The 144,179-nt window shown below is 42.2% G+C and overlaps 6 protein-coding genes across 7 annotated transcripts; 2 read left to right on the forward strand and 4 right to left on the reverse strand.

Moving 5' to 3' along the window:
- Positions 1-21,745: 21,745 nt before the first annotated feature.
- LOC308295631 (hydroperoxide isomerase ALOXE3-like) lies at positions 21,746-36,497 on the reverse strand (the record flags this gene model as incomplete). The annotated part of the gene is made up of 12 exons (XM_080738680.1): positions 21,746-21,925; positions 24,042-24,142; positions 28,817-28,938; positions 31,179-31,345; positions 31,647-31,733; positions 31,954-32,157; positions 32,327-32,470; positions 32,592-32,764; positions 33,005-33,108; positions 33,488-33,569; positions 33,701-33,905; positions 36,351-36,497. 12 exons carry the CDS (start codon positions 36,495-36,497, stop codon positions 21,746-21,748), a joined length of 1,716 nt encoding a protein of 571 aa, XP_080594806.1.
- Positions 25,837-26,853, forward strand: LOC308296063 (annexin A11-like; the record flags this gene model as incomplete). Its single annotated transcript, XM_080739180.1, has 1 exon — positions 25,837-26,853. One exon carries the CDS (start codon positions 25,837-25,839, stop codon positions 26,851-26,853), a length of 1,017 nt encoding a protein of 338 aa, XP_080595306.1.
- A 19,315-nt stretch (positions 36,498-55,812) lies between the features above and the next one.
- LOC308295633 (hydroperoxide isomerase ALOXE3-like) lies at positions 55,813-66,127 on the reverse strand (the record flags this gene model as incomplete). The annotated part of the gene is made up of 10 exons (XM_080738682.1): positions 55,813-56,007; positions 57,672-57,772; positions 59,513-59,634; positions 60,029-60,195; positions 60,480-60,566; positions 60,768-60,971; positions 61,141-61,284; positions 61,412-61,584; positions 65,182-65,225; positions 66,054-66,127. The coding sequence occupies 10 exons, from the start codon at positions 66,125-66,127 to the stop codon at positions 55,813-55,815; spliced, it is 1,311 nt and encodes a 436-aa protein (XP_080594808.1).
- A 13,773-nt stretch (positions 66,128-79,900) lies between these two features.
- On the reverse strand, positions 79,901-91,289 carry LOC308295634 (hydroperoxide isomerase ALOXE3-like; the record flags this gene model as incomplete). Its single annotated transcript, XM_080738683.1, has 11 exons — positions 79,901-80,080; positions 80,518-80,688; positions 82,964-83,064; positions 84,506-84,627; positions 85,026-85,192; positions 85,478-85,564; positions 85,837-86,040; positions 86,224-86,367; positions 86,493-86,665; positions 90,851-91,055; positions 91,143-91,289. The coding sequence occupies 11 exons, from the start codon at positions 91,287-91,289 to the stop codon at positions 79,901-79,903; spliced, it is 1,701 nt and encodes a 566-aa protein (XP_080594809.1).
- Positions 91,290-110,741: 19,452 nt separating this feature from the next.
- LOC308295635 (hydroperoxide isomerase ALOXE3-like) lies at positions 110,742-120,554 on the forward strand (the record flags this gene model as incomplete). The annotated part of the gene is made up of 14 exons (XM_080738684.1): positions 110,742-110,888; positions 112,183-112,387; positions 112,522-112,603; positions 112,984-113,087; positions 113,328-113,500; positions 113,613-113,756; positions 113,931-114,134; positions 114,364-114,450; positions 115,561-115,727; positions 116,130-116,251; positions 118,158-118,258; positions 119,010-119,180; positions 120,142-120,264; positions 120,537-120,554. The coding sequence occupies 14 exons, from the start codon at positions 110,742-110,744 to the stop codon at positions 120,552-120,554; spliced, it is 1,848 nt and encodes a 615-aa protein (XP_080594810.1).
- Positions 120,555-122,018: 1,464 nt separating this feature from the next.
- On the reverse strand, positions 122,019-136,886 carry tars1 (threonyl-tRNA synthetase 1). 2 transcript variants are annotated; one of them, XM_080739100.1, is made up of 19 exons: positions 136,745-136,886; positions 135,570-135,641; positions 133,965-134,155; positions 133,226-133,349; positions 132,750-132,871; positions 131,878-131,995; positions 131,212-131,276; positions 130,889-130,967; positions 130,502-130,648; positions 130,019-130,117; positions 127,546-127,712; positions 127,212-127,374; positions 125,795-125,932; positions 125,121-125,198; positions 124,862-124,962; positions 124,588-124,692; positions 123,370-123,442; positions 123,131-123,245; positions 122,019-122,465 (listed from the first exon to the last, which is right to left on the reverse strand). In XM_080739100.1, the coding sequence occupies exons 1-19, from the start codon at positions 136,802-136,804 to the stop codon at positions 122,317-122,319; spliced, it is 2,166 nt and encodes a 721-aa protein (XP_080595226.1). In that variant the 5' UTR covers positions 136,805-136,886; the 3' UTR covers positions 122,019-122,316. The 2 variants fall into 2 exon arrangements, with proteins under 2 accessions (XP_080595226.1, XP_080595225.1); XM_080739099.1 differs by having other exon boundaries at positions 124,588-124,695.
- Between the last annotated feature and the right edge of the window lie 7,293 nt (positions 136,887-144,179).

Here is a 144,179-nt window from a genome sequence, read left to right on the forward strand (position 1 = left end):
ATGCCGGCAGGCGGTGGGTTGGCGGGCGTGCCGACCGCCTTGCTTGCGTTAGCTGATGCTGTAGCAGCAGAGCCCTCTGCAGTGCCAATCGACTCCTGACTGGCTTCATGTTATTATACAGCCGTGGACGAAGCTATAGAGATGACATGTTAATAGAAAAAACGCAGCGGCTGCATGCAGCAGCTCCAGCCTGAATCTGAAAAACATGATGTTAGCAGGCATGTAGCAGCCGCAGCACGAAGCTATGAAGAAAACACACTGTTAGCGGAACATGTTGCAGCTTAGCCTGCAGCTGCCATGATAACATGATGCTGTAGTAGCGGGCCTGCCGCAGCTCCGGCATGGATCTGTAGTGACATAATAATGTTAGCAACAGACCTGTAGCACTTTAGCCTGAAGCTGCCATGATAACATGATGCTGCCACAGCTCCGGCATGGATCTGTAGTGATAAAGTAATGTTAGCAACAGGCATGTAGCACTTTAGCCTGAAGCTGAAAAGAAAGCATGGCGTTAGCAGCCTTTATCCTGGAGCTGCAATGGTGAACATGATAGCAACAGTCCTGTGGCCGCTTTACCGTGATCTGTAGTGACATAATAATGTTAGCAACAGACCTGTAGCACTTTAGCCTGAAGCTGCCATGATAACATGAAGCTGCCACAAACACTCGTCATTTTCACTAGCAGTAGCCTTAGCTGTTAATGTTAGCAACCAACAAGTATTAGCTTTGGCGTGAGCTGCAGCAACAGACGTGTAGCACTTTAGCCTGAGCTGAAAAGAAAGCATGGCGTTAGCAGCCTTTATCCTGGAGCTGCAATGGTGAACATGATGCAACAGTCCTGTGGCCGCTTTAATGTGATTGTAAAGATAAACAACTCGTCATTTTTCACTAGCAGTAGCCTTAGCTGTAATTATTAGCTCGAGTGCCGCAGCTACGGAAACACCACAAGGACATACAGTGCGATACGCAGTGACCCAGAACTATCACCTTAGATTGAAACAAATACGTTAGCAAACCTCTTTAGCTACATGAGTTCTGAGTTGCAAGCTAGCCGACCATCAACAGACAGCTCGTGGCTGGAATGAACGATGGCTCCTACCGTAGCAGAAGAGAATATTTAGCTGGAGCTACCGAGCATATGGAGAAGACTACGATTCCCTGCATGCACTAGCGAGTTCAACTGGTGACGTCAGGACAGACAGGCACGACTTGCGTTAGCGGAAGCAAAACATGGTTTGCACGTAAACTGTGGCACCTATGAGCTTGCGGGTTTCCTCCTCTCAGGAGCCCACGCAGACAGACATCCTTTAATAATTCCTCCCGCGAGGGCTTCTACGCCACGGTAACTGGCAGCAGCCCTACTGTGGTCCAAGAAGCGACAGAAACCATTTAGCTGCTATGGTATAGCACCTAGCACCTCATAAGCAGCAGCTGTTAAGACGGCCAGACAGTGCAAAAAGAGGAAAACATACACATAACCCGAGGCGAGGCAGAAGCAATATAGGCCCCATACTAACTAGATTAAGCATGCTGCGAGCGAAGCTTGAATCGAAAGCTTCCTCCTGGCCTGACGTGACTAGTAATTCATACGACTCTTGCTACTAGCACGACACCGAGGCTTGGCATGATAGAGAACTACATTTCCCACACGCAGCGCTTAGTATTCGCTGCCGAACGTCATGCCGTAAATCACCGCTTGACGTGACTCGGCTAGCTCAGAGCTAGGTGAACGCTGCCGTTTACAGACACCTGCAACCTACAAACTGAATCCTCCTAGCAATAGCCACCTAGCTCCTAGCTGACTGTACATTAAACCTGTTGTTCCGCGCTAGCCGATACGGCCCGCGCCGTTGCAAAGTACTGATATTGTTATCGACAACCCAACAACTGAGATTACTTTAACTCATGGTAGCCCAGTAAAGGCCCACCAGGGCACGAAATAAGTTAGCATTTAGCCCGTAGCCACAGCCAACTTCTATGATACTAAGTTTACCTTTAGCAACTTTAGCAAGCCTGTAGCACCTTTGAAATAGCTTTAGCAACAAACAACTGAAAGTACAGAAATCAGCTAGGCACCAGCAACGATAGCAAGAAATCTGAACCTTGAAACAGCAGTTTAGAATTCAGCGATTACCAGAATAACAATCTCAAACTTCCCATACAACCTGGCCAAGAACACAGCTTCTCCCTCTCTCCAGACGACAGCACCTTTTGTTTGAGTTCTCACACTTTACAACACCCCACACTACACTTACCACACATCCATGCATTGCTGATACTACTGATGACTGACTTACACACTTCATAACCTTTGTATATATTATTTATTATTTATGTTAATAAATTATTGTTATTATCTATACCACTGCCGTGTGTCTCCTCAGTTTGTCATGGCCTAAGAGCCAGGTCGTGACAAAGGTGTGTTTGTAGGGGGAGGGACACCCTCCCCCTACAAAACGAGGACCCTTAAGGGACCGAGAAACTAACAGCTAATCAAAGTATACTAGACTAAACATGTCATTTAGTAAACTTCCAAAATCCAAACATTACTTTCAAAACTTGAACCAATCAGACACTTTATCTACAATTTAAAGACCCAAATTAATTTCAGTCTACCCATTTGTCACCAAGTATCCCATATAATAGCCAATATGCACACCCAAAACCACTATGCATAACACAAACCAATGTTTTGACAATGTACCATACCACTTAAATAAATGTCACTCTAACCACTCCAATCTGCACATGGCATACCAGCCCACCATCCCCAGCAAACAAGATCCGGAATTACTTGCAGCATCTAAGAGGAATGGGACAGGAACAGAGCCATTAACAGTGAGAAAGGCAGAACCACTGGGTCAAAACACAGGTCACATTGTACAACATAAGTCACTCCGTCAAAACATTTTCTGATCCAGATAACCAAAAGCCAAATCATTCAGTACATTTTAACAGCTAGGGCAACCTGAACAAAACCCAGGGTGGCGGCTCCTCCCAGCTCACCGGGAGTGTCAAAGCCCCACACCAATATATCCAGCGTTGCCCGAACCTAACCCCCCCATCCCAACCGACCCATATGTCAGAAGGACAAGGGGCAGCGAACACTGTCCCCCAGCCATTCCGGCCTGGTGAGACAAATCGCAAACTTTGACAGGATCAAACCAAATCTACACCTCCCAGCCACCTGCAGCCTGGCAGATACAACACTGCCTCCCAGCTGCACCGGCCTGGTGAAGACAATTCCTGCCCTTAAATTACCAATATAACTACAGCTCCCATACATGGAAATCACAAGACTTAGTACTGACACTTCTGGACCAAACAATGCAGACAGAAAGGGAAAACCTATGAGAACAAAACTATGTGGACAAGTGACTTTTTAGATTACCATTAACCAAAAAACAAATGCTCTCTCGAAAAGCCTGCCAAAGCCAGGACAGCTGCTACAGGTGCGCCTACAGGTGCGATGATCCCCCTACCTCAGCTGCTTTACCTATAACTAATGAAAATAACATATTTTGGTGAGCACTTCTCTCAGCCAATCAAATATTTCAGCGAAACGCCGCTGGCACCAAATCATATGCTTGAAACAGTAACTTTAACAACCTTGTAGGCCTACTTCATGCTCTGGTCAATACATCTCCATATAGCAATATGCATACCAGCGTTAAAATAGACTTCATCTCACCTCGTTTGACCAGTGAATGGTGGTGAATGGTGGTTAATGGTGGCATCAATATGATGTCCTGGTACAGGGTTTGTATGAGTCTCTGTGCAGCCATTTTAGCAGGGCCTGCTGGGGGGAAGTGCACCGAGCCTGCAACCGATGCGCCTCAGCGCCGCCTCTCTGAGACGGGCCAGAACTACGGCCACCCATAGCCCCTCCCAGCTTCCGTCTGGTGGACCACATCCGTCAGGAGGGTCGCACCGTCTGGAGGGTTGCACCGTCAGGTGGACCAACACCCAGATGCCCCCACTGGCTGCACCTACAAAAAGCATACACCTCTGCACCACTGCTGTGTACTCACCATGCTACCAACCACTGTTTACATGCCCCATCATGGCCAAACCAGCTCAGTTTTTACTGCAAGCTGTTGGATCTGGAGTCTTTATCCACTGATGCCAACATTACTACTAGCCAATATTGACACAGAGCAGAACTACACAAAGAAAATGGGCAACAACGGCGTGACACTGAAAAAATGCTCTCCTAATTTTACAAAAAAAAAAAAACTCTGCCGACTGAAAACCAAAAACACCAAGCGAACTTCTTTAACAAAAATAGCGTAGGCTGTATACAGCACTACTATAATATACTACTTTAATCCAATGCGGGGACCACCACACAAAAAACCGCACCCTTAACACCCATCCTGACTGCTAACCACTACACTAACACTGTGCAGTTTTATCAATTAAATTACAGCACAACTCAAAACCATTACACATTTAACCAAAAACTGAACTCAAAAATACAACCAAAACACTTTAACTACCGTGCACCTTCTCCTATGACTATGACAACCCTGCCGGTCTACAGGCTTCAAAGCAAGACAGGAAGTTTACTTTACCTGCTCAAAAAGTCATGGCAAAATACTAGTTCTATTTTTTAACAAACGGCACATCTCCCACCTGTTGTCACCAAGGGAATTACCCACCCCTCACCCTTCACGCTTCTCGCTTCACGTTTCTCGCTTCACATTTCATGTCCTTCACGTCCATCACGTCCCTCACGTCCATCGCGTCCATCAAACAAGGGGACACACCCTTCTGACACCAAGGGACGACGCAAGCCACGAACAAACATTTGTTAATCACAGATTTTGAAACAGATTCCCAATACGAATGGGCCTACAACTTTAGATGTGGCCAAAACGTATCATTTCCATTTTCTTTTTTTTAGACGAGCCCCCACGTAATAAGATGTATGAAGTCATTGGTCACCCCTCCATAATGGACAAAGCCAAAGATTGGTGCCGTTACTGAACAGACCATACTCTTTAGAGGCATTGTTCACAAGCTTTCCATCCTTGTTGTGGTCGACTTATGCATAAGAACATGCATTTCCCAGAACGGGATAATAGGAACACTGCTACCTTTCTCAAAAGTGCATAAGCTGCAAAATGAACAGGAAAATAAATCAATCTTTGGATACGTAAAAAACCCTATACAACAATCCCCCCTTTTTACACATCAGTCTTCTGATGTTCCCTCTTTGGTTTCCTTGTTCTTCCGCACCGCTTCCAGTTTCTTGTCCTCAACGTATCCAGTCCATCTCTTCACAGTTGTAAGTAGTCATCGTTAAACTTCGGCTCTTCAAGTTCTCCACACCAACACTCTGGCCCCGGGCTGCCAATTGAGGCCCAAGTGACGAGCTTGGTTCAAGCCATTCCGATACACGTGTTCGGCATGTGCGAAGACTGTTGATTGGTTGCGGACGTTTGTCATCCAAACACTCAGGTGGGGAAATTTAAATTCCAAGTGTCCGTCTTTGAGCCTCCGTCTTAGGTGTGAAGGAGCAGCCGCACAGAGGTCAAGAAACAGGAGTACGTCTCCCATAGAAATGTTAACTCCAATCAGAAAAGGCCACCCATTCCCCAAGGCCTTCTTGGCCCTCTTATTCACTCCCGACAGGAAGCACCACACCTTCTGGTTCTGTTCTTTCGTATTAGCCGTTCTGGGGTGCCTCAAGTATTTGTTGAGATTCAGCTGCTGAAATCTAAGAGACCACCTCCTCAGTGCAGCCAACTGTGGAGACTGCGGAGTTACTCCGTTTTGCATTTCATGCATGTGCCAACAGAGCTCGTGTACATCACTTATCCGGACCGGCGGGGCCGCAGCCGTGATCAATTCCGGCAGCACATATTGAGGCACAGCGCCGCCCGCCGGCACCACAGCGCCAGGCAGGTTCTGTGGGAGGTTGCGCCATTGTGGCCGTGGCGCTCCAATAATTAAGTTGATCTCTTGGTCCGTAAGTAACATCATGGCATAAATATGCGGTGTCCCGTAGTGAAAGGGCTCGGAGCAGAGCTCCAGAGTAGACGCCATTTTGTTTTGAGACACCTCCCGCTTAAAACCCAAAAAGCCAGAAGGATCGTGAGGCCGCGCTTTCACGGTCTGTACTCATACTGAAAGTCTAGATCAAGCGGGCTTTTGCCCTTCTGCTCCACGGGAGGTTTCTGTCCTCCCTGAGCCCGCCTTAGGACACCTGCGTTACCGTTTGACAGGTGTACCGCCCCAGTCAAACTCCCCACCTGTCACTGTCCCCGGAGCGGGTCGCGCGCCGTTCGCACGGCCGCTTAACGCCAGAAGCGAGAGCCCGCTGGGGGCTCGCCTCCCCGCCCGACCGGGTAAGTGGAAAAACGATAAGAGTGATGCCCCACACATTAAGTCTGAGTCATTGGGGCTCGTTGCCTTGCTTAACTGTGTCCTAATAGGTGAGCTGGGTGGGGCCTCATTGGCTCGTTGGTCTAATGGCTCATTGGAGAGCACCTGGGCCCGGTGCCTCCAGGAGTCTATAAAAAGCCAGCCCATGCCATTCTGAAGCAGAGATCCAGAGGAGGCTGACCTGTCTCCACCAGCCCTGTTGCTTTATGTTCTGTTATGTTTAGTTAGTTCTAGCTTTACTTTCCATCCAACACCCTGCACAACACCATGTTCCACACATCCACATTTACACCACTGATTACTGACTCCACACTTCATAGGATCCTTTTGGCATGTTGTTGACCACCTTTAGTTGTTATGTTAGCCTTTATTTAATAAATACACCTTGTTACACTTTTGCCATGTCTCCTCTCCCCAATCTTTTGTTGTGACCTGAGCCAGTCATGACAAATGGGGGCTCGTCTTAACGTGAGTATTTGAACTTTAAAGTTTGGTTAAAGTTAAATATTTTGTGCGCGCACCTACAGAGGTGTTTTTGATAGCCGGTCTGTAACTAGAAGTAATTGGGGTTTCCCTGTGGGGTAAATTTTTGCCAATTAGATGCGGTTGGGGAGTTTGGCTCTGGATTCCCCATTGTCTATTTTGACGCGGTTTTCAAATTATTTTTCGGTGGGTGCAGTCTTGTTTGCTGTTTTGTTACCGTTAAAATGCATTTTTTGAGTTACCGTATTTTTCCGTTGGGCATTGGAGTTATTTGAATGTTGGGCTGAGTTTTGTGACACACTTATACTGCATATTTTGAGTAGACATTTGTACGGAGCTTCTGCTGTTGTCCCATGTAAGGCAAAGCCACGCTGTGTTTCTTTAAACCTTCGTGGGGTTTGTTATTTTTCTGGTAGTGTTGGGGTCACCTACGCGCCTTCCGGGGGCACAGTACTTGGTGTGGCAGCGCGGCTATCAACCGGTTGCGTTGTCCCCAGGTATAGCAAGTGCGTAAATACCCACGCAGACCTCATGAAGAGCTAGGGGTGAGTTAGATAAGCTTTGGCTAGGCAGTTAGGGGACGCTCCTGTGTGCTCAAAATTGTATTGGTGTTTCACTTAATTTTGTCTGTAACATTCAAACGTAACTATGGCTCAAATTGACAAGTTTGTGGCGTCACCGTCCGATGACTTTTTGGATGGTTGTAGTAAGGAGCAGCTTTTGGAAATTGCTGATCATTATAAGGTTGACGTTGGGGACAGGAGACGCAAAACCCAAACCATTAAATTGGTGTTAATGGCCAATTTAGGAGAGATTGGCATCTTGCCAGAGTCAGAAGTTGAAACAGAGGGAAGCAAAAGCAATGTGTTGCCGTTACCTAGTCAGGGTCAGTTTTCATTTGAACAACAAAAAGAACTGTTGCTTATTCAGCTCGAAATGGAGAGGACAAAGCAACAGGGGGTAATTGAAAAAGAAAGGGTTGGAATTGAAAAAGGGAAAATTGAAATGGAAAAACTCAGGATTAATTTGCAGAGGGAGAAGGTAGAACTGGTAAAAGAAGGTAAAATGGATCAGAGGCTGTTAGATCCTGGTGGAGGCCCAGCTGTAGAAAAGCGGCCTTTTGACCTGGTTAACAATTTGAGGTTAATGCCAAAATTCAATGAAAAAGAGCCTGAAACTTTTTTTTCTTTGTTTGAAAGGTTGGCAGACTCGAGAGGTTGGCCTGCGGCTGACCTGACTGTGATGCTACAGTGCGTTCTAACCGGGAAGGCACAAGATGCATATTCTGCGTTATCAGTAACTGATAGTTTAACCTATGCTACTGTTAAAGCTGCTGTCCTTAAAGCGTACGAGATGGTGCCTGAAAGTTATCGGCAGCGCTTTAGGAATAATAGGAAAACTGACGACCAGTCATATTTGGAGTTCTCGCGGGAACTGGTCATAAACTTTAACCGGTGGCGTATGGCTGCAGGTGGGGACACAATGGAGAAGTTATGTGACTTAATACTGTTAGAGCAGTTTAAAATTGCCATTCAAAGTCGTATTGCTACTTATGTCACTGAACAGCAGACTAAAACTGTGGCAGAAGCTGCTGCGTTAGCTGATCAGTATGTGTTGACACACAGAGACTGGGTACCGCAGGGCGCCCAAGTTACGCACCGGGAGGGTGTCACATCCAGCCATGGGGAGGGTGGTCACAGCGCGCCTTTCCATAGGAATTCGAAACCGGAGGATGGGAGAAGTTGGGCTGCCCGTGACGGTGAAAAAACATGTCAATACTGTGGCAAGAAAGGTCACATTAAAGCAGACTGTTATTCATGGAAACAAAGAGATGGAACGATGGAGGTGAAGTCGACTGCGGCCATTGGGCCTGTGTCAAATGTGAGGTCGGTAGGTCCTCTACATGAGAGCGAGAGTAGTCTCGGCGGTGTAGATGAGGCGTTTCGACCGTTTGTGGAAAGGGGGTTTATCTCTCTTGTGGGCTCACAGGAAAAAGTACCTGTGACAATTCTGAGAGACACAGCGGCGATGAGCACGTATGTTCTTGACTCACTCCTACCATTTTCTTCACAGTCTGCTACGGGGGATGCCATGTTGAGCCGTGGTATGGGCATGTCCGTAATCCCTTCTCCTATACACAAAATCAATTTAGAATGTGGCCTGGTTCAGGGCCCGGTGGAGGTGGCGTTGCGTACTGCATTACCGGTGGCTGGGGTTGATGTTCTCCTGGGTAACGAGCATGCTGGGGCTCGTGTGTGGGAAAATGTGTCAGCACCTCCATTGTTGAATCGCATTATCTCCTCTAAGCCTACTAATGTGATCTGTGAAAATGCTAAAGTAAAAATGAAGCGTTCATTTGGTCAGCGGTCTGAACGTCGGAAATTCAGACCGGGTGAGCAGGTGTTTGCTCTTTTACCTTTTCAAGCAAAGCTTACAGGTCCATACACTGTTGTTGAGCGTATGTCAGAGGTCACCTACCTCATTTCAACTCCTAATTTTCGCAAAACTACTCAGTTATGTCATGTAAACCTGTTGCGACCTTGCCATGGTCGTGACTCGTGAGTCAGTCCATCTTCTCAGTCAGTGGCAGTGACTGAGGTAGAGGACTAAATGGTTGAGATGTAGAGCTGTTAAACCAGTGTACGAGTGTCCATATCTAATGCTTGCTGTCTCTTGTTTTTTTTTAGTGCCTGGTGTTGCAATCCCTGGCCTGTCCTGCTCCTTGACGGCATCATTGCTATAGCTGAAACACCTGATCCAGCCGTTGAGGGGGGAGGAGAGTCCAGGAGTATTGCAGGGCCAGGGCTATAGTATAGATTGTTACTAGTGCTCTATTGGTAGACGAATCATTGAAAAGTACTTAAAATGTAGTAAAACCATGGTATACATTAATGTTAAAATTGCTTATGTAGAATGCACTGATTGGGGGGTATATTATTGCATTTTGGTTTAATGGGGTTTGTTATCATTTTGTTATCCTTAATTGAATTAAATGAGTACCTTAAAGTAAATAGTTTATTTACTGAGTCATGGATCCTAGTGGGAGCCACGACTTTAAGGGGGGGGGGTGTGATGCCCCACACATTAAGTCTGAGTCATTGGGGCTCGTTGCCTTGCTTAACTGTGTCCTAATAGGTGAGCTGGGTGGGGCCTCATTGGCTCGTTGGTCTAATGGCTCATTGGAGAGCACCTGGGCACCTGGGCCTCCAGGAGTCTATAAAAAGCCAGCCCATGCCATTCTGAAGCAGAGATCCAGAGGAGGCTGACCTGTCTCCACCAGCCCTGTTGCTTTATGTTCTGTTATGTTTAGTTAGTTCTAGCTTTACTTTCCATCCAACACCCTGCACAACACCATGTTCCACACATCCACATTTACACCACTGATTACTGACTCCACACTTCATAGGATCCTTTTGGCATGTTGTTGACCACCTTTAGTTGTTATGTTAGCCTTTATTTAATAAATACACCTTGTTACACTTTTGCCATGTCTCCTCTCCCCAATCTTTTGTTGTGACCTGAGCCAGTCATGACAGCAGCTAAGAACATGAATTGAGCGATAGTAAAATAGCAGAAACAGCCAGAAATACTCAGCCAAGTTAGGCACCCTCTCCAAGCGGTGGGCAACAGCACAGCTACCTGCAAGCAACAAGTGTGGCACTTGTGAGTGTACTGCAGCGTGGTAGCAGCAGCAGTGCTATGCAACAAGACTGAGTCCCACCATCTGACTTCCCTATGAACTATGGGTAAGGGGGGGGCAGGACCTAGTGACCCACCCCCCTCCGCGCGCGCGCTCCCTTGGGACCGCCCCCTGAACTAGCTTTGATCCTTACGAATCGTCGCACTATGTATTCTGTTGATGAGAAAGGCTTGGAACATTATTGTGATTCCATATACCGTAGTTAAGTAATGGAACATTGGAGGGAGAAACTTGAACACTGTAAAAACCTGATTAAAGGATTTACCAAACTTTTCTCAATTGATTCCTATGTATTTTTCCCTGCTTATTCTCCCTTCAAAGACCCACCACACACAATCTTTTTTTTTTCCCCTAGCGTTGTGTTGTGTTATTTGAAATAAGATGAATAAAACACAGTAACCTTTAGCGTTAGTGACATTTAGCACAATTCTTTTCAGAGTGACAGTATAGACTAGAGCTGGGGTCGGCAACTTTGATGATGGAGAGGGCCACTATATTTCCAACTTCACTCCAGAGGGCCACATTGCATATCGCTACGTCCTACTTTGTATAGTATCTCATACTAAAGAAGCAAAAATAGCAGATCTACAAGCTGAAAACGCATCGCGCTGCGATGCGTTTTGAATTGGAGTCCTGAATTATTCTTTTTTATTATTTTTGAATTGAATCCTTTGAATCCATTTCAAACACATTTAGTTATATACTCATGTTAACTTTATGAACTTAAATACAAATAAATACATTGGACATAAAAAAAAACATTTTAATACTAGTCATTAAGCTACTAATATAGACTGAAGGAATTAAAGCAGGTCATGTTTGGAATTGTAACCGCTGAAATCAATAATATATCGGTATTCCAGTATTAACCTGCGGGCCGCATTAAGTGAAGGTGGGGGCCGCATGTGGCCCCCGGGCCGCCAGTTGCCCATGTATGGACTAGAGACTGCTGGCTTTGAAGAGAGTGTTACTTGAGGACAAGAGGAGATCAGATTCTACCAGCTAAACTAGTTTACTTCTTGGCATGGAAGCTAATAGTTGTGGTTTTCATTAAGGACAGGTATTCTGTTGATGAGAAAGGCTTGGAACATTATTGTGATTCCATTCTAGTTAAGTAATGGAACATCGGAGGAAGAAACTTGAACACTGATTAAAACTAGACCAGGTCAACCTGGTTGTGCCAGACCCCCTGTCTGTCATCATCATTTATGACATCATGCCTTTTGTAGGCATGTCATCATCATGTCATCATCATATATACCCTTTATATAGAAAACCAGGACAGACAGACAGACCGACATTTGCTTATGTAGGCCTACCCATTTCATGGGTCTGGCAATGACTGTCATGGGATGGAATGCAATGTCACAACTACTTTCATGTTTATCCTGATGCAACACAACAGTATCATGCTACAAAGAAAATCATTAAAAAAAGAAAAGAATAAAGAAAGATAACACATTACCCCAACATGATAGACAGGGAGAAACTTTTCTCAATTGATTCCTATTTATTCTTCCCTGTTTTTTTTTGTTTGTTTGTTTTATTTTCAATTTTTGAACACAGACAAACACAGAGGAGTACAGTAGAATCAATTTCTGCAAAGTATATTGTTGTATTGCATAATTAATGAGATAATTAGCATATTTGACTAAATCAGAGCCTCTGGGGTCCTGGGTAAGTGTGGGAGACGTTCACCTCTTCATCCAGGACTTTGTGTCAGGTGAGTGGGTTTTACTGTGGGCAGTAGAACCCCTCAGGTGGAGGCTGGTAGCATTCTAGACACTGAAGTGGCTTCTGAGACTTCCCAGCACAACACACACGCACGCACACACAAATGCACACAGGCAGGCAGGCAGACAGGCAGGCAATATACTTTGCAGAAATGGATTCTACAGGAAAGATTACATAAGGAACAACTGAGAAAAGTTTGGTAAACCCTTTTATAATATTCTTATGGGGTTTTTTGAAGCGGTGAAAACCGCTTCCTATGAGTGGCTTTGTGTGTCCCACGCCCATATATGGTGATCTCAGTCCAGAATGAACAGGGTTTTTCAAAAACACAATGTATGTCACCTCATGTCCATATATGGTCACTCCAGTCCAGAATGAATAGGTTTTTTTCTGTCCCGTACGTCCAGAATATCAGTCCAGAATGAATAGGCTTTTTCAAAAAGTCCCATGTCCATATATGGCCATTTCAGTTCAGAATGAACAGGTTTTATCTGTCCTCTACGTCCAGAATATGTGTGTAGTGTCCCTCCCGGTCTGATGAATGGATACTTTGAGGATTGGTCAAGCTTCACATGACAATTTGGCCCTCCATTCTTTATATATTCATTCAGAATATATAAAGAATGTAGAATTCAGAATATAATATAAGCTTCACATGATAATTTGGCCCTCCATTCTTTATATATTCATTCAGAATATATAAAGAATATAGAATTCAGAATATATAAAGAATGAATAGATCACAGAGTCCATAACTGTATAGATGTATAGATCACAGAGTTCATAACTCTAGAACACATAGAATAAAGGTTCACCGCTTCACTTTGAACCGAGGTTTGATTTTTCTTTTTTCTTTCTGCTCATGTGTCATATTATTTGACACATGGGTGCCCGGGTAGCTCAGTCGGTAGAGCTCTCGCCTTTGTACCGCAAGGGCATGGGTTCGATTCCGGGCACCGCCAACTCGGCGTATGAGTAGCATGGCTTGGCAAGTCGTGCGGCAAGTACTGGGAGCTGATGGTAGGTGTGGCGCTCCACCTCAGCAGTCCATCTCCCAGGGGTCTAGCGCATTGTAACGGGGACAGACTCCCGCGTGTTACCGGCTGATACCGACAATAAGCCACTCCCGACCTACTACTTGGTGGAAATGACTGGACAAACACTATTAAAATAATTTCTTCTATGTACATTTTTGTATTGTGCATATTTAACCTGGTTAACCAGGTTTTTGTGTTTTTATGGTAGTTTTAAAGAGAAAAAAGTAAGTGGATCACTTTACCCCCTTGATTTATCTGGTCTGTCAGTTTACCCCGGTGTTGGGGTAAAGTGAGACACAAGACCACTTTTTTTTTTTTTAAACAATCATATTTTCACTGCCCTTTGTCTTGAATACTTTCTGATAACTTCCATTGTTAGGAAACATCCCAAATTACAGGGAAATGTGTACATTTTTACTGATTTATCTTTTAGTTCACCAAGAGGGGAGCAAATGTAAAAAGTGTCTCAGTTTACCCCACTCTCCCCTACTAATATGACAAACGAGATTCACTCTCACCTTATGGATACATGACAGGCCAGATCATTGGCAGTTTCCAGCTCCAAATCTGAGGACTGTAGGTGATCGGATAGGGTTTTTGTGTGGCAGAAGATGCTTTCCAGCATAAAAAGTATGATTTTATAGGGTTTACATAGAAGTCAGTCAATTGTCTTTCACATATTCATATGCATTTTATTTATTTATTCCTTCAATATTTTTCATCAGTATTGGGTTTGTGGGGTGGGGGGCTTAGGGGGTGCTAAGCCTTCATCAGGGGGGGCTAAAGCCCCCTCTAGCCCCCCCCCTGGAGCCGCCACTGGTTACACTACTCCAGGCCTGCAATTTCTTCATTTTAGGGGCAAGGCCGCTTGGCCTTTGGTGTTGTCCATCTTTTGAGGGCACAAAGGCCAAATGCCAGGGCAGGAAGGCCATCAAATAAAACAAGATTTTAGTCCATTGAAAGAATTTGTTGAAGTATTTATTTATTGTTTAAGATGGGGACTCGGGGGAGTTAAGATTTCAGAATCTCAAGAAAAGACACTGGTGTCTACATGACAAGAAAGAGACACCGGTGTCTACTGTCTACATATTGACCTGAAAGAGACAGAGGAGAAAGTGGTACAGTCAGCTGGAGCATTAAGGCCACTGTGGCCTCAGGTCATGCCATTGGTTTGAGGGGCACAAGGCCAAACAGAGGGGCAACGGCGGCCATGGCCTCCATGAAATTCCTGCCCTGCACTACTCATTACATTACTTTTGCGTTACTTTATAAAATCGCCTGAGATGCATTGCCAACACATATTAGATGTATTAGATATATAATAAAATGTATATTAATAAATCTAATAATACAGTTATATTGTTCAATGAAGTGAACCCAGTGGATCTCAAACATTTCAAAGAAAAGAACATTTCCATTAAAGAAGATTTTGATGAGTCTAGCAGTGTGTGTGTTTTATATGAGATACTCAAAGTGGTTCCTGTGGAAATAAGCCTCGGCTTTCTAGGATCTCCTTTTAGTTGACCTTGTACCAGTGATTTGTACGGTCATGAAACTGTACTTTTTTCTATTGCAAACTTCTAATAAATTCTTCAATCAATCAATCAATCAATCAGTGTGTGTGTGTGTGTGTGTGTGTGTGTGTGTGTGTGTGTGTGTGTGTGTGTGTGTGTGTGTGTGTGTGTGTGTGTGTGTGTGTGTGTGTGTGCGTGCGCAACCCGGTCTCCACAGAAAATTGTGGTCTGTCTAGTGTCTATGCGTGTGAGTGAGTGAGGGAGGGAGTGAGGGAGGGAGTGAGGGAGGGAGGGAGAGAGAGAGAGAGAGACGAGAGAGAAAGAAAGAAAGAAAGAAAGAAAGAAAGAAAGAAAGAAAGAAAGAAAGAAAGAGAGGGAGAGAGACAGAGACAGACAGACAGACAGACAGACAGACAGACAGACAGACAGACAGACAGACAGACAGACAGACGGATAAAACACAGTAGGCCTATGTAGATAGGCAGAACAACAAATAGCCTAGAAACGATAGAAGGGTCGGGGGAGGGGAAGGCTGGGTTAGGAGCGGAGAGAGGGCGAGATCATTTAGCGACCTACAACCGGGTTGCTCGCTCCTACTGGAGGCTGGAGCGTTGGCATTGTGAGTCTGTCTGTGCATGTGTGAGACTTATTTTTATTTTTTATTTTTTCATTGTCGAAGTACCGTGCCGCTGCCGCCTTGTCGAAGGAGCGTGCCACCCAGTCGAAAGACCGGCGTCAGTTTTTTCGAAAAAACGTGCCGTCGAAAACAGCGGCGCCGAAATCGCACGATCCCTAAGTCGAACTATCGGCGCGTCGAAGTTGCGGGCCGTCGAACATTTGGGACGTCGAAAAAGCGAGATTTCCCCGGAGACCACCACCTGGTGGTTTTCAAAGGCCATTGCACTCTAGAGAACACACAGGCCCAATGACAGCATAAACATATGATGATGATCAAGACATCTTACACATGTTCTATTGAAGCCCAAATCTAATGATAGGATATATATATATAAATATAGATTTTTTCCTTTGTAAGAGGGGTAGTGTGGCTTTCGATAGAAGCATAGATTTATATATTTAATTTAAGTACAAAATATGATTTTGGCCCCCATAAAAAGGTAAAATTAAACTAAATGGATGGCACCAGTTTTGTAGATTTTGAGCGGTGGTCACAACGCTCCTATACGTGGCCGTGTGTGTGGGTCTGTCTGTCTGTCTGCGTGTCTGTCTGTCTGTCTGTCTGTAGCCTGCAGTAACCTTTTCTGACCACACATGTTAAGGGAGGGGCGCTGTTGTTCAGGCCAGGCCAGACCAGGCACACACACACACACACACACACACACACACACACACACACACACACACACACACACACACACACACACACACACACACACACACACACACACACACACACACACACACACACACACACACACACACACACAGGGGGGAAGGGGGGGGGACCACCGCTCAGTTCACACGGGTGTGATTTTTTAATAAAGGGTGGCATTCAGTGGGTTTTAACAGGGTTAACGCATGCCTCTCTCACGCTCTGCCTCTGAATATCACAATGGGTATCTGAGATCATAGTCACACTCTGCCAACCACTGTACTTTCCTTGCCATGCCACTTGTCCCAACCTGTGTGTTTGTGTTCTTATGTGTTGTGTTGTGTTGTTTTAGTGTCTATGGCTTTGATAGCAACCGATATTTACAGCCAGTGGCTGTTTGCAATGCCTTATAAAAAATAAAAACACCTCAAATGAGAACTTGAAACTTGAAACAATCTCACATTGTGCAAGCTCATTTTGGCATGCCAACCTCTGAACCTCAGGCTTGTAATATGTGTTCACCCATACGGGTGGGAAGTGGTATCCTTCATTTGGATGAATGCACTCATTTAAAGGGGTACTGTCACCTAAAGGGGTACTGTCACTTTAAAAAGTCATCTTAAAATATGAGTTCATATTTTATGATGTCATTGTGGGAATGCGCAATTATAAGCCAATCAAATTAATTGACTGTACTTAGACTACTTACTGTACTGGTCAGCTGTTGTTGGGGGGCGAGGGGCAGATTACACTGTGACATGAGCTTCAGACTGTTTCAGACCGTTTTCAGAGAGACCACGTGACCTACTGTATCATACTATTATAATTTCGGGGCGTGTCAGCGGGCCTTTAAGAGAAAATGTCAATATTGTATGAACAATTGCAAATATTAAAAGGTTCAGAATAACAAGATTTAAATTGTTAAGCAAATGAATATGACTATTTGCAAAAGGGAAATGTGTTATTAAATTAAGTGAATACATTATTTGTATTTGTATTTGTAAGTTTAAACTTGAAAATGTCAAATATCATGTTGGTCAATGTACCTCTTGACTTGGTTAAACTTATGCCAAGTACCCACTGCAAGATATACAAGATATCTGAAGTGTCAGGGACTCATCGGATCGTTAAAGTATTTCACACTACACAAGTCTCTTTCTTTAAATCGGCTATCTTAATATCGTTGTGGTTTTCATTCAATGATTGATTGACTGAATGCAATCTATGTAAAGCGCTATATAAATGCACCATTTACCATTTATCTAAAAGCTGAGAACACGTTGACACGTTATGAGCTTGTAGATCAGCTATTTTTGGCCAAGATTTAGTTGGAGATAGAAAACAAGAGCACACCCAGTAGCCAACTCAGGTCTGTTTTACTAAGTATAGAGGGTTTAAGACAACCACTTACAGGATAGCCTAAGTGAGTGTGTGTGTGTGTGTGTGTGTGTGTGTGCGTGCGTGCGTGCGTGCGTGCGTGCGTGCGAGCGTGCGTGCGTGCGTGGATTTGCTTACAGCCCTGTTTCCACCTCGATCTTAACCACGTCCACAGAGCCTGCTCAGCTATTCTTTATTCTCTGTGTGAATGCATTATTCTTACTGGCCCTAAACATAATTGACAAGAAGACAACGTAAAAATGTAAAAGGTAGAGGTTTGCAGTATAAAACTTAAAATCTACAACATGATTGAAATACTTGATCAGTGCAATGAAAAAGAAAAAGAAAAACGTTGATGCTGGACTTTGACAAAGATTCAGCTTGGCATGTAATGCATTGACCGGCGAAAAAAGAAGCTCCATTAATGTTATTTTCATCCATTGTACTCAACACATTGAATGTCAGTATTACATTTCAGCATTAATTCATTCTGCCTCTGAATATTACAACATCGCAATGGGTATCTGAGTCATAGTCACACTCTGCCAACCACTGTACTTTCCTTGCCATGCCACTTGTCCCAACCTGTGTGTTTGTGTCCTTATGGTGTGTTGTGTTGTTGTTGTGTCTATGGCCTTGATAGAAAGCGATATCTACAGGCTGTGGCTGTACATTCTTTCCATTTTCCCAAAAGAATATTACAAATAAATGAAAATGGTTATTGAAAAAACACGGTTTGCTCACATATTGGGAGGGTAGCATGAGTCATCAGAAAAATAATGGGTGTTTTTAATTAATCTATCATGGTTAAAATGGAGTTTGAAGTTACAATGTGTGTGTGTGGGGAGAGGCCCTGGCCCTGGAGGGCCTGATAACATTTACATAAACTATCTAAATATTGAATCAAGCAAATTAAAAACTGTTCAGCATGTTCATAAAAGCCTGATTAGATGATAAAATGACAAAACGTTTTTTTTTTTTTAAGTGAAATACCCCTTTAAACTAAGTCAGATGTATCTTTTAGATAGGAAGGCAAATTAGTCACCAAATCTTTGATGTGAAAATCAACTCTGAAATGGGTTACTTAAAAAGAGCCAATACCTGCCACTATGAGGCGCCAATGGACCGGTGGTTCACAACTCTTATGACTCATCTTCATTGTTCACTACATCCCTCTGCGAAGCTGGCCAACCTCCTTCTGTGAACCATAATTGAAATAATAATGTGATGAGATTTCCAATAGCCTCATACCTTGGCTCACTTTGCTCCTTTTTAGTTGCTCCACCAACGTGTTTGGCAAATTCTGACCACCACCTCATAACCTTCTCCATCTCTCTCTGCAGTCAAGCACTTAAATCAACCTCATTCTGTCACCACCTGATGGAATGTGTCTCCATCAGTGCCTGGCAGGGACGTGCTGGGCCCCTAATTCAGCCTGGGTCCTGGGAAGTGCATGCGCGGCCGAATAGTCAAGGACCTGACTAAGATATGTATTATGCACTTAATTTAGGAGAGAATATCTCAACTGTTCTTGGCCAATATGATCCCAAGGAACAACTTAAGAACTTCTTTATCCGGGACAAAATAACCGAATATGACCATGCCCTTTTAAAAATTACCACAACTTCCAACATGGCTTTATAAACCATTGGACTGAGATACACGTTTTCTGGTGTGCTCAAAATGTTCAGAATACCAATGTTTATGGTGACATATAGGCCTACAGTAAGTTTGTAACATACAAACTCATTATTGTTCAGGGCCTGGGCATATTTTGCACTAATCAGTCCACCTGGGCATATCAAACGCACCAAATTTGTCCCAGATGTAACCCAGGGCATGCTCTAATGGTTTAGCAAGGGTGCCCAGGGACTCCAACATGGCCACCATCTCAAAACAGTTTTGGCTACAACTATTGAACCAGATGAGCTAAAAATGTTGTCCCTGAGCAAGATATACTTAAAGACCTACTGAAATCAAAAATAAGTTTTTCACACTTTTAGACTTAAATCTGTGATAATCATAAACCATTAAACCATTCCATGATAATCATAAACCATAAATAAACAATTTGTGTATTTTTATATCAAAAGTCCATAAAAGGCTAATCTTAATTATTTCCTGTGAACAAAACGTGCAGCGTGATGACATATACAGACTTCTTGAATCAAATTAACCTTTGATTACATTCACCTGTTTGATTCCCATTGCTGCGCATTCCTCCAAGCACAACTGTTTTTTAATTATAGCTACTCCATTTGAATGTCATTCAGGATGACATCCAGACTGTGTATTAGTCATTGTAAACTTAATCAGCACACTAAAATGTATCTTAAAACATTATAGGTTAGAATAATAAGCAACTTGGTAACAAACATTCTGCACAAGAGTCTCCCTCGCGTGAGTCAGATGTTACCATCCCATCGTCTGAAGGGCTGGTCCCTTCTCATTGGTTCAGAAACACACTGGCTTGGGTTTCAGGTACTAAAAAAAAAACAAAAAAAACATTTAACCCCTAACTTCTCCCAAAAACAAACATTTATGGAATGCCCCTCAACGTGTCTTGAGAGCTGCAGCCTCTCTGGACATTTTTAAGAACCACTTAAAGCGCTACCGTTTAAACAAGCATTTGTGGAATGTCTTAAATGTTGTTGTTAGTTGAATGGCTTGTGAGCCCGCCTGGGAAGCATAAAGTTCAAAGTGGCCCTGAGCAAGATATTGAACCCCTAACTGCTCCTAAAAACAAAAAGTTATACAGTGTATTAGATTTTGCTTATGTTTTTAATCAATTGAATGCTTCATGCTGGGTCTTCATTTCCATTGTATGTAAAGCACTTTCTCTCTGTGAGAAGTGCCATACAACTAAAATGTACATATTACACTAGCTCCTTTCGGAACCACTCGCTCCACGGCTATGCCGCTCCGAGATGTGGTTCCTGCTCACAGCATGCCCAAATGAGGTTTCTCCTGGGGTAGTTCGCCAGGTTATCAACTGCTCTTACCGTCACCAAGCGTTGTATCCAAAAAGCAATGGTCCTATACCCGTCTCTTGCATCTCTACTTTTTTAGCGGCGGGGGTAATCCAAGCGATTTGTTGAAACAATACTTTAAAAACACTCACTGATTACATTCAGTGAAATGTTACGGAAGCCATCACGTGACTCGCCATTAATCTCAAGCGAGAAATGGGAGTGTGTCGCGAGATTTCCCCGCGAGAAATGGCAACAGGCTGAAAAAAAAAACACAGACCGGGTTGACAAAGTGAGCGTGTTTAAAGTATTGTTTCAACACAACGCTTGAAACAATACTGGCATGGATTTAAATGAATGCCTACAGGCATGGATTTAAATGCCTGTAGGCATTTAAATCCATCTTCTGGAGCAAGTATCAATTTCTGCAGCAAATACAAAGTACAAAGTCTATATGGTCATAAAATAAGTCAAATAGCATAAAGATATCTATAGGCTATCTAGTGCACACACAGAATAAAATGAAAAACACACAGTCCTATAAGTCAAAACTCAAACATTAAAATCTCAATCTCAATGATTTGTGGCAATGCCTACTTCCTTAATAGAGTCAAGCAGATCATGCATTTCAGTGAAATGAAAATAAGACATTATTAATTTACTCTTTTCATTAATTAGGTTTCAAAACAAAACTTTGAAACCAAAGTTTTGACTGCTCTTGTCGATGCATTTCCATAAATAGTTACTGTATGTTGTTGAATGAAACTACACCATTCTCATGAAAGAGTGGTATAATCATGTCTGAGTGATCAGATTAGTCTGATGTGATTCTTGTTTTGCACATTTGTTTATTATCAAACTTTTGGTGAGTAAGCATTTGAAAAAAATGAGAACATGTCAGAAAATGCAACAACCTCTGCACATATGATAGCATCCAGTTCCCTTGAAACCTGTGGAAATCAAACAATATTGACACAGGATGAGGCATAATGAGTTTAACTGTAGGTTTAAAAAAAATAGGCAATAATAAGCCTTGCTGTGAAACGAAAGGAGATGTGGTCTCAAAGAAGTAAACATACTCCGTTTTGCATTTTCTGATGTAGGAAAACATGCTTTATTAGGTGGCATAATATGACCAATGTGTATCGGTCTTCATCGGGGTCATAGGGAGGGACTTAAGCAATGTTGTGCTTTAGCCTACTCTCAGACTAAATGGTTATACTATTCTCTAGTTCGGTAGGGTTTAAGTAGTTGTAGGGCACTACCAGTGCTTTGTTTCTTTTTGCAATATCCTCACTGAGGAAGGAAAGCTCTGCTTGGAATTCCTTGATCATCTGCTTTGGAGCAGGCTCATCAAAGTGTTCCTCAGGATATGAACCCAGGGGAATCTGGAAAAGATGGAAAACAACTACAATTTGTTATTTAAGTAAAAGTAGAAATACCACCATGTAGAAATACTCTACAAGTAAAAGATGTATTCAAAATGTTGCTTGAATAAAAAAGTGTAAAGTGCATCAAAATATACTTTAAGTAGCAAAACTTAAAGTACGCTAAGTCTTTCCAAAATATCCGTCTTAAACGTAAACGTCTTCTGAGGTCCTCACCTTAAAATGACCCCAAACATGTTTAAAAGTTAAAAAAGAAATCCCTGAGTAAATGCACTTTACTTTAGTTACTTTTCATCACTGAAAACAACAATGCAAATGGGTCTGGGAACAAGGTCTGACAGCTATTTCTTATCAGTCATGATGGCAACATGATTCAACCATGCCTAGTAAAACTTACCGAGTCCTTGTATTTTTGGGTGAGTACCCAACCTGATGCCATGAATCCGACTGTCTCTCCAACTCTCGGAATTGTCTCAAACATGGTCTTCATGCTAGACTGTCCCTTAATGGTTGGCGGAGCTTTGCGCAGTAGGAGAGGGGAGTTTGGGATCCAACATTCATATTCAAACTAAAGAGATTAGAGAATGCATATATTTCAAATCACAATTACAAAAATCACAATTAAACATGATACCCAAGTACCTGTCAAAATACTTTATAAACATTAAGGATGTCCATAATTACAACACCAGAGGCAGCGCCACAGATCACTTCCAACCCAGAGTCAAAACCAACAAAGGGTCAAACTCGTTTTTCTGCTATACCACCAAAATGTGGAAAGCCTTACCAAAGGCCATAAAGGAGTGTGGATCACTAGCATCCTTTAAAATTGCCCTGAAAAACCACTTAGGCAGCAGCCATTCGCAACTGGTAAAAAAATGAACCTAGCCCAACCCTACCCTCCCCTGCCCCTTCTTTGTATATACTGTTTGTTTAGACTTACTGTTTTCTTTTTAGTTTTTCTTTACATATCTACTGCATAGTACTGTGTTCTATTTGTCTGTCATTCAATGTTATATGAGATACTTCAATGGTTTCCAGTGGAAATAAGCTTTTCATGGATCTTTTTTTAGTAGACCTTGTACCAGTGAACTGTACCGTCATGAAACTGTACCTTTTCCTATGCAAACTTCTAATAAAGTCTTCAATCAATCAATCAATTCATCTTCCCACTAACAAACAGACTTAGGCAGTCCTTTGTGCCACTAGCTCTGAAGATATGTACAGTATATAACAAGGCACACGATGGTCACTCAGCTCCATGGACATGTAGAGAATGTTAGAGGCACGGACTGAAACTTCTAAAAGGGCCTTTTGGTGAAAATATCGAAAATAGCAGACCTCCAAGCTCACAGCGCGTCGCTTGGAGGTCGGCTATTTTCGGTGCTTGATACCACACTGAACTAAGCATTATCAAGTCAATGCTGGAGATGTGGCGTAACGGCATGGATTTCTACACAGATAGGGCAATTCTTTCAACATAAGATGCTGCATTCAAGTTCAGGATTGTTTGGACAAGGCAATTTCTCTTCAATGCTGCCTTCAGGTATCGCATGGAAAGAGGTTATTCGCGTTTCTTTCACCATAGTAAAAACTCATGGTCTGGAGAGGGCACTATTTACAGAAGGATAAAAGGGTAGGGGCCCTTTCATGTCTATGTGTGCACGTGCCTGCTCAGCTCACTCAGTAGACTACTCTAGTTGCTGGGAAACAAGTAGGTCAACAGGCCCAGTGCCTGTTGAACCTGAGGTCTGCTATGTTTTCCAGATTTTCCAGATTCCCTTGGGTTTATATCCTGAAGAACACTTCGATGAGCCTGCTCCAAAGCAGATAGATGATCAAGGAATTCCAAGCAGAGCTTTTTGCAAAAAGAAACAAAGCACTGGTTGACCTGTAATCTGTATTTCTTAAGTGCTGTACTGTCCTTGGCGACTGAATTTCCCTTGCAGTTGTATGAGACAGGACTGTCGTGATGGTGCGTGCAACCAATGTAGAGAGGCTATTGGCGACATCTTTGGGACATAGATGTGAACATTGTGTTTGGTGGATTTCACGATTAACACTTGTGTGTATTTTGCAACAAGGAATATTTAATTTAACTGATTTCTCATCTTACCTGCCCAAGGTGGACTGCACCATGTTGGCCTGACACGTTAAAGATCAGCATGGTTATGAACTTGATCACTTCCTCCACAGTGTGAAAGGCTGCAGGGATCCCTGTTTAGATCAACACCAACAACACCAACAAGATTATTAATTATTATTAATTTATTGAAGCTTAGGAATTCATTAGTGTGGTTGCTGTAAGCAACACATTATACAGTAGTTCTATATGCTCTATATTATACTTCTTTATGTTCTGGAATGGATAAACCTTTAGACTATCAGGAAGCAGCATTCTCGATGAGGATTGGTCAAGCTTCCCATGACAATCTAGGTATCCAGACAATAAATAGGAAACCACACTAATATTTCTAGTTATTATTACTTGCGCAAGTACTGCATTTGTGGCATATCTGGTCCCTGATTGGCCCATAGCCAATCAGGGACCAGCGTTCTCTGTGAAGTCACCATCAACAGCCCATGAGGGACCAGCATTCTTGGTGATGTCACCACCAACAAGTGCAACCTGATATAAATAACAAGGCACAAGTTGGCACCTTGGCAGAGAGCCAACTTACAAACAGACAGCACCGATTGCAGTACTTGGGCGCTCTGCTGCATGGCCCACAAGAAGGCCATACATGGCCACGAGTACACAAGGCACAACTTGGCACCTCAACAGAGTTCAGTCTCATTTATTAGAGCTTTAACTTCATGGCAGGTTAAATCAAAGCCTTGCATTTTCCAATTGAGAAATACCACCAACAATGGCACTGTTGTCTTACCAAAGCTTGGGGGAAATCCATCTTGTGTGAGATATCCATATATGGGCATTAAAAAGGGACAAGGACTGACAGACACAGAGATCTCCATATATGGGCATATCGCCTCCTACAGAGCTATGTGGATACATGGCAACCTAATATGGTATGATGGTGAACGCCAGACTACATTTGGACATGGACAACTCATCATGACCTCATCATGATGACAGGAGCAAACACGGCCCAAACGTTATAAAAGCAAACGTAATGACAGTTTCATTCTCAATTTAGTTAGAAGTAAATATTATAAAATCAAAATCAGTAGATATATTGACATTTTTGAGCTTCAAGCCTTTCAAAAAGTTGTCTTCTGTAACTGTAATTGCTGTAGTCACCCTGGGCACTGAAGACCTTAAGCAGTGATTCCTGATCCCAACCTATAGTCAGAAGAGACTTGTTAGACTTAAGCTTAAAACCATGAGTTACCCTGGATATCCTCCTCAGAAGAAAAGCAACGAATACCCCCCTCAACAAGGCTACCCCCCTAAACAAGGCTACCCTCCTCAACAAGGCTACCCTCCTCAACAAGGCTACCCTCCTCAACAAGGATACCCCCCTCAACAAGGATACCCCCCTCAACAAGGCTACCCTCCTCAACAAGGCCACCTTCAACAGCCTGGTGCTTACCCTCCACAGCCAACAGCTTATCCATCCCAGCATGGAGCCTATCCTCCCCAAGCAGTTGGCTACCCTCCTAAGGAGGCAGGGGGTTACACTCCGCAGGCTGGAGGCTACGCTTCCATGCCACCACCTGGTGGCTGGGCCACCGCACCTGCTGGTACTCCCTTCCATAACCAACAGCCATATGGCATGTACCAGCACCCTGTAGGGACCATGCTCCAGCCACAAAGCCCAGGAACGGGACAGCCAAGCCAGTCCTCGGGTGATAGACACCCTTCTGCACCACCGTACAACCTGTCCATGCCCGGTTATGGAGGAGCGCAAGGGCCGGAGACAGGATACCCAAAGGTCCCTTCATCAAACATGCCTGCCTATGGTGGAAGCTATGGTGGAGGAGCCATGCCTCTAACTACTTCTGTCAATAGAGGATTCAAGGGTACAATCAAGGACTTTCCTGGAGCAGACCCAATGAGGGATGTGGAGGTCCTGAGAAAGGCAATGAAGGGTTTTGGAACTGATGAGCAGGCCATTATAGACTTGCTGGCAAGTCGCTCCAACAAGCAACGTGTGCCTATGCTCAAGGCCTACAAAACCGCTTATGGAAAGGATCTCATTAAAGACCTGAAATCAGAACTATCTGGAAACTTTGAGAAACTGGTTCTAGCCATGTTGAAGACCCCTGCTGAATATGATGCTTATGAGCTCTACAGTGCCATGAAGGGAGCTGGAACCGATGAAGGTTGCTTGATAGAGATCCTGACATCCCGTTCCAATGCCGAAATCAACAAGATTAATGAGGTTTTCAAAAGAGAGTACAATAAGTCACTGGAGGATGCCATCAGTGGTGATACCTCAGGTCACTTCCGCAGGTTCCTGATCTCACTGGCCCAGGGCAATCGCGATGAAAGTGAACACGTGGACCATTCCATGGCCTCACAAGATGCTCAGGTCCTCTATGCTGCTGGAGAAGGCAAAACTGGAACTGATGAGTCTAAATTCAACGCTATTCTGTGTGCCAAGAGCAAACCCCATCTTAGAGCAGTGTTTCATGAGTATCAACAGATGTGCGGCAGGGATATTCAGAACAGCCTTAAAAGAGAGATGTCCGGAGACCTTGAGGGTGGCATGATAGCAGTGGTGAAGTGTATTAAAAACACACCCGCCTACTTTGCTGAGAGGCTCTACAAAGCCATGAAGGGTGCGGGAACCAATGACAGAACCCTGATTCGAATCATGGTCTCCCGCTCTGAGGTTGACATGTTGGAAATCCGGCAGGAATATGTGATGAAATATGGGAAGTCACTGTACACACACATTTCCGGAGACACATCGGGTGATTATAAGAAACTGCTGCTGAAACTCTGTGGAGGAAGTGATTAGAAAGTAAAGTGGAAAGGTGCAATTCTGGGAAATTGCAAGTGTGGTTGCAGTGACGCGAGTCACAAGAAATCCACTGGGAAATCAAGTCCGTCTTACCATCTACATAATATGTATTGTGATGTCAAGTGAAGCATGACCAAAAGCTTCACTTTTCTGTTGTGCAAAGGTTTAAAAAGAAAAGCTGGCAAAAAAAATAACCTAGATCCTATAGCAAACACACTAATAAGACTATTTACTGGCTCACTACAAAAATTTCTACGAAATTTCAAGCGGAAAAGAAGAAAAAGAAATCGCACCTGTGAGAAGTGAGCGGTGCTCGCTTCTCGACACACATGCATATCTCCTTGTATGGGCCGTTCTGTCCGTGACATCAACTGAGGTGATGCCGGTTTCTGCGTACTTTCTATGATGTTAGTCTCGTGTGACGTAATAGAAACCGTAGTTTCGTACTATACGGACATAGGGACACAAAGCCAGATGTAGGAGCAGTTAGCACCACTCAAAAACAAGACCATGGATCCAATAACGATCATGTGGCTAGCTGTGATGTCAGTCCTCGATGATGTCATCACTCCATAATTTGGGAAAGGTTTCAGCCCAATTCGACAACAGAACAGATCACTTCCTTATAGACAGCTTGGCTCTGAAAGAGTTCTAGAAGTGTCATCTATGACCAAATTTGGACAATCCCCTTTGACTTCCATTATAGATGGATACAAAAAAAGTAAAAAGTATAGAAAATATGTAAACAAAAATGAGGGATTCTATGTTAAGTCTAGTGACAGTCTGCTAAAGAAATTGTGTTGATTGGACCAGCTTCATTAGCTGGACATTAGCTACAGACAGAAGTAATGCAATGTATTGTAATACTGTAAGTTAAAGAGACAGGGAATAAGGCAAAATGGTGCCATCTGTATTAGAAGCAAATGAGGGCAAGAGAGTCTCTTTTGTGTGCCTGAAATCGTTTTTGTATTTTATTTGTGTACATCTGTAATATATTCACCTATATTATATTATACTACTCTTTGCTATAGGCCTAGTGTTATGTTTTTGTCGTATAAAGCTAAAAGATCACACCCAATGTGAAGTGAGCGGTGGTGCTTGCATAACGTCTTCAGACTAGGATTTGAGTCTAGGATGTACAGGGTATGCTACACACACACATTTGTTATGGCAAAAAGCTGAGGAAAAAGGCTACAGACATACGACATATGACATCACTAGACAAACATGATGCTACGTACACACATTTTACTATGGCAAAACGCTGAGGAAAAAGGCTACAGACACACGCACAGCCACTCTTAGGAGCGGTTTACCACCGCTCCAAAATACCCCATCATATGGTTCTCTTTTTTATGGTAAAGAAACATTTTGTTTGTTTACCACATTTCCCATTCCCAATCACTATACCTCCCCGAACACGGGCCAATTGTGTACCCATAAATAAGTCACACGACAAAGCCGAATGTACCACAGTAGATTCAAACCCCCAAACTCAATGGTGATAGGGCACCTACTCGACACCAATCGAGAACCCCTAATGCCCCCACGATCTCGGTACAGAAGTTACTGCCCATGAAATGTTTTGTGTACAGTTCAATGCACAACATGGAAAGATGGACACAATTTCCTAACAACTGGGGAATTCGTTTTTTTTTATTTTTCAATGCATTTTTGAGTCATGCTCCTGAAGTAGCTTTTCTGCTGTGCATATTATACTTTGTGCATGTTTTCAGGAAGCCCACTCAATTTCTGCAGGAACTGCTTTTCTAGTTCATTTAATCGTCCAAATCGCTTTCGCCTGGCTTTTACAGGACTAAAAGAGTCCTGTGAAGCGTTTGAAATATACCGTAAATGCAACATAAACAAAGCTTTTCTACTGTTTATGAAGATAACGTCAACTGTATACCGCAGGTTTGCTGTTAAATAGCATTATAATTGATTGAAGGAAAACAAATACCTGAGCTTTTGTTTCCTAAGAAGGCTTGGGTGAATATCTCGTTGATCCAGTCCTGGAGTTCAGAGTCTCTACAAACGTCACTGTCTGAGGGATAATAGTGGTCCACTATTGCCCTTACAAAGCTGGAGATAACATTACGACAATTATATAACATCTTGTTAGAGGCGATAGATATTGGTGGCAACACCAAAATCTTAGCTTTCATAAAACCTCACTCAACTTCCAAAACAGATAACATTTGTCAAAAAATAAACAATAATTATTACTATTCCCCAAAGCTTTGACACTTAACCACTGAGCCACTTGAACCACAAATTAAAATTACAATATTGTTGTATTACCTTGCTTATTGTAAATCGCTCTGGATTAAGGGCGTCTGCTAAATGCCTAAACTGTAAACTGTACAAAATTATAATACACCATATTGTAACACCAACGCCAGGAGACGTCACATAATTGTCAGTACAGTAAGTGTTGGGGCACAACTGTTTGCCCCAACAACACTGCATCATGAGAAACCAGCATTCCTTTGCAAAACATTGTTGGTACATTCTCCCACTTGTCTGTAGACTTAAGGAGATGGGGGAGGAAGCGCATTCCTTTTCTCTCTCCCTCTCAGAGCTCCGTGATCAATACCGCATCTTCCCCCCCCGTCACGATTGTGTAAACAGACCTGCGTCGCTTTCCTGGCCAAAACGGACACTTCAAAGCAGGTTTATGGCCTACCAACACAAGGGGGGTGAAAAGCCCCTTTTAAACTTTCGAACTCTGCTGAGCCTGCACAAGCAGGGGAAAAACACTGGAACTGCATATTCTAAGACAAAGGAAAGTGTTAATGTTTTATCTGAGCGCGCGAAATACAAGGGAGGGACCAGCCTTGTTCACTCCAATATAGTGTCTGCCCGAGCAGAAATCTATGCTTCCTACATCCACCAGCAAAGGGACAAGAGGTGTCCCACTGCGCGCTCCTCCACCCGGCCGCGCTGCCGCGCTGCCATGGAGAGGACCTGAACTGAATAGAGTAAAATTGCATAGCGTTCGCCCGGTTTGAAGCACCGCGGCATATAGAACGTTTAGCCCGTTTTTGAATAGGGGCTTAATCACATGGGCACATTACATCCTTTTTAACTTCATTAGTTGGCAGCTAAAACCAAGTTATTATTTTTGTTTTTCTTTCCCTGTTCAATCTATCGGTAAGCTGCAATGCAATTACATTGTCATGTGTCGCTATTATGATAGAATTGTTGGCAAAACTCTTTTGCATTAGAATAGATTGTTCCCTCATTTAAGAGAGAAACCTCAAGCTATTTTCATCTCTGAATAGTCACTAGAACTTTTCTTTCTTTTCTTTAGGCTACTAATGAGACAGTCTTGGCTCTATTTGTTATAATCCTCCTATAACTATTCTCATACTCTGAGAACCATATAGCTTACAGTAGTCCGCATATTTTGTTTTACTAGAGAAATGTGTGCGCCCTGATATATAAGCTCAATTAATTGAGCAGCGGTAAGCATCCAGACAGAGGCGATTGCCGTGACGTTTAATATATCAGGGCGTCACATGACTCCCTCTCTCTTTTCTTTCATTGTGCATGATATGAAAAGTCAGGTTTGATATTACTCTAGTGTGTGTGAGACTACACAAAGATAACGCTTTTGGAATCTGAAGTGATGCAGTTCGATCGGCGCATAATGTTATTATGCTCTATAACCGAACTGACACTTATCACCAGTCAGCCAACTGGGTGCATATAGCCTTAACACTTCAGATCCAGCGGGGTTATTAAATATCTTCCGTATCACGGGGAATAGTTAATAACCTACGCGCGTTACCTTCATCCTGTGTTCATTCATGGAAGAAATGTAGTATAGCAATACGGTATGCACCTTGTTTATTTGTTTTCATAAATAAACATCTTTCTTTGTACCTTATCATACTGTCTGGACATTGGATTGCTTTCTTCTGTTTGTTATATAACCGATGTGTTCATTGTATTTGGATTGGTATAATTAGTCAAGAACCCACGTTTCAAACAGTAAGCGTGAAGAAAAATAAAAATTTTCGATTTTTGAAAATTAATTTTCAATTTTGAAATTTTTTTTTTTTTTTAATATTACTGTATTCAATACTGTATTCATATTCAGCGTTGATACTACAATATTTCAAAATACTATTGTCAGATTTGTTTGGGTTTCTTTCTTTTCTTTTTTGCCTAATGCCAAGTCCAAAATAGAGATGCCAGGGTTAAAGTTAAAGGACCTTAGCAGTGGTCTATTAAAGAACCTGCAATCTAAATGAGTGTTCTTTGCCAACATCCTTGGTTGGTTCAATGAGGGTCACACAACAAGTGTTAATGATCACCTGTTGATGATGTTCCACAGCTTCAGTCCATCATCTCTGTAGTAGAAGTTTGGGACAGACTCCAGGCCTCGTGCTGCGATGTTCTCTGGCAGACAGAGGGAGCTGTAGGTTGTTTCAGAATGAGCCCTTCCCATGAGCTCACCGAGACCCTCTGGTGTTAGTGAAGTCTAAATAAATAATGATAGCATTAGATGTAGGTTAGGGGCTTTGTATTTTTTTGTTTTGCGTCTTGAACTGTTCAGTGAGTGCCTATAAATGCTTCCCAAATGCTGAGAACCTATTCTGCGCTGAACGTTCACATCTGGAATTTGTATCAGGTTGAGAGTTGAAATACTTTCAACTCTGGGTGTTTTGGGGCGAGAGCACTTTGTTTTTCAGCTGTGAAAAAGCCCTTGTTGGACACAGGGCTTTAGTGTGGACAATATCTCTTTGTGATTGACTTCAGCAATTGGTGAATATTATTCTTACTGAAAACAAGGGCCCTCCAGGTGAAAGAAGTCGTTGGCGACCAACAACATTTATTTGGATGGTGTAACGGAAGTGCGGGATCAGCAACTGGACAGATAAGAAGGAAGAAGAACTATGTCAAAGATTCATCGTAAACCCAGTATCATGTTCTAAACGGTGGTACAATATTCAAATATGTTTTATTGTACAAAACTGTTAATATAATAATAATAATGTTCTAAACAGTTTATGTTTATACAGCCATATGACTTAGTTGTGACATTTACATTTAATATAATAATTTAAATGATCACCATCATGACCATACCTTGTAGAGAGGATGAATCACTGGAAAGCTTTGCAGAGTTGCAACTGCGAACGCTTCTGACAAAAAGTGAGTGTTCAATAGATGATACACAAACTGGTGGTAGATGCCATCTGCATGTTTCACAAACATCTTGGCCAGCAACCAGTCATACTCTGGGTCGCTGGGCAGAAAAATGGGATTCTGCTCTGAGGGCTGTTGGGTCAGCTGGGATGATAAAAGGAAAGAAAATATTTATTTTACATTTTCATCTAAAAACAACAGGCTCTAATGTTCTCAGTGTCCCATCCTTACTATTGGTACAGTAGTAAACAATGCTCATATTCCTGTGCGAATGTGACTATACAGTAACTGAATGACCCCATCAGTGAAATACCTGAATTGCAATGGGCATCAGTTTATTCTCTGGGTTCATGTAAAACAAGCAGAGAGCAGGTGTCAAAGGCAGAGTCTCACCATTGTCCACCTTAGTGGACAATCCAACCAATCCCTTGTAGTCACAGAGGAAGATATTGCCTTTCTGCATGAGAGAAGAAACTAGGTCTTAGATATGGCATATTTGTACTTCCTGGATGTCACAGACACAACCATTCGTTGAAACAGACCATATCAATAGTGATATACTGTAAGACACTCCATACCTCCATCTCCCTCTGGAGAGAGCTGCCGCTGTCTAAGAAGGGCTTCACCATCTCCTCTGTGACTGGAAAGTTGTGAGGAAGCTCCAAGCAGCGCTGAATGATATTTGGGTTGATTCCATTGAGAAACTGGAATCCATAAAAGTCATCCTCCATCCAGTGTTCGGCGACGTAATCTACACAGGAATGATAATTGGTAAATGTTTTGTTTTCATAATGTACTGTACTCAACATATAAATGTTTCTGTTTCACTACCTAATGGTCAGAGAGCTTTTTTTTACAGATGTGGATGTAATGCAACATTGCTAATTATAAACCACTTGCATGTAAGCAATAATCCTTGTAGTTACTGTATTTATAATCAATGAGAATGTTCCACTGAGTTACGCTACAAACTTTAAAAGTCCATTCATACCTGACATTGGTTTCTCTTTGAACCAGAAAACCTTTTTCATGGCCTCAAAGTCCTCCCACTGCTCAGTAGAGTTATTCAGACCCTTCAGTTTGAGTTCAACCATACTGGGGAAAAAGAAAAAGTAATGGTACTATTTTCCATCACAATTTAATACTAGGTCTAATTGTCCTTGTTATACAGTATGTAGGAATTCCTCTTACAATGATCAATATGGACTCACGTCAATTGTTTTTCATAAGCAAATTCAAAAGCTTTAGAGACTGAGAAACAGTCTTCATCAGGGATCTCAGAACTGTCTTTAAAAGCGCTGGTGCGTGGCAGCCCTTGACCATATGTCCCCCACCTGTAGGGAACAGAATGAAAAATTTAATATTTGTATCCGGTCGTATGTTGGGGTTAGAGCTAGCCTAGAACTAAGAGAAGCATTTGACCCAAAAACAAGAACCCTTCTTGCAGTATGTAATTTGCACAAATAAAACTCACTGGTACAAGTCGTTGTGACGCATCAACTCTCTTTTTCGGTGGTCGGTCAGAAGGGGGTGGTCATCCTCAAAAGCCTTCATGGCTGAGGACAAAGACTAATAGTTATGCCGTGGAAAACATCAGGAAAAACATCAGAGTCATCACATGAAACGGGAGTGAATGTTTGACCACAATTACCGTATATTATAGTGTCTGTTTTATTTTGCAACACACCTTTCCCTCCTCTCAGCTCTACCTGTTCCCCATCGGACAGCCATCTGTAGCATGGGAAAAGGATGACATCGTCCTCTGGAGTAGTCACCACGATCGTAGAACAGAACCATGCATTATCTAGTTGCTTAACATATGCATCTTTCTCCAGTTTGACCAAAAGAAGCTGCCCGAGATGTACAATGGTTTTCACCGTGTAGCTCCCCTTCTGTAGAGAGAGGGGGGGGGGGGGGCAGGGAAACTTGTTCAGGTTCTTTTGAGCAAGGCAGACACCTGACTTCAAAGACTAAACAGCATTGTCAAAAGTAGCATTCAATGCAAACATTTACTTAAACACAAATTAAAGGTAGGCTAAGTGATATTTTTGTTTGTTTTCTTATTTTAAACTAAGTGTCAAATAGCTCTCTATTCTGATAGTAGTCATTGCTACGTGTTTGTTCAGTAACAGGAGTCTCCCCTGTCTCTCCTCTTTGGTATCACTTCAAAGAATTGGTTCGCTCACTCGTTGCAGACTTACCGTATTTCTGGGTCTCTTGGGTGCGGAATTCGGGTGAAACGTATGAAGAGAAGCAACCCACACTCACTTGTTCATTAAGAGTCTTTTTAATATTGAAACAGCAGCAGTAGTCAGGACATGAACAGACGCGTTTCGGCCCTTAGGCCATCAGGTAACACTGATGATGGCTTAAAGGCCGAAACGTGTCTGTTCATGTCCTGCCTACTGCTGCTACTGTTTCGATATTAAAAATCAAACCTCGGTTCGAAGTGAAGCGGTGAATTTTTATTCTACCGGTATGTGTTCTAGAGCAGTGTTTCTCAATCTTTTTTGGCTAGAGTACCCCCTTTCGCAGATTTTTGAATCCAAGTACCCCCTTTACCCGACAACAACAGTTTTCCAACTGCAATTAAAACCATAACTAGCGGTATATAACAGCATAACCCCCCTTTTCAAGAATCTAACATCACAAAAAATAAAAAAAGGAAGTGAGAGTTTCAACACTGTGGCCATAACATCTATGTCGTGAGTTAGACATGACAAACAAAACACAACAAGCAAAAATAAGCAACTAGGGCTTGTGAAATGTGAAAGAATTGTGGTGTTTCTCTGGGGGAGAGTTTCGCAAAATACCTACAATATCTCAGAATAGGGAAGAACAGAGAAACATAGCCCACAAGTTCAGATTCAAGTGCAGATAAACAGCTACTTTCATCACTTTTGTCTTGTCAACGGTTAAGAATCCAGACACAATTGCAGATAAACCATTTCTTTCACAATTTTTGTCTCACAAACATTCAGCTATCAGACACATTAACATTTACACCCTTCCTGTCAATTCGTCTGCAGTTTTGTAAGCTGAGCCTTTCTTCTAACTTGAATCTCACACCTGCCTTAAATACAATTTGTACTTTGCTTAATTTGACACTGACTACTGACAAACTACTATTAGTCCCATTTAAGCTAACTGTTCTGTCATGCTGATCTCACTCTGCTCATTGATACTTTTAGTAACATGTGAGTACTTTTTCCACCACTGATTTCACACGTGTTACCGTGTTCACTTTCAACATCACGGCAAATGAAACGGCAGCTTTTAATCTATGCATAAGGATAACAACTTTTAACAGCGAAGCGCCCGTGAAATTCTAGTAACAGTATATTCAAACAACATTCAAACACATTTGAAACACAGTTGCCTGGTAGCCTTATATGTAATTTGGGTTGGCAACTATCAGGCTCACAAGTTTCTCCAAGTGTCATCATTAAACATAATAGTAAAAGTTTTTTCTCAATTTAATTGTAGTTATTTAACTATGAATAATAGTATCATGGTTTATACTTCTATTTTTCTTTTTGGGGGCCATTATCTTGATTACCCCCTGCAGTACCTCCGAGTACCCCTAGGGGTACACGTACCCCCATTTGAGAAACACTGTTCTAGAGCTATGAAATCTGTGTTCTAGATCTATACATTCTGTGTTCTAGATCTATACTTTCTATGTGCTTTAGTTCTATATTTTTATGAATTCTGAATGAATGAATGATTTTGTCTGGAGGGCTGTGATGCTTGACCAATCCTCAATTCTGCACGGGACATGTACGGGACAGACAAAGCCACTCCTTGAGAATCTATGGGAATCCTCAAAAAAACATGTACAGGACAGACAAAGCCACTCCTTGGAAGCGGCTTTCACCGCTTCAAAAATACTCTTAATGAACAAGTGAGTGCAGGTTGCTTCTCTTCATACATTTCTCCTCTTTGGTAAACAGAACATACATTTTCAGGTCAGGATACCTATTTTATCCAATCAGTAGAGAGAACTTACACAGAATACAGATTAAACAAGTGAAATTGGAAGTGATGCCACTAAAAAATGGGCAAAACAATTGGAACTGGAACAACGTTAAGCTGTATTTCCTGTTTGGCCGAAAAAACATATTTTCAGTTTGTTCAGTACCAGAGCCTACCCGTCTCTCCAGCTCTTTAACAAACAATGATTGCTATCAGAATATAGAGCTTTAACCTTTTAAACAGGATCCTGCCTTTAAGGATGCATGTATTCCATGCAAACAACATTGCTGACCTTTTCTTTCCTTCATAAAGTAAATGGCAACAGTCAAAATAGCAACAATCATACCTTTAAATGAGCTTACCTTTCCAGCAATAAAATCTATGCCAAAGTTGTCCAAACGTGTGCGTTCACTCTCTCCTTTAGTTCCAATTAAGGTGACATATATGCAGTCTAAAGTCCCTGCAAATGCCTGGTCACCGGTTGTCACCTCAAGCTTGTACTCAGCCATGATCGCTCTGTGTCTGGAATGAAGAAATGAAAAGGCTTCCAATTAATTCTGTCTATTATAAGAGTATGCTTATGATGATTTTGATTACGGCTGTTGTCGGCCGGGGTTACTGGCTCCCTGGTTACTCGATCTGCAGCTGGCTTTTTAGAGTAATCTGAGGGACCGAGTGCCAGCGGGGAAATCCTGCTAGGCAAACGCCGATAAGGCAAACGTCGATAAAGCAAATACATTGCAAGCGGTGCCCGGGTCTCCTACCGTAGTGATGAATAAAGAATATTGAGCAATACAATGGTTATATGTCACAGTTATTGTCCACGACATTGCAAGCGGCGCGAAGGCCAGCGGACCTTGGTCCTGCTCTTCGCGCCCGAGCGCCGCAGGCGCGAGTGCCCGCGAGTTATGAAGCCGCCCGTGCCAGCTACATAGGCCTTAAAAGCCTAAAGTAATCTTTTAAAAAAAACGTAGGTAGACCAAGCTCCTATTCAGTGAAAAAACTTTATAAAAACAAAAGACATCTAAAACATGCTATCTAAATTACTTACCTAGGGAGTTTCAGCACCTGACATCATGACAACAGGGGTCATCAATCATCATAAAATACCAGAATTGAAAAATATGTTATCACTGGCTTAAAATACAAGCATTGCACAATGCCCCCCTCCCCGCAGTCCCTGGCTACACACCGCACACGTACACACTCATTACGGTATATATGTGTAACCAGTTAAACCAGTTAATCTGTAAAGCAGATTTGTTAAATCACATGATCTGAAAATGTGCCATGATAAAAGGCGCATGCTGGCCTAGGAGCATACAGTAGGGGAGAGCCTGCACGATTGTAACGTTTTTCACATTTCAATATTTTACTCAGAGCTTCTTTCACCTATACATATGTAATATTTTCAGGCAAAGTACTTACACATGTCTGCTATCATAAACCACTTCAGATTTTTCAATTGATAAAACAGGTCATGAGTTATTAAACCGAGAGTGGACACTGTTCCGATGTTACATTTGAAGCCCACATGGGATTAATTGTAACAGCATGATTTATAAATGTAACACAGCTAAAGAACCGCATTAAACAAATATTTGTTTGTTTAAATCAATTATATTTCATTCAAGCAACTCTTTAACATTGTTTTCATACCAAGGATCTGATAAGATACTCTATCATACTTTAGGACAATATTAAATATTACAATATGTACCAGTTTAAGCGTTTGAGTGAATTCCATGGGAAAATACATTGATTACCTAAATAAATAGCAAGTTTGATTAATGCAACATGTTATACATCCCTAATCTGACTTAAAATACACTGTAATTGAATGTCAGCTGACTGAACACAATATTGGCCAATATGTCAAATATTTCAATATGATATTATCATGTTAAATTGTGTTACAATTGAACCGTTTTGGCACCCCTGCTTTGACGTTGCCTACAGAACAGAACTAACATGCATGGCAAGTTAAAATGATGTAAACTAATAAAGAACAGATACATGCAGACAACGATCTAGATTTTATCTCAGCAACATTAAAGAAAAGATCTGCAGATCAAAGATACTCAAGGTGAACATTTTTACGCATTTTGAGAAATACCGGTTTTTCTGCAATAACTCAGTCTAGGTTGGATAAAAATAATTCTTACTTCCTGGATACGTTCATTACGGCCCTGTTCACATACTGATGCGATGACGTCATGATGGCATTGACCAATCAAGAGATAATGTGCTTGTTACAATTATGAAACTTTACAATTGAGGCGGCTCTCCCCTACCACATAGGCTCTTTGTAGCCTGACAGTGTTTGTCGCAGGTTCTAATCCCAATCCCGGGCGACCTTTGCTTCATGTCAATCCCCATTTCGCTCTCCCTGTTTTCTGTATATCTCCACTATTCCCTATTAATAAATGCAACAAAATGCCTAAACTTAAATAAATAAACTTAAATAAAATAATAATAATTAGGCTAACTGCTGTATAAAAGGTATTACAATCAGCTTTCAAACTATTTCCGAGTAAATTAAATATGGTATAGGCCTATCTAAATAGTGAGACAAAGATAATAAACAAAAAGCAGGACAGTGTAACATATTCAGTTGTCAGTCGGTACTCAACAATGTTGCCATAAAGTTTCATTCATCAGTCGGCATGAAGCAACTTACTGTCACAGCTGGCTGAGCAGAGTGTTGTTTCAGTAGAACAGTTAAGTTGAATCCAGCTTGGGATGTAACAAATATGCCTCGAGAGCCAGGTGAGAGCAGGTTTTAAAGAGTGAGCCTCTCTGGTCTGCAGTCTTTGACATTGGAGGGGTGGAGAGTTGTTTAATGAGTGTAAGAGGTTTTCAACTGGTGGTCCGGGGACCATTGGTGGTCTGTGAAGGTAATGCACATAGTCGACCATGCTTTCAGTAATAAGTGAAGATTGTATTTATTGTCTCCACCAGCCGAAGGCATTGGGAGACTATGTTTTGCCCCCTGTCTGTCCATGCGTCTGTCCGTCTGTTACCAGCTAACTAAACAGAGTTGGGGTCTGTTACTCAAAAAAGTAGTGCACTACATATTACACATTACTTTGGAAAAAAAAGTAATGCCTTACAGTACTTGATTAGTCCCTGGAGAAAGTAATTAGTTATACTACTCGTTACATCACTTTTGCGTTACTTTATAAAATCGCCTGAGATGCATTGCCAACACATATTAGATGTATTAGATATATAATAAATATATAATAAATCTAATACAATACAGTTAGTTATATAGGGTGTGCCAAATGTAGTTCTAAGAGCGGCCATTTCTTGGGTAAACACAGCCTTACACAGGTGTTCTGATTAGACTATAGCATTAGTTCTATGCAATCAAACAATTGAAACACCTGTGTTTTGACCCAAGAAATGGCCGCTAAGGACTACAATGACGTAGCCGCTGGCACACACTATTGTTCAATGAAGTGAGTCCCAGGGCTCACTGGTGGTCATTTGAATGAGTCTAATAAGGGTAATAATAATAAGTATAATAATACTGCTGCGCTGCAATCAGAAGGTTCCCAGTTCGATCCCGAGCTCCCCCGGAGTCAATGTCAAAGTGTCAGTTAGGCACTGAACCCCCTAACTGCTCCCGATGAGCAGGTGTGTGCCTTGCATGGTTTCCTCCACTATCTGTGTGAATGTAATGCAAAATCTTTGTAAAGCGCCTTGGATAAATGCACCATTTACCATTTTAATATGTACTACAACTTAAGATCACTGATACAACTAGTGACAATGTACACCCAACATTTTTTGGAAAGTGAAATACAATTTAATATTCGTTTTTTCCCCCCTTCTTTTTCACCACTGGTTAAATTTAAACAGGTGCTGACATAACTTGATGAGGTTCCCCTCCAGTGATACTGTTCATATTGATTCTGATATTAAATGTAAACATAAGTTGATGAGGCTTCTTGCCTATACCGGTCCACATGCAATCATCAGTCCATCACAGAGAGGAAAAAGCCTTTGGGATATTGAACATTTTGTGCATATTTGCCTGTGCATACCTGCTGTGTTCTTATGTTTGTTTTGAATAACTGCTGACTACAGTACATGTCTCTGTCTGTCTGTCTGTCTGTCTGTCTGTCTGTCTGTCTGTTTATCTGTCTAAATGATGCCACAACTAAAGCTCCTTTAACAAAAACATACCTCATTTTTTTTCACAATCATCAAAGTCAAGGAAATCACCATGAAAAGAAGACATCTTACTTACGAAACCTCTCTTATATCATCATATTTATAGGGCTATACAACACAAATAAAACAAAAAGTTAACAAAACACAAAATATGTCCTTTCCTCTGGTTTGGCCAAACCTTGTTGTTGAAATGGAGGTTTCATGTCACTGCAGTGCAGACAGGCTCTGCTGCTGTGGAGTACAGACTACAAGTGAACACAGCTGTGTGGGATTGCATCATGGCCTTTCTGTCCTATTGGTTGGCAGTTGAACCCTGCCCTTCTGTCTCATCAAGTGCAGCTTGTCTGCCCCCTACTGCTCGCCTACAACTGTCTCTGCTTGTTCTAAGCAAGTTGGATGGTGTTCGATGCATGCTCTGTGCAACCACAGAACACCAAAGGACTTGCATCAGACTACAAACCATGTGACTTCCATCGGGAATGAATTGTGCCGTCTCTGCCCCCCGCCTCCCCCCAGAACTCTGAAAGAACTTTGTGTCTTAATGTCTGTAGCCAGCCTCACAGTTAGGAATGTGCATGGTCTCTCTCTCTCTCTCTCTCTCTCTCTCTCTCTCTCTCTCTCTCTCTCTCTCTCTCTCTCTCTCTCTCTCTCTCTCTCTCTCTCAGTCTCACACACACACTTTCACCAGGTGCGTTTGATGTGTGTCTCATCTTCCAACGGTTATGAAAAAACTATGTGGAGCAAACGCATACATCCCCATACTTCTATTCACCTAAATTTGCTGTTAAATTATTTGTATCCATCATAAATATACACTCCATGAGATGCTCCTTACATTATGATGCTCCCACATATTCTCACGCACGCACCAGTTAGAGTACCCCACAACCCACACTCCACATATTTTGGAGCACATATCTTCGAACGGGTAAGTTCTAGTAGGAATAAATGTAGTCCTACTGTACTGCATCTCCTAACTAAGGAGGCTCAGTGCCTCAGGAAATGCTTTAAAATATGTGATACAGAAGTTAGACACATTCCAATGATAGGTCATTAAGCAGGATAGGCCAAAACAAATTTTGATGTATACATATTTTTATATTATTCTGATTAATTATTGAAGTTATTTGTACTGACAAATAAAACTCGAATTGATTTAAATAGATAAATACAAATGATAGTGCCGTTTTAAAGGTAGCCAACAAAAGTTCAACTAAAAAGGGATCTTATGAAAATATTGATGCAGTAAACATGCTCAACTAAACAACTTTGTTGATAAATAAAACTCAAAACTAGCTTCCACTAAAAGGGGATCTTAACTAATGATAATGAACTAATTAATAGCAGCCTAAACATCAGTAAAACTACCTATTTAAAAAAATAAATACCTATTTTATCCAATCAGTAGAGTGAACACAGAATACAGATTAAAAACAAGTGAAATTGGAAGTGATGCCACTAAGAAATGGGCAAAACAATTGGAACTGGAACAACGTTAAGCCGTATTTTCAGTTTGTTCAGTACCAGAGCCTACCCGTCTCTCCAGCTCTTTAACAAACAATGATTACTATCAGAATATAGAGCTTTAACCTTTTAAACAGGATCCTGCCTCTAGGATGCATGTATTCCAAACAACATTGCTGAACTTTTCTTTCCTTCATAAAGTAAATGGCAACAGTCAAAATAGCAACAATCATCCCTTTAAATGAGCTTACCTTTCCAGCAATAAAATCTATGCCAAAGTTGTCCAAACGTGTGCGTTCACTATCTCCTTCAGTTCCAATTAAGGTGACATATATGCAGGCTAAAGTCCCTGCAAATGCCTGGTCACCAGTTGTCATCTGTGTGAATGTAATGCAAAATCTTTGTAAAGCGCCTTGGATAAATGCACCATTTACCATTTTAATATGTACTACAAATTAAGATCACTGACACAACTAGTGACAATGTACACCCAACATTTTTTGGAAAGTGAAATACAATTTAATATTCGTTTTAGGGCTATACAACACAAATACAACAAAAAGTTAACAAAACACAAAATATGTCCTTTCCTCTGGTTTGGCCAAACCTTGTTGTCATTAAGCAGGATAGGCCAAACACATTTTGATGTATACTGTACATATTTTTATATTATTCTGATTAATTATTGAAGTTATTTGTACTGACAAATAAAACTCGAATTGATTTAAATAGATAAATACAAATGATAGTGCAGTTTTAAAGTTAGCCAACAAAAGTTCAACTAAAAAAGGATCTTATGAAAATATTATAGCCAACAATAACTTAAGTTCAACTAAAAAGGGATCTTATGAAAATATTGATGCAGTAAACATGCTCAATAAAACTCAAAACTAGCTTCCACTAAAAGGGATCTTAACTAATGATAATGAACTAATTAATAGCAGCCTAAACATCAGTAAAACTTAATAAGATTTTATGAGGAACAGTTATTTAGTCCATATTTTATGTGACTTTTTGCTTTTTTTTCTGAAATAGAGAATATTTTGTTTGAACCTCAAAACATATTTTATTCTTTTGTTTTTCATAGTATAATCAAATTAGCATTTCCCCTGGATTCCTTAAATCATGAAGCAACTCTCCATATAGGCCACAGCCACAGGCATTTCTGCCTGTCAAAACTTCAGACATTTTGCATTTTCTTCAAAGCACACTACATTTGCACTATTGCACAACCTTTCAGAGATTTGTCCACACAGTTGCAAGCACATGATTATTTGCAATGTTCCTTTGCAGGTTTGGTTTGACATTCTGGAACAAATGGTACCAATCACTTCAGGAGCAAAGACAGCCAAAGTGTATCTCTATTTGGTTACACAAGTCTTACACAAGTCAGAATAAAAAAAAAAGACAGGCCTAAGTCAAAACTCAAAACATTAAAATCTGAAAAAGAACTGCACCTGATTGGTGGCTTTCTTAATTGAGTAGAGCAGATAGTTTTAAGTGGAATAAAAACAGATCAGCCTTTATTAGTTTACCTTTATTCATTAACCAAACAACGATACTTTGAACCCAAAATTTAGACTACTCTTGTCGAAGCATTCCATAAATATAGTATAGGTTGAATGAAACGGCATCACTCATATTATAGAATTATATAATCATGAACAATGAGTATGTGATTCTTGTTTTGCACATTTGTTTCTCACTAAACTTTGGAGAGTAAGCGTTTGAAAACATTTGACAACGACTTCTGCACCTAGCATCCTCATAGTCCCCTTGAAACCTTTGGAAATTGAACAATAGGCCTACTGACACAGATGAGGCTTTATGAGTTCTTAAAGGACAACTTTGTTTTTTTACAACAAGGGTTCATATTTTAGATCGTGATTAGAGAAAAAAAAAAGTGAGTGTGAAAATGTTTTCATTTGCTTCGTTCTATTGTTTTAGCGCGTTTACCATGCTAAAATGTGGGGCATGCGACATGCGTACGCATGGGGGCATGCGTAAAATATGTATTTCTAGACACAATAAGCCGGCAGTTTCTTTTTTGCTATTTACAGTAACACTTCTAGCCCCCATAAGTCACATCTAACCATGAAAGGTTGCGTTGTATCTTGGGAATGGGCTTATTCTGTGTAAAATGACATATTTAGCCACTTGTATGCATGCCCCCAACCACTGAAATAAGACTCTAAAACAATAGAAAGAAGTAAATGAAATCAATTGAACACTCTTTTTATATTCTTCAATTACAATCTAAAATATGAACCCTTGTTGTAAAAAAATAAAGTTGTCCTTTAACTGTGTAGGTTTAAAAATAGGCAATAATAAGCCTGATGCCTCATTCACACTGCAGATATATAGTTGAACGTTTTGCTTGCTTGGTCAATGTAATCTCAATGGAAACCAGCTTTAAAGCTTTCAACGCTTAGTGATGAACATCTCCTAAGCTTTAAAGCTGGTTTCCATTGAGATAACATTGACCAAGCAAGCAAAACGTTCAACTATATATCTGTAGTGTGAATGCAGCTTTTACAGTGAAACAGTAAGGGGGACGTGGTCTCTCAGTTTTCTGATGCTTTGTTAGCTGGCTAAATATGACCAATGTGTATCTGTCTTCATCAGGGTCACAGGGACAAAAGCGTTGCTGCTGTTGCCTACTCCCAGATTAAATGGTTACACTATTCTCTAGTTCGGTAGGGTTTAAGTAGTTGTACGGCACTACCAGTGCCGTGTTTCTTTCTGCAATGACCTCACTGAGGAAGGAAAGCTCTGCTTGGAATTCCTTGATCATCTGCTTTGGAGCAGGCTCATCAAAGTGTTCATCAGGATATGAACCCAGGGGAATCTGGAAAAGATGGGCAAAAAGGTGGAAGAGGTTTAAGAAAAATTTAATAAAAGTACAAAGTAATGGCATCAAACTATACTTTAAGTACCAAAACTACTTGGTCTTTCCAAAATAGGCAATCCAGCTTGTAAAAAACCTTCTTACCCAGCTGATCATTTGCACATAGCAGTGGGTGTGGCCCAAGTGATTGGTGACAGGCACACCTGTGGTGAGCCCATATAGGCTCTAGCAGCACCACAGACCAAACATTTGCCTGAAGCCACACTGTGGGACCCACTGGCTGTGTGCATGAGATGATGCATTAAAGTAAGTTGTGTTTCAGTTTATTAGATATTGTGCCCCTGGATGTATTTGTTGTTAAGTTCCTTTAGGCCTTTGATTATTTGAGTTTGTTTATTTGAGTTACTGATTGTTGTTATTTTTGATTCTTCATGCAGTAAAAAATCATCATCCTCATCTTCACTGTCACCTGCAAATCTACAATAAAATGCTTCAAATGCCAAATGGTCTGGTCCTTATGCCCTAATCAGCATACCGGTGTAGGGGTACATAACTGAACAGTGTCGCCACCCGGCCCCCCCATCCAGCATGTGAGGTCACCCGGCCCCCCCATTCAGCATGTGTCGCCACCCGGCCCCCCCACCCAGCATGTGAGGCCACCCGGCCCCCCCATCCGGCATGTGTCGCCACCTGGCCCCCCCAACCAGCATGTGCCGCCACCCGGCACCCCCATCCAGCATGCGCCGCCACCCGGCCCCCCCACCCAACATGCGCCGCCACCCGGCCCCCCCATCCAGCATGTGTCGCCACCCGGCCCCCCCATCCAGCATGTGTCGCCACCCGGCACCCCCATCCAGCATGTGAGGTCACCCGGCCCCCCCATCCAGCATGTGTCGCCACCCGGCCCCCCCACCCAGCATGTGAGGCCACCCGGCCCCCCCATCCGGCATGTGTCGCCACCTGGCCCCCCCAACCAGCATGTGCCGCCACCCGGCACCCCCATCCAGCATGCGCCGCCACCCGGCCCCCCCACCCAACATGCGCCGCCACCCGGCCCCCCCATCCAGCATGTGTCGCCACCCGGCCCCCCCATCCAGCATGTGTCGCCACCCGGCACCCCCATCCAGCATGCGCCGCCATCCGGCACCCCCACCCAGAATGCGCTTACCAGCCGCAGCCCACGGCCCCCTACCAGCCGCAGCCTACGGCCCCTTACCAGCCGCAGCCCACGGCCCCCTACCAGCCGCAGCCCACGGCCCCTTACCAGCCGCAGCCCACGGCCTCCTACCAGCCGCAGCCCACGGCCCCTTACCAGCCGCAGCCCACAGCCTCCTACCAGCCGCAGCCCATGGCCCCCTATCAGCCGCAGCCCACGGCCTCCTACCAGCCGCAGCCCACGGCCCCCTACCAGCCGCAGCCCACGGCCCCCTACCAGCCGCAGCCTACGGCCCCTTACCAGCCGCAGCCCACGGCCCCCTACCAGCCGCAGCCCACGGCCCCTTACCAGCCGCAGCCCACGGCCTCCTACCAGCCGCAGCCCACGGCCCCTTACCAGCCGCAGCCCACAGCCTCCTACCAGCCGCAGCCCATGGCCCCCTATCAGCCGCAGCCCACGGCCTCCTACCAGCCGCAGCCCACGGCCCCTTACCAGCCGCAGCCCACAGCCTCCTACCAGCCGCAGCCCACGGCCTCCTACCAGCCGCAGCCCATGGCCCCTTACCAGCCGCAGCCCACGGCCCCCTACCAGCCGCAGCCCATGGCCCCCTATCAGCCGCAGCCCACGGCCCCCTACGAGCCGCAGCCCACGGCCTCCTACGAGCCGCAGCCCACGGCCCCCTATGAGCTGCAGCCCACGGCCTCCTACCAGCTGCAGCCCATGGCCCCCTATCAGCCGCAGCCGACAGCCTCCCATCAGCCGCAGCCCACAGCCTCCTATCAGCTGCAGCCCATAGCCTCATATCAACTGGACTCTCAGTCACAGCCACTGCCCCCCGCAGCACTCCAGCAGTCCCCAGTGACCATTCCTTATCAGGTAGCTCCCACTCTCTTTCCACCACAGCAGTGGATCCAGTCAGTACCTCTCCCCACCATAATTCACGATTCACAAATGTACACAGGCCAACCATTCGGGCACAGGCCCTCTAGGGTCGAGGGACCTACATTCCCCAATCTAAATAAAGAAGACCCTCATGAATATACAATGCTTAAGATGGCCCTCTCAAACCTCCTGTCCCCCTGGGAAACCGAAATGTACAAATACCATATCCTACTAGATCACCTAAAACTACCCTCAGCACGCCATATAGCACTGGCCTATGCCCATGACGCTCAGCCCTATACCAAGGCCCTAGCTGCTTTAGACCAACAGTACGGGCAGCCCCACCACCTGGCCTTGAGAGAGATCTCGGCTATAACAAGCCTCCCAAAAGTCCAATCTGGTGATCCAAAAGCATTCCATACTTTTGCCGTCAGGGTTCAGTCCTTGGTGGGAATGCTGCAAGCAATAGGTCAGAGCGAGGGTGCTGCAGAGCTTGCTTGCTCATCCCATGTGCAGCACCTTTTGAGCAAGCTGCCAGCAGATTTTGTGGCCAATTTCATTCGCCACACCCGTTTAACTCGCCCAGGAACTCATTACAACCTAGTAGACTTCGCCATGTGGCTCCAACATGAGGCTGAATGTCAATCAGTTGCTCTTCAGGTCCAGAACCTTACTACTAACGCCTTTACACCAGCTGTGAGATCAGTGCCGAGGCCCCTCCCTTTTACAGCTACCATATTGCACGGTACCAGCCCTGACCCCCCTCAACCACCCTCTACCAGTAAACAGAATACATCTAGAGCATGTCAGTATTGCAAATCCCCTGATCACCCCTTTATACACTGTAAATAGCGAGGCAGATAAAGTGCATATTACAGGTGAATCGTTCACTTGCGGATACAAGCACCAAAATTGGCACACATAATCCTTAGGCATTGCTCTTTTCAGAAAACCATCTGGCCAAAAAAAAAATCAAGATGGCGGCCAATTTTCATGATGGCCGCCATTGAATATACAGTAATCTTGCATTCCGCAATAAAATCCCATAGACTTGTCCTATTTGAATAATTTTGGTGTCAAATCATACATTTATCACTATGTAGAATCCAAATTTGGACCCATGGACTTACTCAATGGCTTCCTTGTACCATATATCAGTCCCGGAATCTTAATATTCTGCTAATAGTGTGGTGCGATGCGTCCAAAAAACAGCTCCCGTAGGATTTTTGTGCTAAAATTGATCGTTTTGCAGATCCTGGTTCTATAGAGTCCAAACTATGAGAAAATGATGGGTGTCAACTTTTCCGGACCCCCACCCCCTTTCTGGGGGTCATCTAGTTTGGGACCTGCCAGAACAGTACGCCAGCCAGTTAATGTCCAATTTTCTTAATATTAGGGTTGTTTTGTAGGTTTTAAAACATTCTGAGTTTATTTATTACACTTGTGAAGCAGCCAGAATAAGCTTTCTGACTTTTGGTTGGGGTCTTTCCTCACCTGGGACCCCCCAGATGGACCCCTGAGCCTTTCTCAGTACTCGCTCTGCTCCTGCTCCAGAACAATGTCATATTAGATCATAATTGAAGCATAAACGTTTTTTTTCTGAAAACAAAAAAAAAGTAGTAACAAATACCAGGGGTCTTCCACAGGGGCTTCGGGACCCCTGGGGGTCCTTGGAGTTACTACCTAGTGTGATAAGATGTGTACTTCTAAGGATTTCTTTGCTAAAATGTATTTTTTTTACTGCTTTGGCTTTTATAGGGACCAAACTGTCAGAAAATTATGGGTGTCAGATTTTCCTGACCCCTGCCCCCTTTCTGGGGGGTCATCTATTTTAGGACCTCGCAGAACAGTATGTCAGCCAGTTAATGTCCAATTTTCATAATATTAGAGTTGTTTTGAAGGTTTTAAAACATTCTAAGTTCATATATTGCACTTTTGAAGCAGCCAGAATAACCTTTATGACTTTTGGTGGGGGTCTCTCCTCACCTGGGACCCCCGGAATGACCCCTGAGCCTATCTCAGTACAGTCCTTGCTCTGCTCCTGCTCCAGAACAGTGTCAAATTAGATCATAATTGAAGCATAAAAGCTTTTGTACCTGTACCTGGGCTCTGTAGCTAATACCAGGGGTCTTCCACAGGGTCCGGGACCCCCAGGTGTCCTCAGCGTTACTACAGGGGGCCATCCAAACGGCTGTTTCAGTTTTGGCCCTATTCTTGCAAGAATAATATTAGAAACTGTTAGTTTTATGTATCCTGGGTTTATGTAGTGTACTTGATGGTTTATTAATATTCTCAGTATTATTTACTAGTTAGATGCCTCAGGGTGCCAATTCTTTGCCATCTGGCCATTGATGTATCGGACCTGTTACCCATATATGGAGACCCCCTGGTACCCATATATGGAGATCCATGTACTGTATATGGAGATATGCTGTGAGAGCCCAAACATGCTTACTCAGTTATTTGTTATGTGAAAGTACTATGATGTCCATGACAACTGACAACATACCCTTTTATGCCCATACATGGAGATCCCTGTCTGTAGAACCAGTCACACAGATATGGGCTATCTTGGTCATCTGTCTTGGCCATATATGGATTCTGTTAGTGTGGTATGTGGCCAATGTGGCCAATGTGGCCTCCATATATGGGCATTCCCATATGAAGTCCTGTTAGATATGGGCTTAATATTGAAGACATCAGGGAACTCCATATATGGACCTTGTCATACATCTTGAATCTATGACCTCAGCATCAAAGGCTGGATTGGGGTATGTCCCTGTGACAAACTATTATCATGTCCACTAGGGGTACTTAATGTACATCAAGCAGCCTCACAGAAACAGGACATAGACTCCTGCCCTATGAGCCTCAGGGCTGGGAAGTGGGTTGCCTTTGGCCAAAGACAGAACTTAAAGTGGATTCTGTTCATGACCTGTGTTGCACTCTTGCAGAAAAGAGCAAAAGGATGCTTCACTGGCTGCGATGTTGTTTCAGCATTCCGCGGAAAGGGGAAGAAGCCTGCGTGGCAAACCTGGAATGTTTGTGATGAGGCTTCCGGTGTCTTCAGCAAACTCAGCCATTACCCACCTGTAGTGGATGATGAAGACCTGAAAACCTTGGAGAAGTTTGTGGTCATGATGTACGACCGATCCAGCACAGCTGAAGGTGTCAATGATGCAAGGTTGGACTTGTTTGCTCGGAAGCAGAGGCCATACGAAGCCATTCCTCCAACGCAAGCAGCACTGAAGCAACATGTGAAGCGCGCTTCCTATCAAGCGGCCTGCATCTGGAGTCAGTCAACAGTATGTCAACCAGAAATGCAGACTCCTGACAACTGGGGCTGGACCAAGAAAGGAGATCTGTGGCAGATTGATTGGACTGAGCTACCACCCATTGCAAAGAGTTGCCAGCAGCTGACCAAGTGTGGATGCAAGTTGGAATGCTGCAGTCGATGCAAATGCTACCGCTTTGGTCTGACCTGCACGGCACTGTGCAGCTGCAGGTGCGAGGTTTAGAAGCGTTGTAGTCTAGGCCTACTATACTATTGTACTATACTGCCTAGGCCCTAGAAAAAAAAAAGAAAGAAAAAGACCAAAAAAAAAACTACCTCCTGCCTCGACGGGATCATCACCTTATCGTGGTGAGGCAGTTTGCGTGTCTCCATGACCCCCAGAGCTATGTCGGCAGGAGTCTTGTACTCCTGTACTCCTGGCAGGGTTACCCAAGTCGAAAAGGTCGAAGAATAGAGACTAGACAAAGAGTGATCCCACGGCGCTATTATATCTACCATGCATTTTAGCCGCGTCAGCCGCTGTGATTGAAATCCGCTCTGTTGAGTTACTACATTACTACATTACCCCCCCCCCCCACACACACACACACACACACACATACACACACTATAAACCTCTAACAATACTAAGATATACACTACCACCCATTTTACCCGAGTCAGACATAACAAAAACCTCTAATTTAGCAGAATATTAGGATTCCGGGACTGATATATGGTACAAGGAAGCCAGTGAGTAAGTCCATGGGTCCAAATTTGGATTCTACATAGTGAAAAATTTATGATTTGACACCAAGATCATTCAAATAGGACAGGTCTATGGTATTTTATTGCGGAATGCAAGATTACTGTATATTCAATGGCGGCCATCTTGAAAAATGGCCGCCATCTTGAAATTTGATTTGGCCAGATGGTTTTATGAAAAGAGCAATCCCTAAGGAGTATGTGTGCCAATTTTGGTGCTTGTATCCGCAAGTGAACGATTATTTCTGTTATCTGCCCCGCTATAAAGAGTTCAAGGAGCTGAAGACGGAGGACGCAACCGGATGGATAAGGCAAGAAAGGAGGTGCTGGAGGTGCGCAGGAAATCACATGGCCACAAACTGTAACCTGAGAACACCATGCCCCCTGTGCAAAGGTAAACACCTAAGTATTTTACACCATGTTAACAATAGAGGCACAGAATCTAAGGTCCTGTATGTGAACCCCCAACCTAGTTCCCCCAAAGTCCTCCTAAAGATTGTTAAGGTCATACTACGTAACCAACACCATACTTTAGATACGTATGCTATTCTGGACGATGGTTCCCAGCGTACGATGCTCCTACCTGCAGCATACAAGCAACTAAGGCTTGGAGGAAACTTTGAACGGCTGGTTGTACGCACCATCAGGCAGCAAACAGAGTCTCTAGATGGCACCTCGGTTAGCTTTCAGATCTCCCCCTTCTCTAACCCCCAGAAAATATTCTCTATTAGGAACGCATTTACGTCAGCCAAATTGTCACTGGCAGAGCAAAGCTATCCGATGGATAAACTTAAAACACGCTATCGCCACCTACAGGGCCTCCCTCTCCAGACATTTACCAACGTACAGCCACTCCTCCTGATAGGAGCAGACAACTCCCACCTTATAACCCCAACTCCCACCTTATAACCCCAACTAAGACAGTTTGCGCAGGGCCACCAGGGACACCTATAGCCCTCCATACCCAGCTAGGCTGGACTCTCCAAGGGAGAACCTCCTTCCAGGAGCATTCAGATGCTGCCCAAGCACTCTTTACCACAACTGCCCCCCCCTATGCAGAACTCAGCCGCCATGTTGAGAAACTATGGCAGTTGGATGTCCTCCCCTTTAAGAATGAGAAACTGATCACGAGATCCAAACAGGACAGAGAGGCCATGGAACTGCTGGAAGCTAAAACCATCAAAGTGGAAGTGGACGGGCTTAAACGCTATGCAACACCCCTTATCCGTATTCCCAATGCCCCGAGGCTGCAATCCCCCCAAGACGCGGTTATGCCCCTCCTGCGCCAGACTGAACGCCGCCTTGCTCAGAAACCAGAACTGGCCCAAATCTATTGTCAAGAAATAGATAAGTTGCTACAGGCGGGCTACGTAAAGAAATTGACCACGGAGCAAATCTCTACATCATTAGAGTCCTGGTATATCCCTCATCATATTGTGGAGCATAATGGTAAACACCGCATTGTTTTTAATTGTTCGTTCCCCTATCAAAGCCTAGTCTTGAACGAACAACTCCTCCCCGGACCAGTTTTGGGTCCTTCAATGCTGGGTGTGCTGCTCCGCTTCCGACAGCACAAAGTGGCTATCAGTGGTGATATTAAGTCAATGTTCCATCAGATTCGACTTTTACCCGAAGATAGACCACTATTAAGATTCCTGTGGCGTAACCTCAGAAGAGAGAGCCCCCCTGACGTATACGAGTGGCAAGTCCTACCGTTTGGTACAACATGCAGCCCATGCTGTGCAACTCACGCTGTTCAGAGACACGTCAAATCTCACCCAGAGTCTAATAATGACATTGCAACTATAGTCTCGGAATCCTTCTATGTTGACAACTGTCTGCACTCGCTTTCCTGCCCCCTAGAGGCCAAAGAACTGGTCATGAAGCTGCGAGAGGTGTTGGGCGCCGGAGGCTTTGACCTTAGACAGTGGGCCAGCAATACCCAACCTGTCGTGGACCATCTACCCCCAGAAGCTCGGGCCGACAGTACAGAGTGCTGGTTCAGCCAAGACCCAATGGACCCTACAGAGGGTACTCTCGGATTGAGCTGGCACTTTACCTCAGACACCCTAAGTTACAAGCATAGACCAGTACTGTATAACACCTTGACCATGAGGAACGTATACAAAGTACTTGCCACACAGTACGATCCCCTTGGCTTCATATCACCTTTCACCACCCGAGCCAAAGTCATACTTCAACAGCTCTGGATAAAAAGGAGAGAATGGGACGACCCAATACCCCCCGGAGAACTTCAGCAGGCGTGGGCTGAGTGGGAGAATGAGCTACATAACCTGGCCAACCTACACTACCCAAGATGGTATGACTCTGATGTTTCTTACCCCGTAAAGTTAAGACAACTACACATATTCTGCGATGCCTCGGAAAGGGCTTATGGCTCTGTAGCCTATCTAAGGATGGAGGACGAAAGGGGAGGAACACATGTTTCATTCGTTATGGCCAGATCTCGAGTAGCTCCCAAACAGCAGATCACCATCCCCCGCCTTGAATTGTCCGCGGCCCTCACTGGAGCTCAAATGTCTCAGTTTCTCCAAAAAGAGCTAACGATTCCCATTGACAAAACAGTGCTCTGGTCGGATTCCACTGTAGTCCTGACCTGGCTACAGTCAGCATCATGCAGATACAAAGTCTTTGTTGCCAACCGCATCACTGAAATCCTAGAGATCACCTCCCCTGACCAGTGGCGTTATGTTGATTCAGGTAACAATCCTGCCGATGATATTACTCGGGGAAAGCGACTCAATGAGTTAAGTGGATCCCACAGGTGGAACAGAGGCCCACCATTTCTAGCTTTATCCTGTGATCAATGGCCTGCCCTCCCACCCCACACCTCTGATCCAGTCCCCGATTTACGTAAACCCCTGTTCTGTGGTCTCACCCAGAGTAGTGTACCGTCTGACCTCCCTGACCCGAGCCAATTCACTACCTGGTCAGAGCTCGTAGAGGCCACCTACCAATACCTTGAGGACCCCGCGAAACAAGCCCCATTGGGTTTCCCATCACGCAACCGCTCTGAGGTAGAAGTCCTTATTCTTTCACAAGCCCAAGCAGAAAGTTTTCCAGACGATCTCAAGGCACTTAAGTTGGGTAAAGACCTCCCAACACATAGTCGCCTTATTTCCCTTTCCCCACAGCTCGAACCCAAGCTTAATCTCATCAGAGTTGGAGGCAGACTTCGGTTGGCAGCAGAGTTGGAACCAGGAGCAATGCATCCTATTGTGCTTGACCCCAAACACACAGTAACCCATCTGATAATAAAGGACTATGACACCCGCCTCCTACACCCTGGCCCTGAGAGGGTATTTGCAGAGCTTAGACGTGCATATTGGATCCTTCGAGGACGTCAGGCCATTAAGCAGCAACAGTGGAACTGTGTGGAATGCAGGAAGTGGAGGGCTAAACCTACCGTACCCAGGATGGCCGATCTACCCGCTTCCAGGGTCCGCTTAACACAACCCCCGTTCTGGTCCACAGGGATGGACTGTTTTGGCCCGCTACTCATAAAGGTCGGTCGCAAAACCGATAAAAGATGGGGGATCCTATTCAAATGCCTTACCACTCACTGCCTTCACATTGAGATCTTGACTAGCCTTGATACTGACAGTTTCCTGATGTCTCTGCGTCGTTTTACATCACGCAGAGGCCAGCCGTTTGAAATTCTTTCGGACTGTGGGACTAATTTCAGAGGAGGAGCAAAGGAGCTCAGCAACGCATTCGCCGCAATGAGCCCAATATTAAAGGAGCATCTGAGTAAAAGGAAAATTCAATTCAAGTTCAATCCCCCTAATGCCCCCCATTTCGGAGGAGTGTGGGAAAGAGAGGTGAGGTCCATCAAGACAGCATTGCGAGCGACACTGGGGACCCAAACGGTTACTGAGGAGGTGCTTAACACCGTTCTAATCGAAATAGAAGGAATCCTCAACTCAAAACCTCTTGGCTATGCCTCATCGGACCTGGCCGACCCTGACCCGGTGACTCCAAACCTCCTCCTCATGGGGCGACGGGACGCCTCCCTCCCTCAGGCTGTGTACAACAACTCAGAGCTCATAGGCCGACGCAAGTGGAGGCACAGCCAGATTTTAGCTGACCATTTCTGGTCACGCTTTATCAAAGACTACCTACCCAGCCTCCAAACTCGCCAGAAATGGCACAGAGAAACAGACAATCTAGAGGCATCAACGGTCGTCATGGTGATGGACCCACAGTTGCCCAGAGGAATGTGGCCAATCGGAAAGGTGACTCGCCTCATGCCTAGTGACGATGGCCGTGTTCGTACAGCAGAAGTACAAATCAAGGGTAAAGCTTACATTAGACCTGTGGCCAGACTAGTGGCCCTTCCGGCAATGGCAGACCCGGAATCTGGTTGCAACGATGATAACCCTTGAACTGCTTTACTCTGTTGTTGATTATTTTTGTTTGTTATTATTATTATCAAATTAGACTGAGTCTATATTTGATGGGGCGACTGTAAAAAACCTTCTTACCCAGCTGATCATTTGCACATAGCAGTGGGTGTGGCCCAAGTGATTGGTGACAGGCACACCTGTGGTGAGCCCATATAGGCTCTAGCAGCACCACAGACCAAACATTTGCCTGAAGCCACACTGTGGGACCCACTGGCTGTGTGCATGAGATGATGCATTAAAGTAAGTTGTGTTTCAGTTTATTAGATATTGTGCCCCTGGATGTATTTGTTGTTAAGTTCCTTTAGGCCTTTGATTATTTGAGTTTGTTTATTTGAGTTACTGATTGTTGTTATTTTTGATTCTTCATGCAGTAAAAAATCATCATCCTCATCTTCACTGTCACCTGCAAATCTACAATAAAATGCTTCAAATGCCAAATGGTCTGGTCCTTATGCCCTAATCAGCATACCGGTGTAGGGGTACATAACTGAACTGTGTTGCCAACTTGCCAGTGGTCCCTAGTGTAGGTCAGGTACCAGAAATCTTACACAGCTTGTTGATCAAGCTTGTTTCAAATAGACTACAAATAACAAAGGCTTATGTAATACGAATCTAAATCTAGAAAGTTACTTAAAGAGCTATTCCACTTCAAAAAAATAAATAAATAAATAAATAAACGTCTGGTAATATTATCGTCTAATCAGGCTTTTGTGAACACCCTGGACAGATTTTAATTTGCTAACATTGTTGCAAACTGGTTTAGGAACAAGGTCTCACTGCTATTTCATATCAGTGAATCTGATTATCTGAGTGATTGCAACATGATTCAACCATGCATAGTAAAACTTACAGCGTCCTTGAATTTATGGTTGAGCACCCAACCTGATGCCATGAATCCGACTGTCTCTCCAACTCTCGGAAGTGTCTCAAACAAGGTCTTCAAGCAAGACTGTCCCTTGATGGTTGGAGGAGCTTTACGCAGTAGGAGAGGGGCGTTTGGGATCCAAGATTCATAGTCAAACTAAAATTGAGATAAGAAGATAAGAACACATAAAAGTCACAATAAAACAAATCATAATTAAACAGACAACTAACAGACGGGTGTTGCTAGCTATGAAGATTGTGTGTGTGTGTGTGTGTGTGTGTGTGTGTGTGTGCGTGCGTGCGTGCGTGCGTGCGTGCGTGCGTGCGTGCGTGCGTGTGTGCGTGCGTCAGGGGCATGGTATGACTATGTACTGCATGAAAAGGCATGGGGCCAATGGGGTAAAGAGATTGAATGCAGGACTCTGGATGATGGTGCGTGCCAATGTAGAGAGGCTATATGAAACATCTTTGGGAGTGAACACAGCGTACCATGATATCATCACTAGTCCAAATATGACATTACAATGTGTATGTCACACAGCAAGCTGACCCTGGCAGTATCCTGTGCATCATACTGAACAGATTTCTGTGTAATCTGCAATGTGTGATTGTTCGACAAGAGCTGTAAGTCCCCCCAGGAATCCGCAGAGAAAAAGTCTTGATTCCGCGGAGAACAATCCTGATTCTGCGGAATTCTGCGGAGAACAATTCTTGATTCCGCGGACATTAAAAAACAACCTAAAATGACCAGTTATCAAGCATAAAATGATATAGTTCTAATAATCAAGTAAAACGCTTCATGAAATAGCTACAATTATGTGTAATTAGTGGTTAGAATAATCGAATATTCAAATAATAATTTTTGAGAATAAAAATCTAATATTAAATCTATTCTTGTTTTAATTGTTTTTAATAATTACTTTGTTGCAAAGACTATATTGTCATCCAAAACATGCCCATAGTAACCACATTTTAGAGGATAGCCTACCTACTACCTATATGGGTGTAATATTTATTTATTCTCTTCTGCATTCAGTGCCCTCCAGACTAGCTACGGTCACCGCCTTCTCCTAATTCATTTTCAATGAGAGGCGGGCGGCTATTTCAGCCGCGCAGCGAAGTTTTGGGGCGGCGAGGCGAGCGGGCGCGGTCCTGTGAAATCCCCGTGAGCGTGCTTGTTTGTGCATGCTTACACGGGCGGTGAGAGATGGATTGTGTTCATCTTTTGTGGGTTTTACTCACTGAGCGGTGCGGTATAACCGCTGACCCAAGCGGCAGCCTTAGTGGCAACTGCGCCTAGTCTGGAGGGCACTTTAGCATTGTTATTGCCAGGACCATAGAGGCATAGAGAGGAACTATAGGGTGCCCTCCACACTAGGCACGGTCACCGCCTCCTAGCAATTCATTTTCAATGAGAGGCGGGCGGCTTTTTCGGCCGCGCAGCAAAGTTTTGGGGCGACGAGGCGAGGCGAAATTAAAGGGGGTTCCACACGGTACGCGGTTGCCGTCGGGGCTGCCGCTAGGATCACAAACACACTCGCTCAGTAAGTAAACGCTGCACGGTATTTCACATAGATTAACACAATGCATCTCTCACCGCCCGCGTACGCATGCACAAACGAGCACGCTCACGGTGGATTTCACGGGAACACGCCCACTCGCCTCGCCACCCCAAAACTTTGCTGCTTGGCCGAAAAAGCCGCCCGCCTCTCATTGAAAATGAATTACTAGCAGGCAGTGACCGCGTACCGTGTGGAACCCCCTTTAGTCTGGATTAACACCTGTGTGTATTTTGCAACAAGGAAGGTTTTTTCATCTTACCTGCCCAAGGTGGACTGCACCATGTTGACCTGACACGTTAAAGATCACCATGGTTATGAACTTGATCACTTCCTCCACAGTCTGAAAGGCTGCAGGGATCCCTGTTTAGATCAACACCAACAGACATTTTAATATCTTGAAGCTGGCATCACTATCAGTAAATTGCTGACCCTTGATGGAAGATTATAGTCTATCTTTCAGTCTTGTCAACTACAGTAATGTACAGTACCTGCAACAATGCGTGACAGTTTATTGTAATAATTAATCACTCCAGTCAGTCAGTCAGTCAGTCAGTCAGTCAGTCAGTCAGTCAGTCAGTCAGTCAGTCAGTGTGTGTGTGTGTGTGTGTGTGTGTGTGTGTGTGTGTGTGTGTGTGTGTGTGTGTGTGTGTGTGTGTGTGTGTGTGTGTGTGTGTGTGTGTGTGTGTGTGTGTGTGTGTGTGTGTGTGTGTGTGTGTGTGTGTGTTGAAAGTGATCTAGAAACATGAAGGGAATGCTTGGCAGGCCACCTCAAAGATAGTGAATTGCTTTTTTATAGTGCCTTTCCAAGTGCTTTACAATGGTTCATTCATTGGGAGGTGAAGTGGGGAAGAGTCACTTCCCACATTAATGCACCATTGGTGGCAAGCTCACACCGACCGACTCATTGGAGGCAATGTGGGGTTCAATGTCTTGCCTAAAGACACCTCCACATATGGAAAGGAGGAGCCGGGATTCCAACAGCCGACCCATAGAATAGATCATTGGATGACCTGCCCTACCTCCTGAGCTACAGCCGCCCCAGTAATTGATTGAACTATGGGATGGTTCAAGGTAATAATAAGCCCAATCCAACATCCATAATCTTAAATCAAATTTGAAATATTTCGTATATCAAATCTATTATATGAAAAGTAATGCATGGTGGTACTTCATTGGTGCATTTCGAATTGTGTATTGGTGTAGTAGTTTGGGAGATTCCTGTTCTAGACGGTCATTGTGACAGGAGACATGGCAACCATGAGTTACCCAGGATATCTTCTTCAGAAGAAAAGCAGCAGATACCCTCCTCAGCAAGGCTACCCTCCTCAGTCTGGTGATTACCCTCCACAACCAGCAGCTTATCTACCCCAGCATGGAGCGTATCAACCTCCCCAAGCAGTTGGCTACTGAGGCAGGAGGTTACACTCCGCAGTCTGGAGGCTACGCGTCCATGCCACCGCACCCGCTGGTACAGCCTTCCATAACTAACAGCCCTATGGCCTGTACCAGCAGGACCCTGTAGGGACTGCGCTCCAGCCACAAGGCCTGGGAACGGGACACAGTCTCTGGACGGTCTCTGGACAGCCAGAGAAACACTTCTGAACCACCATATAACCTGTCCATGCTCACTGCCGAGTTATGGAGGAACGCAATAAGAGCCCGGGCCAGGATACCCAAAGGTCCCCTCACCAAACCTGTTCATGCCAGCCTATGATGGAGGTTATGGTGGAGGAGCCATGCCTTTGAACCCCCAATTAAACTGGGGTACAATAAGAAAAAAGTGGGTTGGGGGGCGAGGGATGCAGAGGATGCCACTCACTCTTTTTTATTTAGCTACATGACTTCAAAGTCTTCAGTCAGTGTGATGAGAAGCACAGCCTTTAAGAGGCTTTAGTCCAGCTTTTTAGATATTCATAAAACGGTTCTGTGAAGCACTTACCATTATAGACCTACTATAAATAAAACATAAACAAAGCTTTACTACTGGATGATGTTTACTAGTGTATATGTTAACTAGTTTGTTATATGTTAACTAGTTTATCAACAGCATACCGTGGGTATTGCGGTTTACTGTAAATAGCATTATAATTGATTGAATACCTGAGCTTTTGTTTCCTAAGAAGGCATGGGTGAATATCTCCTTGATCCAGTCCTGGAGTTCAGAGTCTCTACACACGTCACTGTCCGAGGGATAATAGTGGTCCACTATTGCCCTTACAAAGCTGGAGATATATGACGACAATTATTTTAGTATCACTGGCCTATAGTTATATACATTTCAATGCAGATGAAATAGATAACTATATAACATGGTTATAAAATAAATGATAGATAGCCTATAGATATTGGTGTCAACACCAAAAGCCCATCACTCTCTTAGGTGTCATAACACATGTACTACACATCCTCCTGCCCTGCAACTATCCCGCAAAGGCTTTAACACTTAACCAAAAGAATATAATACATTATTTTCTAAGATTCTTTAGTATTTTTTGCTTAATGCGATGCCCAGGGTTAAAGTTGTTAAAAGACCGTAGCAGTGGTCTGGAACCTGCAATCTAAATGAGCATCCTTGGTTGGTTCAATGAGGGTCACACAACAAGTGTTAATAATCACCTGTTGATGATGTTCCACAGCTTCAGTCCATCATCTCTGTAGTAGAAGTTTGGGACAGACTCCAGGCCTCGTGCTGCGATGTTCTCTGGCAGACAGAGGGAGCTGTAGGTCGTTTCAGAATGAGACCTTCCCAAGAGCTCACTCGTACCCTCTGGTGTTAGTGAAGTCTAGATAAATAATTAGCATTAGACAAGGCTTTATTGTAGAGCAAGGCATTTATTCCTTTTTGTTTTGACGTGCTGAGAATCTAATTTGCTCTGCACGTTCACGTCAGGCATTTGAATCAGGTGAGAGTAATTTTTGGACGAGAGCACCTTTTCTCAGCTGGGAAAAACATCCTGTTGGATACAACGCCTTAGTTTGGACAATATATTACTGGTTGACTTTAAAAAATGTAAATCAACTTTGAAAGTAGAAATTCAAGTTTGACACAGTTGAATATTATTCTTACTGAATCCAAAGGCCCTCCTGGTGAAAGAAGTAGTTGGCGACCAAGAACATTTATTTGGATGGTGTAACGGAAGTGCGGGTTCAGCAACTGGACAGATAAGAAGGAAGAAGAACCATGTCAAAGATTCATCGTAAACCCAGAATCATGTTCTAAACGGTGGTACAATATTCAAATATGTTTTATTGTAATAATGTTCTAAACAGTTTATGTTTATACAGCCATATCACCAAGTTGTGACATTTACTCAGAATTTTGTAATATATATAATAATTTAAATGATGACCATACCTTGTAGAGAGGATGAATCACTGGAAAGCTTTGCAGAGTTGCAACTGTGAATGCTTCTGACAAAAAGTGAGTGTTCAATAGATGATACACAAACTGGTGGTAGATGCCATCTGCATGTTTCACAAACATCTTGGCCAGCAACCAGTCATACTCTGGGTCGCTGGGCAGAAAAATGGGATTCTGCTCTGAGGTCTGTTGGGTCAGCTGGGATGATAAAAGAAAAGAAAATATTTATTTTACATTTTCATCTAAAAACAACAGGCCCTAATGTTCTCAGTGTCCCATCCTTACTATTGGTACAGTAGTAAACAATGCTCATATTCCTGTGCAAATGTGACTATACAGTAACTGAATGACCCCATCAGTGAAATACCTGAATTGCAATGGGCATCAGTTTATTCTCTGGGTTCATGTAAAACAAGCAGAGAGCAGGTGCCAAAGGCAGAGCCTCGCCATTGTCCACCTTAGTGGACAATCCAACCAATCCCTTGTAGTCGCAGAGGAAGATATTGCCTTTCTGCGTGAGAGGAGAAACTAGATTATAGATACGATGTATTTGTACTTCCTGGATGTCACAGACATTAACACAACCATTCATTGAAACAGATCATATCAATAGTGATACACTGTAAGACACTCCATACCTCCATCTCCCTCTGGAGAGAGCTGCCGCTGTCTAAGAAGGGCTTCACCATCTCCTCTGTGACCGGAAAGTTGTGAGGAAGCTCCAAGCAGCGCTGAATGATAGTTGGGTTGATTCCATTGAGAAACTGGAATCCATAAAAGTCATCCTCCATCCAGTGTTCGGTGACGTACTCTACAGGAGTGACAATTGGTAAATGTTTGTTTTATAATATTGTACACACTGCCTAGCATATAATGTTTTTGTTTCCTAATGGTCAGGGAGTATTTCATTCTAAGACTACAACCTTTAGAGTCCATTTATACCTGACATTGGTGTCTCTCTGAACCAGAAAACATTTTTAATTGCTTCAAAGTCCTCCCATTGCTTAGTAGAGTCATGCATTCCCTTCAGTTTGAGTTCAGCCTCACTGGAAAAAGAAAAAGAAGAACTGTACCATTTTCCTTCACAATGTAATACTACAGTATAGGCCTATTTGTCCTGGTTATTCATAGGGTTCCTGAGCAATATGGACTCACGCCATTTCTTTTTCATAAGCAAATTCAAAAGCTCTAGCGAGTGAGAAACAGTCTTCATCAGGGATCTCAGAACTGTCATTAAAAGCGGAGTCGTGTGGCAGCCCTGGATCAACTGTGCCCCACCTGTAGGGAAATGACAGAATTAAAAACATAATATTTGTAACCTGTCGTATGTTGGTGTTTAAATCAAACTAAAAACAAGCGATCACACAAGAGAAGCATTTGACCCTATAACAACAACCCTTCTTGCAGTATGTAATTGTGCACAAATAAAACTCACTGGTACAAGTCCTTGTGACGTATCAACTCTTTTTTCCTGTGGTCGGTCAGAAGGGCATGGTCATCCTCAAAGGCCTTCATGGCTGAGGAGAAAGACGTATAGTTATATATGGCATGAGCATTTTCCATGGGTCACTTGACAAGAAATTTGTCAGAGGAATTTGAATTTTCAAGATGGTGGCCAACACCTTAGTGGAGCAGTTATGTGATATATTGGTTTATTTGGTGATACAAGTAAGAAACACATACTTGTCAAGTGACCCATGGAGACTGCTATTAACGCCAATTTTTCAAGTTTGTATCATTAACTGAAAGATTCAGACAAAAATAGGCACACATTCTTCCACTAATAGGGAAAAAAGCCTACGGCTCCGGGGGCTTATCATAAGGCCTTCCTAATGATATACAGTCGCTGTTTAGTATGAGAACCGTCACATCTTGTCCCTGTCCGTCTGTACATTTCGTAACGCTTGGTTTGAGGCTCTGACATTATCGCTTTTATGCCCCTTTATGGAGATCCCTGATGTCATCAATATTAAGCCCTATATATATATATATATTATTGCGACCGTAGGTCGCAGTTACTTGCACTCCTATCCAAACCTCCACAGTCCGTCCGTCCGTCCGTCAGTGTGTGTGTCAGTCTGTCGGTCACACCGTCACACTTTTGCCCTGCTCATATCTCCGCAACCGTTGCCCCGATCCATGCCAGATTTTGCACACACAGTCCTTGCCTGCCAAACTACAACCTCCAAGGACACCCGGAGCTCCCTGGGGGACCCCCAGATGTAAAAAATGACCAAATGTGCAAAAATGACCAAATGACCACCCCAACGGGGCTGCTCACGGTGAATTCCCGGGGACCTCCGACTCCTAGTGCTCCAGAACGGATGCAAAAGTGGTGGCGCCCCCCAGTGGAGGACCCCCTGCCACTGCAGCGCACATAAAATGCCGTAACTCGGGCTAGGAGCGACCGGGAGAGCCGGGGCCGGTACCTATTCGTCCGCCTCGGCGACGCGGAGACTCCACCCCTCATTTCTCACATGGCCCTCTTCTAGCGCCACCATGAGGCCGATTCTTGCAAAACATATTTTTGGACACTGCTCCTACAATTTTTGCCCTCAAATCACGCAAATCGGTACACAGTATGTCTACACTCATGTCATCAACATGGATCAGGAAGATTTTGGAAAAACTATTTTTTGCCCTATTTGTGGAGATAAGCGACCTACGGTCGCTTATCTCCCGATTAGGGAGTCTTACTGGTATATATAATGGCTACAGAGATACTGTGTACCGATCTGCATGATTTTTGGACAACATCTATAACACACACACACGCACACACGCACACACACACACACACACACACACACAGACACACACACACACACACAGACACACACACACACACACACACACACACACACACACACACACACACACACACACACACACACACACACACACACACACACACACACACACACACACACACACACACACACACACACACACACAGCTGGTTAAACATGTTGCCTCATGCTAGATGCAGAATAGATAAGCCTCATGCTAGATGCAGAATAGATAGTAGATACACCATAAAAATGCTAATATACAGCATACGATTTGTGAAAGTGACAAACAGGCTTTGCAGTTATGTCAGGTGTGTTCATATGCTAATGGTGATGTGGATTCAGATAAATTGGTCCAGCCACCGAAGACAAACACTGAGACAGACAGACAGACAGACAGACAGACAGACAGACAGACATTCAGACAGACAGACATTTGGATAATTATATGTCAGCATACATGTCAGTCTAACCAGTGTGGCTGGTTTTACAGACAGGGATTTCCATATATGGGCATAAAATGGATTGTATGTATGATGTCAGATGTCATAGACATTATAGGACTTTCACATAACGAGTAACTGAGTACAGTAAGCATGTCTGGGATCTCATGGCACACCGTTGGTTCTACAGACTCTACTAACATTGCATATCTGTTCTTAGCTGCTTCCCCTGCCGTTACTGTACTTGCACAATGTACAGTTGTATATATTAATAATGCATTCTTTTTGTGCGAATTCCGCAAGCTTGCCATTTAAGGGGAGGTCGCTTTTTGCCCTTAGTCGTCTTACTGGTATATATAGTTTCATTTATATACATTTGTTCTTGAATTAATTTTCTCCATTGACTTTAAACTTTTTTTCCAAAATATGGAGATGATACATCATATATGTCTGACATCATAGACCACATGAAGCTGACCAATAGGGTCAAGGACTGACACAGATATTTGCAAGTGTGACTTGCCTCAAGGCAACCACACTTGCAATTTAGCATTTTTGTATTGCATTTCCCATAGGGTAATCTTAGACTGTGTCTTATGAACTGTTTTCCGAAAATAAACAAACCGCCCTGGCGATTCTGTCAGGTATGACTCTGTGTCGATTATGATATTGAGTTATATTTGAACATCTCTGTTTGGAGAAACTGTTTGGTACACAGCTCTTATACAGTATGATGCTATATCTAAGATTCCCCTATGGGAAGTTTCAATGTAAAAAATAAGGCTGTGACCCAGGGGGATAGCGCCCTTCAGTGATGTCAAACTTCTGTGCTCTCTAACGGCTGAGAGGCGTGGTGAGACACGAGGGGAAGCCGAGTGTCTCCATGTATTGCTGGCTTATTGCTTTTCTAAACGGTTACATTATGGCAACATGAAAAATCATAGACATGTACCAATTAAAACTGTTCTATTTAGCTAATAATTCACTACAAGGTCTGCAAGAAAGAACACAGGTGCAGATAATTGGTGCACTGTGGGAACACTGTGGAAAGAAATAACAGCACCTGGGTTTGATATAAACTGATTCAAGGTGTGGATACCACAGCAAATAAGGGAAACCAGCCAACCAGAATTAAGGAACGGAACTAGTCGTTTTAGAATGTGTATTGGAACATACCTTTCCCTCCTCTCAGCTCTACCTGTTCCCCATCGGACACCCATCTGTAGCATGGGAAAAGGATGACATCATCCTCTGGAGTAGTCACCACGATCGTAGAACAGAACCATGCATTATCTAGTTGCTTAACAAGTGCATCTTTCTCCAGTTTTACCAATAGAAGTCGCCCGAGATGTACACCGGTTTTCACAGTGTAGCTCCCCTTCTGTATAAAAAAGGGCAAAATGACAAAATGACCCTTTCTTTACTTATCAAAGTAAATGGTGGCACATCCCTTTGAATTATAGCTTACCGTTCCAGCAATAAAGCCAATGCCGAAATGGTCCAGATTTGTGCGCTCACTCTCTCCTTCGGTTCCAATTAAGGTGACATATATGCAGTCTATTGTCCCAGCAAATGCCTGGTCACCTGTTGAGACCTCCAACTTGTACTCAGCCATGATCGCTCTGTGTCTGGAATAAATAAATAAAAAGGGTTCTAATTAATTCGGTCTCCAAGTAGGCTTATGATGATTTGGATCACCCCTGAGGGGTTACTGCCTGCTAGTTTGGGGCCTTAGGGAGATAAAATGGTAATTTTGTGCTAATCAGTCTAAAAATACAACGGAGTTGAATGGCACAGGCTGTAGTAGCATCTGGATGGATCATTAACCATGTCTCCTTGCAGTAACTAATCATTCTCCTCGCATGCATCCTTTCTACAGATACCAATTCCAAAGGGGGGACTCCGTTCGGGCCTACCACCATGTGAACCAGAGCCCCAGAGCCAGACCACCCAGGGCTCTTGCCCCAAGCGCCCCGCCCTCTCCGCTCCATTCAGTACCGGCATCCCACACCCCGCTCCATTCCCTCCCTCATGTCAATCAGGTTTACCCGCCCTCCCTCCATATCACGTCCCTCCATATCACGTCGCCGCCGCCGCAGAGGCCCACGCCATCCCCATCCATACCCACAACTGGTTCCCTGTTTGATGGAGTGGTCTTTACAAGTGAATTTGGAGTCCAAGTACCATTCACACATACTGAAATCGTTCTAGACACACCCAATCATAATGTTTAGCATTCCAACATTATCATGGTAAAAAAAAACATGAAATAGACACTAAGTTTGCATCTGTAGCTCATATGATTCAAAGGTTAGAGCCAAACCCGTTTATAGGTGGTGGTCATATTTGATTTGCACCAAGCATCAGTAAAAAACATTATATAAAATGGTATGGTCATTGAGTCTGAAGAGTTGAGTCTTCAGGCCACGGCAGAAGGTATAGGGAGTCTGCCGTTCTAAGGGAGTTTATTTTTTCGGAGCGCACCAAATATAAATCATGCTCTAGGCCTAGGGCATTAACAGCTAATGTTTCTAAAAGAACACACCTTGATGATATGTTCTAAATATCGCTAAACCAAAATTACAATATACTGTATGTATGTATGTATCTCTTTCACTATGACCTCAATCTTCCTTCCTCTAATTCAAGGAACTCTACAAAATGAAAATAATTTCTTTACAATACAGTAAACCAGTCATCTGAAAAATATGCAACTGTCTGATAGTGTGGTCGCTATAATCACGCTTTTTCTAGGTCAGAGAACCTTTTGACAGCTGAAGTGAACATGTTTTTGTTAACCTTTTAACTGAAGTTATCTGGGTTGAAAATAATCAACTGAAGAAGTTATCACTTGGACAACCTCGTGTACAATCAGACAGGATTGGTCATGCTTCACTTACATCACAATACACAATATAAATGGTAAGATGGAATTCATTTCCCGCTGGATTCCACACTTGCAATTTCCCAGAATTGCACCTTTCTAGTTCTCAGGTGTTCCAGGTTACTCCAACAAGCCACCTGTAAGGAGTTACAGCAGATGACAACAAATGCCAAGTCATCACTATTATCAATATTGCTCATCATTAATAATGTTCAATTGACAAACTAGCCTATTCACAAACCATTTTAAGGGTCCAAATGGACCCTTAAAAGTCTTTAACTATTAATAATTGTGGATAAACCATTAAGTAGGCTAGGTTTGTCACATCACTGTCTGAAACTGGATGTACTAATACCAATTGCTATTCTATAACAAATAAACAACAACCTATTTCAAATTGCTATTCTATAACAAATAAACAACAACCTATTTCAAATCTATTTCTGAATAGTCATATCCACACGTAAATTATCTGTTGTAGAATCCAATTAATAGTGAGAAAAATTGTCAATTCAGCTTTGAGTACTCGGTTCAGAGTTCACCCATGTTGCCATATAGAGTTTTCATTCATGTACAGTATATATCAGTACATGAATATGTCCGAACAGTATTAAGAAACTTACTGTGACAGCTGGCTGAGCAGAGTGCGGTTTCAGTAGGTCAAATATGTATCTTTACACCCTAGGATTCAAAGATGTTGTGCAAGAGAGGCAGGGAGAGTGCAGGTTTTAAAGAGTACGGGTCAGCAGTTCTTGACATTGGAGGGGTGGAGTTGTTTAATGAGGCAGAGGGGAGGTGTGTGTCTGTGTCCAGCTGACACACGTTGACACTCAAATGTTACAGTTGATAAATGAGAACTCTCTCCTGATTGGTTAGAAATGTGCAATCCACCTGAAAATGTATTTTGTCTTCTTAATTAAAGTGACGGGGAGACCCCTGTTACTGAACAAACAATCTATAGCAATGCATACTATCATAATATAGTGCTTTAACCTTGACCAAAACATATTACATATTTCCTTTAAAGGAGTAAATGACACAAAAATGCACTCGCATGTGGGTCATACAATGCAATAAAGCTGCTCGAGTATGGAACGAAATAGTTGGAAAGGACAGTGAGGACATGCTTGGTATTGAAAGGGACGAAGGTCAATGTGGTGTAATTTGGTATTTGTGTGATTGCATGACAGTGACATTAAATACATAAGTATTGATGGAAAAAAAAATTATCCTGCTGATAAACAAACAAAATTAATGTTCAAAATATGAAGGACTTAAGTATAATAAACATGGTAAGATGAGAAGGCAGAGAAGAGTGACTGCAAGATGGGTGGTTAGTGGTTACTGGTCCGATAGGCCCGTTTTGCGCCATTCCTTTCAGCTGCTAAGACGTGTTCTCCCAGTGTATTATTCCCTTTGAATTGAATTGAATTGTATTAGCATTTCAGACAACCAAGCAAGCACTTATGGGGACATTCCATCATGTGACTGGTGACAGAATGAGGTTGGACTGGTTAGTGGTTAATTGCAGAGAGAGATGGAGAAGGTTACAAAGTGGTGGTCAGAATTGACAATATTGTCATTAAGGGCAGGCACATTTGAAAGATTCTTTGCCAAAAAAGTTGATCAAAAGAGAGCCAAGATATGAGCTAGTTGAAAACTCATGGTTACAAGTATAAATGTAAAAAAAATGTTGTCCCCCTTCCTTTGGTTGGTGGATCTGCGAGGTCATGTATTTTGTTACATTAGAAAAGAAATAGATATACACTGAGGGGTTCTTTGATAAGTATATCAGGGTGTGGCAGCCCTTTCTCTCATATGTTGATCAGCTGCAGGGTGCTATGCTATCAAGTACAGACACAAATTTAGATTTGAAACAAGACCAGGTCTCCTCGGCCGAGGTGCAATTTGTAACATCTGACCAATCCATGCTGTTAGAGCTTCGGGGGAGTAGTGCTTCATAGCTCTGCAGTTTATTGTGGTGTGATAATGAACTGCAGCTCTATGAGGAATTTTACGAGTGCAGAAATGATGTTCTAATCACTTAAGTTGCTTTTAATGGCGGGGGCAGTATAGCTCAGGGGTAGAGAAACCGCCATTGGAAGACAAAGGGTTCCTGAAGGGCTTCCCAGTTCAAATCCGGGTTGACTTAATGTAGATGAAAGTGCTATATAAATATACCATTTATTCGATGACACCACTCCTTTTTATTCTGGATTTGTCCAATGCCAAAATTAGGTCTGTGATGGTTCGAGAAGTTGGCCTTACCCTTGTGAATTGCTTTATCAGCTGGGTAAGGTTATGCAGGCCACAGAAATTGCTGAAGGATTTGAATATGGGAGTGTCTTTCCGAAGAACATTGGTGTTAAAATCTCCCGTCAAAATTGTCCGATGTTTTTGCCAAGATGTTGTTGTTTTTTTTTTGTTATCAATTTTTTTTTCCCATAACATGAGTGGATCGTTTTTGCCAAGATGTTGAATGGGAAAGACGTTACTTCAGATTGAATGTGCGTGTCCTTCAGTTGATGGCTTAGCTAGTGCTACAGAGTCGATCACAGATGAACATTTTCAGAATGCAGAGAACCTGATGAGAGCCTTGGATCAGATGTCATTCATATTGGGCATTCATTTTTGTCCATGCTAAACCCTAAACCCCTAAACTTCTTTTCCTTTTTTACTATTTTTACATTTACATTACATTTTTAAATTGCTAATCTATAAGCTCACAATGTGTCGCTGTAGATCGGCTATTTGAAGTAGTTTAAAATGTTTTTCAAAATAGTATAAAAAGGCAAAGAAGTTTAGTGGTTTAGGGTTTAGCATGGATGAAAACAGGGCCCCTAGCCTTAACAAGAGATGACTGCCTTCTCCATCTGATGGTATGGCCTCAACTACCTGAAAAACTACCTTCACATGTCCAAAGGTATTTTCTCTAGGGGCAACATGTGACGTCACATCACCCATAGCTGGAGCATGGAATGGTCAGTGGACCAACCAGTTCAGACTTCAGAGGAATCTGCTATGCTTGTTCAACAGCTCTTATGAGCGTGTGTAACGGAGGTGATCCGAACCTCGCTACCGTCACTAAGCGGTGTATCCAAAAAGCAATGGTCCTATTACCGTCTCTTGCATCTCTACTTTTTAGGGTAATCCAAACGTTGTGTTGAAACAATACTTTATTATTTGATAACCTGGCGAACTACCCCAGGAGAAACCTCATTTGGGCATGCTGTGAGCAGGAACCACATCTCGGAGCGGCATAGCCGTGGAGCGAGTGGTTCCAAAAGGAGCTAGTGTAATATGTACATTTTAGTTGGCACTTCTCACAGAGAGAAAGTGCTTTACATACAATGGAAATAAAGACCTAGCATGAAGCATTCAATCGATTAAAAACATAAGCAAAATCTAATACACTGTATAACTTTTTGTTTTTAGGAGCAGTTAGGGGTTCAATATCTTGCTCAGGGCCACTTTGAACATTATGCTTCCCAAGCGGGCTCACAAGCCATTCAACTAACAACAACAACATTTAATACATTCCACAAATGCTTGTTTAAATGCTTGTTTAAATGCTTTAAGTGGTTCTTAAAGGACAACTTTAGTTTTTTACAACAAGGGTTCATATTTTAGATTGTACTTAAAGAATATAAAAGATGAGTGTTAAAAGTATTTCATTTACTTCTTTCTATTGTTTTAGAGATTCTTATTTCAGTGGTTGGGGGCATGCGTACAAGTGGCTAAATATGTCATTTTACACAGAATAAGCCCATTCCCAAGATACAACGCAACCTTTCATGGTTGGATGTGACTTACGGGGCTAGAAGTGTTACTGTAAATAGCAATAAAGAAACTGCTGGCTTATTGTGTCTAAAAAGACATATTTAGCCACTTGTACGCATGCCCCGATTCGTACGCATGCCCCACATTTTAGCACGGTAAACACGCTAAATCAATAGAACGAAGCAAATGAAAACATTTTAACACTCACTTTTTCTTTTCTCTAATTACAATCTAAAATATGAACCCTTGTTGTAAAAAACCAAAGTTGTCCTTTAAAAATGTCAAGATAGGCTGCAGCTCTCTGGCTGTGTACATTTGTGTACATGTGTACTGACTGATTGAATAGTATAGCTTATTCAATCAATCAAATAACAGATGGCCACAGCAGGTATCTAATACAAAACAATTAATTCAATTAACCAAAGACAAAACGGAGCAACAGGGCGACTGGAGAAAATGACAACAGAAGACCAGAATTGGAGATTTCCACGAGAGCCGAGTGTGTGTGGCTTTAAGATCACTCTTCACTCTCCTATCTCTAACTTGGGGTATCTGTCACTCTAATTTAGTAATAGGTGGACAGAGTTGCATTGTTGGTGCTTTAACAAGTGCACTGAAGCATTAATATGTTCTCATTTCCAACTTGAGGCAACAGTAGGTACTGAGAGATCAGATGTTGAATTTTTTTCCAGTGACTAAATATAAAATACAATTAAAAAAGTGTCCCCGTTATGCAAGTAAACAACATTCGATTGTGGTTTAATAAAAAGGCTTAGGCCTAAAGAGATTATATTTTAATCGGCAATGCAACACCATTGACAACAGGTCCCATCTTACTCACAATACAAAGTGAAGCTCACTCGACCATTTCTCTCTCTCTCTTTCTGATGGATAGTTACCATGGTTTTTGAATAGAATGTCTGCGTAATTGAGATGATTATACTGGTGAAGGATCAAGCCAGCCACAAACAAACAAATGACAGAGCAATATAATTATGAGAAGTCTCCAGTTTTACTTTTATTATTATTATTTTTATTAGGCTACTAGAAGCTCGCAGTCGGCGACCTGGCTAACTCGGGAACGATGTAAAATGGGAGTGAATGCCCCATCCTTTAATGCAAACCCCATTATAACTGTTGTCATTGGACCCGTTTTGACCATCTGTTTGCCTGGGTCCATGTTATGCCCATATATGGAGATCTCTGTATCTGTCTGTCTGTGTCCCTTTTATGCCCATGTGGAATCTCTGCCCTTTGGGCGGCCAAGCGTCTAGTCGGGTGCCGGCCTACTCGGGAACGATGTACATATTGAATGAATGCCCCACCTTAATGCAAACCCCATTATAACTGTTGTCATAGGACCCGTTTTGACCATATGTTTGCCTGGGTCCATTTATGCCCATATATGGAGATATCATGCCCATATATGGAGATATCTGTATACCGGTATCTGCGTCCCTTTTATGCCCATATATGGAGATCTCTTCCCTTCGGGCGGCTAATCGTCTAGTCGGGGACCGGCCTACTCGGGAACGATGTAAATAGGGAATGAATGCCCCACCCTTTAACGCAAACCCCATTTATCTGTTTGTCTGCGTCCATTTCTTTGCCTATATATGGATATCTCTGTATCTGTCTGTCTTCATCTTGAGCAGTATACGCAGCCTGTTTGCTTTGCCACCCGTGGGGAATGATCCCCCTCTGGTTGTTAGGCAATACCCATCATACCCGTTGTTCGGTTACGTCATACTGATGACATTCAATACGTAACAATGGCATTTTTTGTTGACTCATGTGGCGTATGTGATGTCAGAGCCTTTTATGAAGTGATGTAACAATGAGTCAGCGCTTGCGCCGATTTCCTCCGGAACAGCCTGATGTCAACAATCAGCTCCGCATAAGGAGATTCCGAACGTTTTGCGCCGGTTCGGGAAAACCGCGCGTCGGGTCGGGTCGAGGCCCGGCACTGCACTCCGCGTCGCAGCAGGGAACGCGTGTGCCGAATCTGAAGCCGGTGGGACATTTTTGATTGATTGAAGACTTTATTAGAAGTTTGCATAGGAAAAGGTACAGTTTCATGATGGTACAGTTCACTGGTACAAGGTCTACTAAAAGGAGATCCATGAAAAGACTAAGCTTATTTCCACTGGAAACCATTGAAGTATCTCATATAACATTGAATGACAGACAGATAGAACACAGTACTATGCAGTAGATATGTAAAGAAAAACAAAAAAGAAGACAGTTATTCTTAAACAAACAGTATATACAAAGAAGGGGCAGGGGAGGGTAGGGTTGGCTAGGTTCATTTTTACCAGTTGCGAACGGCTGCTGCCTGTAAGTGGTTTTTCAGGGCAATTTTAAAGGATGCAAGTGATCCACACTCCTTTATGGCCTTCGGTAAGGCTTTCCACATTTTGGTGGTATAGCAGAAAAACGAGTTTGACCCTTTGTTGGTTTTGACTCTGGGTTGAAAGTGATCTGTGGCGCTGCCTCTGGTGTTGTAATTATGGACAAATATGGTACTTGGGTATCATAGTGGTGTAGTGTATCTTGTACACCAGGCCCATTGCAAGCTGCTGTACTCTGTCATCTACTCTGAGCCACCCCACTCTTAACTGGTGAGTAGCGGTGAGGTGAGTCTGATAGGGAAGGCTAAGCAGAACCCTAATTAGTTTATTTTGGGCTGTTTGGAGTTTAGTTTTCAGGGCTTGTGGGGCGTCACGATACCATACGTGGACTCTGTAGTCAAAGAGGGGCTGGATTATTGCACCAGCTATGGTCTTCAGTGTGTTGAAATTGACCATCGGGGCGATCCTCTGTAGGAAACGAGTTCGTTGGTTGATTTTATTTATTACTTTAGAAGTCATCTTTTCACTGGAAAGATTAGCTTCAAGGATACATCCTAAGTAAGAGATTTCGTTTTTTCGAGTTATGACCTTGTCACCCACTTTGATTGTGAAGTTATCGACTTTATTGAGGTTATGATTTGTTCCAAAGAGGATGGACTCCGTTTTACCCAGGTGAATTGATAATTTGTTGTCGTATAAGCCATGTGCAGATCTTACTTAGTTCAGAGTTAAGTGTCTTCTCAACCTGCAAGTGGTCCTTGCCCGAGACTAGGAGAGCCGAGTCATCCGCGAACAGGAACAGGTTGCAGTCACAAGCAGATGCCATGTCGTTCACGTATATTAGGAACAACAGAGGCCCCAGTATGCTACCTTGAGGAACACCACAGCTTACTGGGAGGGGGGGGGGGGACAGGGTACCGTTAATCTCCACCACCTGTTCCCTCCCAACTCACTGCTGCGCTGTCAAGACCGATGGCTTTTAGTTTCTCAAACAGAATAGAATGATTTACGGTATCAAATGCCTTCTGGAGGTCCATCATGACCATGCCGCTATATTTGCCGTCATCCGCTTCGCGTTTGATTTGGTCAGTCAAATAGAGAAGGCATGTGTCGGTGGAATGAGATTTTCTGAATCCAGATTGGAACTCGTAAATCAGATTATTCTCATCGAGATATCTTGCAATCTGTTCGTAGACTATTTTCTCCATGACTTTGGATATGGAGCTGAGAATGGAAACGGGACGGTAGTTTCCAGGGTCTAGTTTGCTACCTTTTTTATGCAGGGGGGTTACTTTTGCTAGTTTGAAGTCTTGTGGGACATGACCCTGTTCGATGGAAAGGTTAATTATGTGGGTAATGATTGGAGCAATGGTGGCGGCTGAATCTCTGAGAAATCTAGCTGGAATTTTATCAAGGCCAGTGGCCTTGTGCTGAGGTAGGGCGCTCAGTTTTTATCTGGTTGGAAACCAGATCTTTATTTTGAGCGTCTTGAGTGCGATCGTCTTGACGACCTTTTGTCCATTGGCTGTCTCGGTGTCACGTGGTAACCGAGCTAGTTTCATGATTGGATAATATAAGGGCCAACCAGTGTCGCCGGTCACACATTTCTATAGGACATCAATATCTGTGTAACATCCATACATGCATCTATCCACGACATGCAGCCTGCGCTCAGCCTGCAGTGGCGTCAGTTCAGAACAAGCTAAGGTATGGCAACATGACTGGTGTCATGTTGCCATACCTTAGCAACAGGCACGATGAAAAGTAATTTTTTATTATTTCCCCCTGTAGCCAAGGTATGGCAGCTGCATACCCCTGCCATACCCAATTGAAGCCCCTGTCAGCCTGACAAAACAGACCCCGATCTGCAAGCTCAAAACATGAGCGTTCGCGTCGCTTTTGGGAGTATGGACATTACATAAGGGACTTAAGCCAACTTACTTTGATGTTGCTCGGTGTGGAGCGGAGTGGTAGGTCATATAGGTAGCCAGATCATGCATCTTTCTTTTGTTTTGTCCTCTACTTGTTTAAAGTGACGGAGCCTGATTGAGTGTTAACACAGCACAGCTGGCAGGTTCTGTGGCTTCTACGCAATGCGCACACACAGACTGTGCCTCATAATCATTGATTGATTGAAAGCAGCCAGCCTAGGCTATGCGTGTTTTATTGCGAGAAACCAAAGTATATGTTAAATCATCGGACAGTAAGCACCCCAACAGCCCCCCCCCCCCCACAAAAAAAAAGAATACAAAAAAAAAGTTTTTCTTTTTTTTTCTTTTTTTTTCCATTCGACTAAGATATTGCCATTCGACTAGGTGCCGTTTCGATCGATTAGTCGACTATTCGGGGTCACCCCTAACACACACACACACACACACACACACACACGCACACGCACACGCACACACCAGCAGCACAATCCATCCATCCATCTTCAACCGCTTATCCAGCATCGGGTCACTGGGGTAACAGTTCCAACTGAGATTTCTAGAGTTCCTTAATAATAATAATTAAAATAAACAAAACTAATGATTATAATTGCGACCGTCAGTTCACAGTTACTATGAAAACCTCTGTCTGTCAGTCTGTCTGTCATGTCACGTAACGTCACATCACACTTTTTTGCCCCTATCCATGTGAAATTTTCCACACACAATCCTTGTCTGCCAATCCACAACCTCCACCCTTCCAGGGACCCCCGCAGCTCCAGGGACCCCCACCACATTTTTTAAAACACATTTTTGAATACTGCTCCTACAGTTTTTGCCCTAAAATCACACAAATCGCTACACAGTATGTCTACACTTATCTCATCGACATGGATCTTTCCCATATAGCGCCACCATCAGGTCGATTTAACAAATGTATCAACCTAAAATCACGCTGCGACCTGGCGGTCGCTTATCATACATACATACATGTATACAGTACATAGGCCTACTGTATAAATGTATCCGCCTTATTCCACCTTTATCTTTCCATTTCCACAACAATATACAGACAGAAATGGCATATTTTGGACATAGTTCGATTCGTGATGAATCATTATTAATAATTTTTTAAACTGTGATTAATCTGATTAAAATGTTTAATCATTTGACAGCCCTAATTAATATGTGTGTGTGTGTGTGTGTGTGTGTGTGTGTGTGTGTGTGTGTGTGTGTGTGTGTGTGTGTGTGTATGTGTGTGCTTTTCTGCCGTTGGCTATCCATTCACGTCATTCACAATGGTGACTAGATGTCCCAAAAATCCTAGCACATTTTTGAGCGGTGGTCTCCAACGCTCCTATACGTGGCCGTTTGTGTGGGTCTCCGTCCGTCCGTCCGTCCGTCCGTGTAGCCTGAACCCACTTCGGCACGCTACTAGTCCCACTAGTCACACTCGCGCCATATGTCAAATCGACCGGCTTACTCGGGAATCGTGTGCTAGTAACTTGCTAAGAGAAAGGTTCAATAGTCGACGCCGTCTTTTTGGTGGAGCCCTGGGGTTATGGATAGACTGTTCAAAGTCCCTGACTTTTGCCCACACCATTTCAACCAGATTTTATATTGACTTTGTCAATTCTTGTTTAAACACAAGTTTAAAACTGTCTTTTCTGACACCCAGTTTATTGTAGTATTTCTTAACAAAATTTACACCATACCGCCCAGATGGGGCGACCAGTTTTTCAACCAGTGAATGGGCCATGGTGGTAAAGGTTTTGTTTAGATGGGTAGCCACTTCACATTTGTCAGAAATGAGAGCGGCGTCCGTTTTGATGTTTATGATGTGGCATATGTTTTTTGATTTTAAACCTAATTGGTTGTTAAGCAACTTCCATAGGTCTCGTGGTTTATTTTTGTATTCGTCGATTTTGGTGTCGATGTAGTCTTTTTGGGCGGATCTACATAGGGCGATCGTCTGGTTTCTGAGTTTCTTGCACTGAGCAGTAAGATGTTTGATTTGGATGTTGAGGTCAGGGTTGAATTTTTTCCTAAGCTTTTTGCAACACTTACGTTTTTCAACGTACTTTTTGTCTCTGAGTTTAGCTGATTCGGAAATATCTGAGTTATACCATGGCTCTTGGCGGGCTTTAACACTGGTGGTTTGCAAGGGGGCCACGTCGTCTAGAGCATTGGTCAATTTGGATTGATCAACCAGATTTTTTTTAAAGTGAAATATATTTTTTTAATAATTAAATCAATATTGCGGTTATATGTAAATTATTCTTCGGCCTCTAAATCATACATGCAAAGTTACACGTTCATGGCATTTGGCAAAGATGTAGAGGGTTAGTCAAAGTAAAACTGAAACCAATTTTATTCCAATCGGCCAAAGGGGGGCGCTATACGAAGCGTTTGAAAATTCAAACTTCAAACGGGCAAAAGTCATGACTCGTTTCGTTTTAAGACATGCAACTTGTTACACGCATGCTTTGACTCAAGCGGAAGACATCTGTGTCGTTTTTAAGTAAGCTCCGCCCTTCGATTTTCCGCCATTTTGAGCAGTTTGTAAAACGCGTAAACCCGCTTTTATTCTTGAATTTTCACGTCACATGCACAAAACATTTTTTATGTGAACTTTGGACCAATATCTAAAGATCTGTCAGATCGGATTTCTTTAAGATTTAAACATGCTTTTTTAAATAATTCAATGAATATTGCAGTTTTATGCAAATTATTCTTCTGCCTCTAAATCATACATGCAAAGTAACATGTTCATGGCATTTGGCAAAGATGGAGTGTTAGTCCAAATATCACTAAAACCAATCTTACCCCAATTGGCCAAAGGGGGGCGCTATATCATTTTGAGCAGTTTGTGAAACGATTAAACCCGTTAGGATTTTTTTTGCAATTTGCATGACACATTCTATACACAATCTAAGGACCTTTATCTAATATGCCTATGAAGTGCGCACACACAAAAAAAAAATAATAATAATAAATATAGCTGGAAGCAGCGATAAAGTGGCCAAAGCCAAAAACACCTCAAATCATGAACACAGCCTGCAATGTGCCTGAAATGTTGCAAGCACATTCCCAATAGGTCAAGGAACAGATACCACCCTTCTCACATTGGCCTGTTATAGCGCCACCAGCGGGTCAACTTTTGCATAACACATTTTTGGAACAAAATGGACCAATCTTTGACGTCAGTAACGTCAAAGAGAGCACTGCCTGCGATCTTGACATTTTGTACTTTCATATCCAATGTTTTCTGGCTTGAAGCGAGCCCACAATTGTTTCGAAGGAACAATATTTTCTAGTTTGCAATGTTCCTTTGCAGGTTTGGTTTGACATTCTGGAACAAATGGTACCAATCTCTTCAGGAGCAAAGACAGCCAAAGTGTATCTCTATTTGGTTACACAAGTCTTACACAAGTCAGAATAAAATAAAAAAGACAGGCCTAAGTCAAAACTCAAAACATTAAAATCTGAAAAAGAACCGCACCTGATTGGTGGCTTTCTTAATTGAGTAGAGCAGATAATGTAGTTTTAAGTGGAATAAAAACAGATCAGCCTTTATTAGTTTACTTTTATTCATTAACCAAACAACGATACTTTGAACCCAAAATCTAGACTACTCTTGTCGAAGCATTCCATAAATACTGTATAGGTTGAATGAAACGGCATCACTCACATGAAAGAATTATATAATCATGAACAATGATTATGTGATTCTTGTTTTGCACATTTGTTTCTTACTAAACTTTGGAGAGTAAGCATTTGAAAACATTTGACAATGACTTCTGCACCTAGCATCCTCATAGTCCCCTTGAAACCTGTGGAAATCGAACAATAGGCCTACTGACACAGATGAGGCTTTATGAGTTCTTAAAGGACAACTTTGTTTTTATACAACAAGGGTTCATATTTTAGATTGTAATTAGAGAAAAGAAAAAGCGTGTGTGAAAATGTTTTCATTTGCTTCATTCTATTGTTTTATCGCGTTTACCATGCTAAAGGGGCAAGCGACATGCGTACACATGGGGGCATGCGTAAAGTGGCTAAATATGTATTTTTAGAGGGTCCAATAAGCCAGCAGTTTATTTATTGCTATTTACAGTAACACGTCTAGCCCCCATAAGTCACATCTAACCATGAAAGGTTGTGTTGTATCTTGGGAATGGGCTTATTCTGTGTAAAATGACATATTTAGCCACTTGTATGCATGCCCCCAACCACTGAAATAAGACTCTCTAAAACAAAAGAAAGGAGTAAATGAAATCAATTGAACACTCTTTTTTATATTCTTTAATTACAATCTAAAATATGAACCCTTGTTGTAAAAAAACGAAAGTTGTCCTTTAACTGTGTAGGTTTAAAAATAGGCAATAATAAGCCTTAAGGCTCATTTCCACCGGCAGCGATAACAATGACGATAACGATTTAAAAAAGTGGGGTTTCAATTGAAGTGGATCGGCAGCATCCACCCAACACCGATGAAGACAACGATAGCCGACAACTACATGGTTAGGATCAACAACGATAATATATATATATATATATATATATATATATATATATATATATATATATATATATAATGTGGTTTGTGTTTGTTCTATATCACTGATCACAGTGATATAGAACTGGGTCTCTGACAAACAGCTCGCGATGCGCTCTGAGCGAGCGGCTGTTGTTAATTGACGCCTCTTCACATTGATGTCCGATAACTTTATCGGACATAAATGTGAAGGCATAATTATCGCTGTGATATTTTATGGCTATCGTCATCGTTATCGCTGCCAGTGGAAAAGGGCCTTTACAGTGAAACAGTAAGGGAGACGTGGTCTCTCAGTTTTCTGATGCTTTATTAGCTGGCTGAATATGACCAATGTGTATCTGTCTTCATCAGGGTCACAGGGACAAAAGCGTTGCTGCTGTTGCCTACTCCCAGATTAAATGGTTACACTATTCTCTAGTTCGGTAGGGTTTAAGTAGTTGTAGGGCACTACCAGAGCTTTGTTTCTTTCTGCAATGACCTCACTGAGGAAGGAAAGCTCTGCTTGGAATTCCTTGATCATCTGCTTTGGTGCAGGCTCATCAAAGTGTTCATCAGGATATGAACCCAGGGGAATCTGGAAAAGATGGGAAAAAAGGTGGAAGAAGTTTAAGAAAAAATGAATAAAAGTACAAAGTAATGGCATCAAACTATACTTTAAGTACCAAAACTACTTGGTATTTCCAAAATAGCCAATCCAGCTTGTTGATCAAGCTTGTTTCAAATAGACTACAAATAACAAAGGCTTATGTAATACGAATCTAAATCTAGAAAGTTATTCCACTTCAAAAAAATAAAATAAAAATAAAAAAAGATACAAAATAAACATCTGGTAATATTATCGTCTAATCAGGCTTTTGTGAACACCCTGGACCGATTTTAATTTGCTATAGTCACCACTGAAAACATTGTTGCAAACTGGTTTAGGAACAAGGTCTCACTGCTATTTCATATCAGTGAATCTGATTATCTGAGTGATTGCAACATGATTCAACCATGCCTAGTAAAACTTACAGCGTCCTTGAATTTATGGGTGAGCACCCAACCTGATGCCAGAAATGTGACTGACTCTCCAACTCTCGGAAGTGTCTCAAACAAGGTCTTCAAGCAAGACTGTCCCTTGATGGTTGGAGGAGCTTTACGCAGTAGGAGAGGGGCGTTTGGGATCCAAGATTGATAGTCAAACTAAAATTGAGATAAGATAAGAACACATAAAAGTCACAATAAAACAAATCATAATTAAACAGACAACTAACAGACGGGTGTTGCTAGCTATGAAGATTGTGTGTGTGTGTGTGTGTGTGTGTGTGTGTGTGTGTGTGTGTGTGTGTGTGTGTGTGTGTGTGTGCATCTTTCTGTCTGTCAGGAGCATGGTATGACTATGTACTGCATGAAAAGGCATGGGGCCAATGGGGTAAAGAGATTGAATGCAGGACTCTGGATGATGGTGCGTGCCAATGTAGAGAGGCTATATGAAACATCCCTCTCCACCCTCACCACCTGCCTCACAGACCTCAAAACATGGATGCAAAAAAACTTTCTCAAACTTAACGGCAATAAATCAGAAATCCTCATCATAGGCCCAGATTCCCTCACCCGCTCCACCCAGAACCTCACTCTCAGCATTGATGGCTCCACTGTATCTACCTCCACTCACATCCGTAACCTCGGTGTCATCTTCGACTCCACCCTCTCATTCCGCCCCCACATAAACCAGATCACCAAAACTGCCTTCTTTCACCTCAAAAATATTGCCCGCCTCCGTCCCTCACTGACATTCACAGCTGCCGAAACTCTCATTCATGCCTTTGTCACATCCCGGATAGATTACTGCAATAGCATCCTCAACGGTACCACTGCCAAAATCCTTAACAAACTGCAACACGTTCAAAACTCCGCCGCCCGCCTCCTTACCAGTACCCGCTCCAGAGACCATATCACTCCTGTTCTTCACGACCTGCACTGGCTCCCTGTCAAACAAAGAATACACTACAAAATCCTGCTAACCACCTTCAAGGCACTCAATAACCTGGCTCCCTCCTACCTTTCTGATCTCATCCACCCCTACATCCCAACCCGCTCCCTCAGGTCCAGTGAAGCCAACCTCCTGGAGGCCTGCACAGCCAAGTACCGCACCTGGGGGGACAGGGCCTTCTCTGTCTCTGCCCCCACCCTCTGGAACGCTCTCCCCAACCACCTCAGAAGCGCTCCCTCCCTCCCCTCATTCAAAGCTTCACTAAAAACTCACCTTTTCAATATAGCTTATCCCAGCTGAGGTCTGGCACATTTTTGCCTCCCTACTACTTGACCTACTTTTAACTCTTTTTTTATTTGTATTTGTCGTTTTTAAAGTTTTTCCTAATAAAGATGTTCATTCTTTCTGTTGTAAAGCGCTTTGGGTATTTAGAAAAGCGCTATATAAATCCAAGCTATTATTATTATTATTATCTTTGGGAGTGAACACAGCGTACCATGATATCATCACTAGTCCAAATATGACATTACAATGTGTATGTCACACAGCAAGCTGACCCTGGCAGTATCCTGTGCATCATACTGAACAGATTTCTGTGTAATCTGCAATGTGTGATTGTTCGACAAAAGAGCTGTAAATCCCCCCAGGAATCCGCAGAGAAAAAATCACACCCGTGTGAACTGAGCGGTGGTTGTGTGTGTGTGTGTGTGTGTGTGTGTGTGTGTGTGTGTGTGTGTGCGTGCGTGCGTGTGTGTGTGCGTGTGTGTGTGTGAGAGAGAGAGAGAGAGAATATTGCAGTTGATGCTCAGACTAGACTCAAGAGCACCCTCTCTGGTCACTGAGTGGTAGTTCAGGCTACATACACACATACATACACGGATACACGGATACACGGATACACACACGGCCATGCTATGGAGCGGTCTACCACCGCTCAAAAGTCTTGATTCCGCGGAGAACAATCCTGATTCTGCGGAATTCTGCGGAGAACAATTCTTGATTCCGCGGACATTAAAAAACAACGTGCACACGGTCACCGCCTCCTAGCAATTCATTTTCAATGAGAGGCGGGCGGCTTTTTCGGCCGCGCAGCAAAGTTTTGGGGCGGCGAGGCGAGGCGAAATTAAAGGGGGTACGCGGTTGCCGTCGGGGCTGCCGCTAGGATCAGCAGTGGCCGCACCGCGGTGAGACACAAACACACTCGCTCAGTAAGTAAACGCTGCACGGTATTTCACATAGATGAACACAATCCATCTCTCACCGCCCGCGTACACATGCACAAACGAGCACGCTCACGGTGGATTTCACGGGAACACGCCCACTCGCCTCGCCACCCCAAAACTTTGCTGCTTGACCGAAAAAGCCGCCCGCCTCTCATTGAAAATGAATTACTAGCAGACAGTGACCGCGTACCGCGTGGAACCCCCTTTAGTCTGGATTAACACCTGTGTGTATTTTGCAACAAGGAAGGTTTTTTCATCTTACCTGCCCAAGGTGGACTGCGCCATGTTGACCTGACACGTTAAAGATCACCATGGTTATGAACTTGATCACTTCCTCCACAGTCTGAAAGGCTGCAGGAATCCCTGTTTAGATCAACACCAACAGACATTTTAATATCTTGGAAGCTGGCATCACTATCAGTAAATTGCCGACCCTTGATGGAAGATTATAGTCTATCTTTCAGTCTTGTCAACTACAGTAATGTACAGTACCTGCAACAATGCATGACAGACTATATTGTAATAATCACTCCTGTCAGTCAGTGTGTGTGTGTGTGTGTGTGTGTGTGTGTGTGTGTGTGTGTGTGTGTGTGTGTGTGTGTGTGTGTGTGTGTGTGTGTGTGTGTGTTGAAAGTGATCAAGAAACATGAAGGGAATGCTTGGCAGGCCACCTCAAAGATAGTGAATTGCTTTTTTATAGTGCTTTTCCAAGTGCTTTACAATGGTTCATTCATTGGGAGGTGAAGCAGCGTACAGTCACTTCCCAGCTGACACCGACCGACTCATTGGAGGCAATGTGGGGTTCAGTGTCTTGCCCAAGGACACCTCGACAAATGGAAAGGAGGTGCCGGGATTCCAACAGCTGACCCATAGATCATTGGATGACCTGCCCTACCTCCAGAGCTACAGCCGCCCCAGTAATTGATTGAACTATGGGATGAAAAGGTTCAAGGTAATAATAAGCCCAATCCAACATCCATAATCTTAAATCAAATTTGAAATATTTCGTATATCAAAGCTATTATATGAAAAGTAACGCATGGAGGTACTTCATTGGGCTACTAGGGTGCATTTCGAATTGTGTATTGGTGTAGTAGTTTGGGAGATTCCTGTTCTAGACGGTCATTGTGTCAGGAGACATGGCAACCATGAGTTACCCGGGAAATCGTCCTCAGAAGAAAAGCAGCAGATACCCTCCTCAGCAAGGCTACCCTCCTCAGTCTGGTGCTTACGTGATTTTAGGGCAAAATCTGTAGGAGCAGTGTCCAAAAATGTGTATTTAAAAATCGGCCTGGAGGTGGCGCTATATGGGACAGATTCATGTTGATGGGATGATTGTAGACATACTGTGTACCGATTTGCGTGATTTTAGGGCAAAAATTTTAGGAGCAGTGTCCAAAAATGTGTTTTGCAAGAATCGGCCTCATGGTGGCGCTAGAAGAGGGCCATGTGAGAAATGAGGGGTGGGGTCTCCGCGCCGCCAAGGCGGACGAATAGGTACCGGCCCCGGCTGTACCGGTCGTTCCTAGCCGGAGTTACGGCATTTTATGTGAGCTGCAGTGTAGGGGGTCCTCCACTGGGGGCGCCACCACTTTTGCATCCGTTCTGGAGCACCAGGAGTCGGTGGTCCCCGGGAATTCCCCGTGAGCAGCCCCGTTGGGGTGGCATAAAAAAGCTTTACTACTGGATGATGTTTACTAGTTTATATGTTAACTAGTTTGTTGTGTATATGTTAACTAGTTTATCAACAGCATACCTTGGGTATTGCGGTTTACTGTAAATAGCATTATAATTGATTGAATACCTGAGCTTTTGTTTCCTAAGAAGCCTTGGGTGAATATCTCCTTGATCCAGTCCTGGAGTTCAGAGTCTCTACACACGTCACTGTCTGAGGGATAATAGTGGTCCACTATTGCCCTTACAAAGCTGGAGATACATTACAACAAATATTTTAGTATCATTCACTGGCCTATAGTTATATACATTTCAATGCAGATGAAATAGATAACTATATAACATTGTTATAAAATAAATGATAGATAGCCTATAGATATTGGTGTCAACACCAAAAGCCCATCACTCTCTTAGGTGTCATAACACATGTGCTACACATCCTCCTGCCCTGCAACTATTCCGCAAAGGCTTTAACACTTAACCAAAAGAATATAATACATTATTTTCAAACATTCTTTAGTATTTTTTGCTTAATGCGATGCCCAGGGTTAAAGTTGTTAAAAGACCGTAGCAGTGGTCTGGAACCTGCAATCTAAATGAGCATCCTTGGTTGGTTCAATGAGGGTCACACAACAAGTGTTAATGATCACCTGTTGATGATGTTCCACAGCTTCAGTCCATCATCTCTGTAGTAGAAGTTTGGGACAGACTCCAAGCCTCGTGCTGCGATGTTCTCTGGCAGACAGAGGGAGCTGTAGGTCGTTTCAGAATGAGCCCTTCCCATGAGCTCACTGAGACCCTCTGGTGTTAGTGAAGTCTAGATAAATAATTAGCATTAGACAAGGCTTTATTGTAGAGCAAGGCATTTATTCCTTTTTGTTTTGACGTGCTGAGAATCTAATTTGCTCTGCACGTTCACGTCAGGCATTTGAATCAGGTTGAGAGTAATTTTTGGACGAGAGCACCTTTTCTCAGCTGGGAAAAACATCCTGTTGGATACAGTGCCTTAGTTTGGACAATATATTACTGGTTGACTTTAAAAAAATTAAATCAACTTTGAAAGTAGAAATTCAAGTTTGACACAGTTGAATATTATTCTTACTGAATCCAAAGTTCCTCCAGCTGCAAGAAGTAGTTGGCGAGCAAGAACATTTATTTGGATGGTGTAACGGAAGTGCGGGTTCAGCAACTGGATAGAAAAGAAGGAAGAAGAACCATGTCAAAGATTCATCGCAAACTCAGAATCTCAGAACGTTCTAAAAGGTGGTACAATATTCAAATGCATATTTTATTGTAAAAAACTTAAATCATTTTCTAGAATTTATGTTTATACAGCGGCCATATGACACTTAGATTAGGTGATAAAAACGAAAAGATTTCTGCTATAGTATACATACATACTGTATACATACAGTATAATCACCTAAATGCTCTTCATTTAAATGATCTTTATGACCATACCTTGTAGAGAGGATGAATCACTGGAAAGCTTCGCAGAGCTGCAACTGCGAATGCTTCTGCCAAAAAGTGAGTGTTCAATAGATGATTCACAGACTGGCGGTAGACGTTATCTGCATGTTTCACAAACATCTTGGCCAGCAACCAGTCATACTCTGGGTCACTGGGCAGAAAAATGGGATTCTGCTCTGAGGGCTGTTGGGTCAGCTGGGTTTGATAAAAGGAAAGAAAATATTTATTTCACATTTTCATCTAAAAAACATTGGGCTCGAATGTTCTCAGTCCCATCCTTACCATTGGTCAAGTACAGTAGTAGTCAAACAATGCACATATTCCTTTGACAGTGTGATTATAATATACAGTAACTGAATGACCCCATCAGTGAAATACCTGAATTGCAATGGGCATCAGTTTATTCTCTGGGTTCATGTAAAACAAGCAGAGAGCAGGTGCCAAAGGCAGAGCCTCACCATTGTCCACCTTAGTGGACAATCCAACCAATCCCTTGTAGTCACAGAGGAAGATATTGCCTTTCTGCGTGAGAGAAGAAACTAGATTATAGATACGATGTATTTGTACTTTCTGGATGTCACAGACATTAACACACATTCATTGAAACAGATCATATCAATAGTGATACACTGTAAGACACTCCATACCTCCATCTCCCTCTGGAGAGAGCTGCCGCTGTCTAAGAAGGGCTTCACCATCTCCTCTGTGACCGGAAAGTTGTGAGGAAGCTCCAAGCAGCGCTGAATGATAGTTGGGTTGAATCCATTGAGAAACTGGAATCCATAAAAGTCATCCTCCATCCAGTGTTCGGTGACGTACTCTACAGGAGTGACAATTGGTAAATGTTTGTTTTATAATGTATTGTATGTACACACTGCCTAGCATATAATGTTTTTGTTTCCTAATGGTGAGTCCATTTATACCTGACATTGGCGTCTCTCTGAACCAGAAAGCATTTTTAATTGCTTCGAAGTCCTCCCACTGCTTAGTAGAGTGTTGCATTCCCTTCAGTTTGAGTTCAGCCTCACTGGAAAAAGAAAAAGAAGAACTGTACCATTTTCCTTCACAATTTAATAATACAGTATAGGTCTATTTGTCCTGGTTATACAGTATAGGGTTCCTGAGCAATATGAACTCACGCCATTTCTTTTTCATAAGCAAATTCAAAAGCTCTAGCGAGTGAGAAACAGTCTTCATCAGGGATCTCAGAACTGTCATTAAAAGCAGAGTCGTGTGGCAGCCCTGGATCAACTGTGCCCCACCTGTAGGGAAATGACAGAATGAAAAACATAATATTTGTAACCTGTCGTATGTTGGGGTTTAAATCAGACTAAAAACAAGCGACCAGACAAGAGAAGCATTTGACCCTATAACAACAACCCTTCTTGCAGTATGTAATTGTGCACAAATAAAACTCACTGGTACAAGTCCTTGTGACGTATCAACTCTTTTTTTCTGTGGTCGGTCAGAAGGGCATGGTCATCCTCAAAGGCCTTCATGGCTGAGGAGAAAGACTTATAGTTATATGGCATGAGCATTTTCCATGGGTCACTTACTTGACAAGACAATTGTCAGAGGGATTTGAATTTTCAAGATGGTGGCCGACACCTTAGTGGAGCAGTTATGTGAACGAGTGATTCTAGATAGTCCGACGATTTATTCCATTGAAAATGGTTTAGAATAAAGTTTAGAGCCCCCCCAAAAAAACTCAATCTATACTGTTGGCGGCGCGACGTATTCCAGTGTGCCGATCCCGAAGTAGTCCGGCTTTTTTAATAAAATGAATTAATTAATCGGAGGCCTCAACGAAGCCCCCCCCCCTCTAAATTTCCATCCAAGGCCGGGGCCGCGACTCTGTTTACATCGGCCCGTAATCGGCAACGCCGCCGCATCGCGCCGCCGAATCCAATACAAAGTCACCTCTTTAGAGAGCATTTTCTCTGAACTGTGTTCTAATCTTAGCGGTAACGTTTTATTTCCGGCTTAAATCGCCGAATATCTATCTTCTAAATGAGCTATCAGCCTATAGCTATCTGAAGCCATTTTCATCCGGGTCCTTTTCATCACATGCGACGTGGGTCTCTGTCTGTTGCAGCGCTCGCCTATGGAGTGAAGCCTGGCCACTCAACAGACTTTGGCTTTGGCGCCCCCAAGTGGCACTGTATGAGTTTAAACTGCTCCACAAGGTGTCTGCCATCTTGAAATTTCACATTTTCTTGTCAAGTGACCCATGGAGACTGCTAACACCAATTTTCACGTTTGTATCATTAACTGAAAGATTTTGACAAAAATAGGCACTCATTCTTCCACTAATAGGGATAAAAGGGGGGGGGGCTATTACCCCAACGCTGTCATCTTAAATCTTAAACCTTTTCAATTTTTTTCAAGTTGATAATTTATCATAAGGCCTTCCTAATGATATACAGTCGCTGTTTAGTATGAGAACCGCCACATCTTGTCCCTGTCCGTCTGTCCATTTCATAATGCTTGGTTTGACGCTCTGACATCATCACGCTCTGACATTACTGTGATGTCAGGGGAACCACACTTAACAGAATCCCTTTTATGCCCATTTATGTATATATATATATATATATATATATATATATATATATAATAAGTACATGTCAGCATATACTGTACATGTCAGTCTAACCAGTGTGGCTGGTTTTACAGACAGGGATCTCCATATATGGGCATAAAATGGATTGTATGTATGATGTCAGACGTTGACATGACATGACAGACATTATAGGACTTTCACAGAACGAGTAACTGAGTACAAGTAAGCATGTCTGGGGTCTCATGGCACACCGTTGGTTCTACAGACTCTACTAACATTGCCTATGTTCTTAGCGGCTTCCCCTGCGGTTACTGTACTTGCACAATGTACAGTAGTTGTATATTAATAATGCATTATTTTTGTGCAAATTCCGCGACCTTGCCATTTAAGGGGAGGTCGCCTTTCGCCCTTAGGCGTCTTACTAGTTTAATTCATAATTAAAATGTTAACTTTTCCCAAATATGGAGATGGGTGACATCATAGACCACATGAAGCTGACAAGGGTGGAATGGTTAGCACCGCTGGAATAGGGTCAATGACTGACACAGATATTTGCAAGTGTGACTCGCCTCAAGGCAACCACACTTGCAATTTCCAATTGCATTTTTGTATTGGATTTCTCATAGGGTAATCTTAGACTGTGTCTTATGAACTGTTTTCCTAAAATAAACAAACCGCCCTGGCGATTTTGTCAGGTATGACTCTGTGTCGATTATGATGTTGAGTTATATTTGAATGTCTCTGTTTGGAGAAATTAGTACTTTTTAACCACCACCCAGTAAACACTAGCCGTCATTTAGACCAATGGTTATGGTTAGCCCTCATTTGAACCGTCTATCGTCAGTCTGTCTATAGACCGATTGCATTTAATCCATTGTTCCATACTTGTTGATTAAAAAAACAGCTTTAATATCCACACCTGGTTTTCAAATATTGGACTAAAGTAATTTTAAGAGCCAATTTCACTATATAGTCTAGTTTAGTTGTAGCCGTCATCTGAACGCTTCCATTTAAACGATATAACACCGTTTAGGACAAACGTGTGTTAGACCATCTTTTTTTTAAATACAACAACGTTGTTCATTATCGGATGCTAACAGTATCTCCCGGTTCTACCTTAATAGTTGATTGCATCCACTGAGCAGTTTTCTGGCCATTGCACATCTTATAGCCGTCTAAAAGACGTGCTGGGCAATACCTTTGAAAAATTCTAAAAGTGTAATAAATAATGGCATATGCCGTGGTGCTGCTATGACAGCATACTATTACTTCTCTGAGTTACATAATTCATTCTGACACCAACAGACAAACACACAAGACTGCATGTCTCCCCACCCCCACCATACGATAATGATTAAATAAAATCGTTTTATAGCTATGCATCAATATAAAGTTAGTTTGTGTTGTCAAACAAAATGCACCGACCTCAAACGAACAGCGGGAGGCGATATGTCAACTACTAATAGCTGCTGGAATACACACAAGTAACAAGCTGTGCCGTGGTCTAGCGGGCGCGCACAGGTTTCATTAACAGAAGGTCTGGAGTTCGAACCCTGTCGACTCAAAGTGTCAAATAATAACAGTGTAAGAAATCATTACAAATACGATCAGCTGTGGTGGTTCAAGTAGCATACGGCTCTCAGAACCAAGGAATAGTGATTATAAACCCTGCTGGCTGCCATCATTTTCACTACATTTTCACTACTTTCGGCGGCCGCTAGCGGCCGCTAACGGCGTTTAAATGACGGTGATACAATGTCTTGTCTATGTATAGCCGGTGAAAAAACTTTAAAATTTAAACTCTTCACAGACCGGATCTAGCTAGACGTCCGGTTACGGTGAAGACGTGATTTGAACGCGTTTTAACCCCCAAATTGCTTAGTGGGCAGTTGATGCTTCGTATCCATATGAGTAAAAAGGGCCCAGCTGATTTGTTTATTTCTGGTACACAGCTCTTATACAGTATGATGCTATATCTAAGATGGGAAGTTTCAATGTAAAAAATAAGGCTGTGACCCAGGGGGATAGCGCCCTTCAGTGATGTCAAACTTCTGTGCTCTTTAAGTGAGAAACGAGGCGAAGCCGAGTGTCTCCATGTATTGCTGGCTTATTGCTTTTCTAAACGGTTACATTATGGCAACATGAAAAATCATAGACATGTACCAATTAAAACTGTTCTATTTCACTAATAATTCACAACAAGGTCTGCAAGAAAGTAATTCCCAGCTACAAGGGAGTAGTTCCCAGCTTTTTGCCAACAACACAGATGCAGATAATTGGTGCACTGTGGGAACACTGTGGAAAGAAATAACGCACCTGGGTTTGATATAAACTGATTCAAGGTGTGGATTATAGTCTATATACCACAGAAAATAAAGGGAAACCAGCCAATCAGAATTAAGGAACGGAACTAGCCGTTTTAGAATGTGTATTGGAACATACCTTTCCCTCCTCTCAGCTCTACCTGTTCCCCATCGGACACCCATCTGTAGCATGGGAATAGGATGACATCGTCCTCTGGAGTAGTCACCACGATCGTAGAACAGAACCATGCATTATCTAGTTGCTTAACAAGTGCATCTTTCTCCAGTTTGACCAATAGAAGTCGCCCGAGATGTACACTGGTTTTCACTGTGTAGCTCCCCTTCTGTATAAAAAAGGGCAAAATGACAAAATGACCCTTTCTTTACTTCTCAAAGTAAATGGTGGCACATCCCTTTGAATTATAGCTTACCGTTCCAGCAATAAAGTCAATGCCGAATTTGTCCAGATTCATGCGCTCACTCTCTCCTTCGGTTCCAATTAAGGTGACATATATGCAGTCTATTGTCCCAGCAAATGCCTGGTTACCAGTTGAAACCTCCAACTTGTACTCAGCCATGATCGCTCTGTGTCTGGAATAAATAAATAAAAAGGGTTCTAATTAATTTGGTCTCCAAGTAGGCTTATGATGATTTGGATCACCCCTGAGGGGTTACTGCCTGGTAGTTTGGGGCCTTAGGGAGATAAAATGGTCATTTTGTGCTAATCAGTCTAAAAGCACAACAGAGTTGAATGGCACAGTGTTATGACCCTGAGGTCATAATTTCATTCATTTTATGCCTGTAGATTGTAGTCTGTGTAGCTTTGGGTTTGCCTGTTTGAGTGATGGGATGCAGGTGTGCCTGGCTGAGTGAGTGAGTGAGTGAGTGAGTGACTGACTGACTGACTGACTGACTGACTGACTGACTGACTGACTGACTGATTGATTGAATGAGTGACTGATTTCTCAGGTATCTGGAGGGAGCTGATTGGTTCCAGTCTCTGGAGGGAAGTTTAAAAGGCTGGCCTTTCCACTGCTCCTGTGGGCTCTCCTCTTCAGTTCACCAAGACTGCCAGTCAGCATGTTGCACGTTAGTGTGATGGGGTGAAAGAGGGTACTCCTAAGTTTTTTTCATTTTATTTTATTTTTGTACATGCGTGTGTTCTTTCTATTATTTTCTGCTGTGTACGCACGCCTTGTATGTTTATTTGAATGATTAATTTGTGTTCTCTTTCCCCCATTCATGTTCTGTTTTGTGAATGGACTGATTGTTCCCGGGACATTGGGTGTAATGCTGCAGGGTTGGATAACTAGGAGCAGAGACTTGGCCAATGGGGGTGGGGGTGACGTCACTGCGCGCCAATGGGGAGCCGGCAGAGGGAGTGTCGCTGAGTATGAATGGGAGAACGCACTCAGTTGACAGCAGAACTCCAGAGAGGACAGACGTGTGTGCAGACGAGCAGCAGCAGAGCATGACAGGGGGCCTAGTGACATTGAAAGAAACGAACTGAGTATACCATATAACTATCCTGAGTGACTTGTGCACCAGTGCAGAACCAGCCTTGGAGAGACGGGTCGTGTCCAAACTACCTCCAGCCTTCCAGAGGGTGACGTACCTGGCCGGGCTGTGTGACGGCGATCACAGTGTGACGAGCCTTTTCAACTCAGGAGGCAAGCGTATGCTTGCCTTTGTGTGTGAGTACCGTCTTATGTCACACTGCCACGAATCCTGTTAGTCTTCACGTATAAAGCGCCTGGTGGTGTAGAACAAGTTATCTGGCACTCTCCCTCCTGTGCTTGCAGGTGTACCGAAGTAGACGGGAGAAGTGATGATGTCCGGCTATCCATATACGCTCCATTGAAGACACTGGGTCCCCTGGGTGGTTGCTCTGCTATAACGAACTGAGTAAAAGTACTGTAGCGCTCTGCGCTCGTATACTGACACGTAACAAACGAAGTAATTGAGTAAAAGTACTGTAGCGCTCTGCGCTTGGCCTGGGTCATTGGCCTATAGTATGATAAGAGAAATAGAGTTAAGTGCTTGATTAAGGGACGCACGGTGCCCGTTGGAGTTTTATTAGTGTCCCCACTTTGGAGGATTTAGTATTTTAAATATTGGTTTTAGTATTCATTGTCCTATTAAAGTTTATACTATTTTGCTATTTTAAATATCCCTTTACAATTCCCGGCTTAGTGGCGCTCCTAGTTAGGGCTTTTTTCTTTCTTTTGTTTGGGTTTCTTTTTTTGTGTTATTGTTCTAATGGCGAAGATGCCCATGTATTAGGGACCAATAAATTTGTACTTTTGTATCCCCCTGAGAACTTGTTTGGTCTCCCTCTCTCTCTTTGGGGTTTACATTCCCCAGGTTGCTCTCTCAGTGTATATTACGAACCTGTGTTGGCCTTTATTAAGAAACCTTTTTATGGGTCGTTGGTTAAACCAACTGGCGTTGTCCGGCAACAAATCTTGAACAATTTGGTATAAATTATTACACAGACAAATAATGGTAATAGAGTCAATTTATGAACATATTGAGAACTTGAACTTGAGAGTGAACTTGACCCAGTTTTGAACGCTGGTTGTTAATGTAAGACTTGGCCAGTTTACATTAGAATGTCTGTAAAGGGTTATCATTGATTTTAACAGCCTTGGGTTATGTAGGGGTGGGTAGTCCTTATGTTGGTCCTTATGTTCCTGTGCTTTGATTATGAGTTTGATTTATGTTAAGTTCTTAGGTTCTTCTGTTTCTTATGTTCTTCAGGTCCTTATGTTCAGTTCTTAGGTTCATCAGGTTCTTATGAGTTCTCAGGTTCTTATGTTTCTTTGGTTCTTTGTTTGAGTTAATGCCCACCCTGAAGTCAATGGCTTTTTAATAAAACCCACAAAAAGGCTGAAAACCCTGGTTGCTGGTGGTCCTTGAGAGCTGGAAAGAGGAGGGTCCCACTTATTGTGTTGCGCCTCAAGGTTCCCCTACACTGTAAAATATTTCGCTGTAAATTTACAGTAAATTACTGGATACTAATTGCATTACTTTCACAGTAATTTTCACAGTAAATATTGCGCAGTAAATTACTGTAATTTCACAGCTGTGAAATTTTAGTAATTTACTGTGATTTAGCAGTATGTATTGCAGTTATTTACTGTAATATTACAGTAGTTGCTTGTATTTTTGACACTATTACTGTGAATGTAATGCAGCTCAGTAGGCAGTAATTTACTGTAAATTTACAGTAAATTGTATCTAATACAGTAAAGTATTGTAAATTTGAATTTATAGGCCCATTCCCACTGGACCAGATAACAGATAAAAAAAGCTCTTTCTCCAGATATTTTTCCATTCAAAGTGGATGGTAGATACAGATAAAAAATATCTGCCACAGATATTTCTTTTATCTGTGACAGATATTCTTTATCTGTATCTATCATCCACTTTGAATGGAAAAATATCTGAAGAAAGAGATTTTTTTTATCTGTTATCTGGCTCAGTGGGAATGGACCTTAACTGTGATTTTACCATACATACACAATCATGCTAAAAGAAAAAAAGAAAAAGAAAAAAAAAGAAAGGAAAAACAACTTCATTCATTTAAACTTTTTATTGTACAATTCCAATACAAAGTGCAACATTTCAAATGGACAAAGAAGAACCACACTTGAAGCCTTTTACTCAGTAGAAGTGTTAAGTCTACAAACACTCCTGGAGTTTGGTCTGGTGTCTGGAGGCCAGTTTGAAAACTGGTTGTCATAGACTTTAGTTATTTAGGAGGCTGCAACACTGTTTTCCTGTGAAACTTCCAGGAGTGATTTTGTGGACTAAAAAACTTCACCTGACTTTGTATCAGCATGGTGGTGAGTAGATACAACATTTTCACTTTTGGGTGAACTGTTCCTTTAACTGCAAAATAACTCATCTACTCACCCTCATGCCAGTTGGAACAGAGGTGAAATGTGTCCATATAACACAAATGGAGGTTGCCTTCACAACTTGGGGAGAAATGGTGACTGGTTCTCTCTGGCAACCCTCCCGTGTGTTATATGAACACACTTCAGCAGGCACGAAGTATGTGAAGTACACCTCAACTTTGCACTCAGTCACATAAGTCCTGAAGGTATAAGGCAACACAGCAGTGGTAAGAACATAGCAACCTAATGATTACAGTATGCACCTTGCTAACATGCAGGCCGAGACAGAAGAGGCGAGCATTGCTGAATGAAGTGACAGGGCATCAGCAAAGAATATTGGCAATTTTACATCCAAATAAGAATAATGGCTGGTGGAGTTGGACAAACAAGAGTAGGGCATCTGAAACACGTATGAGTGTGTCTCATATTCGAGTCCTGAATACCATCGACCATTCAAAGTCCACAAGTTTTCTCAAATGCGTATGAGTGTGTCTCATATTGGAGTCCTGAATACCATCGACCAAGTCCACAAGTTGTCTCAAAAGTGTGCTCACGTGTGGGTTGATACGCCACGCTTCTTCGATTTGGAGCCTCTCTCAGGGTTAATGCCCATGAAGCACCTGTAAACAATAAGACAAGACAACAACTTTTACTTTCACATAAACATATAGTTTATACAAGGCACATGCAGCAGTTCCCCTTTCCCTTAAGTAAACCCTACACCAGGTTTCCCAAACTTTTTAATCCGAGGCACCCCTACATTATAATTTTCACTCCCAGCACCTTATATTTATAGCATATCATCGTTGTCGGGTGGAAACCTTTTATGTCCAAAACCGTTAGTTTTGTATTTATCATCCATAAAATGTACTAAACTAGTGAAAAGTGATTATGTTGAGAGGAAAACGTTGAGATAATAGCCATTTTGGTTAGAACTGACTGAAAATAACTGTACTTCAAGTTTAAAATGATACTAAATATTTGTCCAAATAAATAAATACCAAATATTATCAAATGATCTCGCGGCACCCCTGGACTGCCGTCGCGGCACCCCAGGGTGCCCCGTCACCCACTTTGAAAACCCCTGCCCTACACCACAGAAAGAAAGTAGTACTGAGAGTAAGTAACATTCAAGTATCAATGTTGCAAGCAATCCAGTACAATGCTTCAGTACAATTTCAGTGTTACAATACCTCCAATCCAGAGTACACACACCATCCTCAGGAGCAGATTGAAGTTGTAGTAGATCGCGAAAACCACAGCTATCCAATAATGATCCCATCGTGTTGTCCCATCACACTTGCTCTTCAATGGACAGCATCCAGGCCATAGACTTCATTAAATCACCTGAAAAGAGATACCCATTATGTGATATTGTAGAGGTGAAATGCTAATTGAACAAGAGTAGAATTTCAATGATCAGCAACATCACAAACTGTGACACAACTCACTTTATTTTGATCTTACGGGCATTTAAGACAATTCTCAAATTAGGGTCAGATTCAGCAATGTTTTTTGTCTGGGATTTTGAAGGTAAGACAGAAATATAAGCCAGATTTAGTCACTTTACTTACACTATTTTTACGACCAGGTTGATGAATCGTCCGGGGACCCCCAGGGGTCCTTGAGGGAGTTCTAGGGGGTCCCCAGCTAAATGATAATTAGCAACTAAATGGACCCTTATTGGGTATGTAACTCAGAACCAAATGGACCCTAACAGGTCCATTTTGGTCCCATTTGTACACTGAGAATTATATTAACATTGATTTTACAATATACTGTAGATTGGGGTCTCAGAAATAGATATGCCATTAAATGGGGGGTCTGTAGCCTAATCTTATCTTATGGGGGTCCCTGTCATTGCTTTTCAAATGGGGTCTACTGGCTGATAAGTGTCAATTCGAGGGTCCTTGACACAAAAAGGTTTGAGAACCACTGCTGTAGATCAAGACACTGATCAGCTTATGTGAAAAGTAGCTTATGATCACGTAGATTATAATATAAAATCCAGATATCAACAGTACCTTGGACAATCAAGCAGGGGGTGCTTGGTAATTTCTCCGTCCTCTGCACATCAGTGGCTGTGGCACACAGCTGTAAAATAAATAAGACAAGACAAGACAAGACAACAACCACCTCAATGATTGACCATGCCCAAGAGATCTCAATCACATTAGATCTACTTTGTATTATTCTATGCCAAATTCAATTTAAATTCAGTATAATACATTATCAGTAGCCTATAAGTATAATACCTTTGGATAAACTCCAGAGTGCAAGTGCCATCCTCAGGATACTGCAGATTGAAGTTGCAGTAGCCATCATGTGGTCCCATCTTATTCTTCAATGGACAGCATCCTTCATTCCACAATAGAATACACACACACACACACACACACACACACACACACACACACACACACACACACACACACACACACACACACACACACACACACACACACACACAATGTATTTATGCCCACAGAGTGGCTTATCACTCTGTGGCATGTACTGTTTTGGTACAGTTTAAAAGAAATGAAATCTTTCCAAAATGTTCAGTTTATTTTACTATTTTACTCTACTTAATATTATTTGATGAAGATAATATAAAAAATAAAATCTCTATTCAGAAACATTCCAGTATTTTTCTGACTTACATTATTTTCTAGGTATGCTTACATTATGATATTAAGGGGGAAAAAATCACCCTATGTCACCCTAATGACCATAATGTCTCACATGTGGAGGAAAGGGGAGGGGCGACTGGGCGAGGAGATTCCATCAAAGTCAAAACAAAGTTTTAATGTAGGCAATTAAATATATACATTTAATCCATGCATAAAGATTTAAGGACATTATACTTATGATGGGATTTTTGACGGAAATTAAGCTCCTACTGCAGTGGACAGCACATCGTCAGGTAGGCTAATAATCAATCATTAATCTGATGGTGTCACCCGTCGAATATAAACCATCTACAGCAGTGGTTCTCAAACTTTTTCACGTCCACAAACCCTAATTTAACACTTATCAGCCAGTGGACGTCCATTTGAAAAGATATACGCCAGGGACCCCCATAAGAGAAGATTTTTAAGGCTCTGTAGTGATTCCATTTTAATTTCAAGGACCCCCAGGACATATTTAATGGCATTTCTATCTCTGAGATGATATATGTTAATTTAACTCTCAGAATGTACAAATGGAACAAAATGGACCTGTTATCATTTAGCCAGGGACCCCCTGGAACTCCCTGAAGGACTCCTGCGGGGTCCCGTACCCCACTTTGAAAACCAATGATCTACACAGGCTCCCATTTGTCGTGACGCTTGGCTTGTGGATCGGTTGCTTTTACAACAGCAACTTTTAGCCACACTGGAGCATAAAACCTCCCCCGGTGCAAATATTATCATTGATATAGTTGAGAACCAAATGGACCCGGCGTAAGGATACGTACAACTGACACAAGGATTGTCTGTGGTTCTCAAAGTAGTGTCCGGTCATTATCGCGTCCGAGTGATGGAGTTCCAGATGGTCCACAGCTAAATGATATAGGAACCAAATGGACCCGTATGGGTCTGTAACTCGTGCGTGCGTCGCGGGGAGTTCTTCCACGCGCGTCGGCCGTATTGAACCGGGCAGGGAACGTTCCCTACCGCGGTCCGCTAGCTAGTAAGCAGCCGACATGATATAGATAAACCCCGCTGACGTGCAGCCTATCGGCGGCAGAAACCACACAAGCACACTGGTGAAACGGCTTGGCGTAGGCTATAGGCCTACACCGAGCGACGCGCGCCACTATGAGCTTGTATATCTGCTATTTAGTTAAAGCGTTTTGTGACGGAAAGACACATTTAACTCGACAGTTTAAATGTGTGTTTCCCTCACACACCGCTTTAACTAATAGCAGATATACAAGCTCATAGTGGCGCGCGTCGCGTACGCCAAGCCGGTTCACCGGTGTGTTTGGGTGGTTTCTGCTGCTCGACAAGCTCACGTCAGCGGGGCAGCAGTGCAGCACTGATACTTTGCTGGAGCAAGACTGAACCACAGGCGACAGCAAAACTAGTTGTCATTAAAGTGGAGGGGGTAAAAAAGAGCGTGACTTACCTTATCAGAGCAATGTTATGAACTTCACATGACTTCTGAAAGTTCCTTTGAATTGAAATTGACTTCATAATTCCATCTTCACCATCAGTTCACTGCTTTCCCTCTCACAATGGATATAAATTTGAAATGTAATCCCACAATGCAGCGCGGTACAAGTAATTTGTTGTGATATCACAATAACATTCTGAACACAATATTTTATTGTGAGATATATTGTAAAGTGTTGTGTAATCCTGATAACAATTTAGAGTACAGTCATTTGTTGTGTTATCACAGATGATGGTGTGATTACACAGTAATATTCAGAATACAGTATTATATTGTGAAATAATAATGTAAAGTATTGTGAGATCCTGGTAATATTTAACAGTGTAGGTGTTGCGCCTCAAGGTTCCCCTAGGCGGGGCGTAACACACAGGCTGTATGTAGTAGCATCTGCACGATGGATCCAGTAAGGTTCCAAAGTCTTAGTTTTGAAGTCCAAGTACCATCCACACATACTGAAATCGTTCTAGACACACCCAATCATAATGTTTAGCGTTCCAACATTATCATGGTAAAAAAATGAAATGGACACTAAGTTTGCATCTGTAGCTCATATGATTCAAAGGTTAGAGCCAAACCCGTTTATAGGTCGTGGTCATATTATTTGATTTGCACCAAGCATCAGTAAAAAACATCATATAAAATGGTATGGTCATTGAGTCTGAAGAGTTGAGTCTTCAGGCCACGGCAGAAGCTATAGGGAGTCTGCCGTTCTAAGTCAGGGAGTTTATTTTTTCGGAGCACACCAAATATAAATCATGCTCTAGGTCATTAACAGCTAATGTTTCTAAAAGAACACACCTTGATGATATGTTCTAAATATTGCTAAATTAAAGTTACAATATACTGTATGTATGTATCTCTTTCACTATGACCTCAATCTTCCTCCCTCTAATGCAAGGAACACTACAAAATGAAAATGTCTTTACTGTAAACCAGTCATGTGACAAATATACAACTGATAGTGTCGTCGCTATAAGCAACACACTATTGTTCTAGGTCAGAACCTTTTGACAGCTAAAGTGAACGTGTTTTTGTTAACCTTTTAACTGAAGTTATCTGGGTTGAAAATAATAAACTGAAGAAGTTATCTCTTGGACAAAATCATGTACAATCAGACAGGATTGGTCATGCTTCACTTACATCACAATACACAATATAAATGGTAAGATGGAATTCATTTCCCACTGGATTCCACACTTGCAATTTCCCAGAATTGCACCTTTCTAGTTCTCAGGCGTTCCAGGTTACTCCAACAAGCCACCTGTAAGGAGTTACAGCAGATGACAACAGGGGTCATCACTATTATCACTATTGCTCATTATTAATAATGTTCAATTGACAAACTAGCCTATTCACAAACCATTTTAAGGGTCCAAATGGACCCTTAAAAGTCTTTATCTATTCATAATTGTGGATAAACTAGGCTAGGTTTGTCACATCACTCTGAAACTGGATGTACTAAGACCAATTGCTATTCTATAACAAATAAACAACCTATTTCAAATCTATTTCTGAATAGTCATATCCACACGTAAATTATCTGTTAACTTGTAGAATCCAATTAATAGTGCGAAAAATGGTCAATTCAGCTTTCAGTACTCAGTTCAGAGTTCACCCATGTTGCCATATAGAGTTTTCATTCATGTAGGCCTACAGTATATATCAGTACATGAATATGTCCGAATAGCATGAAGAAACTTACTGTGACAGCTGGCTGAGCAGAGTGCGGTTTCAGTAGGTCAAATATGTATCATTACGCCTTAGGATTCAAAAATGTTGTGCAAGAGAGGCAGGGAGAGTGCAGGTTTTAAAGAGTACGGGTCAGCAGTTCTTGACATTGGAGGGGTGGAGTTAGAGTTGTTTAATGAGGCAGAGGGGAGGTGTGTGTCTGTGTCCAGCTGACACACGTTGACACTCAAATGTTACATGCATCAAGACAATAATGTTTCATTCTGGCAAAGCAATTTTGCTTGGTACAGCAGAGTATACTGTATTCATATTGAACCTGATTCACCAACTCTTCTGTAACTCTGTCTCACTCAGTCCAACAGACTCTCATGCTCGGTACACCAAAGTTGATAAATGAGAACTCTCTCCTGATTGGTTAGAAATGTGCAATCAACCTGAAAATGTATTTTGTCTTAATTAAAGTGATGGGGAGACCCCTGTTACTGAACAAACAATAGCAATGAATACTATCATAATATAGTGCTTTAACCTTGACCAAAACATATTACATATTACCTTTAAAGGAGTAAATGACACAGAAATGCACTCGCATGTGGGTCATACAATGCAATAAAGTTGCTCAAGTATGGAACAAAAGAGTTAAAGGACAGTGAGGACATGCTTGGAATTGAAAGGGACGAAGGTCAATGTGGTGTAATTTGGTATTTGTGTGATTGCAGGACAGTGACATTAAATACATAAGTATTGATGGGAAAAAAAATTATCCTGCTGATAAACAAACATGTTCAAAATATGAAGTACTTTAAGTATAATAAACATGGTAAGAAGGTAGAGAGGAATGACTGCAAGTTGGGTGGTTAGTGGTTACTGGTCCGATAGGCCCGTTTTGCGCCTTTCAGCTGCTAAGACGTGTTCTCCCAGTGTATAAGCATTTCAGACAACCACGCAAGCACTTATGGGGACATTCCATCATGTGACTGGTGACAGAATGAGGTTGGACTGGTTAAAGTGGTTAATTGCAGAGAGAGATGGAGAAGGTTACAAAGTGGTGGTCAGAATTGACACTATTGCCATTAAGGGCAGGCACATTTGAAAGATTCTTTACCAAAAAAGTTGATCAAAAGAGAGCCAAGATATGAGCTAGTTTAAAACTCAGGTTACAAGTATAAATGTAAAGAAAATGTTGTCCCCCTTCCTTTGGTTGGTGGATCTGCGAGGTCATGTATTTTGTTAAATTAGAAAAAAATAGATATACACTGAGGGGTTCTTTGATAAGTATATTATCAGGGTGTGGCAGCCCTTTTTTTTCGTATGTTGATCAGCTGCAGGGTGCTATGCTATCAAGTACAGACAAAAATGTAGATTTGAAACAAGACCCGGTCTCCTCGGCCCGAGGTGCAATTTGTAACATCTGACCAATCCATTTTCTCAAGAGCTGCTGTTAGAGCTTCGGGGGAGTAGTGCTTCATAGCTCTGCAGTTTATTGTGGTGTGATAATAAACTGCAGCTCTATGAGGAATTGTACAAGTGCAGAAATTATGTTCTGATCACTTAAGTTGCACTCAATAGAGGGGGCAGCATAGTTCAGGGGTAGAGAAACCGCCATTAGAGCAGGAAGGGTTCCTGAAGGGTTCCCAGTTTGAATCTGGGCTCCCCCTGAGTTAATGTCAATAAAAGCGCTTTATAAATGCACTATTTACCATTTATTCGATGACACCACTCCTTTTTATTCTGGATTTGTCCGGTGCTAAAATTAGGTCTATGATGGTTCGAGAAGTTGGGCTTACCCTTTGTTAATTGCTTTATCAGCTGGTTAAGGTTATGCAGGCCACAGAAATTGCTGAAGGATTTGAATATGGGAGTGTCTTTCCGAAGAACATTGGTGTTAAAATCTCCCGTCAAAATTGTCAGATTGTTTTGCCAAGATGTTGAATGGGAAAGAAGTTACTTCAGATTGAATGTGCGTGCCCTTCAGTTGGCTAGTGCTACAGAGTCGATCACAGATGAACATTTTCAGAATGCAGAGAACCTTATGAGATCAGATGTCATTCATATTGGGCATTATTTTTGTCCATGCTAAACCCTAAACCCCTAAACTTCTTTTCCTTTTTTACTATTTTGAAATACATTTTTAAATAGCTGATCTATAAGCTCACAACGTGTCGCTGTAGATCGGCTATTTGAAGTATTTTAAAATGTTTTTCAAAATAGTATAAAAAGGCAAAGAAGTTTAGTGGTTTAGGGTTTAGCATGGATGAAAACACGGCCCCTAGTCTTAACAAGAGATGACTGCCATCTCCATCTGATGGTATGGCCTCAGCTACCTGAAAAACTACCTCCACATGTCCGAAGGAATTTCTCTAGGGGCAACATGTGACGTCACATCACCCATAGCTGGAGCATGGAATGGTCAGTGGACCAACCAGTTCAGACTTCAGAGGAATCTGCTATGCTTGTTCAACAACTCTTATGCGCGTGCATATTGTGGTGTAATATTAGTTCCTTTCGGAACCACTCGCTCCGAGATGTGGTTCCTGCTCACAGCATGCCCAAATGAGGTTTCTCCGGGGGTAGTTCGCCAGGTTATCAACCGCTCTTACCGTCACTAAAGCGTTGTATCCAAAAAGCAATGGTCCTTTACCTGTCTCTTGCATCTCTACTTTTTTAGCGGCGAGGGTAATCCAAGCGTTGTGTTGAAACAATACTTTAAACAAACTCACTTTGTCAACCCGGTCTGTGTTTTCTTTTCAGCCTGTTGCCATTTCTCGCAGGGAAATCTCGCGACACACTCCCATTTCTCGCTTGAGATTAATGGCGAGTCACGTGATGGCTTCCGTGAATGTAATCAGTGAGTGTTTTTAAAGTATTGTTTCAACAAATCGCTTGGATTACCCGCGCCGCTAAAAAAGTAGAGATGCAAGAGACGGGTATAGGACCATTGCTTTTTGGATACAACGCTTGGTGACGGTAAGAGCGGTTGATAACCTGGCGAACTACCCCAGGAGAAACCTCATTTGGGCATGCTGTGAGCAGGAACCACATCTCGGAGCGGCATAGCCGTGGAGCGAGTGGTTCCGAAAGGAGCTAGTGTAATATGTACATTTTAGTTGTATGGCACTTCTCACAGAGAGAAAGTGCTTTACATACAATGGAAATGAAGACCCAGCATGAAGCATTCAATTGATTAAAAACATAAGCAAAATCTAATACACTGTATAACTTTTTGTTTTTAGGAGCAGTTAGGGGTTCAATATCTTGCTCAGGGCCACTTTGAACTTTATGCTTCCCAGGCGGGCTCACAAGCAATTCAACTAACAACAACAACATTTAAGACATTCCACAATGCTTGTTTAAACGGTAGCGCTTTAAGTGGTTCTTAAAAATGTCCAGAGAGGCTGCAGCTCTCAAGACACGTTGAGGGGCATTCCATAATTTTTTGTTTTTGGGAGAAGTTAGGGGTTAAATGTTTATTTTTTATTTGATTTTTTTTTTTGTATCCGAAAACCTTGTTTCTGAACCAATGAGAAGGGACCAGCCCTTCAGACGATGGGATGGTAACATCTGACTCACGCAAGGGAGACTCTTGTGCCTCTTGTGCAGAATGTGTGTTACCAAGTTGCTTATTATTCTAACCTATAATGTTTTAAGATATACATTTTAGTGTGCTGATTAAGTTTACAATGATAATACACAGTCTGGATGTCATCCTGAATGACATTCAAACGGAGTAGCTATAATTAAAAACAGCTGTGCTTGGAGGAATGCGCAGCAATGGGAATCAAACAGGTGAATGTAATCAAAGGTTAATTTGATTTAGTCCGAGCGTTTCAGGCAAACATCGTGCACTTTATGAAAGAAGCATGACATTTGGCACACAGTTAGAACATGCCATATGGAACATTTTTGGCTATAGGGGCATCGCAGATTTGTCTTGGGAAACTCAAAGTTGCTCTCATAGACTTTACTATAGAGTCAAATAATACAAAAAATAAATATGCTTTAAGTAGCATGTGAGGAGTCAAACTAGGTGTTATTCGGGATTCTGAATCCAATGCAAGCATTTGTTTTGCACGAAAAACATTCCTTTCCGAGAAACGGCCGCCACAAAACTTTGAAAAGTGATGACTCATCACTAAACCATACTTTTATGGGGTCCGTTTTTAGCCCAAGGAATGTTTTTCCTGCAAAACAAATGTTTGCATTGGATTCAGAATCCCCCAAAACACCTAGTTTGACCCCTTACATGCTACTTAAAGCATATGTATTTTTTTTATTATTTTACTCTATAGTAAAGTCTATGAGAGCCCAACAGTAATTGGCTCCCACAAGTTTCCCAAGACAAATCTGCGATGCCCCTATAGCCAAAAATGTTCCATATGGCATGTTCTAACTGTGTGCCAAATTTCATGCTTCTTTCATAAAGTGCACGATTACATCAAAATACTGCCCGAAACGCCTGGACTAATTCAAGAAGTCTGTATTATGTCATCACGCTGCACGTTTTGTTCACAGGAAATAATTAAGATTAGCCTTTTATGGACTTTTGATATACAAATACACAAAAATTGTTTATTTTTATATGGTTTAATGGTTTATGATTATCATGGAATGGTTTAATGGTTTATGATTATCACAGATAAGTCTAAAAGTGTGAAAAACTTATTTTTGATTTCAGTAGGTCTTTAAGGCGACTCACACATATGCGTCACGCATCTTCTCCGTATCGTCTGAGAATGGCCACTGGGGGCGCCGTACTAATGCATTGTCAATGGAAGGTTGTTTGGTTTTTTGTCGTTGCCGTGTCTCTAGCTCAACCGCAGCCTGTCTTTTGGCCAAGAGACACGGCAACGACAAAACACCAAACAACCTTCCATTGACAATGCATTAGTACGGCGCCCCCAGTGGCCATTCTCAGACGATACGGAGAAGATGTTTCACGCAAATGTCTGTACGTCCCCTAAGTATATCTTGCTCAGGGACAACATTTTTAGCTCATCTGGTTCAATAGTTGTAGCCAAAACTGTTTTGAGATGGTGGCCATGTTGGAGTCCCTGCATGGGCACCCTTGCTAAACCATTAGGCTTGATTGATTGAAGACTTTATTAGAAGTTTGCATAGGAAAAGGTACAGTTTCATGACGGTACAGTTCACTGGTACAAGGTCTACTAAAAGGAGATCCATGAAAAGACTAAGCTTATTTCCACAGGAAACCATTGAAGTATCTCATATAACATTGAATGACAGACAAATAGAACACAGTACTATGCAGTAGATAAAGAAAAGAAAAATGAGAGAACAAAAAAAAGAGTCTAAACAAACAGTAAGTATATACAATGAAGGGGCAGGGGAGGGTAGGGATGGGCTAGGTTAGTTTTTTTACCAGTTGCGAACGGCTGCTGCCTGTAAGTGGTTTTTCAGGGCAATTTTAAAGGATGCTAGTGATCCACACTCCTTTATGGCCTTTGGTAAGGCTTTCCACATTTTGGTGGTATAGCAGAAAAAATAGTTTGACCCTTTGTTGGTTTTGACTCTGGGTTGAAAGTGATCTGTGGCGCTGCCTCTGGTGTTGTAATTATGGACATCCTTAATGTTTATAAAGTATTTTGACAGGTACTTGGGTATCATAGTGGTGTAGTGTATCTTGTACACCAGGCCCATTGCAAGTTGCTGTACTCTGTCATCTACTCTGAGCCACCCCACTCTTAACTGGTGAGAAGCGGTGAGGTGAGTCTGATAGGGAAGGTTAAGCAGGACCCTAATTCGTTTATTTTGGGCTGTTTGGCTCTCTTCAAGAGCGTACAGGCTGCGGTTGAGCTAGAGACACGGCAACGACAAAAAACCAAACAACCTTCCATTGACAATGCATTAGTACGGCGCCCCCAGTGGCCATTCTCAGCCGATAAGGAGAAGATGTTTCACGCAGCTGTGTGAGTCCAGCCTTAGAGCATGCCCTGGGTTACATCTGGGACAAATTTGGTGCGTTTGCAGTGCACTGATTAGTGCAAAATATGCCCAGGTGGTGTGTTTGCACTGATTAGTGCAAAATATGCCCAGGCCCTGAACAATAATGAGTTTGTAACATTAGAAATGTTACAAACTTACTGTATATGTCACCATAAACATTGGTATTCTGAACATTTTGAGCACACCAGAAAACGTGTATCTCAGTCCAATGGTTTATAAAGCTATGTTGGAAGTTGTGGTCATTTTTAAAAGGGCATGGTCATATTCGGGTATTTTGTCCCGGATAAAGAAGTTCTTAAGTTGTTCCTTGGGATCATATTAGCCAAGAACAGTTGAGATATTCTCTCCTAAATTAAGTGCATAATAGTCTACATATCTTAGTCAGGTCCTAGACTATTTGGCCGCGCATGCACTTCCCAGGCTGAATTAGGGGCCCAGCATGTCCCTGCCAGGCACTGATGGAGACACATTCCATCAGGTGGTGACAGAATGAGGTTGATTTAAGTGGTTGACTGCAGAGAGAGATGGAGAAGGTTATGAGGTGGTGGTCAGAATTTGCCAAACGTTGGTGGAGCGACTAAAAAGGAGCAAAGTGAGCCAAGGTATGAGGCTAGTTGGAAATCTCATCACATTATTATTTCAATGGTTCACAGAAGGAGGTTGGCCAGCTTCGCAGAGGGATGTAGTTTACTGGCTGCATGAGAAAAGTCCTGGCCAACAATGAAGATGATTCATAAGAGTTGTGAACCACCGGTCCATTGGCGCCTCATAGTGGCAGGTATTTTTAAGTAACCCATTTCAGAGTTGATTTTCACATCAAAGATTTCGCACTAATTTCGTAATTTGCCTTCCTATCTAAAAGATACATCTGACTTTTTGAAAGTTTAAAGGGATATTTCACTTTCAAAAAAACGTCATTTTATCGTCTAATCAGGCTTTTATGAACATGCTGAACAGTTTTTAATTTGCTTGATTCAATATTTAGATATTTGATGTAGATGTTATCAGGCCCTCCAGGGCCAGGGCCTCTCCCCACACACACACATTGTAACTTCAAACTCCATTTTAACCATGATAGATTAATTAAAAACACCCATTATTTTTTTCTGATGACTAATTTTTCAATAACCATTTTCATTTATTTGTAATATTCTTTTGGGAAAATGGAAAAAATGTAATACAATACAAAATTATTAAAAATAAATGAAAAACGTATAGAAAAAACACGGCCTGCTCACGTATTAGGAGTATGCGTCACCAGAAAAAGTAATGGGTGTTTTTAATTAATCTATCATGGTTAAAATGGAGTTTGAAGTTACAATGGGTGTGTATTGAAGCAATATTCAAGCAAATTAACAACTGTTCTGGGTGTTTACAAAAGCCTGATTAGATGATAAAATTACCAAAAGTTTTTTGAAAGTGAGATATGCCTTTAAGTCTAATGTGCCTTCCTTTCTAAAAGATACATCTGACTTTTTGAATACGTTTCAGTCTATTGGAGATATTTCAGATCCAGAGTAGGCACCATGGATTACCTGCTTGCCATGTAGGCTACCTCAACAAGAAGGTTTAGATAGTAGCCCGCAATAGGCCTATATGGAGTCACGAGAGAATCAGTCATCACCTATAACTGACCTGAAATTAGAGATGTAAGTGACATTCTGACAAATTAACCAAAAATCACACCCATGTGAACTGAGCGGTGGCGTGTGTGTGCTGTGTGCTGTGTGCGCATGTAGGCCTAAGTGAGTGCGTGCACCCTGTCGTAGATTAGAGTTTATCATGATTGATTATGTGTGACGTTATAGAGTAGATCATGTGTTCATTGATTATATTAAATATCTAGGTCTTTATGATGATACTAATAACTGTTAGTTAGGAGTAGAGAGGCCTTCAGTGGGCCTCAGTAACTATTGTTTTGGTAAAGCCTATCTTGTTATGGTACAGCTCGTTCCAGAGGCATTGAAGCCACACAGTATAACTCTAGTGTCGGACCATTCTTCTTGGCAGAACTCTTTTACCACTGCCCAGAGTGTTAACTGTATTTCTGTCCATGATATCATGTTACATAAACTTGACCACACCACCACCTAATATAATTGTCTTGTCTCCTCTGTTTCTCATGATTATTGATTGATCTGAATTCCACCACAACCCCCACTTGCACATTGCAACCCGTGCTATAGACAGTGTGTGTATGACGTTTCACAGAGTTAACCCTGCCCACTTCGGCCGCCTGTTGTTGAGGGAGACCAGTTTGACAAGTAAAAGAATATATATAACTGGCTGTAGTTGCTTCTTGTCGGTGAGGTGGTGTGTAGGCTGGCTGTGTACATTTGTGTACATGTGTACTGACTAAAGTAGCCTATTCAATCAATCAAATAACAGATGGCCATAGCAGGTATCTAATACAAAACAATTAATTAAATTAACCAAAGACAAAACGGAGCAACAGGGCGACTGGAGAAAATGACAACAGAAGACCAGATAAGAATTGGAGATTTCCACGAGAGCCGAGTGTGTGTGGCTTAGATCACTCTTCACTCTCCTATCTCTAACTTGGGGTGTCTGTCACTCTAATTTAGTAATAGGTGGACAGTGTTGCATTGTTGCTGCTTTAACAAGTGCACTGAAGCATTAATATGTTCTCATTTACAACTTGAGGCAACAGTAGGTACTGAGAGATCAGATGTTGAAACATTTTCCAGTGAATATAAAATACAATTAAAAAAGTGTCCCCATTATGCAAGTAAACAACATTCGATTGTGGTTTAATAAAAAGGCTTAGGCCTAAAGAGATTATATTTTAATCGGCAATGCAACACCATAGACGACAGGTCCCGTCTTACTCACAATACAAAGTGAAGCTCACTTGACCATTTCTCTCTCTCTCTTTCTGATGAATAGTTACCATGGTTTTTGAATAGAATGTCTGTGTAACTGAGATGATTATGCTGGTCTAGGATCCAGCCAGCCACAAACAAACAAATGACAGAGCAATAAAATTATGAGAAGTCTCCAGTTTTACTTTTATTATTATTATTATTACTAGAATATCGCCCGCCTTTGGCGGGCGAATCCTAGTGTTGTTCGCATGCTTCGCATGCTCACATGCACACACGCACAACTGCTCCAAGCCATGTTGCCCACCAAAAGCACTGTTTCTTCATGTATTTTGTGTGTGTGTGTGTGTGTCGTAATGTCTGCACTACACTGTCCCTGCCACCAGGGGACACAGTAGGCCTACTACACTCGTAAGTACACTGCACCGTGGAACTATTTGTAAGTCTGTGTTTCGGCCGGAAGGTTTATAATGGACGTACTATGATGTAATTCGCGTCATAGCATTAAATTATTGTTTTGTTTAATTGTACATCGTGCAAGTACAATACGTTCAGGGAAAGCAGCTAGGAATGTAGGGGGGAAATGCAGCGAAGTATGTGTGAAAGGAGGAATCTGTAGAAGCAGTGGTGTGAGAGTCTATCAATGACATGCTTAAACAACACCAGGAGCTGGCCTGTCTATTATAGTAGAAAGATTATTATTATTATTATTATTATTTAATTTAAGTTTATTTATTTAAGTTTAGGCATTTTGTTGCATTTATTAATAGGGAATAGTGGAGATATACAGAAAACAGGGAGAGCGAAATGGGGAGTGACATGAAGCAAAGGTCGCCCGGGATTGGGATTCGAACCTGCGACAAACACTGTCAGGCTACAAAGAGCCTATGTGGTACTGTATGCTCTTAGGCCTCTTATCATGGCACATTTTCAGATCATGTGATTTAACGAATCTGCTTTACAGATTAACTGGTTTGTAGGTTACACATAGGTCTATATACTGTAATGAGTGTGTGTGTGTGTATGTGTGTGTGTGCATGTGTGCGGTGTGTAGCCGGGGAGGGGGGCATTGTGCAATGCTTGTATTTTAAGCCAGTGATAACATATTTTTCAATTCTGGTATTTTATGATGATTGATGACCCCTGTTGTCATGATGTCAGGTGCTGAAACTCCCTAGGTAAGTAATTTAGATAGCATGTTTTAGATGTCTTTTGTTTTTATAAAGTTATTTTACTGAATAGGAGCTTGGTCTACCTACGTTTTTTTCTTAGATTACTTTAGGCTTTTAAGGCCTATGTAGCTGGCACTCGGTCCCTCAGATTACTCTAACAAGCCAGCTGCAGATCGAGTAACCAGGGAGCCAGTAACCCCGGCTGACAACAGCCGTAATCAAAATCATCATAAGCGTGCTCTTATAATAGACAGAATTAATTGGAAGCCTTATCATTTCTTTATTCCAGACACAGAGCGATCATGGCTGAGTACAAGCTTGAGGTGACAACCGGTGACCAGGCATTTGCAGGGACTTTAGACTGCATATATGTCACCTTAATTGGAACTGAAGGAGAGAGTGAACGCACACGTTTGGACAACTTTGGCATAGATTTTATTGCTGGAAAGGTAAGCTCATTTAAAGGGATGATTGTTGCTATTTTGACTGTTGCCATTTACCTTATGAAGGAAAGAAAAGTTCAGCAATGTTGTTTGGAATACATGCATCCTTAAAGGCAGGATCCTGTTTAAAAGGTTAAAGCTCTATATTCTGATAGTAATCATTGTTTGTTAAAGAGCTGGAGAGACGGGTAGGCTCTGGTACTGAACAAACTGAAAATATGTTTTTTCGGCCAAACAGGAAATACAGCTTAACGTTGTTCCAGTTCCAATTGTTTTGCCCATTTTTTAGTTGCATCACTTCCAATTTCACTTGTTTAATCTGTATTCTGTGTAAGTTCTCTCTACTGATTGGATAAAATAGGTATCCTGACCTGAAAATGTATGTTCTGTTTACCAAAGAGGAGAACCGTATGAAGAGAAGCAACCCACACTCACTTGTTCATTAAGAGTCTTTTTGAGCGGTGGTCACACCGTCTCCATAGCGTGGCCGTGTGTGTAGGTATGTATGTTTGTATGTATGTATGTATGTATGTATGTATGTGGGTGGGTGGGTGGGTCTGTATGAGGCCTCTAGCCTGTGGTGTAGTACCTTTTATGACCACACATGTTAAGGGAGGGGCGCTGTTTTCAGGCCAGGCCAGGCCAGGCACACACACACACACGCACGCACGCACACACACACACACACACACAGGGGGGAAGGGGGGAGGGGTTGGTGGGTAAGAGGGTGCTGTTGAGACTAGCCTGGGGGGGGGGGGTTGGTGGGTAAACCACCGCTCAGTTCACACGGGTGTGATTTTTTAATATCGAAACAGCAGCAGCAGTAGTCAGGACATGAACAGATGCGTTTCGGCCCATAGGCCATCAGGTAACACTGATGATGGCCTAAGGGCCGAAGACTCTTAATGAACAGGTGAGTGTGGGTTGCTTATCTTCAAACGTTTCACCCGAATTCCGCACCCAAGAGAACCAGAAATAAGGCAAGTAGGCAACGAGTGAGCGAACCAGTTCTTTGAAGTGATACCAAAGAGGAGAGACAGGGGAGACTCCTGTTACTGAACAAACACATAGCAATAGCAATGACTACTGTCAGAATATAGCCTAGAGGTATTTGACACTTAGTTTAAAATAAGAAAACAAACAAAAAAATCACTTAGCCTACCTTTAATTTGTGTTTAAGTAAATGTTTGCATTGAATGCTACTTTTGACAATGCTGTTTAGTCTTTGAAGTCAGGTGTCTGCCTTGCTCAAAATAACCTGAACAAGTTTCCCTGACCCCCCCCCCCCCTCTCTCTACAGAAGGGGAGCTACACGGTGAAAACCATTGTACATCTCGGGCAGCTTCTTTTGGTCAAACTGGAGAAAGATGCATATGTTAAGCAATTAGATGATGCATGGTTCTGCTCTACGATCGTGGTGACTACTCCCGAGGACGATGTCATCCTTTTCCCATGCTACAGATGGCTGTCCGATGGGGAACAGGTAGAGCTGAGAGGAGGGAAAGGTGTGTTGGAAAATAAAACAGACACTATAATATACGGTAATTGTGGTCAAACATTCACTCCCGTTTCTTTCATGTGATGACTCTGATGTTTTCCTGGTATTTTCCACGGCATAACTATTAGTCTTTGTCCTCAGCCATGAAGGCTTTTGAGGATGACCACCCCCTTCTGACCGACCACCGAAAAAGAGAGTTGATGCGTCACAACGACTTGTACCAGTGAGTTGTATTTGTGCAAATTACATACTGCAAGAAGGGTTCTTGTTTTTGGTCAAATGCTTCTCAAGTTAGTTCTAGCTCAAACCCCAACGTACGACCGGATACAAATATTATGTTTTTCATTCTGTTACCTACAGGTGGGGGACATATGGTCAAGGGCTGCCACGCACCAGCGCTTTTAAAGACAGTTCTGAGATCCCTGATGAAGACTGTTTCTCAGTCTCTAAAGCTTTTGAATTTGCTTATGAAAAACAATTTACGTGAGTCCATATTGTTCATTGTAAGAGGAATTCCTACATACTGTATAACAAGGACAATTAGACCTAGTATTAAATTGTGATGGAAAATAGTACCATTACTTTTTTCTTTTTTTCCCCCAGTAACGTTGAACTCAAACTGAAGGGTCTGAATAACTCTACTGAGCAGTGGGAGGACTTTGAGGCCATGAAAAAGGTTTTCTGGTTCAAAGAGACACCAATGTCAGGTATGAATGGACTTTTAACGTTTGTAGCGTAACTCAGTGGAACATTCTCATTGATTACAAATACAATAACTACAAGGATTATTGCTTACATGCAAGTGGTGTATAATTAGCAATGTTGCATTACATCCACATCTGTAAAAAAAAGCTCTCTGACCCTTAGGTAGTGAAACAGAAACATTTATATGTTGAGTACAGTATATTATGAAAACAAAACATTTACCAATTATCATTCCTGTGTAGGGTACGTCACCGAACACTGGATGGAGGATGACTTTTATGGATTCCAGTTTCTCAATGGAATCAACCCAAATATCATTCAGCGCTGCTTGGAGCTTCCTCACAACTTTCCAGTCACAGAGGAGATGGTGAAGCCCTTCTTAGACAGTGGCAGCTCTCTCCAGAGGGAGATGGAGGTATGGAGTGTCTTACAGTGTATCACTATTGATATATGGTCTGTTTCAACGAATGTGTGTTAATGTCTGTGACATCCAGGAAGTATAAGACCTAGTTTCTTCTCTCATGCAGAAAGGCAATATCTTCCTCTGTGACTACAAGGGATTGGTTGGATTGTCCACTAAGGTGGACAATGGTGAGGCGCTGCCTTTGACACCTGCTCTCTGCTTGTTTTACATGAACCCAGAGAATAAACTGATGCCCATTGCAATTCAGGTATTTCACTGATGGGGTCATTCAGTTACTGTGTATAGTCACATTTGCAAAGGAATATGAGCATTGTTTACTACTGTACTACCAATAGTAAGGATGAGACACTGAGAACATTAGAGCCTGTTGTTTTTAGATGAAAATGTAAAAGAAATATTTTCTTTCCTTTTATCATCCCAGCTGACCCAACAGCCCTCAGAGCAGAATCCCATTTTTCTGCCCAGCGACCCAGAGTATGACTGGTTACTGGCCAAGATGTTTGTGAAACATGCAGATGGCATCTACCACCAGTTTGTGTATCATCTATTGAACACTCACTTTTTGGCAGAAGCATTCGCAGTTGCAACTCTGCAAAGCTTTCCAGTGATTCATCCTCTCTACAAGGTATGGTCATGGTGATCATTTAAATTATTATATATATTACAGAATTCTGAGTAAATGTCACAACTAGGTCATATGGCTGTATAAACATAAACTGTTTAGAACATTATTATTATTATATTAACAGTTTTGTACAATAAAACATATTTGAATATTGTACCACCGTTTAGAACATGATTCTGGGTTTACGATGAATCTTTAACATGATTCTTCTTCCTTCTTATCTGTCCAGTTGCTGATCCCGCACTTCCGTTACACCATCCAAATAAATGTTCTTGGTCGCCAACTACTTCTTTCACCTGGAGGGCCTTTGGATTCAGTAAGAATAATATTCAACTGTGTCAAACTTGAATTTCTACTTTCAAAGTTGATTTACATTTTTTAAAGTCAACCAGTAATATATGGTCCAAACTAAGGCGCTGTATCCAACAGGATGTTTTTCCCAGCTGAGAAAAGGTGCTCTCGTCCAAAAATTACCAGAGTTGAAAATATTTCAACTCTCAACCTGATTCAAATGCCTGACGTGAACGTGCAGAGCAAATTAGATGCTCAGCGCGTCAAAACAAAAAGGAACTAGAAGCAGCGCTCTTCTGAGCACAGCTCTCCACCAGGTGTGGTATGTTGGTTGTGGGTGTGCATTGGGTGGTATTGAATTAGGTGGTTATGAATGAGCGGGGTCAAACGCAATCCAAGGTGAGTGGACACGTTAGCTTCAGAGACAGTGAAGTGTCAAACAGTGTGTTTGTCAAAAAACAGCCTCATGGTGGCGCTATAAAAGGCTGATGTGAAAAATGCAGGGAAAGGGTTTTTCCTTGGCCTCTATAGGGAGTGCGCTTACAAAGTTTGAAACCGATCATTGGAGTTACAGGTAAAACCACAAATCGGCCTGTTATAGCGCCACCATGAGGCTGATTAAAAAAAATCCCTAGTGGGAATGTGTGTGTGGGATTTCATGATAATTGCACTTTGCGTTTGTGATTTGAGGCATTTTGTTCAAAACGGCTCAATCCTACAAATTTTGGGAGCCAATCTTGGCCAAATCGGACAGATCCATGTCGATCACATGACTGTCGAGATGCTGCCTACTGATTTGTAGGATTTTTGGACAAAATCTGTAAGAGTAGTGTACAGAAATGTATTTTGCGAACATCTGCCTCATGGTGGCGCTAGAACAGGCCCATTTGGAAAATGTGTGTCAGAGGTTCTGAATTGGCATCCAGGGAGTGTGTGTGCACATTTTGGCAGTGACCGGGCCAATGGCGACTGAGATTAGGTGGTAAATAACTGTGAGGACGCACGCACGCACGGATGGACGCACGCACGGACGGACGGAGACGAAAACATACTCTCCCCCATGCCTTCGGCTGGTGGAGACAATAAATGCCTTGCTCTACAACAAAGCTTTGTCTAATGCTAATTATTTATCTAGACTTCACTAACACCAGAGGGTACGAGTGAGCTCCTTGGAAGGTCTCATTCTGAAACGACCTACAGCTCCCTCTGTCTGCCAGAGAACATCGCAGCACGAGGCCTGGAGTCTGTCCCAAACTTCTACTACAGAGATGATGGACTGAAGCTGTGGAACATCATCAACAGGTGATCATTAACACTTGTTGTGTGACCCTCATTGAACCAACCAAGGATGCTCATTTAGATTGCAGGTTCCAGACCACTGCTACGGTCTTTTAACAACTTTAACCCTGGGCATCGCATTAAGCAAAAAATACAAAAGAATGTTTGAAAATAATGTATTATATTCTTTTGGTTAAGTGTTACAGCCTTTGTGGAATAGTTGCAGGGCAGGAGGATGTGTAGCACATGTGTTATGACACCTAAGAGAGTGATGGGCTTTTGGTGTTGACACCAATATCCATAGGCTATCTATCATTTATTTAATAACATAATGTTATATAGTTATCTATTTCATTATATACATTGAAATGTATATAACTATAGGCTACTAGTGATACTAAAATATTTTTCGTAATGTATCTCCAGCTTTGTAAGGGCAATAGTGGACCACTATTATCCCTCGGACAGTGACGTGCGTAGAGACTCTGAACTCCAGGACTGGATCAACGAGATATTCACCCAAGCCTTCTTAGGAAACAAAAGCTCAGGTATTAGTTTTCCTTCAATCAATTAAAATGTTATTTACAGTAAACCGCAATACCCACGGTATGCTGTTGACAAACTAGTTAACATATACACAACAAACTAGATAACATATACACTAGTAAACTTCATCCCGTAGGCAAAGCTTTGTTTATGTTTTATTTATAGTATAATGGCAAGTGCTTTACAGAACCTTTTTATGAATATCTAAAAAGCTGGACTAAAGCCTCCTAAAGGCTGTGCTTCTCATCACACTGACTGAAGACTTTGAAGTCATGTAGCCAAATAAAAAAAAAAGAGTGAGTAGCATCCTCAGCATTTAATTGGGGGTTCAAAGGCATGGCTCCTCCACCATAACCTCCATCATAGGCTGGCATGAACAGGTTTGGTGAGGGGACCTTTGGGTATCCTGGCCCGGGCTCTTATTGCGTTCCTCCATAACATAGCAGTGAGCATGGACAGGTTATATGGTGGTTCAGAAGGGTATCTCTGGCTGTCCAGAGACTGTCCTGACTTGTGCCGTTCTAATAGGGCTGTTAGTTATGGAAGGCTGTACCAGCGGGTGCGGTGGCATGGACGTGTAGCCTCCAGCCTGCGGAGTGTAACTTCCTGCCTCAGTAGCCAACTGCTTGGGGAGGTTCATACGCTCCATGCTGGGGTGGATAAGCTGCTGGTTGTGGAGGGTAAGCACCAGACTGAGGAGGGTAGCCTTGCTGAGGAGGGTATCTGCTGCTTTTCTTCTGAAGAAGATATCCTGGGTAACTCATGGTTGCCATGTCTCCTGTCACAATGACCGTCTAGAACAGGAATCTCCCAAACTCGAAATGCACCCTGGTAGGGGTACCTTCATGTATTACTTTTCACATAATAGATATAATAGATTTGATTTCCGAAATATTTCGAATTTGATTTAAGTGATTATGGATGTTGGATTGGGCTTATTACCTTGAACCTTGACCTTTTCATCCCATAGTTCAATCAATCAATTACTGGGGCGGCTGTAGCTCAGGAGGTACAGTACCAATGATCTATGGGTCGGTAGTTGGAATCCCGGCTCCTCCTGAGCATATGTGGAGGTGTCCTTAGGGCAAGACACTGAACCCCACATTGCCTCCAATGAGTCGGTCGGTGTCAGCTTGCCACCAATGGTGCATTAATATGGGAAGTGACTCTTCTTCCCCACTTCACCTCCCAATGAATGAACCATTGTAAAGCACATGGAAAAGCACTATAAAAATGCAATTCACTATCTTTGAGGCGATCTGCCAAGCATTCCCTTCATGTTTCTTGATCATTTTCAAACACACACACACACACACACACACACACACACACACACACACACACACACACACACACACACACACACACACACACACACACACACACACACTGACTGACAGGAGTGATTATTACAATAAGCATTGTTGCATGTACTGTACATTACTGTAGTTGACAAGATTGAAAGATAGACTATAATCTATCAAGGGTCAGCAATTTACTGATAGTGATGCCATGCCAATGCCTTAAGTAAAGTAACAAGTTGAAAGTTAATTTTACATTCATATATATATATATATATATATATATATATATATATATATATATATATATATATATATATATATATATATATATATATATATGTATATATATGTATATATATATATGTGTATATATATATATATATGTATGTATATATATATTATATATATATATATATATATATATATATATATATATATAATGGCTTTCATCCAAACTTTGGTAAGACAATAGTGCCATAATTATGTTGGTGGTATTTCTCAATTGGAAATGCAAGGCTGTGATTTAACCTGCTATGAAGTCTAATAAATAATGAATTTCTAAGCTTCAAGATATTAAAATGTCTGTTGGTGTTGATCTAAACAGGGATCCCTGCAGCCTTTCAGACTGTGGAGGAAGTGATCAAGTTCATAACCATGGTGATCTTTAACGTGTCAGGACAACATGGCGCTGTCCACCTTGGGCAGGTAAGATGAGAAAGCCTTCCTTGTTGCAAAATACACACAGATGTTAATCCAGATTTACAGCTCTTTTGTCAAACAATCACACATTGCGGATTACAAAGAAATATGTTCTGTATGATGCACATAATCTACTGCCAGGGTCAGCTGGCTGGGTGACATACACATTGTAATGTCATATTTGGACTAGTGGTGATATCATGGTACACTGTGTTCACTCCCAAAGATGTTTCCTATAGCCTCTCTACATTGGTTGCACGCACCATCATCCAGAGTCCTGCATTCTATCTCTTTACCCCATTGGCCCCATGCCTTTTCAATTCATGCAGTACATGTGCACAGCTCCAAAACATTGTCATACCATGCCCCTGACAGACAGAAATGTGGAAGAAGGTGTTAGATCAAGCCTTCTCCGTGCACCTTTGAAGTTTGCAGTAGTTGTTGAAGAATGCTTTTACATGTTGCTTTATTTTGGCTGGTTTTGTCAACTTGGCCACCAAGTGACTATTTATAAGTAGATCTCACTTCACATCTCACACACGCATGCACGCATGCATGCATGCACGCACACACGCGCGCGCACACGCACACACACACACACACACACACACACACACACACACACACACACACACATAATCTTCATAGCTAGCGGCACAAAGGACTGTCTGAGTCTGTTAGTTGAATTGTGATTTGTTTTGTTGTGACTTTTATGTGCTCTTCTTATCTTCTCTTATCTCAATTTTGCACAATTTAGTTTGACTATCAATGTTGGATCCCAAACATCCCTTTCCTTCTGCGTAAAGCTCCTCCAACCATCAAGGGGCAGTCTAGCTTGAAGACCTTGTTTGAGACACTTCCGAGAGTTGGAGAATCAGTCAAATTTGTGTCAGCAAGTTGGGTGCTCACCCAAAAATTCAAGGACTCTGTAAGTTTTACTAGGCATGGTTGAATTATGTTGCAATCACTCAGATAATCAGATTCACTGATATAAAATAGCTGTGAGACCTTGTTCCTAAACCAGTTTGCAACAATGTTTTCAGTGATGACTATACCGTATATAGGCCTACATTTACTAAAGTAGCCTACTGTTCTTTTTGAAGCACTTTTACTTTACTTGAGCCGGCTACTGTACATCTTTCACTCTATACTATTCTTTTTTTTTTTTTTTTTTTTTATCAGAATGACCCATCCAGAGCCCGTTCCCATACACACCCATTGTAACTTCAAACTCCATTTTAACCATGATAAAGTCATAAAAACGCCTTTCTTTTTCTGGTGACTACACTCCTAATAGGCTACATGAGCTGGTCGTGTTATAACCTTTTTCTTTATTTTATTTTAATTTTTTTAATTGGAAAATGGGAAAAATTTTATACAATAAAAATATATTCAAAATAAATGAAAAAACGTATTAGGAGAGTAGTATGAGTCACCAAGAACAGATGTTTTAAATGACTTAATCATGGTTAAAATGTAGTTTAAAGTTACAATGGGTGTGTATGGGAACGGGTTCTGGATGGGTCTGTCTGATAAAACGAATATCAAATATCTAAATATTGAATGAAGCAAATTAAAATCTGTCCAGGGTGTTCACAAAAGCCTGATTAAATATGACCAGACGTTTGTTTTTGTTTTTTTGACGTGGAATATCTCTTTAAGTAACTTTCTAGATTTAGATTCTTATTACATAAGCCTTTGTTATTTTGGAAAGATTTAGAGTAGGCTATTTTTGGTACTTTAAGTATAGTTTAATGCCATTACTTTGTACTTTTATCAACATTTTTTAACATATTTTTACATAACATATTTATAGTGTTTCTATTTTTACTTACAATAAGTAACAAATCTGAGAACTTCTTCCACCTTTTGTTTTCCATCTTTTCCAGATTCCCCTGGGTTCATATCCTGATGAACACTTTGATGTGCCTGCTCCAAAGCAGATGATCAAGGAATTCCAAGCAGGGCTTTCCTTCCTCAGTGAGGTCATTGCAGAAAGAAACACAGCACTGGTAGTGCCGTACAACTACTTAAACCCTACCGAACTAGAGAATAGTATAACCATTTAATCTGGGAGAAGGCAACAGCAACACTTTTGTCCCTGTGACCCTGATGAAGACAGATACACATTGGTCATATTTAGCCAGCTAATAAAGCATCAGAAAACTGAGAGACCACGTCCCCTTACTGTTTCACTGTAAAGCTTATTATTGCCTATTTTTAAACCTACACAGTTAAGAACTCATAAAGCCTCATCTGTGTCAGTATTGTTCGATTTCCACAGGTTTCAAGGGAACTATGAGGATGCTAGGTGCAGAAGTCGTTGTCAAATGTTTTCAAATGCTTACTCTCCAAAGTTTAGTAAGAAACAAATGTGCAAAACAAGAATCACAGCCTGACTATTCTTATCACTCAGGCTATTGTTCATGATTATATTATTCTTTCATGTAAGTGATGCTGTTTCATTCAACCTATACTGTATGGAATGCTTCGACAAGAGTAGGCCTAGTCTAAATTTTGGGTTCAAGGTATCGTTGTTTGGTTAATGAATAAAGGTAAACTAATAAAGGCTGATCTGTTTTTATTCCACTTAAAACTACATTATCTGCTCTACTCAATTAAGGAAGCCACCCAGGTGCGGTTCTTTTTTGTTTTGAGTTTTGACTTGGGCCTGTCTTTTTCATTTTATTCTGACTTGTGTGTGCACTAGGTAGGCCTATAGGCATATCTTTATGCTATGTCTTATTTTGTAACCAAATAGAGATACACTTTGGCTGTCTTTGCTCCTGAAGAGATTGGTGCCATTTGTTCCAGAATGTCAAACCAAACCTGCAAAGGAACATTGCAAATAATCATGTACTTGCAACTGTGTGGACAAACCTCTGAAAGGTTGTGCAATAGTGCAAATGTAGTGTGCTTTGAAGAAAATGCAAAATGCCTGTGGCCTATATGGAGAGTTGCTTCATGATTTAAGGAATCCAGGGAAAATGCTAATTTGATTATACAACCTGTTTGAAAATGTGTTACAGCACAACATTGTGGTGGAGTGACTTCCTTTGCCTACTGGGATTATGAAAACAAAAGAATACAATATTTTTTGAGGTTCCAAACAAATATTCTCTATTTCAGGACAAAAAAAAGAAGCAAAAAGTCAAATAAAATATGGACTAAAAAACTGTTTCTCATAAAATCCTGTTCTTTGAGACACGCTATCCAGCTTAATAGGAATGTGTCTAACTTCTGTATCACATATTTTAAAGCATTTCCTGAGGCACTGAGCCTCCCGAGTTAGGAGATGCAGTACAGTAGAACTACATTTATTCCTATGGTGGATGTCTGTGTACATAGCACCACCTAGTGGTTCATGCCATATCTTACTTATATCTTACCATGAACAAGCCATGCCATCTGCTCTAATGAGCAGATGGCACGAATAGACTTATATTTCAGAAGACCTGTATAACGTTACAAGACTATAGGAGCATACTGCTGCCTGTTGGGTGTATGCCAGGCAGCACCGAACTTGACCACCACATATTTAAAGCAGTCCAGAAGTTGGTTTTCATGGTCTTGTGGTGTGCTTTGATGAGTGTATCGAGTCTTTATGAACAGTGACATACTGTAGCCTCACTACAACAGTATTGCAGTCACTTCTCGGCTCAACTAATGACTAAATTATCTCAATAAATACAAAATATTCTGTAAGAGTAACCACACAGAGTCCAAGAATAATCCCTTTAAGTTTTTATCAAAATTGTAACCCTTGTTTACTTCCCCGCAGAGAGCACTGTTTGAAAATAAGCATTGACGTGATTATTATTGCATTTTCTGGACAACATATTTCACTCAGGAAGGAAAGTGTTCTGTGAAACACAGAGCAATAAGACTACCAATATTTGTTCATTTTACCAATGAGTACAAACTTCAATATCAACTAAACCTGAACAAGAATACCACAACTGATTATCAGAAATAGAAGGCAAAATTAAAATGATGGCATTTGTTTCATACTTTCTTCTTCAGGAGAACATGGTTTATGATATTTGCTGTCACGGAACAGCGTGTTAGAACTCCTCTTCAGCGTTGCGACTCCTGCAGGCCTTCAGCTGCTGCAGACGCTCCATGCACTCCTTCATGCTGCGCTCGCCGTGAACCTTGTTGTCCCGCGTGCGCACGTTGACCGTGTCACTCGTCTTCTCCTTCTCTCCCACCACTGCAACCACGCCAGAGGAAGAAATGCAAATAAATAGCTAAACCAAGGGTCTTCCACAGCCACAGGTGGTCCGGGACCCCTAGGGGGGTCCTCCAAATCTTTGTGTGATAGAAGCATTTTTTTCTCCTTTTTTTATATTAACCACTTGAACCCTAGCATCCATATTCTGAGAACTTTAGCAAAAAATAGCAGATCTACAAGCTCACACCGAGCTTGTAGATCAGCTATTTTCGGCAAAGAGGTTTGGTGTAGATGAGAACTCTGTACTAAGTACAGAGTGAAGGGTCAAGTTTATTAAGTATTGACGGTTCAAGTGGTTTAAATATCTGAAAACACAAATCTACATGAATCCAAAATGGACTGATGATTGCGCCTTCAAATGATGAAACTATATGGTATCTATGGGTTTTGGGGGTCCCTGCTTCATCTCTCTCTCGACTAAGGGGTCCTTGACCTAAAAACGTTGAAGACCCCTGAGCTAACCAACTTAATAATAGAACGATGCTTCATTCTTACTCTGTGTTTTGACAGCGTCGCTCGCCTAAAGTTGTTGTTAGCTTGTAGATCGGCTACTTTGGTGAGCGAAACATTGTATAATGAAGTATAATTCAGGCTTCAATTTGAGATGGAGGAAAGACAGACAGGTTACAGGTATTGGCACTAACCCAGGATGAAGTTGTACTGGGCCAGCTGTGCATTTCGGATCTTTTTGTTAAGAGTGCAGCCAGGGTCCACATCCACATCTACCATGAACCCATTAAGGTGGAATTCCTGCCGGATCTGCCACGTTGGAAGGGACAAAACAATTCATTCTCCAATTTTAGATTTTGAAAAATAAAACTTTAAAATACAGTTTAGTGGTATTGATTAAGAACCAATGATTTCTCATTCAGGAGCTGAATACCTTTTGGGCGTACTCTTCACACGTGGGTCCCACCGGCACAACCATCACTTGACGGGGTGAGAGCCATAGAGGCCTGGGGAAGAACACTTGGTCAGTATGAGTCCAAAATAGATAGTATACTCTAGGAACCAGCTTCAACATTTACTCCTTTACTTACCTTGAAGATATTTAGAGATCATAAATAATGTTTTCAACAATCAATTCCTCATTAATTAAATCTTTTTGTATTTGATTTGACTATGCCAATTCTCCCATGTAATCCCTGTCACTGCAGACAGACCCCTACAAATTGGTCTTAATTAAAGAGGGAGTAGACAACCTTCATGTCTCCTCCGATATAAATTACATAATCGCAAGCCACTTCTTTTCATCTGACAGTGAGGAGTTTCACCATGAGAGCGCCACCGGTGGTTTATCATTTTTTAAGTCAAAGTGTCGATATTGAGTTTACTGCGTCCTTTCAGATTTTAACATGTCCGAAAGACGCAGAACGTGTACCTACTGTAGCAACATTAGTGTGTGGCACTGAAATGAAGCACCAAAAATTGGTTCAGTAGATAACAGATGTATCGTCTCAGATGTATCGATATCCAACCCTACCGCTATGGTCGGTTAAAGCTATACTGTGTAAGATGCTCAACTAGTGGTCAGTAGCCCTATAGCAAACCGCGGTCGCGTTCGCGTCTTTCGCCCGTTTTTCGTACCTTCACACCCCCGCGTCTGCCTCCACAACGCCGAGAGCTATCTTTAGAGGGGTCCCTGGTTCCTGTGCGTTCAGGCATTCCGGAGAAACGGACTACTTCACCCTGCCTGGTAGGCGAGATTACCTTTTGAGTAAAGAGACACACGGGCGACTACAAATATGGCGACCCCACTTCAAGATGCGCTGTGATTGGCCGGTAGTGTACCATGTGTGCATGATCGGCGATGTGATTGGGCAACGTATACACAACGTATACAGATGATGCAGATTACGTCATTTTGGCGCGAAATCCGGTCCACGGCCAGGATCATAGAAAACATATAAAGAGAAGGCTTCAGAAGCTGAAAATAACGGAGTGGGTGTTCTAAAACTTTAGCGATTTAATAGTTAGGACAATTTTAAGATTTGTTTTATAAAAAAAGTTACATGGTACAACTTTAATAGCTAGAAAAGTCTTCCAACTCTGAAACTAAGTGAGAGTTAAGTGATGTACAGTATGTTGCATTAACACCAACCATTTGCCTCCATAGTTTTCAGTCAGGATGGCGATCATCCTCTCTAATGATCCCAGAATGGCTCTGTGGACGATCACTGGCCTCTTCTTGTCGTCCCCTTCGTGGCTGCTGCACACACACAAGAGCGTCAACGTTTTATTAAGAAAGTGAATGGGCTAAAACCTGACTTTACACCGTATCTTGCAGCGGCATCAATGCCAGTGTCATTATACCAGGCTGCAAGTGAATACAAGAGTCAATAAAACCCATACAGAGTCACGAAAGCCATGTGTACCTGACGTAGGTGAGATTGAAGCGGATGGGGAGCTGGAAGTCGAGCTGGATAGTGGCACACTGGTGGTATCGACCAATAGCATCATGGATCTGAATGTCAATCTAGTGAAGAAGACGACATACTGCAAATGAAACCAGTCATGTAGCTGTCCTGTATTCCAGAGGAATCAACACTACGTAGGTGAGATTGAGCAGGGAGTTCAAAGTGGTCCCTGTGTGAATAATGGTCAGTTGCTTCACTATATCGTACTGCTGCTCACCTTTGGTCCATAGAAAGCTCCATCACCGGGGTTGAGAACCCATTTCTCTCCGAATTCATTCAGGCTGTTCTCCAGTTTCTGTAACATAACCAATTTGTTATCTATCTAGATATGGTTGTACTCTATGATGAGCTCACTCAACCAAGTCAGCAGACGAAGATCTCCTTTTTAATGATTGCATTTGTTTATTTTGGCTTATTATAATGTTTTCCCATTTTAATATGGTCATAAATGCCTGGAAACGTAATGCAAAACAGGCAACTGAGGGGGACGGAACAGAAACTGGATAAAGGCTTGTGGATGTGAAAATGAGAACTATCAAGGTGATTGTGAATCACTTCCTTTGTTTTGCATCAATTTGTGTTGATTTAAGGGTTTAGAATGACTCTGGTGGTTTGCTTGAGGTAAAGAAATCTCTTTCTTGAAAGTTATTTTTTTTTGTATTCCTCATACTCATATTTATTTTCATTTACATAAATTGATACGATAAACATTCTGAGACCCTTCAAAATCAGTGCCCCAATCATCATCTATGGAACAGCTGCAGTATTCTCCATCTACTGTAAATCACTGTGTTGTTTTGCCATACATGTGAGGGAATCTGAGAGTTGCTGGACAAAGAAAAAGGCACACATCAATTGTTAAACACAGTGAAAAGGTATTAAACCTCTTACCTTCTCTGCCTGGTCCCAGAGCTCAGGCTCTCCCAGGAACTTCTCTGGTCGTGTGGACAAGTTGAGTTTGAATGTGAATCCAAACACATTGTACACGGTCCGCAAGAAGTCCAGGCAGCCTTTGATCTCATCCTCAATCTGGTTTCAAAGATGAAAACAAATCCATTGACTCTTTTGGGCTTCATGACACTGACTAAATCACACTGCAATAATTCTATTATGACTATTAAAGAGTTGACAATTTTGAAATGGTAAATATCAAATATGGCCTAAATTATTGACTCACTACAGTACATTTGAACCAACCATTAGAAAAACCATGACTCATAGCCATCAACAACTGAAATATGTCGTTATTTAGCAAGTGAACTTTCAATGTAATATGCAACTCCAGCAGACAAGCCCCAGGCGGTGCATTTGTCCGACCATATGGCAGGACAGTCAATGAAAACACGCTGTAGAACAGTCATTCAGTTATTGGACCCACACTGTTGTAAATATGACTAATGTATAAGACATTTATGATCCAAAGTATCGCCAGGAGAACATAGAAGTGATGTTAAAGACCTGACGGAGAGGTTTTAAACTGGTTATGATTGCTGACAGTTGCAGATATATGAGGCAACTGAAAAGCTACTATCTGACATTGTGTTGAAAATGTGACATGTAAAAATGTCACTGTGGTATCAGTGTGGTAACATAGGAGTGATGTTAAAAGACCTGACGGAGAGGTTTTATTTTTTATGATTAGTACTGAGAGGTATTAAACTGGTTTACGTTTGCTGACAATAGCAGATGTGAAGCAACTGAAAAGCTATAATCTTTTTTTTAATTTTTTATTATTATAATATTTATCCCACGATTGTGTAACCCATTTTCAACCCGTGCCAATTGCCTATGTAATCCTGGGCTCTGCTCTCCCTCCCGTTGTCTCCCTGCCGCGCTTGGGGAGACAACGGACTGACCTCATGCTTCCTTCTATGCATGAGGAGGCCAAGTTGTTTCTTTTCACCTGACAGTGGGGATTTCCCCGGTTTGGACGCAGCGCGTAGAAGGAACACGTTATTCTAACCAGTTCCTTTCCCCTCCATCAAGCGCCCCGGCTGACCAGGGGGAGGCAATATAGGGACCAGGATTACTGCATGTTTTTGTGAGGGTATCTACCCTAGGAGATACGGGGAGAATATGCAAACTCCACACAGAAAGGCTCTATCGCCAACCCCACCTAGGGTGTGGGCGCTGATGACGCGGAGGAGGGAACACGCCCAGGACCCAGGACCTTCTAGCTATGAGGCGACAGCGCTAACCACTGCGCCAGGTGCCACCGTGCCCCCTTGAAAATGCCTCGAAAATGCCTCGAAAAGCTATAATCTGACACCGTGTTGAAAAAATCTCAACGCCACGTTGTGGGCCTCACCTGATCCATGGAGCAGAAGATGTGGGCGTCATCCTGTTGGAAGCGGCGAACGCGGGTGAGACCAGTCAGCGCTCCTGACAGCTCGTTCCTGTGCAGGACGCCAAAGTCGGCAAAGCGGATGGGCAACTCTCTCCAGGAGCGGGGCCGATGGTCGAACATCAGACTGAATGGGACATAGTCAGGTTGTCTTACTGAGTTTGTGCAGATGAGAAGATGAAACATCAAGCATGCAAATATCTTAAAATCAGGTTAAGGATTTGAAATAGAGCCTTTCTTTAAAGTGCACTTGAAAGTTATTACAGGGTACATTGAACGATTAGAAAAGAGGCTTTACCAGTGACCGGGGCAGTTCATGGGTTTGAGGGCAAAAATCTCCTTCTCCGACTCAAAGGAGAACATATTCTCACTGTAGTGCTCCCAGTGCCCGGATGTCTGCCATAACTTGCTGTTGTAGATGTTGGGTGTGACCACCTCCTGGAAACCCCTCTTCCTGTATTCACTCTGAGAAGAGTAGGAGACATTTGCTTAAACTAAAATAAAATGTCCTCAAAAGCTACAATAGATACTCAACTTAACACTTATGTTGCAATGATTTTTTCCGGCCAATGTCCCGCGTTGCCATGGTTACCATAGACTTCCATGTAATTGTGCAAGTGTGTAAAAAGTGCACGCCCATGCCTAGATGATGCACCACGTGTAGGCCCCTGCAAGCCCGACGGGACCCGACCAGGGCCCGGCCCGGCCCGCCAAAACGGGCCGGGCTTGGGCTCGTTTCGAAACTCACCAACGGGCCTAGGGCCGGGCCCGGGCTTAGAACCATGCTCGGAACATTTCGCGCTGTGAATTTCACACATGACGTCTCTGTGTGTGCGCTTAGCTAGAATGGAGTGTGGTGTGTGAGTGAGTGCTGCCTCCCATAGCCTTCTAGGCTAATAGCCTTCTAGGCTATGGGTTCTATCCGTATCTATAGCAACCACGGCTCTGATTGGTCGTGACATGAGTACATTAGCCAATGGAGAGCCGCAACGAGCCGAGGGCTTGACGGCTTTTCTTTCTTCTCACAGTCACACAAGTCTACTCTGCGACTCAGCGAGACTAGAACATTAGGAGCACTACTGCAGTTTCACCCATTTCACCGTCATTTCTCAAATAAATCGCCCTGTAATGATTCCCCGACCTCCCGAGTCCCGTATCAGTTACGGGATGCGTGCGACGATACTCTGTATTTTACGAGATGGCCACGGGCGGCAAGCCGACAATAATATCAATATCTAATTGCTGTGAAGATATACAGTAACATAACAAACGGTGGGTGGAGGAAGATTTCTTGCGTTGTGATGTGATGTGTGTGTAATTACTTGCTGTGCTGTTGTGTTGTGTTGTGTTGACTTCTTTCTTTTAATCAGAGCGCAAGACGAGCACAGCTATAGAGGGCTGTACATCTCTCAGTCTCCCTCCTCTCCGACCATAGTTTTCGTCGGAAAGTTTCGACTTTCTGACGTGCGTGCAGCTTTCCGAACTCAAATTAGGAGTAATCCTTTTCAGAAGTTGCAAGAGATGTCATTTTGTAGTTGAACTGGACCTTTCCGACGCAAATTTCGGTGGTCTGTGACAGTATGGACTCCCCTTGAGAGTGTAGCTGCAGCAGCGCGCAGCGCACACAAATAATTAATTAATAATAAGGTGACGGGCTTCGGGCCGGGCTCGGGCTTTAAATAGCAGCACCAAACGGGCCACGGGCCGGGCCTGGACTGAAGTCCACGGGCCAGGGCCGGGCCCGGGCCCACATTTTAGGCCCGTGCAGGGGCCTAACCACGTGTGTAGATGCTGTTCACAGCTTTCAAACAAAAAAAATCCGCTTGGAAATCCGTGCAGGCATTCATGATTTATCAGCCTTTATGTTTTCTTCAGATGTAAACAAACATGGCTGCCATGTTTGAAAGAATGGGTTGGTATGGGGGTTAAACATGCAATTTCGCGATCGCGATCATGCCTAATACATTTCTGGAGGTCCAAAAAAAAATTTTGAAAAATTTTTTTTTGAAAAAAAAAAATATGTTTTTTTTTCAAAAACGGCCCAAACTCGGGAAACTCGGGGTTGGCACAGCACTAGTACCAATACAAACTCGGGAAACTCGGGGTTGGCACCATATGTGTTAATTTTCTTTGGTTTTTATAATGGTTTTTGTTTTTTATGAGTTTCTTGCTATTTGCTGACATCATTACAACTGTTTAGGTGTACTATTTTTTTATTATTATTATTGTCTCCACCAGCCGAAGGCTGAGGGAGAGTATGTTTTCCCCTCCGTCCGTCCGTCCGTCCGTGCGTCCGTGCGTCCGTGCGTCCGTGCGTCCGTGCGTGCGTCCTCGCAGTTTGTGAACAGCTAATCTCAGTCACCGTTGGCCCGATCGCTGCCAAACTGAGCACACACACTCCCTGGATGCCAATCTAGAACCTCTGCCCCACATTTTTCAAATCAGCCTCATGGTGGCGCTATAACAGGCCGATTTGTGTGGCCTGGTTGTTACCAGCTAATCTCCGGCGCCGTTGGCCCGATCGCTGCCAAACTGAGCACACACACTCCCTGGATGCTAATTCAGAACCTCTGCCCCACATTTTTTAAATCAGCCTCATGGTGGCGCTATAACAGGCCGATTTGTGTGGCCTGGTGGAGACCTGTGCTCGGAAGAGCACTGCTTCTAGTTATTATTTTATTTTATTTATTTATTTTTTTATTTTTGGGGGGGGGGGGTCTCGAAATGTTAACTGTAGAGATTTTACGCAATTATAGTAGTATGTAACTCACTCTGATGAACTCCATCAGGGTGTTATAAATGAAGGATCCATTAGGCAGGAAGAAGCAGCTCCCTGGGCTCAGGTCATGGAAAAAGAACAGGTCCTGCTCCTGGAAGAAATACACAAAGATACAGAGTATGTTGGTGAGTGCAACACCAGTTTCTCTTTAAGATGATAAAACAAGCCATGCTTTTCTGTGGCAGGCTGGCAGCATTAAAATAGCTGATCCAGTAAACATTACTAGCATCTCTATTATTACGATTTTTGTTTCCATCAGCCACGACCACATACTGTACCTTTAAACAAGGGACCCCACACACGCTTTCAGGTTTGTTGTAAACCATGACTTCAAATATAATTCATAATGACATTAAAGATAGCACAGAAGCAACCCAAATCTTTACATCATTCACAAACACAGCACATGCTGTACAAATGAAGAAAGTTGCTATGATCATATTTTACAGCTACAGAATGTGATGGTAGTCCATACCCGTCCCAGTTTGCGATGGTCTCTGTTCTTTGCCTCCTCCTGGAACTTCTCCCACTCCTTGAGCATCTTGGTGTCAGGGAAAGAGATTCCATAGATTCTCTGGAGGCTTTCCATATCAGCCTTTCCCTCCCAATAAGTGGATGAATTCTGGAATAACACACAAGTTGACGTGTTGTGAGCTTGTAGATCTGCAATTTTTTGGCAAATGTTCTGCCCCAGGATAATGGATGTGGGGGATATTTTGATTATCACGTTAATATTGTAAAATCACATTTTGTTGGTCACAATAATCGTGCCATATATCGTCCCATCTTTAGTTCAGGCCAGGGTAGAACCTGGAAATGTTTCTTCTAGTGATGAGAAAACCCAGCAAGAGCAGCTCGTCACCTTGTGGATCTTCAGGGCCTTGATCTTTCCGGTGTGTCTCACATGAGGTCCTCTGCACAGGTCAATCAATGGACCACACCTAGAATACACAGCATGTTTTACATAAGTAATATCTGCTGCTGATGCTGCTGCAAAAAAAAACACCACTTCCCTCTAATAGTTGTAAATAACTTGAATTTCTATTCTTGCTTGCTTCACTGTAATGCACCAACTTCACCAAGACAAATTTGTTGTATAATGCAAACATACAGTATTGTAATAGAAATAATTCAGATTTCAAACTGAAATTCTAAACTTTTTTAAATTACAAAACATCAGCTTACCTGTAAACCGTTGTAGTAGGGGTGGTGACTTTCTCGTTCAGAATACGGCACTTAAACTTGTTGTACTGTGAAAAGCAAGAGTAGGTTTGAGAACGGCAAGTGGTGGTAACCAAGTTACCACTTCTACTGTATAGGGGTGTTAACGTTTTAACAACATTTTACATCTCTGATGCTATTCAGATCTGACAACCCCCACAAATAGCATAATATGATGATATAAACCTAAATAAACAAATACAATAAATGGTGTCCTCTCAACTTGAAACATGTTTGCGGATGCAGACAAAAATGGGAAACGGGGGTTTTCAAAAGCTTGCATAATGTAGGCTATAGCGTACATTATGCGGTTAATAATAATTGCTACTCTATCAGGTAATAATAAATGATATGCATATACATATCTAGGGCTACCGTTTTGTGATGCATGCTTTATTATTTAGATCTCTTGGTCCATAACTTTGTGGAAAATAAATTACATATCCGTAATCTATATATAGAGTATACTTAAAATATAATAAATGTCAGCGGGAAAATTACCTATAAAACTATTTTCGATTGGAATGTTTATGGTCTTCTAGACAAGTATTTGTTTACTCAAATATACATTTTCACCCCTACTACTGTATAGCTTTTTGTTTTGTATGGTGATTCGGGGTGGGTAGGTACCTTGAACATTTCCAGGAGGGTCTCCTTCTTAATCTCCAACCTCTCGAAGGGCTGCTTCTCCTTGATGATCTTCTTGCACAAGGTCTCCAGACCTGGAAAGTCATTGCTTGATACGCACCTATCAAACGACAAGTGGGGATAAGACCACAACACAAGCCGTAGCAACTTTTGGAGCCTACTGTACATTCACATTCAATTGTGCTTATAACTCTTAAGTTGGTTTGTTGCAGTCTTTCTACCAAATATGTTTCCATATGTTCAGACATTTTGTCCAATAACACAATTCAGTTATGGCCAAAACCCTAGTCTAAAACACTGGGTGAACCCTACAAGCACAGGCATTATCCAATAACAATGTCAAAATGATCTTGAAACCCCCCCTCGCAAGCATCACATTAGTATTAATGACTTCAATACAGAAGGTGTGGAAATAATTAGACAGCCTTCTAACATGCCTGCAAGCCTGAGAGAGAGAAAAAATACATCCGTTTCAATTAAAGGTCAAATGAAAATGTGGTAAAGTTGCTTACTAAGGTGGCATATTCAAGCTTGCTAAAACCTCAGTTACAGTGTATGAAACATGTATAGTGTTGTCATTAGCGTTGCGAGTGACAACGTTGTGCAATGGAGAATAAATTAGTATGCAATGTGCAATGGAGAATAAATTAGTATGCAATGTATGTACTGTATTTGTACCACCACCCCCCTGAAAAATAGTCTTAATTATGCAAACCTAGTAACCTACGTATATTTGCCTTGTTATTGGTAAGAAAATAACCAGAATGACTGCTCCTAACCCTTGAGGTGCGAACAAGATGTTAAAGAGAACTGATGCAATAACTCATGCACTGAAGACATTTGTCCAAACTTACTCATCCTCAAGGTACATGTCATAGTAGAAACCGTTCTCGATGGGTGGACCGTAGCAGAGGCAGCCTCCATACACCCGCTCCATGGCTTCACCCATGATATGGGCACTGGAGTGCCAGTATACCTGAGGAATAGTCAAATAAATAACGTGTAATTATGACAAAAGCACTGGGGCATGAACCTTTGGTAAGGTTGCTTTACAAGAACCCAGATGAGATGCAAGAATTGGCCAAAATGTTGGTCTAATAAATGCAGTTGGCATCTAGCACTGGTGTACAACTCCTTTTCCTTTTAACTAGCTGGTAAATCATTGTTGTGAGCTTGTGAGCTTGGACATCTGCTATTTTTTGCAGAAAGATTTGGTGGAGAGGGAGTTAAAAAAAGTCCAAGAAGTACAGAGCCAACCCGGTCAAGTTTACTAACTACAGGTATAGAGGTTTAAGTGGTCAGTTCTCGAGTAGGAGCGGAACAGACTTACCGCTTGGGCTTCCTCGTCATCAAACTTGAGTAGCTGCAGACTACAGTCATTCTCCAGTGGTCTATCCAAGTCCCATACACTGTTGTCCACTTTAGCAATCACTGTGTTATCAGCAAGACCTTGGCTGAAAAGTAAAAAGAATAAGCACCTCAAACTCCCGGGATTCAGAGATTGCAGAAAGGTACCAGGTACCACTATCGGTTCCAATGAAAATAAATTGGAGATGTTACCGATCAATCGGCAATGGATCGGATCGGGCCGATCAAAGCGTGATCGGCAATAATCGGTGGTTTAGATCAAAAGGTAAATTCACCGATCCGATCCGATCGGTGCATCCGATCAACCAGCCGTTCAGTATGCCCACTTGAGGCCATTTTGGGGTATTGATTTCCACAGTGCTGAAGGAATAATTAGTTACTGCTATGATAATAAATACATACAATGCTGGTAAATAACTATAAGGCAAATATATAAATGAATTCATGAGTGAATGAATTAATTAAAGTTAAAACATTAACATTTAGAAAATATAAATAATATATAAATAATAACTTGATCGGATCGGTGATTGATCGGTATCGGGTGATCAAACTTTTGTGATCGGTGCTCGGTGATCGGTTCCAAAAAACCTGATCGGACCATCCCTAAAATAAATATAAACCTCTGCAGCTGCCATCTTTCAACTCCACAACAGCAAGGTGCTGACCAATGACAGTGACAGGAAAAAGGAAGTACTAACCTGATCCCGCATGCCACCTGGTACGGTGTGGTCTTCCAGGACTCGCCCTCCACCACCTTCCCATCAGGCAGGGTCACCTTGATGGGGCGAGCATCATTCGCAGCCTTCTCGGCCAACAGGGCGTCGTGTTCCGCTTTCAGCTTTGTGTAGAGAGACAGGCGCCCCTCAATATACTGAGGTGCTGGGGTCATCTGGAATATAACAAGACATAGGTAGTATGAGACAACATTGGGAGGGGTGGCAGATCTATCAGGCGCTACACCTTACAAACACTTCCCACATTGCCTGACTCATGTACCTCTTCTGGTAGTCTCGCGTAGCCACACAATCACTGAATGCTACAGTATATAGAGTCTGGAACTACAACTCCTGAACGGCGAGTAATGGAAGTTGGCATTTACGTTCATAAAAAAAATGTTTTAATTTAATTTCTGATAAGCAGCAAGCTAAATATGCTTAAATGATTTTTATTCATATAAGGATAAATGGGCGCGATGTTAAAAATGAAGCGGAAGTGGGGAGGAGGCTTCACTTCCGCTTTAACCGGGCACTCATCATAAGAACTTCCGTCCCCCAGACTGTTTGACGGGAGCATTTGCAAATCGCAGAGTCAAAAGTCTGGCCACGCGAGACTACTCTTCTGGCCACACAACAGCCCATGTCTATTCTTTGGTGTTGTACTTGCAGATGCATTAAAGCAGATTAGAGGTGTGTACACAATGTCATCCTCATTTTGTAAAGACAAAACTTGAGCTTCTACTCGAACAAACATGGCAGGCTAGTAAAGCAATGCAGCTAATACAATTTGTGGGTGAGTGGGTTAGGATTTAAATCAGGTGTGCCACTGGTCAATGCTTGCACACACATCTACTGTAATCGAACACATCCATTATTATCTTTAGCATAATCTGTGTTTACTTAAATTATTATCTATTAACAAAAGGTATGCAGTTATGCACCTCTTCATGAGACAAAATAAACCCGGCTTTTACAGTTCAGCTTTTTATAGAACAAACTAGCTCAGGTAACTGTTAGACATGATTGTGATATTGATTTCAATTCATATCTCTCAGCCCTACTAATAGTACTGTATAAGGTCAGTCTTATGAAGCCCCTCACATAGTTTTTAACCAAACCTGAACTGAATAACAAACTACAAAAACAGCCTGGGGTTACATCAGCTTTTAACACTCAGGATTTTACAGTGTTTTCCAGATTTTCTGTTGCCAGTTACACAACTCACTAAATAGACCTCCCATCTTTTTTTTTTTTTTAGAAAATGTTATTAACAAAATCAATAGCCCAAAACAATGCATAGCCAAATATTTATTCTAATTTAAAAATATTTCCATGCCTTTCCAGGGGCTGACACAAAAGTTTGGGCAAGTGGAGTTTGCTTTCAGGTTTGCCGACGGGCAAGTGCATTCTGTCTTCATTCAATATTTCTGGCTTTTCATTAAGAAAAAGGCTACCTTTTTTTATGGATGATTTACTTTTCGGGCAAGTAGAACATGGCCTGTACTTGCCCTCTTATTGTCAACCCCTGCCTTCCAAAACTAACAGTGGCATCTTTGTAGCATCCGACAGCGTGATTTGGCATCTCACCTCTGTCCGGCCTACAGATTCTCCTGTAGCGACTTTGGCCTTCTTCTTGCCTCCTTCTTTGCCACCTCCACCCTTGATAAAAAAACACAAGTATCAGTTAGTTACATTTTGTTTTCCATAATAGATGTGAACAACCCACACATTACCTACTATACCCAAGTCTTGGGCTTAGATACAATTATGGCCCGGGCGGTTGGCTTGGTGTCTGGGCACCTAAGCTGTGTAATCCTGACGACCTTTGCTGCATGTCAGCCCCCCATCTCCCCATTTCCTGTCAGACTACTGTATACCTATCAATAAAGAGATAAAGCCCGCCCCCCCCCCCCAAAAAAAAAATATCTTTAAGATACAATTATGATCTTCTGCTACATCCATGAACCAAAACTAAATGTGTGACTGTGGAAACATTATCTGAAACATTCAGTTCTTTTAGATGAAAGCTTTAGTTTACAGCATTTTAAAATGTAAGTCACCTGCATGCAAACACTTAGCCTTGGATCACAAGACTGTCATCTGTCATATGACAGTCGTGTATCAAGGCTAGCATATACTGTATGTAGCATAATGTTATATGCTGATGTGTGTATGTGTAACACACACACACACACACACACACAATATACGTGTATGTTTAAGCTACAGATAAATCCATGTATGTCTAAAGCTACAGCTACCTTCAACAAGATATTCATGCACTATTATGTAGCATATTGTTATATGCAGAGGTGTGACACACACACACACACACACACACACACACACGTGTGTTTAAGCTACAGATGAATCCATGCAGCCTATGTCTAAAGCTACAGCTACCTTCAACAAGCTATTCATTTAACCACTTATGTTTCACACTGCCTACAGTATCTGACCTGTTATCTCTTTCTTTCTTTATCACCCTCCAAATTTCTTTGACATGGCAATAGTAGAAGTTCCCCCCTACCTTTATAACAACTGCTGTAAACAAGACCTATGTACCTGTACCTTTTCCTATGCAAACTTCTAATAAAGTCTTCAATCAATCAATCAATCAAAGACAAGTTCACTGAAGAAGATATATAGGATAGCTAGCTACACAGGCTTATCATTGACAGACAGTGAAGCACACTGCTACAGTTAGCATGACACGCTATCAGTTAAACCTTTAGTTATTTTATTTAGTTATAGTTTACAACCTTTTTGCCTTCGTCCACATGAAGCTCGCTCATTTTATCCGCCACACAGTCTTCTGCCATTAGAAGAACAGTTGGGCTTTCCCTCTGAGGTGAAATAACTCAGATGAATGAGTTGGATATGTGTCTGTTTTCACCACGAGTGAGCCGGTGTCGAAGGATGATGCTGTGACTGTGTGACGTTACCCGGATATTGTAAATCTGATGCAACATAACAACAGAAGGCGGAGTTTAACCATATATGGATTACTCCAAACGGAGGCTTCGTCGTACGACGGTGCAATGCAACTTGATGACGTTGATGATGTGTGTTGAACTCGGTACATGCAGGGTGATGTTTCTGGATGTAAACTACTGGGATAATCCATGGGATAATCATGTCAAATCTGGGAATACATTCCTTACCAAGAAATGTGTTTGTAAAAGTTTGAAATTCAATTTCCCAGGGGGAAAAAAATTAAATAAATGATTCTGAATACATATTGCAAGCATTTGTTTTGCACAAAAAACACGCCTTGACCTCAGCTTGACCTTGGGCTCCCAGAACATTCACAGATTGTATTAATATCCCCTGACTATTTGTGTTTTGAAACCCAAAATAAAATAACTAGTTTTTTAATCTTGATAATATCCTACTTGAGCAGTGGTTCAAAAACTTTTCAAGCACCCCAGTTTGGTACAGTAGGCCATCCTGATCCACCAATAATTCTGAGAATGGGCAAATGGAACCGTTAATGGACATGGACCCTAAGGAGTAATCTTAACTATTTATATTTGCACACTCAGAGTTACAGATCTGTAAAGGTCCTGTCAGTCCATTTGGTTCCTAATCCTAAAGACCAGTCCACATTAATGATTGGCGATGCAACTCCTTGCAACTACAACCATCCCAAATGGCATTTGCCAGGAGTTGCATTGGTGTGGACTGGCCTTAACGATCAATTATTTAGCTGGGGACCCCCTTAAGGACCACTTGTCCCCTGACACCACTTTGAGAATCACTGATTTAAGAGAATTATTTTCTGAATTAGGCTTAGGATACTGATTTTTAAAGATTGAGATGAAGAAATAATACCCTAATTATCTACCTTCTATATACTGTATAATTATATTGGACTGATTATTTATGTAGGCTATTCAGTTCAGTTTATTTCCAGCTTTCACAACAATTCACAGAAATCACAGAATTTCGGTAATAATACAGTATGCACTCCCTGATGCCTGAGTTAACAATGCTTGAAGGCAACAAACAAAACAAACTCTTGGCAAAAATGTGCATCTCAGTTGGACATTAGCAGTCGTAATCTTTAGAGAATGTTTGACTCTCCAAGGGAATAAAGTAGAGCAAAATCTCCCATCCCGCTTCTCTTGCCCTTTGTGAGGGGAAGAAGCAGCCAATGAAGATTTAACACACTTGAAAAGTCAGACGCACATCATTCCCACTCCATTTCATCATACTACTGTATATTAGACCTGAAGCATCAAGTACAGTGGTGTGTGTGTGTGTGTGTGTGTGTGTGTGTGTGTGTGTGTGTGTGTGTGTGTGTGTGTGTGTGTGTGTGTGTGCACGCGCGCATGTGTGTATACGTGTGCGTGAGTGCGTGCACGTGTTTGATCAAGAATATGACTGGATAATGGGGGCCGTAATTAAGAGTATCCCTCTACACATTATGGGGTAGACGAGGCCATTCAGTCCTTGCAGCATCCTAAAACAAAAGAACAGACAGAATGACTTATGGGAATAAAAGGTGTTATTCAAGGTGAGGAGATTTTGTGGTCAGCCATTAGGTGTCAGTAAAGAAACATTGAACAAGAAAATGTGTAGTAAGAATAGACCCTTGTTTCCAACACACCGTTCTTCTGCCTGCAGTGTCCACTCCCCCACAGTTCTGCAACTGTCATTGTCACCTTGTACACCCAAGTCAAGATATAGGCTCCAGAAATGGTCTACTCTACTAGCCTATCCCAAGAGAGACAGTCACTAGTGAATTCATGATGATTTCATGCGACATTGTTTTATCTCACTGACATATGATGTACAATAAGATTCTCATTCTTCACATATTACTCCAATGATCTACTCTTTCTGGTTCAGGCACTTTTGAGGGTTCAAAAGTGCAGGGTTTGAAAGAAAGAAGTCAGAAGAAAGAAAAACAAATAGAGGGGGGACATTAGTATGACAAATAGTGAACTACAAGCTCACAACATGTCACATCATGATTTGTGATGGGTTGTGAGCTTGTAGATCTGCTATTTTTCACCTTATTTTGAGGGACAAATGTGGTAGGGACACAGTTTACAGTTTAGGCATTTAGCAGACGCTTTTAATCCAAAGCGACTTACAATAAGCATGTAATACATCACTATAATAAACAAGATAATATGTCAGAACATCAATCTAGAAAAAACAATATAATCAGTCGAGAAAAAAACTAAAAACAAATGCTAACTAGCTGCATGTATGGTCATTGAGTGTTTCACCAATGTGGTTAACCTACCTAACAAACATTCTACTTATATCCACATAAAAATCAATGACCAGAAGGGGGGTATCAAAAATCATGGATTTCCCTTGCACTCTATCGTCCTCAAACCCAAGCAAATCGAACCCTGAACAGTTGTAACCCCCATATCAACTAACTACTTATATCCAATCTGGTTGTGTACAAGTTCAAGTTCCTGAGGATCAACGTTACCAGCATACTGAACAGGACAAGATGTCTCAACAGAGACTGTCATTCATTTAGCAAGTGCGGAAGGTCAGTGCTTCGCAACCAATCTCGATCCATTCTTATAGATCAATAATTGAAAGCCCCTCACAGCCCTCCATTAAATCCTTGTCCAGCCACTGTACATCCACTCCTATTCCAACTGCCAAGCTCCAGTGTGATGTCCATATACTGCTGAGCAGGTCATTCTGTCAACCGCCCTACACACAGGCACTGCAGTCATACTAAAGGGCTGGAAGGATTGTCTGTAAAGCCTGATTTGGTGAAAACGGCCGAGCTATAAGCTCACAACACGTTGCATTCACAACGCATTGTGAGACTGTAGATCTGCTATTTTTGATCTGTGACACTGTCGCTCGACGGTTTATAAATTATGCATTACCCTACTTACCTATATAGGAGGAGAATGCCTCTCGCATAGACCTGACAGTTATCAAATGTATTTGTGCTGTTCAGACAATTTGCATGTGGGCAGGTAGGAAACATCTGTTTCAGGGGTGAAACCTGTAACTTTTTGGTCATGAGACGGCCATTAATATTCATTAATGCTGCCAGTATCAAAAGTATCATCTCTATAGCCTCTTCCTAACAGCTGTCACCCTAATTAACAAATCCTGCATCAATTATATTCTGTATGTCCAGAATCTCTGTACTCCTGATAATTAAACTGTCGCTAAACCTGCTTCTGTTGGTTTATTCACCATACCTACAAACCAAGTTGTACTTGCACAATGCCCTAGTGCTTTCAGACTCAGGAATCCCTCACAATTATTGTAGCTATCCTTCGGCCTCAGGCGTCCGTGTTTTGAATTGCTGATAATTTATATCACACATTTCATTTTCTCAATCTATTCAGTGATACAGCAGCCCATTGCAATATGATTCCTTTGCGGCAGCAACCATACTCTACTATGTCATGCTGCTTGAATGCACATAAAAATGTAATGATGGTTCCATATAATGTAATGATTCCATATAAATTTGTATCGTACACTTAATATGTACAGTACATACATGTGCCGTATGGTCTAATATGCACCATAGCTAGCGATGTTTATTCACCTTGTCACTACGCACTGTGTATTGTTGATAGTAAAATCAGTGTTCATTTATCCAATTGTAAATGTACAAAAGTAACCCATTTTTACTGTGTAGTGCAAAGCATGATGTGGCATATTCAGTCTCATGCCACAGGGTACAGAGAGGACTATTCTCTGTATAACTGTGCTGTTGCCCATTTTGAATGCTTCCTGTGTGAAAATGACAGCCAATTATCATTGGGCACAATAAAATGGACATCCATTCCCCAGGAGAATGTGCCCTTTACTTAGAGTAGCACAGCCACACTGACAAGTGAGGGCCTTTACAGGGAAAGAGCAAGAGAAAGAGGGGGAGAAGTACTAGTGATACCGAAAAATACACAGTAAAACACACAGTGTTCATTTAATTCTCAGGGCAAACATTGACCCTAAGGGTCCAGATTGTACCGTTTAAAGAGAGAGTGACTGAGCTGGCTATGAGAGAGAGCGAGAGGGAGAGGGGGAGAGAGAGAGAGAGAGAGAGAGACGCTGTGAGGATTTAGGTTTGGTCCCGGTCTCTTATCATTGTGGCCTAGGTGCTGGCTCAGCAGCAGGTAAATTGAAGCTAACTGGCTCTGCTGTAGAATACCGTCTCACAATGGCACGTTAACCTCAGTGGTCCTGACTGCTATTGTGAGATTAGCCTCTATGTCCTCTAACAACTGCCAAAGCAACCGTGTTATACTCTACGTGCATGTGAATGTACAGTACGAGGCAAAAAAGTTAAGCTTACAAGCTGTCACTCTCTCACATCTACAGTACTGGTTTTTCAGTTCACCGTTTCAAAAGACATGTTTCTTAACAGACATACAGTATAACAGTTTTAAGTAAAAGGGATTGTACCGTTAAATTGAACATTTAAGAAGTTGTTCATGCAAGCCGTTTGCACATCTCCAGCAATAATGAAGATTGTGAGAATATTGATCGGCCCTAAACATTAGTATTTGACGGAGAATGTTATCCATGGTTAGGCCTAGTGTACGAGAAGGAACAATCACTAATTTAAAGAGTCAAGGTCATTAGGCTACACACTGAGGGAGACGAATAAACAAAATGTATCTGAGAATATTTCGCATTAAACTATTCAAACAGGTTGATGCCATTTCTTTGCAGTACAGTACATCTGTGTGGATGTACTCATAACAAACAATAGCTGGGGGAAAAGATCTTTGGGTAAATTAAATCACATGACAAATATACCCACTGTGTGTAAGGACCTTTACAGTAATAAAATAAAAAAGATGTGAAACGAGATACAGCATATAGAAATACAAAGTAAATTGACTCCAGTGTACAGTTGACCTACAAGAGCAAAAAAACATTACAGGTACAGTATGTGCTTAATATGAAAGAAAATATTTCTGTTGGGATGCTAAACATCTGATGTACAATAGTTCATGTCTTTGTAATAATCTGTTCCCTTTCATACTTCTAGGCAGAAGTGTAGTTAAATTTGAACTGATGTCTTGTTCTCAGCAGAAGACTTTTGGCTGCAGTTACTCAATATCATATACTGACACTTATAATAGCAAAATTGTCCAATGACAAAGACCCTGTGAGAGGATATGTAGAACAAATACTAAGACATTCACTATAGGACCCTCTGTGGAGAATCACTTTACTTAAATTATGCTTCACCGTAAATAGTATCTACAGTATAAGCTCACAACACTTCACTGACATGAAGCGCGGTGAGCTTGTAGATCTGCTATTCTTGGTCTGCGATGCCGTCGTGTGAAGGGGCACACATTAGGCGTGGAGGACCATTGAGTGAAAGCCAGTGAGCCAGATAGCACATGAATAAAGCAGCAGGGAGATGGATAGGACAGTTATGGATGGGACAGGGCAGTTGGGAGGAATTCCTGGCTTTAATCAGGCTCACCTGAGCGTGCCTCAACGCTGCCGTGCCAGGGTGATGAATGACCGGGAGATACCGACAGTGGCAACACCCTCCACTGTACGGTGTATTAGGCAAAGCAGCTGCTTGCTGGAGTCTCCAAAGCTCTGTAGCGGGTTAAGAAATGACACCAGCACACAGTATATAGAGCTGTCCCCCAGGGAAAACTGAGACGAGAAGCCTTTCTCTCAACCAATTGTTTCCAGGGTTGTAATTCTTTCATGAAGGCTTTATGTTATATACTGTACAGTGTGTGTGTACGTACATTACATACATACGTTTGGTACGTTTTAGATTAATAAAGTTTTAGATACTGCAATGAGATTGCATGCCTAATTTAGTTTCCCACTATGCCTGTATGACAAAATACTTAGCCTACGAGTTACAGATGAATCCATAGCCTTGACCTAGTAAGGAATAAGGTTGAAGCTCAATCACTGGAGCACAGATTCTGCCTCTTGAGTGGCACCATGTAGAGGTACCTTTTCTCTGGCTATTGAATGATGCATTATCTTTTGGGAGACACCTAAGGCTCAGTCATACTGTATCTGCTCCCACACGCTTCTTCATGCTGCTGCCTTGGAGGGCTGAGGCTACTGCTGCTGCACACAGCATTTCCTGTAATTGTCATAAATAATGTATGATTAATATGACTGATTAAACAGTCTGGGATTCCTCTCCCTCCAGGCAACATCACTTCTAGTAGAATAACAAAGATTAGCTCTCCCAGCCTTCCGCTCCTGTCACACCGATTCTGATTAGGAATTAGACAGTCTCACCAGGGCAAAGAGCAGCGAAAGCTATCTTTTGCAAGTTCAATTCAGTTCAGTTCAAACTGGTACATGCTATTTTATGGCTCAAAGGTAAGTAATGCAGGTAAGCCTACATGCAGGATAACTTAAATGTTTAGAGTGAGGGATCGTGTACATGGACAACTTACCCGGTCTCTGAATTTGAAAGCAAAGGATAGTTGTTCATTACCAGGGTTAAAGCTGTACTCCGATGCACTTTGTTAGTCGCTCTGGATAAAACTTTCTGCTACAGTAAATCGGATTCGTAATGGTAAATTGTCAGTCCTCCCAGCATAAAATGTGACTCAATATTTTGGAAACACATCAAAGTTTATTTTGCACATTAAGCATACAGTATTAAAATGAGTGACAAACCGTATGATGCCTCTTTTAATTTTGAGTTGTGAAAAGGGTTTATGACAACAAAACTATCAGACACTAGCATGTGCCAGCTCTTAAAAGGGGCAAATGTTTTGAAATAAGTGCAGCAACAAGGTTAACAGCATTGCTTGGTGTCTGACTTTGTAGAATGATTATGTTCCATAACAGTTTGGTTTTCAATATGAAAATAAGAGCCCCTGAACAGAAGGAGGGTTGCATATAGCAACAACATAACAGGTTTGGAGACACAGGATAAGTACTGTAAAATGTATTACTCTTAGTGAAAGGACCGACTCTCCCTGACCTAGAAAGTCACCCGCAATGACCCAAAAGCATTCCTGAAGATAAATGGTTTTAGATTCTATGATCAGTCATATTCTACAGTCTGCCTGGATATTGTGGGTGACAGATGTATCGATATGATGTGAGACTAGATATTATCTAGTGGATATGGCAATATTGTGGTATGGCCTAAGTGTTATCTTTGACTTTTTCTGTTTTTAATCACTTAAACCTTATGCAATTTTACACCTCAGGGTTAGTTAATATAGCTGAGAAAAA

The sequence above is a fragment of the Nannobrachium achirus genome (genome assembly GCF_963921795.1).
Source record: "Nannobrachium achirus genome assembly, chromosome: 12".
NCBI lineage: Eukaryota > Metazoa > Chordata > Actinopteri > Myctophiformes > Myctophidae > Nannobrachium > Nannobrachium achirus.

Bases quoted from the DNA above. Each gene is read 5' to 3' on its own strand.
- tars1 (XM_080739099.1), bottom strand. From the start codon at position 136,804: ATGGCAGAAGACTGTGTGGCGGATAAAATGAGCGAGCTTCATGTGGAC. The intron at 123,443-124,587 runs GTTGGTGTTAAT...GTTCTTCCCCAG, and splicing joins GAAAACTATGGAGGCAAATG to GCCTCTATGGCTCTCACCCC. The intron at 122,466-123,130 runs GTTAGTGCCAAT...GCGTGGTTGCAG, and splicing joins CCAGTACAACTTCATCCTGG to TGGTGGGAGAGAAGGAGAAG.